Genomic DNA, 144,179 nt, shown 5'->3' with positions numbered 1-144,179 from the left:
ACTAAACATAGAAACAAATATATCTTAATAGTAGTAGATTACTACTAGGTTGATGCATTGGTAGAAGAATTCATTTCTAGATATGGTATTCCTTCTGAGATATGGTATTCCTTCTAAGATACATACAGACCAAGGGGAGCAATTTGAAAGATCTTCAACATCAATAAAACTAGAACGACAGCCTTCCATCCACAGAGCCTTTTTCACCACGCCTTGTGATGTTTGGAAGAGAAGCTCATCACCTGTTGATCTTCTGCTTGGAAAACCACCTAGTAAAAATGAAGTGACCGATGAAGTTGAACACATACATACAATTCACAGCAGGCTGTGGACCATTCATGGGATTGGGCGGAAAAACATGCAGATTGCAAGCTGCAGACAAAAGAAATCTTATGACTGTCGCACCAATTTGCACATGTATCAGTGTGATGAATTGGTCTGGATGTATGATAATCGAAACAAGAAAGCGCTTGGTTAGGATCCCGGCGGACCGGTCAGAGACTTTTTGATTTAGTGTATAAAATTCAGAAAGGGCATTCCCCCAAACCAAAGGTGATCCACCATAATCGATTGAAACCGTATCTGACGTTAAGCCGAAATTTAAAATAAGGGCGTAAAAAATGAAACAGAAGGGAAGGTGGATATCGATGGGATGTTATTACGCATGACATATACATTAACCTTCAATGGCATTGATGAAACAGTGGACAACAGATAAATTGATGCTTCTTTATTTTTACAGATCAATCCTCAAATGAATGAATGGCGGATGTGGGCTTGTCCAATGCACCTGCATGACTGCATCCAGACTGTACTTGCTGATGTCTGATGTGGCTAAATACAATGGTTGTGACCACTTTAGGCCCAGTTAATTGAGAAGGGGGAGAGGCAGAAACTTCAAGGGGAACAGGGAAAGGTTTCAGGAGGGTCGACAAAACTAACTTCGGGGATATCACATCCGTCGGAGACAAAATCAGCTACCATGTGAGAGGCGGGATGTCCAGATGGTAAATGGTCAAGGACAAGCTCCACCCTCACCACCCACCCTTATTCCCAGAGCTATCTCGCCCCTTGTCTCACCACAAAGGATCACCCTGAAACCAGGGTTTGGGGGGAAAAGCTTCAGTATGTGAACACCAAGCTGACAGCAGCTGAGCAGTTTAGCCAGTTTCTATGTGCTTCTCTGCACAGTCGAGACTACCAACCCCGCGCCTGAAGTCATTCTCTCTGGTGAAGTTGTACTCCCGTCTATGCAGCCTAAACCATCTCCCTCATCAGCTTATCAGTCTAATTCCAGTGATCTTCTCAGTGGTGGAAATGCCTCAACTATTAGGTCTGAGGCTCATTAGCAACAACTCCCAGAGACCTCGATTACGTATGAGGTTGTCACTACACATGTCTCTCCTATGGAGGGTCTCATATCATTCTCCCCTGTACCATCTCCTATCATCCCCAGCAAAAGGCGGCGAATTAGAACCTTATCCACAACGTCTTCGTCTTCATCATCATCTGATTCCTCTTCATCATCTGATTTGTCTACATCCTCCTCTTCATCTTGCTCTTCGGAGTCATATGAGCACTCGGCCACTTGGGTTAAGGACCCTTCTGCTACGATACACAAATCAACAGGTATCCCAACCGAGCTACATGTGGAAGAATAAATTTAATGAAATATATAAAGTTAATATAATTGTTACATTCTGGATAATAATGTATAAATGTTGTGTTAAATTCAAACACCTCTAATGTTACAGTGTTCTTTATCACATATATAATTTATATACCTCCTTACAATTCTAAGTGGGTTGGGGTAATGTAACGAAATTGGAAGAGACTGGTGAAGAAATGTATGATTAAAGAAATGACCATCCCACGAGAGACACTAGAGGGATAAATAAATGTCGTTTTACAACACAGAGTAACTTACCACAAACCCGGAAGCTACAGGGAGCTTCCTTGTGTTGAATTGGGTGGCAGGTTTAACAAAGTACACGGCTGAAAAATCGATAACTGCTATTTATTGACATCAAAAAAAATGGGTACTTTTGTGCACATTACCTTCACTGGTATGGTCTGTGCCACTCCGAGTCCGGTAACTGGACTGGCTTCTCATCTGAATGTCCCGCAGTTGAGCTTTACTTTAACGAGCGGAAGTGTTACGTTACCAAATAATGATGCACTACACTCCCTGACTGGGTGAGTTGGGATATAAAAAGGTCTCCGATTGGTTGAGTCGTGACGTCATGATTCTCAGGGCAAGATGGCGGACAGTCATTGCGATGTGAAACATTGAATTGACAGGGAAGAATAACTTCGACAAATTTAGTCCAAAGATTCGAATTGGTCCAGCTGGGTTCTTATACTTCCCTAGCCAAAGTTGTGATCATCCATCGTCTCGGAGTATCTGATCACTGATCAACAGGAAAAAAATTGATTACATCATGACTCTGAAGTCAGACTTGCAAGTATTTCAGGTAATGAGAATATATTTCAAGAGCCAATAAAATGTAATAAGTAAAAACATGTAGCCATGCCACGCCGTTACATTGTTCCCTTCTCTCAAAAATTTTGCCCTCAAATTCAAAGTTGTAAGCTAATATGGACAACGTTCAAACTGAAACTATTCTGTTCCATATATACATGGACTACTACGGTACTGCACCAGAATTTTGCTGTACATGGGCTTATACAACAGCTACAATTTATTTACTTATTCGTTCAGAGTCTTATGCTGTAACAAAAAACATTTCATCTATATGACAGAAGCCAACAATAAAGTACGAGGAAACTGTGACTCACGCTATTAATCCATAACTAGAAGCTCAAACTGCGAAACCCAGTCCTAAAAAGGACTATACCTTCAAAATTAAACAATACTACATATATACAAGAGACTATGTTTAACAAATATTTAATCAAATATAAGCTGCTGATCTGAGCACAGTTCTAAAAAGGACTATAGGCTCAGAATTCAATAGTAATACAAAAAATTTAACATATTTATCTTTATTCCTCTAACAGGGTCAATTCTCTCAACTTCTCCACAAGACCACGTCTCCTGGAGAAACTCTCGCCTTTTCTTCACCGAAGCTGGCAAAGTGATGTTACAAAACTGAACCGGTTCAGAATATACTGGAAATGGGTGGGGTCTCTGTCGAAAAAATAAGTGGGGACCCCTAAACTCTGAATCGGAGGATATTTCTCGGTGCCTAACTGAACTACTGCAAACAACGGAAATAGGTCATATGGATGGGTCATAACGGAATGTTGGGAGAGAGGTGTTGAACACATGACATGAAGTTAGATATAGGATTTCGCCGATATCCCACTTCACTCGCAGCTGCTGTACCTCTTGAAGTGCGACAATCAGGACTGGGTTTTGGGTCTGTGACTTGGTCTTTCCTCGCTGGTTCTTCTGGACATGGCCTGCTCAGCTCTACCTCTAGATCACTCGAGACGGGTGCTGCGTTGATCGTAGTGCTATCAGAAATCACTGGGGGTAAAATTCTGCTCTTCGTCTAACTGTATTATGTCGTTAACTTCCTGACCTGAAGTCCTGGACGAGGCTCTGGGTGGCATCTACTGGTCTTTTGGCTCATCTCGCTCTCCCACAGTGGAATTCTTTGATATTTTCGGAATCGTAAAAGGTGATGGAAGCGGTCATTCCTGGTTCTCCACTACACATTTTCAGTTGCTTATGCTTGCTTCCTCTGAAACCTTTGTCCGTATGACATGTGTCAGCTTCGTACGACATATTTCCTTCTTGAAATTATTGAATTGCCACACTGTATTTGGACCGACTTCACCCGTCAAAGTGATAACTATATCGAGTTTATGGTTAGGACAATCAGAATGAGAAACGATGGAAGCTTCGTTTACATTGTTGGCACTAGTTTGTCTTCGTTCACGATAAGTACTGCAATGTTTGTCACAGTCTGCAATCATACTGTTAGTGACATTGCTCAAGGTTTCCACACTTGATTCACAAGAACCAAATGATATGTCCGTAGGGTTATTATCCTGACCATTGTCACTTCCTGGTGTCACCGAACAGGCTTTAAACCAAGTGGGTACATTTTCCCAGACGTGTGGCTTAAGTCTGTTGCGGTGGACAACCATATGTTGGGATCATCGAGTTTCCTGTACTCTATGTCAGGTCACACAGTCTATGCGTAACAATATAAGGTCCATTCCATGGAAGCTCCAGCTGTGGACATGGCCATTTTTGCCTAGCCTTGTTTCATAACAAGACATTGTCGCTATTACTGTACAAATGTTTATGTACATCAGTATCACAGTTTCTCTTCATTTTGTCACTAGGTAATTGAATATTCTGCCTGGCATGTTCATGAATTCTTTCCATTCTTTTGGAAAGTTCATAAGGGTAATCAGATTCAAATGTTTGTGTACTTTCGGAGGGCTCAAGAGATCTGTAGGCAACTTAATCTCTCTGCCCAGCATCATAGCACACGGAGTCTCCTCGAAAGTTTTATGGATTGAGGATCTATAGGCCATCATTACCAAAGGCAGATCTACATCCCAACCCTTCTGATTGTTGGGTTAGTTTGTAGCGTCCATGAAAAGGACCTTACAGTGTGACGCACAGACTAAGTGACCTGACGTACAGAATACACGAGCGAATAAACCCTTCAATCATTTCAATCAAAGCTAAATATAGGAGCAGTGAGGCACGAACCTGAAGTGAAACTGAAGTCAGACGCTTCACAAACAACAACAACTAGTAGTTAAAATAGAAAGTTCTAGTGCAAGTATTTCAGGTAATGGGAATATATTCCAAGAGTCTATAAATTGTATTTAGCAGAAATATGTAACTATGCCATGTTATTACAATATACGTGTATATTCAGTGTATAACAAAACTGGCAATACTCCTACATATGTATTGGTGCCGAAATCGCATAGCAAAGGTATAAAAATCAAACAATATTTCAATACACTTACAAATGTTCTCTAAACCGTGCGTCAAGTAATGTCTCCCTGGCACCCATGGACAGACAACTCCCCATCAGGGCGGTTCCGGTGGCAAATAGCCAACCAGGGTCTTGAAGGTTATGAAGATTTTCACGACCAATATCTGCTCTGGAGACCAACATCTAAAGATTAAACAAACGACTTACAAACCAAAAAGGAAGTAGCTTTATTTTAAACAAGAGAATACGGATTATAAGAGAAGCCAAACTGACACTAGTATAGATGGTACAGCTGCAACCTAAGCAGAACTTCGTGGTACAGTCATAGCCCAAACTGTTTTTCATCACAGACAGATCTAGTAGCAGGAAATAGCATGGGGTGATTTTTAAGTTGATGTCTCACCAGGGAAACGTTCTACGGTTAAACCATCAAGCAGTAAAAAGTATATGTCACCAATCTAGCTTGCTGCATTTAATTTCATCTTCCCATATACAGCGTACATAAAAGTACGCTGTTCTTCCACACAGTGGGTGTTACCCATCACAAGACATAGCTTAACTCTTTTCCATGATGTTGTTAGGATTCGGATCATCGCTAACAACTGGCAGTTGACTGGAACAATGGAAAATGTCACTTCCATTGTCTTGTGACGTTTGGTCATTCTGGTGACATCACTACTGAAACCTCATATAAAACTGTAATAAGTGCATTGTATACGGCTTCAGCCATGTTTAGAACGTAGCCATCAAGGCTTTGTAGGGGCCTACTCTGACAACATCTGAAGACCATGCAAAAAAGTGGCACAATTCAAGAACTCGACAATCAATGATTCAATGAGATATTCAAGCTATAAAGTCTGTTACAGATCTACTTTATTCTCCAATCGTACATGGGAAGGTATGTTACCAACCTGCAGATGGTAAAAGGTTTTCCTTGAGCTGTGCTCGGTTTGGGGCCAGGAAGACTGTGACTGGATACAGTAGACAAGCTGGATCCCCACATGCATCCTCACAACTGGCTAATTGAACCACATGCTCTGAAAACTTACCTAGACTCATTAGGCCACTCTAAATCTGTTGGCTGCAACACCCTGCTACTCAAATATTTTTGGCGGAAAATACTGTGAAACTACTGGCTGTTTTAGACAGCGTCCAGGCTATCTGATGGGTTAAACTATAGCTACTTTGACTGGCTGGAATTTCATTCTCTGGATCTTAGCTGAATCCATTTGTGTGTATAAACTACATTCAATAAACATTGAATTATATAGTATAAAACTACATTTGAATGACTAACACCAATGTACATCACATAACGTGGGAAGAAATTGCGTGACACAAGCTGATCTTCGATACTTGAATATCTGAAAGAAAAAAGAACATTTATATAAGCATTCAATTTAACTTCCTTGCCGAACCGCACCACAAGACCAGTACTGGGAAAGAGAGCTGCTACGAGAACGATCGGAGACTACAAACCAAACAAAACGGTATGGGCATTCAGAGCCTTGTTCCTAGGGTTTAGTTGCAACCTTTATTTCATTTACATGTATATTCAGTGTAAGAAAACTGGCAATACCCCTACATATGTATTGTATTTCATCTTCACATATACATTACCGTTGTCTAGTAACGTTATTATTAAAAAAGTCATAGAAAGCTGTGCATATATACGTACATGATTTTGACCTCTCTGGTCATATATGGGAAGGTATGCTACCAACCTGCGGATGGTCAAGAGTTTTCTCCGGGCTGTGGTCGATTTCCTCCCACCATAATATGACCGTTGTCATATAAGTGAACTATTCTTGACTATGGTGTTAAACATCATTCAGATAAATAAATACATATAAATTAATATCATCACCGCTGTGTCATAAAAGCAAAGTTCACTGGTAAGGTTTAGGATAGTCTGAATTCCTTTCCTAGATTGCAACGTACTAAAAGTACTACCGGCATGGTCAGTCGGAGGAAACAAAGTTTTTGCTAGTGGTAGCGCAAGAAGTGGAGAGGAAAGAGAAGAAAAATCCGCGTCGCCATTGTCAAGGTCACAATTCCAGATCCATGTTGCGTATGAGGACCAGCAAGCAAGTAGTTTAATATTCAAGGGACGTAACACAAAATATCGCTCTTGTCGAAGGGGAATTCCTCAATTTAGAACTGCCGAAAAGTTATGGATGAAGTGTGAAGTTCTTGGTGAAAGCTGAGTGCTCACCTATATCATGTGTTTCAGTGTTTTAAAACCCTAAACAACACAAATAGACCTAGAGAGGGGAGTGACTTCTAGCGTGTCAAAAAAATAATAATAGACGCAACCATTTGAAGTTTAAAGTATTTTTTATTTGCATCAGTTATTTTAATTGCTATTCAAGCTTCAGGAGCTGATGGATCGACCATGCGCTTGCATTCAGGTAATATGCCAGCTCTTTGTTAGTCCAAGAAAGACGTCATTTCCCGTTAACGACCTGAAATCCGTAGGGGTTGCTAGACTGCCATCTCCAAGTGTCTTCACCTGTTCAAAAAGAATAAAGCGCCAGTGCATTTTTTAATATACAGAAATAAATCACTGTTTTCAATTTGTACAATGATTACTGCAAATTCAAACCATGTAAAAAGCCTCACCCTAGGTTTATTAGTACAAAGAGTTATACACAAAAAGTACCACACAATTTCATGACATTCTCTGTGTCTATGTAGGAAACTTATTGCAGGCAACTATCAATTAATTTATGGAAATTTGATCCAAAAAAATAAATAAATAAATAAATAAGTAAATGGAGCCGTGCGCATTAATTCATACAGATGGATCTCCGTCTACTATTATTGGCCGTAGAAAACCACAAAACGAACTTTTCACTACATTTCCTTAACTTGTTTTTGATGGGTTTTTTTCATTATTACTTTGAGACGCTTGTATAAATATAAGTCGTCCATAAGATACTGGATTTCTGATATAATGCATACACGCTGTTCTGGCCTATAAGAGCAAAGTGCAACAGCTCTCTGTTGTGTTGTAGCTTACACATCTGATCCAACGTCCTTGTTGCTTTCCACCCTAGCTCTTTTTCAGCTTTACTGGGATCCCCGTAACATGCCGGGACGTCTCCCGCTCTGCGATTAACGAACGTGTAGGGCACCTGCAATACAGTGAAAGATATAGATAGATGAGAAATGGATGTGCCTTCTTACAAACAGCTGTAGCTATTTTCACTTAGGGAGATTGATGAAAGAAATCTTAAATCCAATTATAGAATTGTTAAGAACTTCTCCTGACATGTTCAAAATATTCCACATATCTCAAATAACATGTTATTGTGAGAGACCTGCATGGTTAGGAAATTGCATTTTTCTATTTGAAATCCCTGGAATTGGCTTTATAGGTCTCTGTCCCGAAATAAAGGTGATCGCTACAGCATGTGTAAAAATCCGGCAAACAGCAAGAGGCCTAAGTGTGGTGTATTGTAAAGTGCATTTATTGCTCACTAAGCACAAGTTGAGATGTATTGTCCTGAAACTCTATCTTTTCCCTTGAGAGAGGTGACAACAGAAACAATCAGGGAATATATCGGGGCTCAAACTTCCGTATATAGACTAGTCCATTGCCAACAAGATGCCTTGTACTGTCAGACTGAAGATAAAGAGACATCGTGCACGCGCATCTATTACACGTGGCATCATATTAAAAAACAGCATCGCGAAAAAATTAGGGACCTATCATTTTGTTAAAACGTTTGTCTTTGCTCGCGGACGGTAGCATTCTATATAAGAAATACAAAATTCAATAAAGGTGAATGAATAAAATCCCTTAGTCGATGCACAAGTGTTACTTTATACCTACAGGTTTCCCAGCGGCCTTTTCGAACGCTTTAAGCACATCCAGGACAGAGTAACCTACTCCCGTTCCCAGGTTGTAAGCCTAAAAAATACGAGACAACAGAGATTACAGAACTTTTTATTCTTTATCAATAACTGAGGTGCCATTCTAAATATTTACACCAGAGTGGCGTCTCCTTAAATTTCTGAGGATACCCAATATATGAGCAGAATAAGAAATATATTACCAGTGAGTTTCTTGTTGAATACATAAATCATCCACTCAAGATTCTTATACCTGACATCCACACTTTTCTTCTATCTTCTTAATGGCAGCCACGTGTCCCAAGGCTAGGTCGACCACGTGAATGTAATCTCTGACAGCTGTATGAAATATAATGTAACAAGAATTTAAATGGGTCTTCATTTAATCATTTGTTTATAGTCACTATTGTCCTCTTGTAAAGAAGATTTGTATCTAGGATAAAGGCACACTGAACATATTAGATTTGGGTTCATAATGGCTATTAAAGTTTAGGAATTATTTACTTGTGGGAGGATAGATGTGTGTATTTTCGTTGAGGAAAGAGCCAGAGGAACGTTTTCCTGTTGGTTATAATTTTGCGGAAAGGTAAATCAGTTGATGCTACATTGCAAAAGTCCACTGTTTGTTGAGAAATATTTCTATAGTAGACATTGACATGTATATATGTTTTACTGTAAGTAATGCCTTTCATTTGGTTTTACCCAGCGTAAGCTTTCAAATAAATTGTAATTAACATGACTGCATTTTTTTTACCTAATTCCGCTTAAGCCATGCTGCTATATTAAGGAGATGGGGGTATAAGTTGCTACTATTCAAACATTTACATGGACAGTAAGAATAAAACACTGAGGTAAACTGACAAGAGGCTATATCACCGCTTCACGTGATCATTTGACAAATATGACAGTACTGTCGCTGCTCTGGTTTTACCTTTAAGGCTGTAGTCTTTTGTATTGCAACACGCACGTACGTGTAGATGGAAGACATTCGAAGTATCACTAGGTTAAACCAAATCAGACACTGACTTCAAATATCAGATATCGTTGCAACGTGAAATTGACACTGGTGTGTAAAATGATAGTCTGATACAAAACATTTTTTTTTTCTGGCGTAACGTTTTAAAATTACCTGTTCCGTCCGGAGTGTCGTAGTCATTCCCGAAAACCTTGAGCTCCTTATGACGTCCCACTGCCACCTGAGCTATGAACGGCATCAGATTATGAGGCACACCTTTAGGGTCTTCGCCTATTAGACCCGAGGAATGAGCCCCAACAGGGTTGAAGTATCTCAGCAAGATTATGTTCCAGTGCTGAAATAAAAACATGCATCCCAGGGGAATGAGATGGTTCTATTTCCGTTTCTCAATTTCAATATTCCGCTCACTCTTATCCAACTGGATCAATTCTGGCACTGCATACATCGATACCCATACTGGATTAAACCATTTAGATTAACACATTTAAACTTTGCGTTTCGTTTTATTACGAAATAATCAGTTTGAAACACATCCACAAACGTGTCGTCCGCTTTTTAAATTTTACTGGCATAATTTTAGTACATGTAGTACCATATAGATTCGGGTCAATGCCGATCGATAATTAATAGCGTCGAGTAAGCATTTCTGGTGCTGTCTGACATTTTTACTTGAGTATGTAGCTGGCTAACTTACAGACTCTGCCTTGCAAGTATCAATTAGTATCTCCTCTATAAAGTATTTTGTTTTGCCGTATGGATTGGTACAGGTTCCTCTGGGATGATACTCGTCAATAGGGAGACGCTGGGGTGGGCCGTACACTGTCGTTGAACTGGAAAACACCAAGTTGTAAACACCGTGCTCACGCATTGCCTTGAAAATGAAGGGAGCACAGGCACATGTCAGTTATGTGAAAAGTGAAACGACGTGCTTGTTATAACATTTTTCACAAATTCTAATTATCATGTCCCTCAACATAACGCCCTGTGGCGTTATGCTTTTTCTATAACCGCGGTCAGAAATTTATGCAACTCACAAGATGTTCGTCAAAAAATAAACATATAGAAAAATTCATAATTCCCTAAATGATTTACTTTGATTCATTGTTTCACTGCTAACCGTGAGAATTGTGCATATTATTATCATATATTGAAGCATTCTGAATGTATTTGACCAACGCTCAAAACGTCCGGAACCATGGCTATTTGCTCTTCGGGAATCAATTTTCTTACTTTTTTCCAAAACGTCCGACGATGGTGTAAGCGAGAGAATCTATGAAAAATTATGATTTTACCTGCAAAAGGTTCAGAGTTCCGCCAACGTTGGTTTTGTAATAGAGGAGAGGAAGTTTCACAGATTCCCCGACAGCCTTCAATCCTGCGAAGTGCATCACACTATGGAACTTATACTGAAAGGCAAACAAAATCACATTACCTTATAGCTGACTCTGGAGACATTTCTCCACGTAGCGTTAGTGCTTCCTGATTGTAACCAGTAAAGATTGATGCTTATGCTAATTTGGAGCTGGTCATGTAGTATGGTGGTCTCTATTCGGCTACAGTGGTACGGTCGCCTCTGTCCCGGCTACCACACCTTCAAGCTTGGGGTGTCGAGCAGGGCACATGGCCTTTTCTTACATCTTATACCTAAAGTAGTGTACCTTCTTATATCGATAATTCCTTGACATGTGCAAAGTACATACAGATATTTCACATTTCCTCATTATTATACAGCCATCTGCATGTCCTTTGCTTAATACAGACAGCAGACAGCTATCTGGCCCTGATACAGTCATCTGTCTTCTGAATACAGATAGCTGATCATATAATCAAATTCACACGGTGATCTGCCTTTCTCTGATTACAGGTAGTTATACGGCGTTTTCTGAATACAGATGGTTAAAAACACTTATATCCTCCACTGAATACGAGATAGATAAAGACAGTGTTCTGACAGTGTTATGTATAACAACCATTCTCTTACTGTTGTGTTGAAAATATTCCTGATTGCTAAACACGTATAAATATGGTGTCATTCACAAATAGAACAGACAAGTCAACAAAAATGACCCATGACAAATACTATTTCCTGAGATAAGCAGATGGAGACAAGTTCTGACTCAGACTGGCTCCACCAATCACAGTCAATTTCACTGACTTACAACAGAAGCTTTTTTCTCCAGACCATTTCGAAATGCGGGCTGTATATACTGCAGACTATATATTCACGTGTCCTTTGATATATTAATAGGCTTACACCTAATATTCACAGTATATCAGTTGCTACTGGACAGCATATCCTTACTTCGTCGAAGATTTTGTTAAGTGCCACTATGTCGCAGATGTCGACAGTATGGTATGGGATTGTTGTTCCACATATTGATTCCATACGTTGAACACTTTCTGCAATAAGAGAAGAAAGTAATTATGCAAAGATGTTGCAAGAAAATTAATGAAGAAAAATGCAAGCGTAATATATACTATCCAAAAAAAGAAACGCATAACCTGTTTTTTTGCGGAGGTGATGCAGTCTTTTCAATTATGCATAACTAAATAAGAATTGCTATTCTGCACATATTTTTTTACACAGATTAAGGAAGCGTCCATATCTAGACAACAAGGCCATCAACTTGAGGTAAGACACTCACAATGAGTCTCCCACTTGAGTGAAATGTCAGTATCTGTTGTGACCACCACAGGCACGAATAACAGTTCTGACACGCCTTGTCATGGACTGGATGAGACGCTGGATAGAGGCCTGGGGAATGTTCTGCCACTCCTCCTGCAAACATGCAACTTGCTCTTGAAGCGTTTGGGGTTGAGGTTGACGTTGGCGTAGACGTCGATCAAGTTCATCCCACAGATGCTCAATTGGGTTAAGATCCGGGGAACGGGACGGCCAGGGAAGCACATTTACATTGTTTTCGGCGAGGAAGTCCCTTGTGACACGTGCCGTGTGCGGTCTGGCGTTGTCCTGCTGGAACAATTCCCGCTGAACGTCAATGACAGGTAAGAGGTGTGGCTGCAGGATGGTGTCTCGGTAGCGTACGGCCGTAAGATTTCCCTGAACGTGGACAAGATTTGTACGACCAGTATACGATATTGCTGCCCACATCATCACACTCCCTCCACCAAATCTGTCCATTTGGCGTACGCAGTTAGGGGCATAACGTTCGTGAGCACGTCTGTAAACCAGGTTTCTACCATCACGTCTCTGCAGTAGGAATCTGGACTCATCACTGAACCAAATGCGTCGCCAGTTGCGTAGATTCCATGCAGTCACGTTGTTACACCATCGGAGGCGATTGGCGCGATGGTGAGGACGCAGCACGATCCCAACATAGGGCCTCCTGGCTCTCAGTCCATGTTCCCTCAGCCTGTTCCGCACTGTCTGACCTGATATCCTCCTCAGTCCCGGTATGCTGGCTGCTGTGCTTTTAGCTGTAGCACAACGGTCACGCAAATGGAGGACCCTTATGTAGCGATCTTGGGCTGCTGTAGTGACACGTGGTCGACCTGAACGCCGACGGTCATTTGTGGTCACAGTATTGTTGTAGCGGGCAGCAAGCCGTGAAATCGTGCTCTGGCTGACGTGTAGACGCCTAGAAATGGACGATTGGGACTCTCCAGCTTGAAGTCTTCCAATGGCAATATTTCTTGTGACAGTGTCAAGACGTGGCATGTTGAATCAGCTTGAAAACACCACTTGAAAGACGCCGATTTCCGGCCCGAAGTTGCGGTTTTATAGTCACACACTGCATGCTTTCCATGCTTAAGTTCGGCGTGTAAGACTGCACGTAATGCAGTGTGGTGCTGTATTTTTTACTTCTTCCAAAAACGGCCTCCAAACTCAACATTTTCAACCAAGAAATGTTTTGAGGAATAAAATGTGTGCTAACTGTGACTATTAACAATATTAAAACACATTTTGCTCATAAAATGAAGACAAAATGTATTTATTTCATTTTAAAATAAAACAAAACACCTATGCGTTTCTTTTTTTGGATAGTATAGACGTTCGAAGAAAATCATTTGTTTGACTGACTTGATTTTTACATCATTGGGTAATTTTAATCAAATATTTGGCCTTCACTGTATTTTACTTTCTTGTGTACAATAATACATTACAACCACAGTTTTCAAGAGCTAAAGGAATTTTAAATTATATTACCGATAAGCAAAATGGAGAATAACCAGATGTATGCATGTATTGCATCAGAGCTACAATATACCATCAATAATAGCTACTTAAATTGTACAAATCCAGATAATGACAATTACTTTTGGGGGGCTTTTGTCGATGTATATAGTCCCTTACCAATGTTTGCGTTGTAGAAATTGTCTATAATAACGACCTTGTATCCAGCATTAATCAGTTCCACAACAGCATGTGAGCCCACAAAGCCGGCACCGCCAGTGACCAGGACCGTCGGGGCGTCAGAAGACATAGTACTGCCCTAATGCGAAAGTGATACAGAGCTACAACAAACGAAAGGCGGATTTTACACATAATTCTAGAAAAGGAAGTATATAGTTGGGTTTTTTTTTATGATACTGACAAACGTTTGGCGAGGCACGTTAAACCTGCACTACATGCTTTTCTTGATGGGCGCGTTTCGCTATAATAAGAAATTCAAACACATGTATTTCCAGATTTTGAGACTGACGATTGCCCACAAACCCATTCTACCAAAAAGAAAAGAAAATATGTAAAAAAGAAGGAATTTCTACAAAGAATGACCAGATTTGTATTGCAAGAGTGAGACATATAATAAGACTTTTGCATAATTAGCAGATGATGGTCAGACGATGAAATACGGCCTTCTGTCAATTTAGGCTACCTCAGTGCGGGTTTTATTTTAACTATTCATGTAAATGTTTTTTAGTAGCTTATAACAGTCCTGACCTTTGACCTCTAGTTTAGTATTTTTTTTGTTCTATATACAGCATTTAAACTTCATCATTGTGCAAAACTTATCAAGCACCATGTCTTGAAATGAAATAATTTGTTGCATGTTGCTTTTCACACTTGTCGTTAAATATATAGAAGATGGTTGAGGGGATATAGTACACAGGCTAAAAATAACGTGCACACACAATATACACAATACAGACATTTCACAAAAAGACATTAAGATGACGTGGGTTTGGGCGTTCATCGATGTCTTCATGGATACAGTACTGTACAGTGAAATCACATCTTTTTTGTGAAATACAGATGTATTACAAAAACAAATTCCTCTACTGGTCATATCCCGAGTACGTATTTTTGATCTGCGTTAAACTGTACTACCGGATATAGACGCATTTAGGATCGGCAAATATATATGTTAGTCAGCCCACCATTTCTCCTCCCCCCTATAGGCTTAGGTGGTTAATGATTTTTTCTCTCTACCTTAATGCACGCATAAGACAACGATCAGGTTTCTGGGTACAGAACACATATAAAAAGTCTTAGGCGTATATGTTATATAACTATGCAATTACTCACCCATACAGAATGGACACGTTAGATAATCTTATGAGTGTCCATGTGCACTGTGCTGAAAAAATGCATCGCTAAAGATGTAGCCTTCTTTATCAGATCATTTCCTTTATCATTCTATACTAGAATTGTGTTTCTAAGGAAGTATGATGAAGTGTATGCATAATTCAGGTAGTTATTCTTACCTTAGGAAATTGTCTTCACACTGAGTCCAGTATAACCTCTATTCGATGGTAACTGTTGACATGATGTGTACACGTATGCTCTTGTGTTTTGTATATGCTGACATCACGCTTACGATCCCGTATGTATCTGTCCCACTTGCGCTCACAACGCCACGGCTGAGCAGTTTCTATGGCAGCCGGTTGGCACAACTTGTAGTTTCGAGAAAATAACCTGTTTCTAAGTTCTAACTTAAGTGTTGGCTTACATAACTCTTTTGTATGAAATGCGCATAATATATATGTTATGCAATTACACCATTTATATGTTTTTAATTACACCATTTACACGTTTTTAATTACATATATACACTGTTTCACTATATAGTAGTTGATCCACGTGTAACTGCATTATTGGCGGAATGGCATGACTAAAGCAAAAGGCGGCAGTTGAATATATGGCAGACGAAGGTGACTTCCCACTAAGCTTACATTGCGTTAATTACACAATAGTATACATTGTATACCCATGCCTAACGTTGTAGACAACAGGGAGTCACCGTGCGACCCAAAAGTCTTTCGGCGGCCAAAAGGGAAAGGGAAAAGCACACAAGTTGTAGCTGGCAGTTTAACAGGTAGTCTCCAACCGTAAAACTGACCATATATAAGCGAGAAATTCTTGAGTATAGCGTTAAACACCAATCTAATAAACAAATAAATCAACTAGTAGCTGGGTTTTGTTGCGTCTGCTGTTCCATAGTTTTCATCTCTGTTGTAAGGAGACGGCTTCCTCCTTGTTAAGTGCAAACATCTATCATGGCGTTTTTTCCTATAGAAGGCTTCAGCCCAGGTGTGTTTACGTTTGGCCGGGTCTCTGTCCACATGTTCAAACGGCAACACAAACAAGGGAGTCAACAAAACAAATCTTTACCCACATTTATTTGTAACTCCTTTGTTCTCTCGATCTGAGTTCTAAGCGATCATTATTAAATTCTCCAGTCGGGAAATTGCCTTTGGCTGTAACACGTACCTATATTTAAAATGCTTAAAACCTGTTTTATGTATAACATTAAAAATGTTAAAAATACGTTACAGTGTAAATTGGATGTCTCGACTCTCGAAATCTATCAGGAAATAATATTACTGTTTGTCTTTCTAGTACATAATACTCTGAGATTTAACAAAGGGATATGTAATACTTAGATTATATATATTTGATATATTTACTAACCTGGCCAACATAATATTGGCACGCCAATAACATTTAAGCATCGAGGTCTCATGTATGAATCCACGTTAACGAGGCTCAGTTGAGGCTTTAGTTTAAGGCGTCGATCCTTCAAAGGTCATATTTCAAAATTACTAAAGCCTGATTGTAATGCATACCAAATTGCCTAAATACTAGGTTTGAAAATATACTTTAGAACATTAAGCAGCACTTGGGAGGGCTGGGGCGATACAAAGTACATGGTGAGGTGCGTGTAGATTGAGATTTCCAACGGATATATGACATGTAGGATTCCTAAATCCATAAAATAACCTAAACACCTAAAACATTATTGAGTATCACGTAAATAAATAAATAAACATACTCGCCGTACAGCAACTTGCTCATATTATGTATCTCTTCCCACTGAGCGTTACTGCTCTATTCCAATAATGTTTGTAAAAGAGGTTTCTTTCCCTCTTTTTTCGCCATTTCTTTTTTGCTAATTGATGATTTGTTTACTTACATATTATTCCATTTTGTAACTGCTCTAATACAGATAGATTTAATGTCCGCAAGTAATATGTCAACAAGTTCTGTTGTGAAAGCCAACATCTCCCAGGTCTCAGAAACTCACAAAAGGCATTTGGTTTAGAAGTCGCTTATTTTTTCTCGTCATTTCAAAGTCAGCGGTGATTTTAGGGTGATTTAATTAAAGAATAATGCCTGAGATACAGGTGTATAGCCTAATTAACATTTAATGACTAAAACTCGTCTGTATGGCAATCTAGAGCCGCGAAGCTATCGGGACCCTATGGCCCGCTTCCTCGCCCAAAGTAAATACTTTCAGTCTATTAAAAAAAATATATGGCCCTTGCAACTTCGCGAAATGTGCTTTGCATACCCCCCCCCCCCCAACACCCATCCCACCCTCACTGCTTTTTAATTTTCTCAGACGCCAATTCAAAATAATATCAAGTCCACATCCCGCTATAGTGTGCATATACCAGTTTTATGAAAATACATACATTTTACATATACATCTCTCTTTTCAAAAGTTAATTGATCGAAAGTGAAATTGTACATTCACTATAATTTGCATTCATAAAAGGGAGATATATGCATATTTGAAGGTTATGACGTTCCAAATTAATATTTGTGAATTTGTGTAGTGATTTATTTATTTATTTATTTAGTCATTTATTTATTTGATTATTGTTTTTCGATCACAATGTCAACAAGGTACCACGCACATGGTCAGAGTGGGTAAAGCTACATGCAAATTCCATGCTGAATGCTGGCTGATAAGGGAACGATGCATGTTTTATGTGTAGAGGAAACCACATACATTCCAGTCAAATTCCCTGACTCAAAGCCGCAGCCGCAAGAACGAGAACTATCTGTGAAATATACGAATAAGTTAATAATAAGATCCACACTGTATATGTTTATTCTAATCAAAGTAAATGGCGATGTTTTAAATTCTGCGTATGGCCTATATAAACGGCTACGACTAAATCACCATAATAGTAGCAATTGTTTTTATACCAAGAAATCCCATATTGCATTCAGGATCTGCATTTATCTGAATTTGGGGACATTTTCATGTAAAGACGCCATTCAGCGACATTCTCAACTTTCACTCAGAGGGCGTTTACACTTTGCATTACACTTTTGCATGCCCGGCAAGCTTTTCAATCGCATGGAAACATGAACTGTGAATTGAATCCAGCAGGGAATTTATGTTGACTTTGTTGAACAACTTAAATTTGATAACCAGAGCTCAACTGTAGGAGACACAAAAATGCAAACCTTCAGCTCACTACATAGTTCTGAAGCCGTGAATTTGGTAATTTATATAACGCATCAACTAAGGAACATCCCTCTCGTGTTTTTGTGCTTTACATGTAGGCCTATGTAAAACTTCATACTCCATCTACATACTGTACATTTTGAGATATCATCCCTAACATTTACTTTTAACATTGATTCTAATACACAATACACTAAATCATGAATTTTGTAATTTACTGTATTTATAAGGTAAGAATATCACCCTCGTGTTATTGTGCTCTACATGTGTGCAAAACCTGACCTTAATACATGCGTACTTTTTAAGATACCACCGTTAATATTTTGTTAATAGATTATCTGCCATGTTATTGGACACCGACTCCGACGCTGGGGGGCATGACATAAAAGGTGACATGTACTTGTAAACTAACTGGAACCGAATATCTGTTGGGTCTGCTTTTGTTCATTTGATCTGGCACACGAGGTGTTAATTGGTTCAATTAATATCATGCTTTTGACACCGAATATTTAAAGCCGGATGTATATAGGTAGACTTGCGATCGAATGCAGCTGGGTTCAACTATAGATAAAGTCGATCTATAGCATCATGCTTATGTCGAAAAGTTTGACAAAACCTTGCCATCATGGGCAACTCTAAGCCGCTGGGCACAAACTCACGTAGATCGACGAAACTGGTTACAACTGGATGCTTCGATTCGCAGAAAAGTAAAACATGTTCAAATTCGAGCAACTGCTTTGACGGCAGTTGTCGGTGGTAACAAGTCAGCTTAGATCGACTAAAACCAACGCCCGATTTGCTTCCATTTGCGGAGTGGGTAACTCTTATCGAGCAACGCAGTTCTCTAAATAATAATAAAAAAAAACGTCAACCGTGTGGTCTCTAATTAACTATAGCCTGTTGTGAGATTCGCAGATCCAAAAAGATCCATGACAATCACTGCTGTGTCTATACCATAGCAGTTCGTAAGTTATCGAGATGGTGGCCGCAGTAGGGTATAGTCCCCGGAAATGTCCTTTTTTGTCAATCTGTTATTGCTAGGGACTATTTTGGGTTAGGCCAACCTGAGAACAGGTTAATTAATTTGTAGGAATATGAGGTTGACATCGATTTATGCTAGGGAAGACTTAATGCCCGTGTGAAACAGTAAATGTTCCTTACGTAAATGTTACCTCACGCCGCAACTAAGTTGCTCCGAGATGCCTCCAGTCGCCAAAGAGTCCTGCATTTTGCCTTCAGTCGCCCCTGAGCCCGAGGCCTTGTTAGTAATAAGCAAATTTTGTTGATTAATATTCACAACTAAGAAGACACTCTGATGGCGCAAATCTCCTTCGGTGATGACTTTTTAATCCTCCACTACAGACAAAGGGACAATACTCTTGTGTCGTATCTCGCAGTGGTGAAGTTGCGCATGGTTTAAAAAAAAAACTAAAACGTGATACCGCCAAGGTCCGCCTTGCGACCAGTATGTAATGGATTGGTGCCGGTAAAATGCCGGTGCTGATCCAGATGCAGCAATGTTTTCAACCAATCTTAACCATTGGAAGAGGTTCCTCTTTCTGCTGGTTTATACAGACAGCAAACTGGATCATGGCCCAGGGAAAAGCACGACTCCTTCCAATTACCTTACGATTTTTTTTCTCGAATTCGTGGCGGAAACAATGGGATTTGTAGTTGGATTCGAACTTGCGATTTCACATGTGATTGGCTTCCAATATAATATATGCGTCGAAACAGACATTCATATACCAGCCGTCAACCAATAAGGACGTCGCACGGTCAATTCCCAAAACGACGTTTAACACAAACTACCAAACAACTAAGAAAGTATATGAAGTAGAAAATAGGATTGAATCAGACAAAGAGAAGCAGTCAGCAGTTTTCAATGATGCAGGAAAGACCCAAGGAATGTTTTAGGCGACTGAGTGAAATCAGTATTCAAACCGTGTATTATGCTAGAATATAAGTTGTCCATAATAAAATATGTATCTCCTTTGCGCTTTGATTGCAACTGTTCATGTATCCAAAGTGGCGATCTAATTCAACACAATGGATATACATCCCCTAGTCACGGGTTCAGCCAGGTTTAAATCCAGCCAGGTGGATATATATCTTTCAGTCTCTGCTGTAAAAGTCATAAGGCCTCTAAGTCATAAGGCCGCTTGGCAAGCGAGTCACCAAGCTCGTAGTAAGGAAGGGGTAGAGCAAGACAGCCTGAAGTCGTACAAGAAAGACTACTGAAAGGCTATCGTGCGCTTCACCAGGACACGAAAACAAAATTAAGCAATGAGCAGAACACCTTGTTGTAAAGTTAAACTTTACTATTTATTGATATAAATTAAACTCCAGAAATTATGCATCTTTTAACATCAATTGATCCCTACGTAAAGGCCCACCATGAAAGTATGATGACGTACATGCATGTGATCTCCATATCTACCACCCTCAACAAAATAAAGTCGTTTTTGTTTTTCTATGCTTTAACCGGTAAAATACAAGAAAAAAGCCTAAAGGTGAAGGCATTTGGCACCCTTGTTTACATTCTTCTACATTCCCTCAACCTTCACAAATATGAATTTTTGCAGCATGATAAATTGTAATCCAGAGGTTATTTTGTGTTCTGAAACCCTGGCAACGTTTGAGCCCATTGAGGAAAACCCAAGCATACACAATGCCAACCGAGTCAATGAAAAAGTGATTTTCAGCACAGTTAATTCAACTGTATGGTGGGTGTTGTACTAAAAGCAAGATAAATGTATTATTCTTTGGCTTAGGATAAATGATGCATTCAGATTGCAAAAACTGTCATAGAAGTTGATTTTCTCTCACAGCAATTTAATTTCTGTAAATGAATATGCACATGTTTGTGCAAGTTAAATACTTAACGGTTAACTGAATGCAATTCTTTGTTCATAAATATTGCAGAAATCGTGTCATCTCATGTTTGTCACAAAAAGGCTGTGAACAGGGAACCTTAAGATTTTTTTTATTGCAGTCATATTCACCACTAATCATAACTTTAAGGACTACAAAAACAATTGTTTATAAATTACTGTATACACACAGAAGTATTGCTATTTAGCAGAAATTTCATAATCTCATGCAAGACATTTGATGAAAATTGTAAATCAATGTGGTAACAAACCAAACATTCACCAAAATATAATCCCCTACACATGTAGATGAAAAGGAAACACATTTATTACAGAATTGAAATCCTATGAAATCAAACCTTACACTTTTCCCACTATAAATAATGAAGTTCCAAAATCACAAAGTTTAAGAAATTTGTCTATAAACTACATCTATGTCAATATGCACAATTATCCCTCCTATTTCAATGTAAAGATTCCAAGGTTATATTATGCACATTCACACATTGTAATTTGTTCGTCAAAATAAAGCTTTACTGGGACATTCCAGGCTTCATAAAATTATGTTGTTACAATGGTGTTCAGAACAACCAAGAGAAAAGAACACCAAGAGAAATCAGAATAAAAGGCATGTTTAGGGTCATTTTACAAGACTACATTTCACTATTTCTGGATACTTTCAAGAATTAAATGATGTATGCTACAAATCAACTAGAAGTGATATGAGCAAGCCACAATGATCAGTTTTTAAAATGGATTTCAACACCCCAAGAATACTATTACAAATCGTTGACTTTACATTACAACAAAATAATGCCAGTCTGCATATAAAAAAAAATTATAGTGTAACAAAGATAATGTCTATATATATTATTTCAAAGCACTTAAAAATATGGAAGAAATACAGTTTTAATCTTGAAACAAATCTACAAATATTAATGATTCTGGCTATGATTTGGAAGACTGTTTCAAACCAAGTGATGATGGAATGATAACAAGCTTCCTATTTCCAAAATTTCCCACATTTCATTTCAGTCGGCATGGAATAATTTATGTAAATCAGTCTAAAATATAACCTTCCTTAGTTTTCAGTGTTCAAAATCTTAAAACTGCAATGTAAACATTAAAGTATTCCCATGAAATAGTGCCAGTTCTACAGGGTTTATAAATACCAACAATAATACTGTACATAATGGTACCAGACAAATTTTAAATTAGTGATGATGTGTGGATGATATGGCAAACCTAGAACTACACAGAAGTATTATGACACCTTTCAAAATGTAAAAATATGTCAATGAATAAAAATTTAAAGACGATTTTGTAATTTTAATGCTTTTTCAACTTTAAATCACCCTGTGACAAACTATGAAATCCCATATCATCAACAAAAAATAACAATAAACCAAGCTCAGTCTCAAATAATTGTCCAATATACAATTCTTACATGCAAAAAAAAAAAAAAGAGACTTTTTAAGTCTTACTTGAAATGAAATACATAAGACTAGTATACAGTGTATATGTAACTGGGAACATGGGAAGTCATGTCACACAGTATTTCCAGCTATTGTCATAGCATTGTAAGAGAGTGTTGTTAATCCCATTTCTTAAACCTTCTGTCCTTGAAACTAAAATATTGTAAGATTTCCCAAATAAAAGTTTTTCTGTTTGCTTCATAATAAAAATTATACTCATTTTCCACCATTTTCTTACCAGGAAAGTGTTATACATGTAATTTATTTAGCAAAAGAAACACAAAAAATCAAGATACTGTACTCAAAACAAACATCTAAATAAAGTTTCCATTCTAGGTGTAAATTAGTTCAGAGAATTATGGCTCGGGCATGAGATGAGAAGATTATCACCAATAAGTTTTCTACTAATGTTCACATTAATTAACTTGCACCTGTAGATTTTGTCTGAAATCCATTTGGGTTCAATGACTGCCAGCGCCACAAATCTGCACCTGGAGAAAAAAGGACAACAGGTCAATGCTTGGAAACCAGTCCTTGCACGTTCAAAGTTCTCCTAGTTCAGCTAGATATATATGTGTTCTGTTAAAACTTCAATGTACATGTAATAACATAACTAATCCATTAATAAATTCTCTTGAAAGTGTATCCGACTACCTTCTTCAGAATTTTACAGATTTTCATTTCTGTCCATATTAAATGTAAATAAGTGGAAAATTTTGAGAACTAACAGAAATTTTCAAATGAAATTAGATTTTAATTTAATGACACGATTAACCTTACATATTCACATTTTACACACTCTGTTGACCTCTTGTAGCCAACTAAGGAGATTGTGTAAAATGCATGTTTCTCTAAATGGATTTATGTTTTTAATATTTATTTATTCAACACCATGCTCAGGAACCTTTCACTTATCTGACAATGGTCATATCTATGTGTGGAGGGTTAGGCCTAAATCAGTAATTTTTGCCAGGTACGGTACCCGATAAACCTCCGGACTTTAACAACAACACCCCGTACAGAACACATGTACAAAGAAAACATACACATTTCATCCAAGTTTTTGGTGGCCTTCCATCCCAGCTCTTTTTCTGCTGTGCCTGGATCAGCATAACATGACGGCACATCTCCAGATCTACGGTCCACTAACTTGTATGGAATCTGTCAAAAAAAAAAAAAAAAAAATATATATGTATGTTTATTGAGACATGAAAGTACATGTAAGGTTATTACTGGAATATCTTATCCAGCTGTTATTAACTGACAAACACTCATGCATTAAAGGTGAAATGAACGACAGACGTGCACAGCAAAAGTTGTGGTGAATGGTTCAGAACTGTTTGGTATTGGTGAGGAAAAGTGCAAAAAGCAAACAGTGCTGTAAAATTGCTCTCAGAATCAAATGCTAATTTCTAGGGCAGTACCACAAATTCAGCTGACGCAAATCAATGAATGTAATGTACTCTTCATAACATTTTTAAGGTAATACGAAGATTTTGAGACACTTCATTACAACAACAGAGTGACATTACTTTGCTACGTGACATAAGACAAGTTTAGGGCACAGCAGGGTCAAACTGCCAATTTAAACAGGGGTGGAATACAGAAAAGTACTCGAACAGGATATGATTAATCTTCTGAAATCTTTTATTCTGTCTGTACTTTCATTTGATTTTAAATATTGCCCTGCAAAAAGATAGGAAAGTAGCCCTACCATATCATAAAGCAGGTGGCGCCATTTTGCACCAGGATGTAACTGTTGACTTAACTCGAAAAGTGCAAATTACATGGTACCTTGAGAAACTGCAAGTATGGCTACTGCTCTGGGGTACATCTTACGAAACATTCGCAAAAAACACCTGACATAATGTATGCATGTATGCTTGCCGTTTAACAATATTTCAGTCATATAAGGAGGAGTCATTAGGTGTATGTACATATACTCTGTCTTCTTGTGGCAGGGCAAGTCCATGCTCCCGCCAATGAAGTATTATGCCGAAGATACGACGCCCACCCAATCTCATTATACTGACACCAAGCTCTATTATATCAGTGCTTAAGGCCAAGCGAGGCAGTAGCAAGTAGCATTTTTACTGTCTTTGGTATGACCTTACCCGGGCTTGATCCAGGTGTGTACCTCTACACTAAATGTTGCCTGATATAGCCTTCATTATGGTAACTTTAAAACTAACATATGCATTATATAAACACTCAAATTATATGTATAAAACTAGTAAAAAATCTTGTGAAAAAATTTGCAATAAAATTCATGTTGTACACTGTTAGGCATGTAAAACTGTTCTTAAGTATCCAGGCTCATGACATGCAAATATGTGTTACTTCTGAAGCAAAATTCTGCTTCTATTACAAGATTTGAGAGCATTTCAATCTGTGATCAAGCATATTTCACTTGCATGACAGCTGTTACCTTTATGTGTGGAGGAATTCAACACTTACAGGTCTTCCTGAAGCTTTCTCAAATGCTTTCACCATCTCCAAAACAGAATAGCCTTTTCCAGTTCCTAAGTTGTAAGTCTGAAAACAAATAATGGTTTTAATGTATAGTTGTTTACATGCCATTTTAAAATCAGGAATTTGAAACTTACACAATGGTGGACAGTTCAATGGATTGTGGAAACATGCCTGGTGCAATCAACTCATCTACGGTATGTATGACTAAGTCCACCGGCATCCTTCCAATGTGTTATGTACAGACTTACATACCATACTGGCAAAGTTAATACTGTCAAAATGGCAAATCAAGTGCTGCTTACTTATAGTCGCCATTCAATAAGGTATTGAATAAGGTACACCACCTTATCACTCAGCGATGAACAGCTCCCAAAGAATGTAAAAGCAATAGAATTTATTTTCTGATACTAGGTATCTTGGATACATATTCCTCTTGTAGATTAGCATACCTTCTCAATAATTACAGACACATCTTCTGAAACTGTATACCATGATGCCTTGCGATGGCTGTTCTCTTAAGTAATAACCTTTTTGTGGGGAGCAGACGATTACCGCAAGTTGATCAGTGACAGCTGTCCACACTTCTGTCACACCTCAGTGAGCCTCACCAGAATGGCAAGATGGGGAAAGACGCACTGCTCGCTTTTTAAAGATTCATTTTTTGTGCCTTTGAACAGTTGTAAGAGGTAGGGATGTGAAAAGTTTTTTCACAGTAGGTAATAGTTCATTTGCCTCTGTAAGCCAGTCTATAATTTGGGAAAGCTGCTTAAAAATATTTTATCATAGGGATACACACAAGCTGTGAATTTCCATAATACTTTAATCAGGTTTTTTGTTGCGAGTTTGTTATCTGGTATAATTTCTAAGTACATATAGCGATTGTTCTGCATGCAGCCTTGATTTTTGTAATCTATCTATAGCCCATATACACTTTGCGTATTTTGTCTCAATGAAGTTGAGACATTTCAGTTTAAATGAAGTTGAAACGAACTGCATTAGGTTCCTGATAATGTATTTACTGATACCATGTCATACTGTACATCATTCGCAGTTTTTTATCACACCTTTAGAGTGATCAGTACATAAATACAGAATTTTTCTTTCTACTTTAGATATTTATTAGGACACAGGATGTATATATATGTATGGTCTTGTGTCTGGAAATGACTTTCCAGAAGCTCGCATGTCCCCAGGCTGCAGGTGCCAGATGAAATCTACATGGTTTGTAGTCTTGTCTGGGAACTGGGAAATCAGGCCTTTCATCTTTTCAGTTGGATCTATCCACATGAACTGTTTCTGCTTATGTACTTTCTGTCAAATTAGCGATGCCTTTCACAGCAATATGTAATCCTCATGCAGAGGTCAATATTCTTTCAAGGTCGTCTGGTACATAATAGCGAGCTTTGAAGGCTTTTAAAAGTGTAAAGTATGGCTAATTTAATGATATACATACATGAATGTACATGCAGTACTACCTTTTTCTTGAGGCATTTTTTAAATTAATTTAAAAGGGTGAAGCTCTCACCTCTGCCCTCCTCACGGAGACTCAGCTGTAAGATGGTGGTCAGTAATAAATGGAATGGATGGTGGTCAGTAATAAATGGAAAGTCTGCTTACAAGTCCGACAAGCGTGCTTTACTACCACAGGTGTTTTATCCACATATGTAAGGCAGCATTATTAGTTCATCGATCAAACGGCATCCATGTACCATTCTTGTATTGGCCCCTTATATGAGTGGGGAGAAAGACAAGTAGTTGGTACATTCAAGACCATCCTCCGCATATAATGCCTAATGCAGTGGGTGTTGAATGTTCCCCTGTAAATAATGCCACAAAACCATCCGCTTTAATTATCAGACAGCATACATGTAGAATATAGCCCGAAAAACAGCATGGCGAGTATTGTGGGTAGGGAATGGCAAAGAGATATTTTCACTAGATTGATGTTCCAGTATCAGTATTTTTGTCTTCTATTTTCTGTTTTTTCCCCAGGCATGGACTCCCCAGGCAGGCAGAGACGAGTGTTTATACACCCACTAGTCCATCTAGACCCTCATTAAAATGTTCTCTGTTGTGCGTAACAAGACACTGTTTTCAAGGTTGGGTCTGTCGGTTGTCAAAAAAAATTATTGCATGTGACAATTTTCAGCCTCCAAAAACGTGCACGCTAAACAAGCTACTGGACACATTACTTCTCAGATTGACACGCTAAATTTGCGGCTTATACTTGCTTGCCTCAATTAAAAGGGCAAGTGCTTAATTGTTCACATTGCACAGAGGTCTCCCTATTATAGCATTATCTGGATAATGGCGTTGTCTCTTCAAAGCACTGTAAATAAATTTAACAAATCGAGAAAGGCATTTCAGCAATACAAGTGTGAATGGTAAGTATCAGTCGTCAAGCTCTCGTAAAATAGCAGTGAAGTTTGCCTCACGCATGTGTTTATTTTGTTGCAACTGAAACTCTCCTCCCATTTCTATTTTCCCACCTTATCAAATTCGGTACCTTTGGTTCAAGACAGAAAACACTCTTCGTCAAAGTTACCAAAACTAGATATAACCATATGTTCTAACCTCGTTCTCGCATTGTTGTGACAGCCCATTGCCATGCACAGGACGGAGAACTCAAAGTCACGCGAGTTTAAATGTCTACAGGTAACTGACAGATTACTGATGTCTAAAATGAACAATGAGATGCATTTATTTTCATTGACTCGCCCACTGGGATAGTCACAATTGTGAACTCTCTCGCCGAATCTGACCTAACTAGCAGACGGGGGTCCATTAATTTACATATAGTGAACTGCATGTACAGTGACTTCCGTGAGACTACTTTGGACTTTGCTACTAAACCATTTCAGTAAAGCCATGTAATCCTGTATTTCAGTGGTTTACATAACACATGTAACCCTTTTACAGTGAGCAGAATTAAAAACAATTGCCAAAACATCACATGGTTGGATCGGGTCCCTGCTGTGATTGATGAGTCTAATAAACTACGCTGAAACTTCATAGACTATACCCAGAGCTGTGCGAAAGGTTGGGATTAGCCATATCAATACAACTCAGTCCTAGTGTATTTGAATACTCAATAGGTTACAATTTGGCACCTTCTCCTCTATAATTTCCATATAATGAGTGCTATTGTTAGGTCATCCAGGCCTAAGCTGGTAAGGTGTGATCATGAGTTCTGATTCAAGCAAACTGCCTGAAAACGGATTTTCTTATTCCAATAAGGGCAAACCTGTAAAGCTGGACCTAATCACGGTAAGTCTGAACAGTGAAGTGTTGTATTTGTATTTTTAAATTAGCTTCTAACACACTTATGGGTATTTATTTATGCTCTCACAGACCATACGTGAAACATGCATTCTGAGAGAAGATATGCAGAGATAGTACTTGTACTAACATTTTGTTGCTCACTGAGGCGCTTTGGCAAGACAAATTTGGCACACCATACGTGAGATGTGAATTCTGGCAGTAGCAGTGCATATTCAGTAAGCATGTTTACTGGTCTTGTCACAGGAATGTACAATCCTGTGAAAACACTCTTAAGACCCCCACTGCCCCCCAGCTTTGTCCAACAACCAAGAATCACAACTCGACAAAAGCAATCATTGGATACACTTTTTAAAATCATTGGCTACACTATGTGATTTCCTGCAAAAGACTCTGCTGAAACAGATATACACACACCTTTACAAAAACATATTACATATTTATAATCTACACAAGATGTGTAAATGTGACCATGCAACACCTATACAAATCTAATAACTGTTTCTTACCTTACATCCACAGTTCTGTTCCAGTTTTTTAATGGCTGCCACATGGCCTTTTGCCAAGTCAACAACATGTATATAATCACGAACACCTGGTGCATACAAATAATATAATTTGTTATTAGAGCAGTGTCATGTTGTGAAATTTAGAGAAAAACAGGTAACACTTGTTTTTGTTTGCAGGCGAAATAAACAAACACAAATCTGACATGATGACATCTGTTCTCAGAGAAATTACTATTGCTTCTAGACTATTCCATATTATTTCATTATTAAGACAGCAATTAAGATTAATTAGTAACATATGTACCTGACAAAAACTTTTTTTCTTAAAATTTTTTTTGACAAGATATACCATTAATCATTTATTGATTTGTATACCACTACAATGCTGAATTTATTGGAATACCAATTTACAAGTTTACATATAATGACAGTACCTGTTCCGTCAGGTGTGTCATAGTCGCTGCCATACACATTGAGTTCTTCTCTCCTCCCAACTGCCACTTGTGAGATGTAAGGCATTAGATTGTTTGGAATTCCTTGAGGATCTTCCCCTATTTTCCCCGATTCATGTGCTCCAACAGGATTGAAATAGCGTAACAATATCACATTCCAATGCTATGACCAAGAAAAAGAAAGAAAAAGTGAAGAAATTGTATGAAAACTTGCATCTTATTCATTTTGTAAGACAACTGTAGGTCAGTCATAATCATACAATGTACAAGAGTTACAAAACAAAACAGCACCTTCCTATGTTAGATCACTGATAGCTGGTACAGAATTCAAAAATGTATCAACAGTATGACAATGATGGTCACCTTTTCTGCTTTCACCAAATCCCTGAGCATTTCCTCAATGAAGAATTTGGTTTTTCCGTAAGGATTTGTGCACCCTCCAACTGGGTGTTTCTCATCGAGAGGCAGATACTGAGGTGACCCGTACACAGTGGCTGAGCTGGAGAAAACCAGGTTATGAACTTTATGTTCTTTCATCACCTGTTGAGAATTAACAAAAAAAAAACAACAAAAAACAGAACATGGAATTTGTAGTCAACATTTTGTCCAGGAAAACATGCAATACATACATTTACAGTTTAGGCATATGTTTATTTTATGACTGTAGAAATATTATTTTTATAAACATTTACTACAATTAAAAACATCTGACTTCAGTGGTAGATTATCAATAATTATCATATACACTGATTTGGAGTGATCCAGTCCTAGTACCTCTAACAAGTTCAGTGTGCCCCCAACATTGGACCTGTAATACCATAAAGGCACATCACAGGATTCGCCCACAGCTTTCAGTCCAGCAAAGTGCATCACACTGTTGAAGTTATGCTGAAAAATATCATTAATTGTATTCAGCAGAATATCAGAAAATAAAACAATTTCCTTCTGAGACAAATTGCTAATTGTCATAAGAATGTAGGATATACTAATACAAATATAAATAGGATAAAGAGACCTGTTTCTCTGTTATAAGATCTGCCAGTCTTACAGCAACCTGCGAATGGTTGCGAGTTTCCCCTGGGTTCCTCCCACCATAATGCTGGTCACCATTGTATAAATGAAATATTCTTCAGTATGGTGTAAAACACAAATGAAATAAATAAATAAATCTTAGAAAGAAATAGTTATTATTTTGTACAGTTAGAATAATAATACTTTATTTAAAAGCAGGGCAGGTATACAATTTTTTAAAAACTATTCCTTTTGTCACTACGTGTACTTGCATCAAACCCTTCATACAAGAGATTTTTTTACCATGCACACTTCTCATGATTAATTTTACCTCAAGTTCAAATTTTCTAGATATGAATTCAATACACACCTGAAATGTAGTCTTTGGTCCTCGGGATCAATCATTCTAGTTTTTTAACCACAGTTCAAATTTAAAGAACTACAATACTTTACTTTTGGAGTTCAAAATATTGGTCTTATTATAACACCTGTTAGGCACTATAATAAACCCATTAAATATATTTCAAATATTGACCTTTGTAAAATGTAGATTTATGGAATCAACTCATTTCTTACCTCTGAAAATAGCTTACTTAAACCAGGTTTATCCAGCAAGTCAATGCCAAAACATGGCACTTTCTTGCCACTGATTTCCTCCACCCGATGAATGCTTTCTACACCCAACAAACATGAAAGAAAAAAAAAAATGCATATGTATCTTAAACCACCATAATATGGTTTATTTATTTATATTTATTTGATTGGTGTTTTATGCCGTACTCAAGAATATTTCACTTATACGACGGCGACCAGCATTATAGTGGGTGGAAACCGGGCAGAGCCCGGGGGAAACCTACGAGCATCCGCAGGTTGTTGGCAGACCTTCCCACATACGACCTGAGATGAAGCCAGCATGAGCAGGACTTGAACTCACAGTGACCGCATTGGTGAGAGATTCCTGGGTCAGTACGCTGGATTAGTGCGCTAACCAACTGAGCCACAGAGGCCCAACAATAATATAGTGAATGATGTTACAATAACATTCAGTTCAACTACTGAGGTACCTTTCCTTTCAGCTTTATGACTATTTAAAACTGAACCACAGGATACCTGGTAACACATTAAACATTTAGAAACCAGAACATTACAAACCAAGAGTTTAAATGTTACAGTCAATATTGAATTTAGATAAATGATGAAATTAATAGAAATTCTTCCTCACTAAAAAGGTAACACACATTCTGGACATCGAAGGCTTAACATAGTAGTTTATTTGTTCTTACCCATGCTAGCATTGGACAAGTTGTCTAGAACTACAACATCATATCCAGCTGCCAAAAGCTCAACAACAGTATGGGATCCAACATATCCTGCCCCACCTGTCACCAGCACGGTCTTCCCAGGCATTTTGGTATCACACTGGAAGACATTTTTGTAAAATAATAGGTAATAGGTAACCGCAAACAGAAGAAACTTTTTGTAACATGAAAGTGTTAATGATGGTTAGCACACCATTATGTAATTAATACAGCAGGAAAACACAATTTTTCTATACTTAGACTTTTTGCCAAGACCACTTACATAATGAAGAAAGCTTTGTAAAATAAACAACCCACTGACTTTATTTTGAAAATAGTCAGTGATTGACAAATTATCTAAAACCTTGCCTTTACATATCATCATATCATTTCTGTTCCACATGATTCTGATCTCAAGTTGAGTAAAAGATTCTGATCTCAAGTTGAGTAAAATATCCCTCTTTCTGTTGTTAATTAATAGACATCCTTACGTACCTTAAACAACATCTCCCATGAAACTCCACAAAGCTTTTAATTTACTAATACCAATTTCTTTACACATATATACACAGATGCATGGGTGTCAGAGTATGTGTTAGAAATGTTATCGCAGGCAGGCAGTGATAAGGACACCAGGGACTACCTGGCACCTAGCAAACTTTAGGAAGTGCCTAAAGCAAATAGACAAGGTTGTCAAATGAGCTATCACCGGCATTATACCTTGCTGTGTGTTCAAGTCCCTGTGTACTACTGAACTACTGATAGCTAGAGTACTTCAACAAAATCTTCAATAGCCTTATGCAATATAAACATATTTCCATCTACTTGCAAAGCAGCTAAATCTAGAAAATTGTAGCTTCATGGCTTTGATGCTGTATATTATGAGCAAAGTACTTGTTTGAAGGTGTTAGAACACAGGGGTTCTTATCTACCTTTAGTTCAGTCTGGTCTTAAAACACATTCTATATGACATAATTTGTGTTGAGACACCAGACTGGACTATAGCCCAGCCAGTAAGCAAGGGTAGATAAGAGCTATAGCCCCTGTGTGTCGGAAAGTGCAGATAAGTGCTATCAAAACTAGTATCAACTACTTCCGTGTCCTAAGTCTGTCATATAATGTGGTTACATCTATATGTGAAACGGACTATAGGTATGCATGATATAGACTGTATAGTAATGAGTGACTAGTAAAAGTTGTTTGCAGTTACAGACCGGTGTTCTTCGATAATTTACATGTGTACAACGCATGATATGGTGTCAGAGTGGTCAGACTAGATAGACGAATGGCCAAGTTCGAACCTCCAGAACCATTTTCGTTCGACAGACCAACGGAATGGATAGAGTGGCAAGAAAGGTTCAGTCTCTTCAGGCACGCGACAAAACTCCACAAGGAAGATGGCGACGTTCAAGTTAGTTCGCTGATCTATGCAATGGGATCACAGTCCGAGGCAATCTTCAAATCGTTTGTTCTCAATGACAATGACAAGACAGACTATAACAAAGTTCTGCAGAAATTTGATGAACACTTTGTTCCCAAGCGAAATGTGATTTTCGAGCGCTGCAGGTTCAACAAATGTGTGCAGCAAGACGGTGAAAGTGTTGAAACTTTTGTGCGAAATTTGTACACGCTAAGCGAACACTGCGACTTTGGTGATGCCAGAAATCAACACATACGAGACCGACTTGTTATAGGATTATTAGACGGGCAAGTATCGGAACGATTACAAATGAAAACTGACTTAACATTAGATGGTGCAATTGAAACAGCTCGGCACTCAGAACTAGTTAAAAGTCAGCGAAATGAAATTCGGTCAACCTCAGCATCAGCCGATGCTATACGGGTCACGCAGTCCCGGGCAACGCCTATAGTCAATGCCAGAGGTAGAGGGTAGCCAGTCAAACAGACAAAATACGCGTGGCGGTGCCAGGCCTAGACAGAGACAATTGCAGCAGAAAAATCCAGTCGGTAATCGTTGTACCTGTTGTAATTTATTACATGCACGTAATAAATGTCCTGCTAAGAATGCGGAGTGTAACAGATGCCACCATATTGGACATTATGAACAATGCTGTCTAACTAAAAACGTTGACATTGTTACTCATCAGACAAGCCAGCTACATCTTGACAATGGTTATAATTTCCTTGGAGCTGTTAATTGTGTCGACTCACAGGAACCAGCATGGACTGTCAATCTTAGAATTCTCAATAAATCGATTACATTCAAGATTGATTCTGGAGCAGATGTGACAATTATGTGTGAAACAACATACAATTCACTGCAGCCTAGACCAGCTCTCAAACCAGCCAGTGCTATGTTACGCAGTCCCGGCGGAAATCTGACAGTTCGGGGAGAGTTCGAAACCGACATTAGGCTGAACGACGAGAAATTTACAGTGAACATTTTTGTTGTTTCTGGACCTACACATAACTTGTTGAGCCGTGGAGTAGCAGTTGCCATGGGATTAATCCAACGATTGGATGAGATCAACGACAGTGTATTCGGTGATATTGGACTTATGAGGTGCGACCCGGTGAAAATAAAGCTGAAAGAAAACGTCACACCGTACGCAATTCATACTGTGCGACGAATACCGATTCCGTTACTACCAAAAGTCGAAGCGGAGTTGAAACGTATGGAACAGTCAGGTGTCATCACAAAGGTTGCCGAACCTACAGACTGGTGTGCGCCTATGGTTCCAGTGGTAAAGCCGAATGGCAAAGTGCGCATTTGTGTCGATCTGCGACAGCTCAATAAAGCGATTAAGCGCGAGCGATATACGTTACCGACAATTGACGACGTTCTACACAAGATGGCAAACGCGAAGTACTTTTCGCGACTTGGCGCGAGTTCCGGTTTCTATCAAATTCCTCTTGACGATGAAAGCTCAAAACTAACATGCTTCATGATGCATCTTGGACGATATGCTTTCCGTAGACTCCCGTTTGGAATTTCGAGTGCGCCAGAAATTTTCACGCGCATCGTTACAGAATTATTAGGTGACCTCGAGGGTACCGCAGTCTTCAAGGACGACATATTCGTGGGCGGAGATACTCGCGAATCCCATGACAGAAATTTAAATCGTGTTTTCGATAGAGTGCGCGAAGCACAGATGACGTTAAATAAGGAGAAATTTGTGCACTGTCAGACAGAAATGGACATATTAGGCCATAGACTGGGTGCTGAAGGAATCAGTCCTCACCCCGACAAGGTCAAGGCGATCGTGGACTTACAGCCGCCTAATGACATTGTAGAATTAAGACGCTTTCTCGGTATGGTAAATTACCTTGGACAATATGTACCAAACTTATCGGACATGCTACAACCACTGAATGAATTGCTCAAATCAGATAAGTTTTGGATATGGGGACAACCACAGGACAAAGCTTTTCGTGCTGTTAAGCATGCTCTGTCATTGTCACCTGTATTAGCAATCTACGACGTTACCTTGCCAACGATGGTAAGCGCAGACGCGTCGCGATACGGACTTGGTGGTGTTATTCTGCAGCAACATGGTCAGCTGTGGAAACCGGTAGCTTACGCATCTAGAACTCTTACCGAAACTGAAAAGCGCTACGGACAAATTGAAAAAGAGTGCCTAGCTTCAGTTTGGTGCTGCGAGAAATTTTCGCGATATCTAGTTGGATTAGAATCATTTCGACTCGTGACAGATCAAAAGCCGCTTGTTCCTCTCATGAACAGTAAAGACATAGATCAAGTGCCGATTCGATGTCAGAGACTGTTAATGCGACTAATGAGATTCAATCCTATTGCGGAACATGCACCAGGTAAAACAATGGTGGTAGCCGATACGCTTTCGCGAAGCCCATTGTTAACGACAGAAGACACATCGCTAGAAGAAGACGTCATCGCGCATGTAAACGCTGTACGTGCGCATTGGCCAGCATCAGACGCGAAATTAGACAGTTTGCGACAAGCAACCAACGCAGATGAACAACTTCTGACAGTTATTCGCTTTGTTCAAAATGGATGGCCTGAACACGCGAGAGATGTACCTGAAAATATCCGAGATTACTTTTCTGTACGTGAGAGACTGAGCACAGTCAATGGACTTTTGACTTGTGGTATACGTATTGTGGTTCCAGCGAGTTCTCGAGACGAGATCTTGGACCGAATACATGACGGACATTTAGGCATGACTAAGTGCATACAATGGGCCAACCAATCAGTATGGTGGCCAGGATTAACAAAGCAGATCCAGACTAAAGTTGCCCAGTGTTCCTACTGCCAGATAAACAGACCTAGTTTACGCAAGGAACCGCTAAAATCAACGCCGTTACCTTCGCGTCCTTGGCAACAGTTAGCCGCAGATATACTGGAATTCAAAAGTAAACATTACTTACTTGTAATCGACTACTTTTCGCGATACTTTGAGTTAAAACATGTCCCGCGATTAACCAGTAATGTTACTATTCTCAAGATGAAAGATTTTCGCGCGATTCGGAACGCCCAAACAACTTATTACTGACAATGGTACCAACTTTGTCTCGCGAGAATTTAGAGAATTCCAAACCGCGTATTGCTTTCAGCATACGACAGTGAGCCCTCATCACCATCAGGCAAATGGTGAAGTTGAGAGAGCCGTCGCGACCGCGAAGAAAATATTAGGACAGAAAGATCACTTTCTTGGCCTAATGACTTACCGTTCTACGCCGACGCAGCCTACAGGATGTAGTCCGGCGGAACTTTTAATGGGAAGACCATTAAAAACAACCCTCCCCATTCTCACCGAAAACTTAACTCCAAGGTGGCCGAACTTTGAGAGGGTGAGAGAGAATGATGATAGAGCCAAATCGTTGAATGAACGCTACTTCAACGATCGTCATGGTGTACGAGAACTTCCTGAACTGAAACCAGGCGACACGGTTCGTGTAAAACTAGACAATGAGAAGGGTTGGGTGACAACGGGAATAGTCACAGATAAGCTCCCCACACCGCGATCTTATAATATCGAAACGAGCAGAGGCCAATACCGTCGTAACCGTAAGCATTTAAAGCCAGCTCCAGGTATTACTTACGAGATGACCCCACCGGAAGTTGACCCACTTGATGACTACATGCAGGAAACCCCTATTGTAGGAAATCAGCCTCAAGCAAATCAGCATAGTGGACGTAAAGTCACGCGCTCTGGACGAGTGGTCCGACCTCCAAAACGCTACGGATTTGATTGACATTCGTTTCTAGAAGTTCTGAATAAGTTTACAGTTTAGCAGTAGTTAGCAATGTTGCTGTAGTGTAGTCAAAGGACAATACATTTAAAAGTTAATAGGCAACATTGAATTTAGATTTCTTCCATGCAGTTTGCTAGTTTAAGTTTGAAATTATATACTCAAAGACTTTAGTTAACTTCAGTTAATAGATTTTAGGTGTTGACAAACGTTTGATGGACTTAAGAGGGGAGATGTCATATAATGTGGTTACATCTATATGTGAAACGGACTATAGATATGCATGATATAGACTGTATAGTAATGAGTGACTAGTAAAAGTTGTTGGCAGTTACAGACCGGTGTTCTTCGATAATTTACATGTGTACAACGCATGATAAAGTCAAAAATGCCTAAGAGTGACCTTTAAGATACTTTCTCACTTCAATACTACATTTTTACTACTAGTATTGCTACCGTACAATGACTTAATTTAAAGCTTTAATTCCTTTACTGACAGTAACGGTGCGAAAATTTTATGTTGTTTTTTCCAGAGGAAACAACAAAGGATTAAAGGTATTTAAGTTATCATCTGTCATTTGGACTGCACTGTCACCAATATTATATACTGTACAGATAACACTCACCTCTTTTCTCTTGAAAGCCACGAGTCAACTCTACAACTGCTTCGGGCAGTAGCGCTCTTACCACGTCCACCACACGTGTCCCGAAGTACACAGATGTCAAGGTCAAACATACGTGCTTGCGGCTTGAATGTATCGGGCTAAAAAAGAAAAACATACACACACAAAAAACATACATTATCATTAGAAGTTTAGCTATTCTGAATACAAGTTCTTAAAACCTCCAGTGGTGCATCTTTTGGAGGAAAAAATATTTACGCAAATCACATCACTTTCGCGTGAATGCTAGCTCTGTGTCTAGAGATTTGCGACTTCCGCAAAACAACAGAGTTCAACAAGTTTTGTACGCAGGAAGCTGTATTTACACATAACACATTAAAACTATAAAATGGGATGTGACGGAGGTACGATTCCAACCAGAGACGAATTAGTCAGAACTAAAAAGAAGCCAGAACAGGTCAGTTATTCTGTTTGTTTGAGCAATTTGTGGCTGCGGTTGCTTGTGTTATTTACCTTGTAACGCCGTGCTAAATGTGTTTGGAGGTGTCATCCCACTCACACTAGCCGTTGTGCGAATAATATAGAGCTCAGTCTGTTTGTAATTTTTTGTAAGGATATGCTGAGTCTGTTGAATTTACACTTCTGGGAGCAGGTCATTTCGCACCCTACCTGTAGTCATTTTGTTCGCAAGTGATTTTATAAAAATATAAACAAAATCACGTAAAACAACCAACATGTGGTTAGGGCACCCTAATTAAATGTACTACCTCCATATTTTATATTTCTGATTTTCCATGGGTCATCGGTCATCGGTCAGAAAATAAAGGTAAATGTCAGAATGTTAAATAAGGAAGGAGATCATCTAGCTCGCTGAATTAAGGGCACCCCACCTGTGCTTTTTGAAAATACCATATTTTATATTACTAAATAGTTGAAGAAATGTAATTGTCATGAGTCGTAAACTTTGGATGATTAATTTGACACTGTTATTGTCTGAAATTTTCGAAAATGTGGGTTGGGTTCCATAGAGGGATTTGTATCATAGTCTGGGTCAGTAAGTTGATAATGTAGAAAGTTCTGTACTTTCATGCCCATCCTGTTGTATTGCAGGATAATGTCATCTAATTACAAAGGATTTAATTAGTGTGTAGTCTGATATGATCTGTATACTCTATGTGTTCTGAGGATTATTATCACGGGTTTGTTATTGTGCTGTGTAAAATAGGAACAAAGACACAGTCAAATACAGATATGCACATTTTCTGACAAATGTCACATCAAGATACCCTTAAAATGTCTATGAGCTTGGGAACTGAACCATTCCCCGCCTCTCCAAAATTGCTGCATCCTCCCGAAGTGCAACTTGATGGAGCCGATTTTAATGTCTGCGATGACGGCATCCAAACTTACCAGAACCATAAATGCAAGTTCTTTTTTATGCCCTTCTTGGTTAAAGATTAAACAGTGTGCTTACAGACGATAATGGAAATATAATGATATACTACTGGATGATTTCAATGCCAAAACTCAGTTACATTTCAAACCCAAAAGCAGGTCACATGACACTTCAAAATGGCTAGGTGCCACTGAAGTTCTAGAAATCCATGTGACCACAAGGCACTGAGTTTATTAATTTCATCATTGAGGATAGTAAGTTAGGAGAGTAGTATTCCAGATTCTGTGGTAAAATTACATAGAAATAAGCAGAGGACTTTAGTTCAAGTACACTGACTGTTAGCTTAAGGATATTTATACACGCCATATTCATGGCTGCTCAACTTACAGTCAGACCAGTACCCTCAGTGACATGGTGGGGAACAGGTGGCGGCCTGAATAAGCATTCCACTTACTGGGTACCGCAAGCTGCTCAAATCCGTGTGGGGCCTCCGTGGCTCAGTCGGTTAGCACGCTAGCGCAGCGTAATGACCCAGGAGCCTCTCACCAATGCAGTCGCTGCGAGTTCAAGTCCAGCTCATGCTGGCTTCCTCTCCGGCCGCAAGTGGGAAGGTCTGCCAGCAACCTGCGGATGGTCGTGGGTTTCCTCCGGGCTCTGCCCGGTTTCCACCCACCATAATGCTGGCCGCCGTCGTATAAGTGAAATATTCTTGAGTACGGCGTAAAACACCAATCCAAAAAAAAAAAAAAAAAAATCAAATCCATGTCGTAACATCTCCCCTTCCCATCACCATGGACAATTTTTATTACAGTTCATGTTTTTTAGGGTGATAACAAAAGGAACTGTTGAGCTGACATATCAGACTATTCCAGATTTTACACTATATTAAATCTTGAAACTACATGTATCATAAAATCCTATATGCATGATAGCTGCATTCAGTTTGCAAGAGTCCCTAACCTTGTCTTGCCTGAAACCGTGGTCTTTTATGAAAGCATATTGTCTTCCAGGATCTCGTACAGCATCAGCCATAGTTATGAAAACAAAGTGTTATATCATCCCATTCACATAATCATTACATTTATGATTATCTCACTTACAATACTGCATGTGGATAATTACTCTGTTTTGATTTATTACAGAAAGATAAAAATGCAGAGCTTGTGGCAAAATGGAAACATTGTGCTATAACGCAAGAAACCCTTCGCCAACCCATCATGGCTTGTGAATTAGGAAAGTATGTAACTGTTAGTCTTTCTGTGTATGGATGATGTTTCACTCCACTATATTTTTGTTTGGTGAAACACCATTGTAAACATTTAGAATTATTAATTAAGAATCAAATTACTCATTCTGAAATTGTTTTAATTAGCTCCTAATATTTTTCAGTGATAATAAATTTGTTCAAATAGCTTACCCTTCTTTAACGAATCATAAATAAGAAGTTTGATTTCTCCTTTGAGTGCTTTGTTGTGGTTTTATTTGGAAACATGAAACATCTGGTCTGGTGATGGAAACATGATGTCCCTTGCTCTTGACTTGTGAGTGTGAATGTCATATTCATGTGTCAATTCCTGCAATTTTTGACGGTCGAAACATGATTATGAAAGCATATTAAATATCACTCTTACAGCACTGTCATTCAATTTTCTAATTTCTTTATTTCATTTAAGGTTATATAATAAAGAATCAGTACTTGAGTTCCTCCTTGACAGAAGCAAGTTTGAAGTTGCCAGGAATTTTCAACATTTGAGAAATCTTAAGGTAGGACTTTAGGATTATCTTGAGGATATGTGAAGAAAAAGTTCTGTTAGGCCAAAACTTTGAAAATCATATATAATTTTCATTTTCTTGTATCCTTGTTTTTAATTTTGTTAATCCAGTAATAAAATGTAAATTACCCAGTGAAAACCAAATTATTTTGTGCTATGCCTCTACAATAAAATATTACTTTTCGTGTTCAAACTTACATTTATGTATGAGCATGATCTCTCATCTTTGAAACAAATCTGAAAACACCTTTCTAAGATTAGTAGATCATGCAAAATTGAGGCCTTGCTGGCTCAGAGTGTTGGCACTGTCTTCCTGTGACTGTCAGGCCCCTGACTCCTTCAGTGAGGCTGCATTTTTAAATTCAACTTTGGCAGTTTTGGCCTTGGCTAAGTGAGGAAGTTTCTCAGGCACATTGCGAAAGTTGGTGGTTTATTCCAGGCAATCTGGTCACTTAAACCTGATCTAAGGGAAAAAATTCCTGAACTCGACATAAAACACCAGTGAATCAATCAAGCAAAATGAGTAATTTGTCTTGTGAAATGTTCATGTCTTGCAGGATCTCAAGCAACTAGTACTGACAGATGCACCTAGCACTGGACAACCTAAAGCCGAGAAAGGTGATGGATACATTGATGTACAAGCTGCAGACTATATCTGTCCAGTTGTTGGCATAGAAATGAATGGAAGATACAGGTAGGGGAGATAACTTTGTCTGCTCTAAGACTAGCTGAGAAACTGGCCTAGAGTTGGCTTATTTATTTATTTATTTATTTATTTGATTGGTGTTTAACGCCGTACTCAAAGAATATTTAACTTATATGATGGCGACCAGCATTATGGTGGAAGGAAACCGGGCAGAGCCCAGGGGAAACCCACAACCATCCGCAGGTTGCTGACAGACCTTCTGACTTATGGCCAGTAGAGTAAATCCTTTGTGTTTTGATAAAATATCTTCTCTTCAGTATACTTCCGCCATGTTTAAACTAAATTTCACACAATAACCAATTTCATGTCGTGTAAAATCGTGTTACCCTGTGGTTTTATAGCTTGGCAGATGATGATATTTCCAACCAGAATTCCGGGTTGTTATGGCGAGTACGGCAGCCAAAAATGACGCCCAACAAATTGAGGTGGAGTCAGCTTGTGTGCCAAAATCATTTGATTTTGTTGTACATATTGGAGTCTGGACCGTGTGTGTTTATTTTGAAGCATCCCTTTATGTGTTGTGTCTTCACAGAAACCAGTTTGTGGCAAATTAAAACAAGATAACATTATTAAAAACTTAATGTTCTGCTGCCGATAGTCACAGATCTGCTGGACATCCTTGCTTTCTTTGCTCAATGAAAAGCCATGAGAACGGGGTAATCTGTCATCGCAACAACGAATGAATGAATGAATGAATGAATGATTATGGTTTAACGCCACATCGGCAATATTTCAGCCATATCGTGGCGACGCAACAACGAAAGTATCGTACTGGAAGCCTGGCATATTTTATGAAGACGCAAGTTTCCAACAAAGCAATGTTTTGAATTTTTTTACGAAATTTAGCAAAAAGTAGAAAGTAGCAAAATTTCATGTATGTGCAAATTTCATCACGATATCTTAAACCGGACATTTGTACGTCCTGCACATAAATTTTGACGGACAAGCCTGACCTGTCAGTGGTAATTTCGAAGCCTGTTATAATGCCGTGTTTCTGCGAATGATCTCTTGCTGTGTCAAACATGTGGTGATATTTACATCACGTAAAAACATTTTACAACTTTATTAGAGTGTGCCAAGCAAGAGAATGACTCATCATGTAAAGGAGAATAACATTGTTTCGAAATCTTATTTTTGGGGTGAAGTAGAAGTGCGAAGTACAATATGCATAAAGGACAAGGAACAAGCTCTTTGACAGCAAACTGATGTGCTGTCACATCGATGATGTACATTAAAGATCAAAGAGTGGGTATGACTGAGTGACCCATGAAGCTTTAGTTGTTTTGGCAGTTATGTGCTGTGGCTTACTTAGTTTACATGGTATAGCTCTTACTGTGTACATTACACTGTCACCATTTACTAACTGACCATACGTTCTTCTTTTTCAGATTTTGTTATCTGTGGACGTGTGGATGTGTGTTTTCTGAAAGAGCCCTAAAGGAGGTGAAATCTGATGTCTGTCACAAGGTCAGCTCTGTGCATCACATCCATTGCATAAACACAATCATTTAATATAGAAAATACTGTTTTTCTACCTACGTACAGTTGTCAGTTTACAATTTATAAAAAAAAAATCAGGGAAGTTCAAGGAGTTATTATGTAATATCATACCTGTGTTGTCAGTCAAAACGACTGGTAAGTGAGAATTTGGATTAAGTTGAATTGATAACCTATTTTCCCACTTAAATAGTGATCAAGCATCACCAATGCCCTGACCTTTTATGCTATGCACCAGTGTATTAACTGACTATAACCTTTTGGTAGATATACCCTAATTCATCAGCCTTTTTGCATATGGAAGAGTAATTTCATTGCAATTTATGCACATTTTTAATTTGATTCTGGAAATAAAACAAGATTGGTTTGATTGGCTAGTTTCAGGGCTTCACAGAAAGTAAAATTGTGTCATTCAACACAGAATACTGCCATTAGAGTATGTTTGAATAAACATGTTGTAAACATGCGAAAAGGTTGAGGAATTACAGTAGTTGAGTTCCAAGTTAATAAATTAAGAGAACTTACTGGTGTTATTAATTATGCATTACTCACCCTATTACCGTAAACCATGATTTTCATTTTTCAGTGTGGGCTGGAATATTCTGCGGATGATGTGATCATATTGAATGGAACAGAAGAGGATAGAGAAAGACTTCAAACAAGAATGGAAGAAAAAAGACTGAAAGCTAAACTGGAGAAGGTATTGTTACACATATTCTCAAGGAACGATAACTTTGTAACATAAGATATAAAGTTTGTCAGTGTATATCATCATAATATATTTTTATTGTCAGAACTTGTCTTTTATTAAGTATATCATATTTATCTTTGCAGAAAGTTAAAAAGTCACAGAAACACAAAGTGTCAGCAACTGCAGTTACAGAAGGTAGGAAGCCACCTTAGATATAGTAGCTACAGAACACATGTCTTGGATATAGTAGCTACAGGACACATTGCTTAGATATAGTAGCTACAGGACACATTGCTTAGATATAGTAGCTACAGGACAATTTGCTTAGATATGGTAGCTACAGGACACATTACTTAGATATGGTAGCAACAGGACACATGACTTGGATATAGTAGCTACAGGACACATGACTTGGATATCGTAGCTACAGGACACATGTCTTGGATATAGTAGCTACAGGACACATTGCTTAGATATAGTAGCTACAGGACACATTGCTTAGATATAGTAGCTACAGGACACATGACTTGGATATAGTAGCTACAGGACACATGACTTGGTTATAGTAGCTACAGGGCACATGACTTGGATATAGTAGGAAGCTATCAGATCTGAATCATTTGATATGTTATTTCTGAATGGCTTCCACAGGACATCTTAAACTGAGATACACATTTTTCCTCATCAGTTGAATGCCTCATAATTTGATGCAGAAGTTGTGACTTTTTAAACGTAAATGTTACTTATGAATGCCACAGGTTTGTTCACATTCCTAAAGAGTAGTCCTTTCCTGTAGGTTTAACAGTATATTTTTTCATTATTAAGTTTTAATTTGAGAAAATGGAGCGAGTTATTTAAAGCCAGAAAAATGTAATAAACTAAAATGACTTCAATGTATGTGTGTTTCTGTCATGTTCACGGACTCAGATGGACCAAGTTGCAGCAAAGTTCAGAAAAGAGAGACAGAACCTGCCTCAGGAAAAAGTTCAAGCAGCCAGAGTGCAAAATCTAAGCTGTCAAATGGACTCTCTGAGAAGCTCAAACCGGCCAGATCTAAGCCAGAGGAAAAAACAAGCATTCAGAAGGACAGTAAAACTAGTTCTGTGTATAAGTCCTTGTTCACTAGTTCAGATGTGGCCAAATCTAAGCCCACGGCTCATTGGGTGACATACAACCCTTGCTATTATTGAGGTACCATCAACAAATCACTGGCTTCATTATTGCTGTTAAAATGTGGACCAAACTTGGAAAAGCATCTGTTATAAGAAACTACACAAGCAGAAAAGACATGTTGTGAAGAAAACCCTATACATGTGCTCATTGTGTTTTTTTTTATTACTCTTGCCCTTTGTTGAAGAGGATTGTAAATGATTTAACAAATGTCCAAAAGAAAAATTTGGAAAAATGATCGCATTAGCAGTGGATGAAATTTTAAGTCATTTGTAGTATGACAAAGCCATATTTGAATGATAACATATGTCATATGTGTCCAGTGAAAGTCCTCTGATTGATGATCTTTGAGAAGAACCTAATGTCCTTGAAGATTTCTTGTAATGTGGAAATTGCATTCAGAGACTGAATTGAAACACAATTTCTTATGTTGAGAAAATCAGAAACAGGTGGCAGGTTCAGGTAGTTTTACTTGATACAATAATAACATTGCCGTAAGAAGTTACCAAATGTATCCTGATGCTAGTTGTACATAAGTAATGTGTCTATATTCTGTGCTGTTAAACATAAGAAGCACAAACTCCTTTGAACAATTCAGGCAAGACATAGCGCACATAAATGAAAATAGAAGACTACAAGTATTGCCAAGATTATTTATGACATTATTTAATATGATAGGTAAATATATTGTCATATAAATATATTGTTAGAGGCGTTTTGTAGGGTTCAATGGAGGTATTTTCAGACAAACAGCACTTAGTTAAAAAATCATATCTCATGAACCTGTCTTGTGCAATTTAGGTTTGCCATTCTAGATAGACCCGGTATGGTGTATGCATGTGTTTTCTGATATCAAATAAAAACAGAGGTTTGCGGGTGCACATGGTCTTTATAGCTTCAGATGTTCTGACTTTTTAAAGTTGTCTAAATTTCTGAGAATATTCAAAAGCTTTCCATTGAACAGGAAGAGCAAAAAATGTCATCTGTATATTTTTGTGAATTATCCCTGTGGGTTTTTTACCCTTGTTTTAAGGACAAACCTTTGCAAATAAAGATTTAAATGACATAGATCTTCTAATGGAAGGTTGGCTTCTTTTAATTTGTACATATTTATATAAAAAGCTGTACATGTACATGAAACTACAAAGAAGAAATTATTAAATATTATATGAAAAATAATTATATATACATGCAAATTTTGCTATAGACCAATTTAACTTGAATTGTTTCAAAAGAGAATGTCACCAGAAACTTCACAGTGGCCACTATAGGTGTCCTATATACTTGTAGGGTATCACTATCATGAAGTTTCTTCAATATATTTGTGATTTTTTGACAGTGTTTTTGTAACATAGGTGCCCCAGTGCTTATGTGGTTATAGTACTGCCTTACTGGAACACTATGCCTACATGAATCTCAAACTGTGAGCTTTGCTGGACAAGTTCCAAGAATGTCAGTTTTATGTATGACAAGGCACAGGACTAAAGCCCAGCTCTGCTTTTTATGTGGTTACTACCACTGGGAGAGCCTGAAAAGGTGTCCTGTTGATTGGATTGTTTTTGAAGTGCTATATTCAAAAAGTTTTCAGTTATGTGATAACAGTAATTATTGATTGTGGAGGAAAAGAAACCAGTAACTTATGTGGCCATTTTACCGCTGAGCTTTTCAGCTTGTGCAAATGGTCACCCAGTGTCGTCACCCACGTATCACGAAGATGCAACTATCCATGAAAGCGAAGAAATCTGCCAACTATGTAGTTTGAAATATTTCACTTTCATGAGAGCAAACAGTAGTTAGGTGGGAAGAAACTGTGCAGATCCTGAGGGAAATCATAGCAACCAGATTGGTTAGACTCTCCAGTTATTGTATTGCGCTAGCACACTGTTATCCATGGACGTCCTTTTCAACCTCTAGATCAGGAACCACTTCCAAACTGACCTAGTGTTTGTTACTGGAAATATTAAAAACATCACAGCCGAGATTTATCGGCTACAACTAAGTCATCATATGGTTGAAACAATGGCTCTTGCACTCATTTGGCTCACTCTAGAAATCTGATGTATCCTAATATTGTGAAGCATATGTCATTTTGACACAAGACTTTTACGTTTAGCAAAACACCATACCTAGTATTTTTGTAGACACACTAACAGCTTTATTGCCAAATTACAAATATCACAATCACATTGCACATTCATATACATAATGACATTAATATAAGTATACAATATGGTATATACGGGTATATATCTACATTACAATAGGTAAACCCGATGGGAGCAATCAAGGAATGTCGGTGACATCTTAGTAATGGACTACACCTTCATGAAAGACAATTTATACCAGTTTCGTCACAATTCCTGAACTGCACAAAATGTATAAATGCTACTCTGGAATACCATAGCAAATAATTAAAAGCAAATATTAGCACAGGCAATGTATGTTGAGCTTAGTTTTCTGGGATATTTGTCATCCCAAGATTATATATATATATATATATATATATATATATTATATATATAGGAATAATGACTGATAATTTACTCCAAAACATACATGGTGTCACTAAATGAATAAGAGTGACTTCACTAGCCACATTTTAGTATTAAACCCACATAGAAGACAGGACAACTCCATGTCATGTTGAAACTGGTCGGAAGATACTTTGATGCTTGATACATAGGACTATCTTAAAAGTGTCCCTTCATATGCTTTATAAGTGAGCTGAATTTATTTATTTATTTATTTATTTATTTGACTGGTGTTTTATGCCGTACTCAAGAATATTTCACTTGTACGACGGCGGCCAGCATTATGGTGGGTGGAAACCGTGCAGGGCCCGGGGAAGCCCACGACCATCCGCAGGTTGCTCATGGACCTTCTCATGTACGGCCAGAGAGGAAGCCAGCATGAGTTGGACTTGAATTCACAGCGATCACATTGGTGACTCCTGGGTCATTATGCTGCGCTAATGCTTTAACCGACTGAGCCACGGAGGCCCTTAAAAAATAAGTGAGCTGAATGTTTCACATATGTTGAAGTTTAGTGAACTGTGTGTTAATGAAAAGATTAAATATTAAATTAACTATGTAAATTTTTGTTTTGTTTAACATATTGGATTTGTTCAGTGGCATCCTGTACATGTACTTACATCTGCAAATGGCTACCTTCAATGTGGCTATTTTTCAGTAACACATTTCTAGTAACCTGTTCATACACTTTGTCTTCAATTGGAGTTAATCACAAAAATACTACTACAAAAAAATAAACACAGAGACACCTGTCATGGTAAGAATTTACCTCATGCAAAACATTAATATTTGACATCCTTGACAATACTGGGGAAGATAAATTGTACATGGACAAAGTACACAGCCATAAATACAGCATCACCACAAGTATATAAAACCAAAATGAATAAAATTTACAAACACTTCACGGAGTGCATCTAAAGTTAGCAGCCGACTTTTAGATATAAATTTTTGCTTTATATGTATGTCTATTTACTATGTCTCCTTATCATAAAATACAAACCAGGACATGCTATTAACAAGTCACCGATGCCATTTGCAAAGTGGTGATTAGTGGTGGGTGTTCATAGTACAGATTCGTGATCAACAAATTGGAACAGTGTTTAAAATGCAGAAAATTAACTCAGTAGGTAGTAGACTTATCTTTGGGAATATGTTTTACAATAGGTCAACCAAAGCTAAAATGCTATATTTCACATGAAGTTTAGCAGTTTTCAAATCACATTTTGCTTGATTTTAATCAAATCATCCACCTTATAGGGCCACTCAGGATTTGTTGGTGAAATTTCATTAATTTCAATAATTTCTTACTAAAAAAAAAAAAAGAAATGTAGTGTTGGGATCAAAAGAATCATTTTAAGATCTGAATGTGCTTTTGACTGTGCAATGTTTACATTGCAACTTTTAGGTGAAATACAGTATGGAGACTACGTGGAATCACTGTTATTACACCATATCAGCATGGATATTTAGCTTTTCTGAGACACATACATGTAACAGTGATTCCCCAGGAGGAATGCTAGTTATCAGAATGTGTGGTGGGATATTGATAGTCTGAAACAACCTCTAACACATCCTGATGGTGTTTCAGCTAAAAGAGTCAAATATACTTGACAAGTCTTGAAGAAAAAAAAAAAAAAAAGTGTACCTGCAGATAAGTCAGTGCATGTTTCTGGAAAATTTAACAGAAATTTAAACTTTATACTGAGACCAATACACTCTTTAATAAGAATGGACTTTGTTACAAAAATCAATAAATCTTTAAGATCAAGCAAGCATTCTTAAGAACCAAACATGTACATGTCTATTATCAGGAATAAAAAACCTTATATCAAATAAGAGATCTTATAAATAAAAAATTTCCTTAAGAAAGAAAAATCAAGATGTACTTTTTATTATAAGCATAAGTGTAACTGAACAATAAGTGCATGTTTCAAAATAAGATGTAATTAACATGATGAAAATAAAAACCAACAAAAAAAAAAAACAAAAAAAACAAAGCTCACATGTACCATATGTACAACATACATAGGATAATCCTAAATCTAGAAAAACAGTCCAACATTGTAAAAAGATAAAATGTAACAATCATGCTGTAACATGTATTGACATTCACATAATAACATCATTTCTTCAAACACAGTATCTACAAACATTACAGAACACACTACAGGATATGCATGTACCTGTCAACTAAATATTTATACATCTAACTTAAATCTATCTTCTTTAGCATTATTGTAGTGACAACACTTTCCTCAGTTATCATTAAATCTAGTATTTAATGTATTTTGGGTATTTTAGATATTTTTATTGCACCAACGATGCATTTTCTTAAGCACTGCCAAGTACAAGGTATTGAAAAACAAAACTACATGTGGACCATTTTATCTGTCATTTTGGTATCATGCATGTTTATAAAGACTGAAACTAAACTGTCCAACATATGTATACTAAAAACACTTATCTACCAATCTGTGAAATGCCAATTTATATGGCACAACAATAAGTTTAGATTTTTGACACTTTCAAATACTTAGTTGGATCTATGACGTCCTTCGAAAATTCGACATATTTACCATAAAAAATTATGACGAGATTTACAAAGATCAGCAATATATCAAATTAATTACGTCAATCATGTACAATACATTTAATTCATTTCACTTTTTTTATGTGAAACTTTTGAGGAATGTTTTTGCTGTTGTACCTTTATAATCTGCCTTTAGTAATATTCAGGCATTTCTGTTCCACATTTCGGTTACTTATGTAAAGAACACATTATATAGCCTCAGAGGCACTCTGATGTGGCCAATTCTCAATGACTTAAGCAAATTTAACCAGGGTTAGCTCAGTACTTAGTTTGTCATTTGGGGATGTAAGGTTATTCTTCATATTATATTTGGCTAACAAAATGTGTATTAGCAGTCACACCCTGTGCATATACTGTATATGATTTATAAAGTGTCTTTTAAAAGTACTCATTACTTTTCACAAGACACCTGTAATGTTTTCAACAAATTGAACAACCTTACTTAATACTCAATTTTCAGCCCATAAATATTCCCTATTTTATGTTGTCATCAACTGGACCATAAAACTTCTCACAGTACAAGTACAGGCCTAGGACTCGCTCAGGACTTGCTCAGGGGCTACAGAAGATGTATTTTTGTGATCCAAATAGACCTATTACAAGAAGCCCAATTAAGGTAAATGCATATACATGTACATTCTCTTACTATGACATTTAATTGGCATCAGCTAATGTGTAGCTAATGGGTATTCTAAAAAACATGTCAATGCTACTTTGTCAGTTATACATGTGCGTTACTGTTCTGTCTAAGCAGTCTTTTTCTGATCAAAGGCCTCCTGACTGCTTTCAAAGAAGCTGTTACATGTAGTGGTCAAGACTCAACTCAGGGCACTATGAAGTTTCCACAATTGTTTCCACCATGCTTTGACAATCAGTTTGGCTGTGGAGTGTATTGCAAGAAACAGAAAAAAGATGGGTGATGGAAATGAGATCTATTCTGTCTACATGTGTTGACACTTCTGACAAATTTGACTTCAGCCAGTTCAATTTATGTTGAAACAAAACATGTCCTCTCTGAGCATTGGTTGCAGAAATGCTCCAAATATTATTCAACCATTTTAATTTCACAAATTTTTATAATATACACCCTTTTAAGTTGATGTAACACTAGTTACTGGAGACTGAAAATATATTATGACTTTAACATATACCTTACAAAAGGTAAGCGTTTTAATAATGCTATGCATGTAGTGCATCTAATAAGCATATGCAATTCAAAAAATATAAATCCATAAAAAAAAAATACAGAACGGAATATCAGTTCATAAATATAAATATTGGTCATTGAACTTAATTATGTTAATACTCGCATATTATTTGATCACCAAAATTTTACTTCACAAAGATAATGTACAAAAACAAAAGTACAAAATATAATAAGAATCCTCGAACAGAAAACAACTCGAGATGTTACCTCTTACAAGTTTCTTAACAGCTAACATTTAAAATACATATTTATGCCATTCTGGGTTAAATTAGCAAGTCTTTCAATTTTTTACTCCAGATGTTCAAGAGATGTTTTAGATAAGCTTTTCTAGATGTTCATTCATTCACTGATGTCTCACAATCTGTAAAGTAGGCCTTAAACACAGTAATACCATCAGCACAACATTTCACCTTCCAGAGAAGCAAACTTAATTTTTCTTTTTTGCTTCTCTTTTGGCAACTTCTGTGAATTCATGACATTTGATCTTCATGTCCATCTAATCTTCATGTATACAATTAGGGTGGTGATTAATTTCCTATAAACCCAGTGCAGAGTGCACAGATTTACTGGGTGGCCCCGTAGCTTGCTGTGGGACTGTCCTTGGCACCAGGTGTGTCATACAGTGTATCCTGGGAGCTGCTGCCATCAGAGGTTTTCTCAGGAAGAATAGGACGGGTGTCTGGGGCATTAGATAGGTGGTTGACATTACCCCGTGGCTGTACTGGTGCCATGTTTACATCCGCCAACAGCCAGGCTGTAAAAGGTCCATGAAAGCGTATATTAGTTGACATAAATTTTATGACCGACATTAAACCAATGTTTATGTTTTATTTATTTGACTGGTGTTTTACATCTACTCAAGAATATTTCAGCATCATTAAAACAATACATATACATGGATATTCAAAACCAATCTGGAAATAATCATGGAAGATGGCAAACCCATCAAATAAAATTTTATCTCAGAAATACTACGTACTTAATCTACCTAAATTGATTGTATTCACACTGAAAACAATTTATATATACATGTAGGTTGAAAACTAAAAAGACAGTTACAAGAGTATTGGAACTCACTGTATATCCTGTCAATAAAGTTTCAGTTGAAACTGTGCCAATCAATCTTAAAGAACAAAGAGTATAAGTTCACTAACACCAGATAATAACAGCCACATGTTTCTTGGCATCTCATGAAGAGGCAGTTTTCTTTCCTACAAACTCTGGCAGTCTTTGTACAAGTAAAGTAACAGGAATATGATTATAAAAATGATACACTAAATAACTAGATATACTGGTAAAACACTTACTAGGAATGATATCAGCGAGCACTGGGCGGCTAGCTGGCTCCTCATTTGCAGGCTTTTCTGTTTGGGAAGAATCTTGAGTGGATTCTCTTCCAACTGTGATGAAGTACACACCCACAAAGCACATCACACATCTGAAAGTACATGTACGCAGCTCACACTGCCATCACCATTTCAAGGCGTCAAGGATATCAAGAATCCAGCATCAAATACAAGGCATATCCACTAATTGTACAATAGAGTAAAAATTAATGTGAGTCAGCTCAATTCCTATTTTTAGCAAACAGCTTTTCAGTACCAAGACTTCACAGAAAATACATGCTAATGTATATGCAAAATCATGCAGACCAGCTGATCAAATGATCATACCTGAATAAGGTTTAATGTGTTCAGAATTAAAAAAACTTTCCACCATGAGCTGTACATAAATGCCCACCTACATGCAGGCCAACAGAATTATTTCTGTGAACAATGTATACTTTTTGCATAATCATTTCTTCCTTGTTTTGTCTGCAAATGAGAAATATGTTTCATCACTGAAGCCAAACAGGTTGTTAAGTTTCTGATGCAGCCATAATGGTTAAAGATAAAATTGTGAACATACCCGAACAAAAACATGCATATTTCTAGAGCTGACATCCCCCAGAACTCCTTGTAAAAGATTATTCCTGAGGGCAAGAAGTAAACACAAAGGATGCCTTCATTAACAAAACAGGACTCTTCCAATCATACACACACAACAATTATGCATGTACAGCATTCTAGGCTACATGTTAAATAAGTATCTTAGTTAAGTATCTGAATGCTGTGAACCTTTGTCAAGGTGGATGTTTTTTGCAAACAATATCATATGCATATGAAGTAGCCTGTTTATGATTACAAACTGAAATACAAAAAATAATCTTATAACATACATGTACCATTTTTTAAACTAGAATGCTAATGTTTAATGCTGTGAAACGTGTCATCAAAATAACCTTTCGCAAAATGTATATACGTTAAAATGAAAGCATTATGCTAATACTTTGTAAATAGACATTCTCGATTACTTCAACCCTTGGTCTTTTAAAACGTGATCACCAGTTCAAATTTCACTGTGTCAAGAATTCAAGACAATTCAATGGATGGGTGATTGTGGATTAACGACACTTCAACAATATTCCAGCCATATCTGGGATGCAAGACACTTGACGCAAATCCACAATGCACAGAGAATCCAGACCAAAAAAAAACAAACAAAAACATTAGTACCTGCAATGATAGCACTTATTGTGAAGAACACAAAGTTTGTCGGCACAACCACTGTTGCATTAAAATACTTCATAGCCTGGTTCAGATATCTGAAACAAGACAACAGAGCATGAAAGAGTTTACTGAAGACAGACCGGTGTAACATCTATATCTGATATAATTTATATGGAATATACTAACACAGTAGTATGTCATCTTTTCATGTATATATGTAAGTTCTGAGAAGGATTATGCAATATGGTATCAGGTGCCATAGTCAAAGTGCAAGCCAAATGTTGTCAAGCTTTTTTAGCACACATCTCAAATTCAAGACCCTCAAAATGTAAATGTCACCACATCTGATCATTCAATCTCTATCACATAGCCGTTTTTCAGGCAGATGGGTTTCACAATCAAATTATAATGCTTGTTTAACAAACAATGTGGTAAGCTGAAATTACCTTTTCCCAATGACGTGATAAAACCTACATCTCTGAGAGTCAGGTACTTTGAGACATAGAGAATGTGCATGTAGTAAATGAGCTCTGTGGGCCATTCTCACCTTTTCATTCGCTTATAACACCAAGAGAATTTGAGGTACATGCTAAGAAATTATACCACCTTGTTTTCACTTGAGTCATACATGCAGTATGCAGTAGCATAGTTTTCCATGGGTATACTATGTCTTCTACTGTGTACATCATTTTTAAATATCAAACATAACTGATTCTAACATGGATAGTGAGCACTATAGACTATGATGATTTATTTATCTATTATTTGATTGGTGTTTTACGCCACGCTCAAGCATATTTCACTTATAAGGCAGCAGGCATTATTAGGCTGCTGGGAAACCATCTGCATCTTGCTGGCAGACCTTGCCACATACGGCCGCAGAGGAATGAGGGGCTCCTTGGTCAATGCACCAAGCCGGCACGCTAGCCTTGGCCACCTCAGGCTATGATGATGTCGGGTTGATAAGCTACATTTTGGGGTAAAGAAGTCAATAATCTTAATATCTGACGTACTTGATTTGTATGACAGCTGTGACAGCCAGGACTAGAAGCATGGCATAGAAGATAGGGTATCGAAACTGTGACCAGCCAGCGAAAGTAACCTGCAGCATACTGGATACAGCTTTAGCTGAGATCACTGTAAATGAGGCTGCAAAGTAAAACAGACAATTCTGTCACATGGCATGTTAAACCGGTTAATTTACCTTAAAATGTTCTTTCTTAACAATTTATCTGTGCTGTGTGAACCGCAACTGAATTAAATGCCCCTGGTTCGTGTAAGTCAGAGTGACATCGTAATTTTTACTAAACCGGCTTAAATGTGGCCATTTAAATGGAACAATCCGTAAACCGGCTTCAAACCGGCTTCGCCATAAGGTCGTGTGAATGCATGCATTTTTTCAACTGGCTTCCATTTAAACCACTTCAGATTTGATCCGGTTTAAATTTTGGCCCTGTGAAAGTGGTAATAGACTGATTTAAAAATAACACAAGTTAAATGTAAAATCCAAGACATGGGAGATGCTGAGGTTGCGGTACTTGATACCAATTTTATGGATATATATATATATAAGCAACGCAATTTACAGATAACAAATTAGTGAATCTACACAATTCATACAAAGAGAGGGAAAGTGAAGTACATGTATCATGCAAATTTTTTAACTGTCAGACAGCATAGTTGAAGTTTAACAGGAGTCCATAGTAATTATTAACGTGCCAGGATATTTCACAAATACTCTTTCCTTTCGAATAGGGCTGCACTGATTTACCTCCCTTAAGGTCACTCTCCCATTAAAAAGGTGTGTTTTTAGGAGTATGCTGTGGTTAGGTGGGACCGCAGAGAATGGCTAATGACATGTTTCGGGGCGGCATAAGCTATTTGAAGAGCTGACCTAAAGAGAGATTTTAATTTTGTAGGCCGATTTGTAAAGGCGTTATTTATTTTGCTTAATTCATTCTTAGGTGATTTTAAAATTCTTGCCCTAGTTAAATACCAGAAACAGCTTCAGTGAACGCTAAAGCTGAAAAACGTTTACCTCATTTAAGATCTTTTGACATTTCTGTGAATCTCAAAGGCTAATACAATTTTTTTTTACATTCCGTTGCTTGTCAATGTCGGGGCATAACCTATATACTGCATGCTTTAATAGATGAGGTCACACTGCTTGTAGTTCACGCCTCAAAAACTTATCTCATGTTACGTCATAGTCACTGTCACGTAACAAGGGAGGTACTGCAGAGCAGGCCAATTAAAACACTAAAATTCATACACAAATCAGACAGACTTACCCAACAGAGATGTAATCAGCAAGTAGACTAGAACTGACTGCATTTCAAATTTGTAGAGAAGGACAAATAGCACAATAATAGCGACAATCTCAATACACTGTAAGAAATACAAAGAAAAAAATTCTTGTTAACACTCAGACAAGTACCTGAAATTGGATTTCATAACATATAACATAACAGGATCAACCAGTATACACTATCTTATGCCACAGCTGAAAACCACAAATCATTACAAATGAGGCAAGAATTAAAACAGTCATTAATCATAGAACTTGAACCAGCGGTCTCTGTCAAATAATTGTTTCATACAGCTGTCAATATATATTTTAAAATTAGGAGTTGTTTATGTTTTACTGAGAATGGTTTATAAGACTGTATATTACTATAATCTATATTTATGATCAGGTTTTTCATGCTGAGAAAAAAGAAGACATGCACATGTAATGTTTTGAGTGGTAAATGGTTATGCATAGCCATGTGTATTTTTCATACCAAGCAGTAACTACAGTTTGTGCATGCTTTAATTGTTATACTCACCACATAGACAATAAATGCAGTCTGGGTTAAGGCATCTACCAACTGTTTGGCATCAAAGACTTTCTCTGTCTAAAAACAACAAACATACCACAAGTCCTTATAATGAGGGTTTAGGAAACCTGCTGAAGTAAGATGTGAGTTTTAAGAATGGATCCATTTCATGGAAATCTCAAGTGTGATATAACTGGAGTAACTTTGCATTCTCTGCTGTCCAAAAACCATGGAAACAAAACAGAAATGCTCCGATAAAATAAAATAATCACATTCTACTCACCCTCTTTGAAAATGTAACCAGTAAAAAGGCCCCAACAACAGCAAGAGCTGAGCCTGAAAAGCATCACACAGTCAAAAGTAATATCAGAATACATACATGTATATACTCTACATCTCATCCACTGGGATTCCTTTTTAAAGAGAACGCTAGGTGCCAAGCATCCATGATGAATAAAGAGGAGGAAACGTATGCAAAATAACAAACAAGAATTACATATAGTAGAAACACGATGTAAGCAAGAGCAAACAGTACTTTAATCAGTTTCTTAGGCACAAAAAAATCAAATTAGTTTAAATCTGATAAAGTGTATGTACATGTACATGTAGGTACTCTTGAAGATATTGTTTCAAGAAATAAATACATGTATCTGCATATCAGCTAGTGGAAGCTAAATAAATAACAAGTCACAAAAGGGCAAGTGATTGAACTACTGCACAATCATGTGGAGACAGCATGTATCCCACAGTACCACAAATGTTGCTTTTCACTTGAGGAAAGCAATTAATCTTCAAAGTGTTCAATTTAATAAAGTGAACTGAACACAAAAATAATTCAAAAAATAATAAAATAAATAAATAAATATTCTTACCAAAAAGATGCTCTGGTTTAATTTTTTCCTTTAGGATAGCAGCTGACAGGAACAAGTTTGCTAGATGTGAAGAGAGTAGAAACACAGCTTAACCATAGCTCAACACTACACATATTAATTCTATTTATTTACATACTGCAGCACCACACATAAATCTATAAAGCAATATGAAAGTTTCAATGTTAAAACAACAGTTTTAGCATTACAAAAGCAGACATGCGAGTACACAACAATGACAATTATCCACAAAAGATGAGTTGTTTCTGTGAAATATCCATTTTTATGGATTTACATAGTAAGACATTGATTAAAGATACCATCGAAAGATGGACTCCTTACTAAAGCCAGAATCCACACCAGACAAAAAGATGAGTAACATTAATATACAGAAAACAAGTATGTCATAAATGTAAATTTACACATAAGTTTATAAACTGCAAATCGTCAACCTTTTCGACCTCTACATCGCTTTTCCAGTAGAATTTCTGCAATCAGTTATTATGAAAATTATGCTGTGAAAATAATTTGTTTGCATCACTATAAAGATGCAAGCTTCATAAAACTTTGTTGCAGAGGCAGTTGAAAAGGTTGAAGAATTAGAGCTTATATATATATATATCTGAGACAAAATTCTTCTCGTTAGAGATCCAGCTGGTATGTGAAATTCTATTATACATATATTCATGTAGCACATTCTTCGCATATGTATCAGGACATGTATGTATTTCTATCAATTTCTGGTATTAAATTAACCCTGTGCAAAGTTACCTTTGAAGTCAGCAGTTATACCTACACATCTAACCCTAAAGATATTTTGCCATAAAATATTAATTTAATAGAAATGATAATTTGCAATTGCCTGTCTAGCAGGTTGCATATTCACATATCCCTCAGATATTTAGTGCTTATAATATATCACCCTGCTACAATACAGAGTCTAATTTCTGTCTGCACAAATCAACTGGGGATATCTTACTTACCTACAACTGTTGTTGTACCCAGAGGGGCAACCAGAGACGCAGGTGCAAATCCATATGCCGAGAAGTTCCCGATCTCCCCACAGAACATAAGGAACAGGCCCAGCCACCAGAAGGGCTCCTTAGTATAGTGAAGCCGCTCTGACTCCTCTCGTTTGGCATTTCGTACATGAGTGAATTTCTGCAAACCGCAATAGAGAAAACAATAATATGAACTTTCTGATCTCTGTAAATGTATGTGCATGTAAAATTGTGGAGAATTTTTCACCATCCAATGTATATATTATTTATTTATGTGATTTACTATATCACACACATGCATACGCAATTTATTATATGCACCTGATTAGACAGGAAAAACTGAATTATTATGGCTGAATGTCACATACATGACATAGGCAGCATCAATGCCCTTTCATGACAAAGGCTAAATAAGAAAACTATTAAAAGTAAACTAGTTTGAATGTAAACTGTATGCTCGCAGACTTCAAAGCCTACTTTGGATGCCTTGAAGCCTTTGTAGAATGGAAGAAATTTAAAACAAACAATAGAGGATACAAGAAAGTATCTGACTTCAACAAGCAATTTAGGGAAAATGGTAGCATGTGGAATAAACTCTCATTTAAAATTAGACAAGATTTAAATAAAGCTAGAAAGAAATAAGTTCTGAAAATTTCTGATGTGCTTACCTGGATGTTAAGAGATATGCTAATAAGCAGATTTCCACATATTGCCAGAGCTGAACCAATCAGCAAATCCTGTGAAAAGTGAAGCATAGAATTTATACCCTGGATTGTAGTAATGAATACTAATACGTGTACTAAACATTGACAGCACTCACAAAAGTCATGACTATTTATAATTTTACAACGAAATAAGCTGTACTTGACTTTAAATTAAGTTACTCATTTTGCCTGCGTCACAGATTTATTGATCTTGAACAGGGGTGTTAGGAGTTTGCTTGCATGGTTCTGTGCAGATATCCTACTGAAAAAATGTAAGTTGCTGCATCAAAAGCAACATTTTCTAATCTGCTTCTAAAATGCACTTTATTGAGTGAATGTTTAGGTCTAATACTGTATGTCATCTTTCAGGGGGTCATTTTACAAATATGCTGTGTCAAACATTGGGTTACCTGGTTTTTGACTTTGACCTTCCATTGGATTATTAGAGCATTGTAGGTAATTTTAACAAATGTTATGCCAGAAGCATGTAACTACATAAAAAAAACAGGCTTAGATGAAAACACTCTTTCTACCAACCATAATTTTATAGAATATGAAGTGTACATGTATGTAGTAATACCTGGTTTTGAGAATCAACACCAATGTGTGAGTATATGTATCAGAAAAGCATCCATAAATTCTTAGACAAAGTTTGTACTGTCTTCACAACTAGGGTTGCCATGAGCCATATCCTTACCTGTTCGGAATGGATTCAATAACTTTATTAGGGACTATAATACAATTACAAGCATGTACATGTATTTAATGCAAACAAACTTTTAATGCTGTAGCTGTGGACAGCTTCAGATATGTTATTTTTGTTTCAGAAAGCAGTGTCCTCAACAATACAAATTGTAGTCCAGAACAGCACATGATTATACACACACCAAGGACCTGTATAATTTACTATTTCATTCAATCTCATAAAAACAATGACTAGTACCAAACACAGCTCTACTAATGATACATATGACTATTCAAAAATCATAGAGATTGAAAAAAAAAAAATGACTTATGTGATCTGAGTATGTACATGTATGTAGTTGTCTTCATTGCCTTTGTCAGGATAACATTTCTGGTAAGACATATATTGTGGCTGTGGCTCTTATCATCATTATTATTTTTAAAAATGAAGTTTCTTTATGTGTATAATGTAATAAAGTAACACAATCCTATCTTCAAACCATAGTGACCTTACCTCAACAGTTGGCACATGTCTTCTTATGTAGAAATACATTGTACAGTTAAAAAATTCTGTTACATTTCCAGGTAACAGTGATCGTTTGACAGAAACACTGCTAGACCACCATAACCATCTTCAAAGATGTCCAGAAGATCTCCTCTATCAAGTTTAATCTGCCATGTAGCTCTATCAGAGTATCCAGTATATTTTTCAATGAACTCAATAGTACACGTGTAACTATATGGCACTAGCAGACAAAAAACTGCAGTGTTAGTACACTCAGGTACACATACATTATGACAAGCTGCATACTACCTGGTCAGATCTACTGTTATAGTATAGAAAGCAGTCTGACCAGGAAAAAGAGCCAAAAGAGAGTTCTACAGTTTGACCTGGTCATAATATACTAAATACCCAATTATATCCAAGGTTTAGGCCACAGTTACATGTACAACTAAGCCAAATACTCAATACCTGAACACAATGGCCATCATTAAACGGTCTTACCTGTCACAACCAGGCATAATAAACATAATAAATCTGGGTGGGATTAAATGTTAATCCCTTTAGCATGTATGTATTAATACAGGAATAAACAGTCAGCCTACACTTGAGTGTACATAGCCAAAACATAGCACAGTGTGCACTATATACATGTGTTGTATTTTAAATGTCAGTATTTAATAATGTACATATGTATGCATGTAAAACACGGAAATTCTGAAATACACATAATTTCGGTAGATGATTCACTATTCAGGAAAAAAATGATAATAACTTTCTTATTTGCTTTTTTACTATCAGGAAATAAATGAAAAAAACTTAAGTGAAAAGAAAACACTAGATCCTCCTAGGTAAAGGAGGAGTAAAATGTTCACAATACATGAATAGTATAGTTAATATCTGGGTAAAAGTGTGTTTTTTTAATATGGCTGTAATACAAGTTGGTAATACACTTTGATTGAATGTCTGTATTGTCTTTGTTTTAAGTTAAAATACATGTATTTGCTTATGTAAGAATTTTTTTTTAATGATTTGCACACATGTGAAAGGCTTTGTCAAGCATGCCATTAAAACTTACAAGACCTTAACACCATGGTCACATGCTAAGAAGATCTCATAGCAAATCTTATACTGCTACATCACTAACATTTGGCAAAGGGATGCAGCCCTAGACTGCCACAAACTCCCTGTTGGGTCCCGATTTGAAATATATGAAATCTTTTGCCACCCAGCAGCATCTACGCTGGATTGTAAAATGATTGACGTACGTGTGCCATAAAACAACCGTATACCGCCATCTCACCAACAAGAAGGTTGTAATTAAATACAAAATGACACCACCTACAAATTACCTGTACCATTACGCCGGTTTGGTCAATTAAACTCAGGATCCCAGCTTTTTATATCTCAGCTACATCTATGAATTATCTGTTGAAAAACAGATTTTCTCCTTTTAATTCTTTTTCTTTTCCAAAAATTATTTTCGCCGGGTCACTTTAATGGCTTTGTAATAATTTTATCAGCAGAAAATAAATGAGTTTCGAAATTCCTAAATAAATCTAAATCTAAGAATACTTTCTTATTTCGTGTCACTTGTGAATCCCAAGGAGAATACAGTATGGTGTAGAATATAGCCTGCAGAGCCATCTACAGTTATCAATAAATAAGAATGTTTCAAGCTTTTGTAACATCCTCTCAATTCGCTCTTAAAAATAAAGAGGACAGTGATTACCTATAATGAATTAAACCCTTACATTAAAATACAAATTAAACGTGCTTTCTCAAAGCACAAACTATTGCCTGGGATACCTTATCAATTGTGCAGAATTACAATACAGTACAGTTGCAGATTACTCACTTTCTACGTATGTACAAAAATAATCACAATTGTCAGTTCATACATACATGTACATGTGCATGTTAGATGATATTGATTGAAAACCACCCAAACGTCAGAGACGGTAGCAACACCTTGGTCAGTTAACATCAATGCTGTACACAATTACACTAGTGCTTATTCTTTATTTTATTTCACTGGCATTTTACCACGTACTCAAGAATGTTTCCCTTACATGATGGTGGCCAGCAGTGTGGTATGAGGAAACTGGGTGGAGCCCGGGGAAAACCCCTGCCCATCCTCTAGTATTAGGTTTAAGCATACAATAAATGTAGTTGTACAAGTAGGTACATGTATATATGCTAGTCTACATACATGTACCATATGTATATCTACATGTAAATACAATACATGCAGGGCTGCAGGTTTTATGGTATATCCTAGTCACTCATTTTGAATGTCAACATAATGCCAGCAGATGCCAGCACAATTTTTTTAAAAACACATTAATAATGCACAAAACCTGTTGCTATTAACAGTAAACCATACAGGAGTACATTCAACGAATGTCAGCTGTTGACGCTTTAACCTATAAAGTATTGTAACTACATGTACAGGTATATGCATATGTGTATGACCATGGTATTAAACTAAAATGTAGAAACAGTAGTACAATAACATGAACATGACTTGCACTCATTCTACATGTGTTATAATTCAATGACATTGTCCAGAAGTTATATTCTACATGTACATTTTACAATTTTGTAGGTCATACTGATTTATACATGCACTTATTATACATCCAGATATATATATCTGAAAATAATTCACATTAATGTCACTAAACCCTTGAGATCTGAGGTTTTGTGTACAAAGCATTTTAAGCAGTGTCTATTCAAAAGATATGCAATGTCATCACGGCCTAATTTGAATATGCACTTTTGTGCTAACTTTAATATTGTACTAACTTTAATCTAGTGGCAAAAATGCCAAATAGCATTCCTGTAGGAGCAGACATGCTATCACAGTCAAGGATGTAATCATCTGGGGGGAGAGACACTTTTTAGGTAATTTCTGGTAATGAAAACTATCATACAGACCACTGATAAACTGGCATTTTATTTTAATCATTAAGAATCCAAAAGGTGTCTTTTGCAAGGATCCAGGAGCTCCAAAAGCTCTGGCCTTTCAGACAAATGGTTGAAGAGGTGTTCTGAAGATTCCTGGTAAATAAAATCATCTTGAAATAAGAACAAAGCAAAAACTCCACCATCAATGCCCTTTTCAGTGCAGAATCCAGACTGAAGCCTTGGCCTCTCAAACATGACGTTCTAGCCTGATCGGACATATCATGTATGTTTTTTTCACCCAAAAAGGATTATCATTTGCACCTGGTGACTTACTTAACCCTGGTGTTGCCCCTTGCTTATAATTTAACTCTACTTTTAAAATGAAAAGGCTTTGGAACTGGATTAGTTATTTAGTTGCAGAATTAACATTAGTCTTCATGCATTCAAGCCTCATTTACTTTGTATTAAAATGAGGATGCTAAGTCTGACTTGAACTTGTAACACTCCTTTTATACTAAAACAACTTATCTAAGGCTTTGTCAGCTGGAGCAAAAACTACATACTAAAATGAAATTAATTACCTTGGACGAGGTATTCATTTCTGGGGGATCCATCTTTATGATTTTACTCCTGACGATTCTAGCACCTGCATTTCCTATACAGCCACTCAATGTGAAGATCCATGCACAATATAATTAACTTCACAAATCTGTTATACAGATAAATTACTTATCAGTGTAGGTAAAACTACACTGTACACACATGTTGACTTCACAGGTTTCACTTGTCCCACTGGAAAATCCACTGCCTGTACAAATCAAGTTACATTCTGACACTCAATCCTACCACTTCAGGTGTCTCAAATATATCCCTCCAACACTGTAGTAACTGATAACCCATGAATCGGAGACAGCTACCAGCAGAGCCCTGTCTTACTAGCGTTGGATAAAGAGTCACTATTGTTACATCTACAGCTTGGTAGATAAGGTCTGGTAATGGCATGTCTGAAGATGATCTGCATACTGGCAGAACTGGACACAATGTGCATGCATTCAAATGAATGTGCACTCATGCATCCAAGCCAGACCAGTAGTTCAGCAATCCAATAAATTTTCACCTTGCCAGTAGGTGTGCATATGCACTGATGACTGACCGTAGCCTGCTCACACTCCCTTCCCTCCACAACTAACAGTGTCACATATATCCCATTTCTCCTCCACTCACGCACGTGATGTCTAGCTGTTTAGGTTGTCATAAGTCACTCAGCTGTTACCAACTTGCGAGGGTCTACATGGACAGCAAAGATGTGCCTCTATGCATATGTACATGTAGGTTTAACACCGGTCAAAATAATAATCTAAAAAGCTTGTACATATTCAATGTCAAAGTGAATTTTACCCAGGTGAGATAGGCACTGAAAACTGATATAGAAAAAAAAAAGAAAAGATAACTATGGTTTTTAGGTAAGAAATTCTTTCTTTAAAAGTAATCAGAATGTGGCAAGCTTCAAATATGATACTTTCAGTGTAGTGTAGAACTCTGAACTTTAGGAATCTACGAAAATCAGCATTTCACCAATTAAGCTCGATGTTATTTATCACGTCCTGCTCCTTGCCAGGAACCGGGGTGCTCAAAACTATGGATGTCAGAGCCTACATTTGATACATGTAAAATATATGTGCAAATGCAAGCATAAAAGACACATATGGCTGACGCCAAAATATTGTGCTGTTGTTTAGACGTCATCAATAGAGTTGGGACTCCCACATGTCTACAGACGTTTATCTGATTTTCAGTACACAATAAAATGTTCAGTTTTATCTGCGGTTTCCCTTCGACCATCCACTCACTCAAGTCGCTATATATATAGAAACATGGCCGAAGACTGACTTTCTTGACTAGGTTACCTCCCATTGTTGTCTACATGATGGGAGATCTTAAGCGAACTTCAAATGTCAGACTAGTACACATGCGGTATGGTGATGTACTTATCTGGCGATCGATGGACGAATGTTACATTGAGGGAATCTTAACACTGCCTTTTAGATGTTATCAAGCAGACAGCTTATACCAGTGACAGATTTCTCTTTATAATTTAATTAATTGATATTTTTCGGAAAATACAGGCCCAGAAGGTTTAATTAACAGTCAAATGCAAACTCATTTTTGGTATTTAGTTGAACCAACTAAAAAATTCTGAACTTCTCTCGGCAGTATGTCCCTTTAACAAAAGGCTTGTTTGTCAATATAATCAATAACAAAAAGGTGATAACTATTACAAACACTGTACATGTAATTGAGTGAAAGGCATTTCCATTCACACACAAATTAACTTTCAGAATTAGTGATAGGAATGGACAGACAATGACTGACTTGAATCTTGCTCATTTTGAAACATCAACCAGATCTAGTTACCTGTCATAACAAAAAATTTCTAGATAGGGTATGAATTAAATGTAAATGAATGTAGTTTTTATGAACAAAATCAGTTCATATGCATCATTTGTCTTTTATTACAAACACTGTGTAATGTTCATGTCCAATGAAAGACTACCACTCAAAGTGTCTTAAACTGGCATTAAATATTTTTTCAGATATTCTTCAACCCAGTAAAAGTTTAGTGAAGCAAGGTAACATCATGTGTACTCTAGCTCTCTAATCGAAGGTATTTTCCGTATTATAGTCAAAGAAGTTGCCTATGGCAGATAAAATTTGTCGACTTCAGCAATGAAGGTCCAAGTGATAAATAACTTTCTTGGAAATTGGACATACTGGAAGGATATTTTTTCCACAGCTTCAACCGTTGATACAGTAAGCCTGCTATATAGAAGACGTCAGGCCGGGTTATACTAGTTCAGGTCGATGCCTCCGGAATGGGTTGTGCTGGTGATTTTTTTACAAAATTACAATAGAATTGTTGTACAACTAGATTCATGCTCAATTCTGAAACAAATGGAACTAAATCTAAGAACCACTGAGGCTGGTCTAGGCACTTGACTGCCGCTGAAATTTGTGCTTCAGTTTTGTGGTGGTGGCTAAGATGAGAGCAGTGGTGACCTTGTTATCGTGGACTTCAGAGAATGAACCTTGACTGGAACACGGCGTTTCCATAAATTTACTGTATTTTATAAAAGACAACAGAAAAAAATCATCCCTTGTATGCAAGAAAGACAAAGGAGCAAAACTTACATTCTTCAATTCTGTCTTCACCAGCACTGTCTGGTGAGATGCCATCTTCTCATTTCCATCAACCTTTGGCATCCCTAATGAATTTCTCACTGATTCTGAGATTTGTTATTTAGAAACTGCTGTCGAAGTGGTAAAATGAGTGACAAAAAATATATATGAGTAATTTGAACAGCGTGTCTAAGTAGGACTAGAGTGTATTGGGCAGATGAATGATGTTTGGGTCGAGGCAGTATGCTACTGTCTGATAAAATTTGTGATACCGTCGTTCTGTAAAGATACAGACCTGTCCCACAACACTGTGTGAAATGGCCCCTCGGCTATACTAAATTGTTGTAAATGATCTCAAACTGATGTCTTATGCAGTAGTTCTGTATTATTATATGTCACTTCATGGAATGAATAGGTAACGGCTACATGGCAGCTTAGGTCATGCAATCCGATAGCAACATGTTTGACTGGGTGAAATTCTCAAGATGTCTGCCTCGATTCACACCAGCCATTTGTGCAGTATTGACATTTTGTTCCACAGGTTATTCGGTGAAATCTCATTAAAATAATAAAGTATGATACTTTTTAGAAAGCTTGAGAATCCTGTTTTCGATTTAAATATGTTTTAGCAAGGTGCTGTCTTGTCCTTTAAATGCAGCATTCATTCATTTTTTAGTTAAGGTATGTGACTTAAGGTATGTAACTGCAGAGTACATCAATCTCACAGGTGTTCTTTTGAACTTTGCTGTAAACATTGAGTAAGTCAATCAACACCTGTAACAGGTAGAAAAAAATTATAATGACCAACAAGATGAACAATTAATCAAAATGTAAGTAGAGCCAATCCTTTAATAAAATATCCAACATGCACTCTTATCTAAATCGAAGAATATTAATCATTATGCGTTATGTACTGATTTTATGAAGATTCTGTCTGTGATGTATATATCCACAAAAGCTCAAACTTAGCGGTCTGCTGTAAGACATGTCACTAAAGACATGAAATATTCTTTAAATTAGCTGGTGATATGAAAAAAAGAACATTTATGTGATCATCTACTTGATCAGTTGGCCTGCTAAACTTTCATAGCAGTTAAGTAAAGAAATAGACTATGAAGAGGTCTAATTTGAGACCTAATTTAAGCCAAGAGTAAGATCCAAATTTTATGATTGTGCTCAAAAGTGACAGTTGGGGGCATAACATGTATTGCCCGCCTCACTTCCTTCATAAGCCACTGTCATAGTTATTGTGCTGAATAAAAATATATCCTGAACATTCCCTGTTTGCATCTGTAACCGAAACGATAAGGAATAATGTGAAAAACTCAATTATAGATGTTTTCACTGGAGACTATACATATATCTACATGTATGAGAACCCAGGTCAACTTCAACATGTGATGAGGGGTTGAACAGCTAGGTCTTTCCATGGTCTGTTTTAAAACTAATGTTGAATCTCAGGCATCTGCACAAAAACCATTTAAAAATGGAAAAAAAGATGGCCAGAGAAAAGTTCATGTAAGACTAGTCTAATGGTACAGGAGTGTGGAATCTTTCACAGATCACATTCTGCGTTCTATAGGTGAGAGTGAGGCGCATTCCACACGTGTGGACAATCATTCATCTCCACTGAGAAGGCATGTTACAGTTCACTGCTACTTCAGTGAAAATGCCATGTAAGATAAACATAACTACATACTCAAATCAGGTATGTAAAACAAAACAAAAAAAAAACAACAAAAAAAAAAAACAAAAAAATAAACATCCTATTTTGGAGTATAGAGTATATAGAGCAAGAAAGTATTCAGCTTCTGTCAGCATACATCCATTTTCTTTCAAATAAGCTAAGCCAAAATGACATACTGTGAGAATTACGTTAACAAACATAGCTTCTATGGTATTAAACGCCACTTAGGGTGAGGTATTGGCCTACTGAGACACAGCCCACTGAAGTCTTTCTTATGATCATTCGGGTCATACATGTAGGTGGGTAATATGCCATCCAGTGTGCTTGCTTGGTTTGTACAAAAGCTGTGCATTATCGCTCTTTTTTCTGATTTCTGGGACTTGTCCGTAGGTTTTAATATTAACTACTGCAAATGTGTGACAGTCTTGGCTATCATATTTCTGAACCTTTGGGCTAAACTTCTTAAAATTACTTCACTCTTGTTTTTTCAGCTTCTTGTCTTGTTGTCTACACTATTTATTTGATTGGTGTTTTACGCCATACTCAAGAATATTTGACCTACACAATGGAAGCCAGCATTATGATGGAATCCAGGCAGAGCCCTGGAGACACAACCATCTGGATTTGTGATAAATCAAACAAGTTGAAAGAAAACATGAAATCAAGAACAAAACTAACTTTTCACCTTATTTACATTGAAAATTTTATATCTTACTTTTGTTCCTTTTTTTTCAAGTTCAAACTCTTCTATGCCTACAGGTAGAAAAATCCCCACTGAATCAACTGACCTGTCAAAAATGTTAGGCAACTATTGTTGACCACATTTACATGTACTATAACATGGGTGTCGGAAAGTGTTTCACAACTCAAAATTGGTAGCAAGGCTACAAAAGAGCTCGCTTGTATGAGACACATGAATGCAAAACTTTAGCTCAATGAATAAAGAACTGAAATTGTTAATTTGGAAATTTACAGTAAATAATATGCTTACAGAGCATCAGCAATGCAACACCCCCCTTGTGACACAGTGCTTTACATACATGTAAAACTTCAGGTCAATATACAGTGTATACCATACTTTTTAAGATACTCCTAATGTTTTGTTAAACAGTGAGTCAAATACGTAGTACACGGAAGTCAGAAATTCAGTAATTTACAGTATTTAATATGCACACACCCACTCATTGATGGAATATCCCCTTTGTGTTGTTGTGCCCAATATGAAAGAAAACCCTGAGCTCAAGACATGTAGTACTTTTTGAGATAACACCCCCAACATTTTGTTTAACACTGATTCTAATACATAATACACTACATGTAAGTCAGGATTTCAGTCATTTACAGTACTTAATATGTACACACTGAATCATGATGTAATATCCCCCTCATGCTATTCTGCTATACAAGCCATACTCAATACAAGCCGTACTTTTGGAAAGACCAACTTTAACACTTTGTTTAACTTTGGTCCTTATACACAATACATTAAGTCAGGAATTAGGTGTGCAAACACTGAGTTTTAACATTTTCTTTTAACATTTTGCTTTCTCTATTATTGGACCCTGACGCCGAAGCTCAGGGTATGACATACGTTACACCTGTGCTTTATATAGGCGAGTTAAAAAAAATTTAGGGCACACGAAATATTGAAAAAAACGAGAAGATGAATGTTTGTTTCTTGAAACTTGCGAAGTTTCTAATGGAAAGAGGTGTCATTTGTCACTTTCTAACTTTAAACTCTCCTATCAAAATAGATGTCAAAAGTCTGAAGTTACAAGTGCCTGATACACGAATGTACAGTAATCCTGCAAGCATACTGACCTGGTTCAAAGTTGTCTCCTCTGCTGGGCTTTGGGTTAAAAGAACTAGAGCTGGTAGGGATTCGGCAGAACTGGGTGTGGTAGACCCAGTCTTATATGCTGATGACATGTCTGAGAATTGTGCTGGTCTCCTGGATCACCTTAACTGTCGGCTCATTATTTCCAGTTGATGTAACAAATTCTAAAATGCATAACAGTAACTAAAATAAATTAAAACGAATGGAATCATTCCATGTATCTCAATTACACAACTTCATGGACATAAGCCATACTACACTCACAATACAATCTATACAGGATACCACATATTATCCAAACTACTAAGGATTGGCCATATACTAACTTATACCAAAATGCTATTATACAGATAATGTAAGCTATGGGATGGGATATCAGAAATTGTTAGCTTGAGAGAAAGGATGCCAAATAAGTGTGGAGCACGACTTGAACATCCCTTGCCAAGAGCCAACAACTGCTGATTTCCCATCCCACAGGATGCAACATATGTTTGATTATACCAAAAACAAATAATAGTTCAGGTGAACACAACAAACTCCCCAATAATTGCTTTTGTTTGAAATGTATAAAAGAATGCCAGCAGCATTGTGTTGAGTATAACCCGAGAGGAATCTTCATGAGTGTTGATGATAGGTATGTCGTTACCATGACAACCGCGCAAGTGTACAAATGTGTCCGTCACAAATGAAAACTTTATGCGGAACACAGTTGGAGTTGTAGCCCGGACACAAAATCATTTCTATTTATATAGTATATATAAAGAAGACAGCAACCTGGTTACCATGACAACCATGGTCCACACATCGTCCTCTATGTATCCGTATCCAAAATTAAAACTGTGCGTGGAAAACAGTTGGAGTTGTAGCCTGGACACGAAATAGTATCTATTTATATCGTATATATCAGAAAAATGGCTGTCTTGTTACCATGACAACTGGAAAAATGGACAAATGTGAGTTGTGACACATTGTCATCTGTATATCCACCAAAAATTAATTAGGGAAAATGGCAACCTGGTAGCCATGATAAATGCATACATTGACAAATGTGAGTCGCAACACATCATCATCTGCTTATGTATGCATCCACCAAAAATGAAAACTCTACGTGGAAAAAAGTTGGACTTATAGCCCCGACACGAAATCATATCTCTCCATATACATGTAGTATACATGTACATAGGGAAGCTGGCAATCTGGTAACCATGACAACTGTGGAAATGAACACATGTGAGTCACGACACGTCATCATCTGTGTATTTATGTATCCACCAAAAATTATTTATTTATTTGTTTGATTGGTGTTTTATGCCATTCTCAAGAATATTTCACTTATACAACGGCGGTCAGCATTATGATGGTTGGAAACCCGGCAGAGCCTGGGGGAAACCCACGGCCATCCACAGGTTGCTGACAGACCTTCCCACGTACTCCACCAAAAATTAAAACTCTACACAGGAAACAGCTGGAGTATTAGCCTGAACATGAAATCATATCTATTTATGATATATATATATATAAGGTATATATAAGGAAAATGGTTATCTGGTTACTGTGACAGCCATGAAAATGAACAAATGAGTGAAAATGAGTCATGACACATCTGTGTATGTATGTATCCACCAAAAATTAAAACTCTTTATGTTGAAAACTGTTACAGCCCGCACATGAATACTGATGGACGGACAGACGGACATATAAAAATCAGTGTACTTGCTCAGCTGATGCTTTAGATGGCTGAACTTATTACATCAATTGCAGAGTTGGCCATTATCTGGTTGTTTGCTTTACGCACAAGCAGATCAAAGAGCATGCAATGAGACAGCAACAGAATAAATGCATGTGACTGGTATAACTGGTGGTATAACTCTATGAGCATGATGTCGCTTTGTTAAAGAGCATCATGTGCATTATGTCAAAGTCGTGAGACCTGGGATCAAATCCAGGTCATAATAAAGACTTTAAAAACGATACTTGTTGCTGCCTCACTTGGCCCTCAGCACACAGACTTTATAGAGCCAAGAAGCAGGACAGGTTGACCAGGTGTCAATCAGCACATGGGACTGGGTAGGGTGACATGTCTGGTGTCTTCGGCATGATACTTCAGTGAAGACACAGTATATAATATACATGCACACACTGAATAACTTGTCAACATATCAATGACATATTGTATAATGTAAAAACCCAAGAAGACATCCATACATAACCAACAAAAATGAATAATCACTCCATGACATATTATAAACACTATCATAATTACTACTACTTATACTAGTAGTGGCCAATGGGTATTTCCTAGTATAGCACAGTTGGTACTATAAGTTATCCATGTCCCAGGAGTGTGACACTGAATTTTATCTTGTTTCCTGGTGAAAATAAAAATATTACAACTGCGAAGAGGGAAGGCAGTATTCGCCATGACACAGGATACACTACACTGTCATACTCTTGAGACCTAGATAACAAATTTATTTCTACCTGCAGACTTAAAATTTGGGAAATTCAGTTTTTAACTAGACCATAGTGTCAGTAATGTGTTTTGCAGTGATAAAAAGTGACAGAAAAGATCCTGATTTCAGTCAAAAAAAAGAGTTTAAATTTTTAAATATTTCACAAACGCACAACATAGTGATATTACCATGAAACAAAACAATATAAGACACATTTCAGGAAGCTGAAGTGTATACTGATTTCAAACAGTAAATGTATACCGATATAAGCCCTGTCTAAAATTTTCTGTAACCTAAGTGATTAATTTCACAAGTAATAGAGTAAAAGAATTTATCCAATTTAAGTAAATGCATGTTGACATACGAGTCTGAAATGTCTGAAATCTGGACAAAAAAAAAAAAAAAGAAAAGAAAAAAAAAAAGAAAAACAGTGGAACAGACTACAGGAAATCAGGTCACAGTATGATGTCAAATATAGGTCAACCAAAATACTGACATAAAAAGTTTAATTTCTGCGAGATACAGATATGCTCTGTGTTAGCTTTGATTTTGTGTTGTGGGGGATATTCAACATAATGATATTACATCCGGAAAATATCAGCAACAGATTTTGTTGTCTTGGTAGCACTTAAAACTCACAAAAGAAGTTGTTTTGTCCACTCTGCTGTGGTGAATGTAGGCTGAGTGCGAAGTTGTAACCTTTGGGAGATTTCTAAACTGGCTTAGGTTCTGCTGTGGAAGACACAAGTAAGTGGACAATTTTACTGTACATAACATGATCAGAAATATGACAGTAATCTGGGCTGAAGTTGGCCAAGGTGCCAGTAAAATTCTGGGGTAAACATTAGGCAAGCTTAGATTCTACAGCAAATAGAAACAAAGACCTTTCTGCAAGACTAGGATCTCTCTCTTAGCGAGACGCATGAGCATGTGATAAAGCCACCTCCAGAGGCTATTCCAATGCAATTCAGTTATGCTAAGGACTTATCTGCTTGCTTGTAATGTCAAGAAATTGAACCTAATATAGAATTACTAATTAAACACGAGTAGGCTTCATCTTGATTACGAACTGTTCTCCTGTGTATCATTCTCATTATGTTCATTATATCCCCACTGGTAATTAATGCATTTTCATGTACATACTGCAGTGCTAATAAGATTGAAGATCCCATATTTGTCGTGAGCTGTACATAGTTTGTTCGGATGGATGCTCAGAGTCCAGATTGTATCTGAATGCTGAATGATAAATATATCAAAATAGTTTTCATAATGCTAGATTACTTCCTTTTTTATGGGTTACCCCCACTTAACAACAGGTATCAGTTCAACTATTCCATCAAGGGAGGTAAATCCTTGAAAAAGGGAAGTAACCTATGTTTTATCAAAATATGGAATATAGTGCCACAGACTTCTGAACACCAACTCAGTCTGCACTTGGACACCAAAAAATACAGGTACCCATAATCCTGGCATACTATACTGCATGATAAACTTGTTTACAGACCATTTTTGAAACTTCACTAAGAGGAATAAAGCTTCATCATATACTCACTGTACTATTGGCCCAGATAAAGCCATTTTTGAACCTGTCTGCCCTGATTCCATGTATGGCATGCTAAAGTGAACAAAATACAATTTACAGGCTTTATCACACACTCACGCTTGGCATCATCTTCTACTGTGCAAGTGTAGCAAGCACCTAGCTTTGTCACTCTCGCCTGCTAGGCTAACTGTCACTTTCAGTGTGCTGCAGTATATTTAGCGCGGTGTCTTAGGGTGAGGCCAAGCAAAATGAAGATTACTTCTTGCCATTAACACAATATGCTTGTATGATAAAACAGATTAAGTCCAGTAATAACTAATATGCCTGGTGAAATGCTATTGTTACACTTCTAAGTCTTCTATAAAGAAGTTAGCAAAATTACAGAATGACACAAAGACTGAATAATAGTTCAAACATATATACACAGCAAAAAGAAGATACTGAAAACATCTCTTAAGTCATGAGAGTACATGTAAAGGGACGTTACTCTTACACAAGGGGAAGTAGCCCAAATACACGGTCTACTACCAAGACACTGTCCTCACATTAAATCACATCTGGGATTATGATTAAGACAGACATCTGTCATAATCCCAAATAATGTAACACTGCAAAGGGATCAGGTTTGGGGGAATGCTTAGCCTAACCACAGAATCCTGGTTTACAATGTAAAAGACTGTGACATGTCACTCATACCTTTTTGTCATGTTTTGATGGAGATTTCCATGCGCCATGCAGTGTGTTGAATGTCAGGCTTATATAATAGAATAAGAAACCCATTTAAACAAATCATCTACCCTTGTACTTTTTATAGTTCTACTACTACAATCAGTTGGTATCCTTTCCTCAACTACATTTTTAGGTTTTAATTTGCAGGTAATATTTAAATGGACACTAAATGGCAATTTAGTCTGAGTGTTCCGGCATTAGCTTTGACCAAAGTTTATTTGGTCAAGGATTATCACCAACCAATGCCGTGTAAGAGCATGCACTATTTAAAAAGCATTTGAAGGGCAGGTAACTGCTCCTGGGTCCCATTTCACAAAAGTCCACAAAACATTACGAGCACGTAACTTCCATGGCAACCAGTATTGTTGGTATTATGTCGCCATGGCAATTACATGAACGTTGTGCTACGTGCGCTTTGAGAAATGGGTCCCTGGTTTTTAAATGGAGAGCGCCCTGACGTTGGTTTGTAGCAACCCTTTGCCGAACAAAATTTGGCCACTTCTAATTAAAGTCAGCGCAAACTTAAACTAATATATGACAACTGATTCAAATGATGATGACGATGATGATGAAGAAGATGAAGATTATGACCAATGCCAATTATTTTCAATAATCAGCGTAAACTGTAATATTTAGACAACCTTAAAAAGGCTAAATCACATCGCGGGTGGATCCATGAAATTGCACCGAGGTGGGGACACTCACTGAAGAGAAGTCAAGGATGTGATGCAGCATAATTTGCAGGATGCTTGCATTGGAGAAACGCGACAGTTCAAAGATCTAGACACGCAAATATCTGCAACAAACTGAAATTCATCCGTGAATCAAGAAATCCTAGGGCAATAATACAAACCGATAACACGTTTGCGGCAACATCTGTTTCATGATAACAGCCGATTCATTTTGTTTGGTCTTCATCACTAAGCTCTCGGAATATCTCGTTTTCGACGAGAAAAGTGAAGCTCGCATACTCATACTTTATACCGAAATAGATTTGGTCTGGTACGGTGTGGCGAAATTAATGCAATTGACGACTGATCAGCCAATGGACATTTACATTAGAACAAGAACATCAAATTAAGATAATCTGGATACTCCTACCCACAAATAACTCCATATTTTGAACTGGAAATAAGTGGAAACACATACTCACTGAAACATTAACTGATTAAGTCACTTAAATCTTTACAACATATACGAGACTGAAAATCTTGAGCTTGGTCTCAGAAATAGACCTACAATATTTACATGTATATTAAAATTAAAACTTAATAATTTAACAAATAAAACTTATGTCTAGGACTATTGAAGTCTGAATTTATCAACTATTACCTGCCATATGTTTGCTTTATAAAGTGAACCTTGTGCTAAATTAAATACTGCTAACCTAAAATAGTCTCAATGTGACCTCTTGTCAGTGTAGGCCTGTATTTGTAAATTTATATCAGTACTCTGTAACAGGGGATTATATAATATATCTGCCGTGATTTCTGCATCTTTTAAAACTGAAAATGTCTTCCTCCCGACCAGAATAATTTCAGTCTTAAAGATCTTCACGCTCAGACTAATACCGGTAATGATACAGTGAGCATGAGCAGAAACATATTTCTGGCACAATCGAAAATAACAGATTTACGAAATAAAAGCAGGGACACATATATATTCCTCTCATCTGGCTGTTAATTAGTTCAATGAATAAAAATAAAATATTAAGGAAAGAAACAGGCAAATTCATATATATGCCTATTTTAATAAAATGAATCTAGGACAAACATATTATTCATCAGTCACAGGCTGAATTCGAAATAAATTGTCCTGTTTCTAACTTTACAATTTACTTTGTACGTGGCTATTGGCAAAACTTCAATAAATAAACCCAGGTATGCGTTTCTGAAATATGGTGAACATGTCACGCTTGACCATACATTTCAGATGTCAAGATAAAATACTAGAGACTATACTCAGTACGAGCATGCGCGTAGAGCGTTTTATCCGGATAGAGATGCCAGTTTCATATGTGACTGTATCAGGAGACGAATGTCAACAAATATTTTGTTGCTGAAGACAAGCCAAACGTTCAGTTTAGTGCGAAATAGCCTGAAACCAACTGCCACTTGTTACTTCGTAGTAATTCTCAGTTTGTTCATTGCGCTTACCCTTCTTTGGTTTATGGGCGCAGGATCTTCAAGCCCCGATATGCAGGCACCGCTGATTGTCGCCTCTCAAGCCAGGCACACGGCCTCGGTAAGTGATAAAAAGCATCTTTAGAACCCTTTTGGCCCTCGACAGTTGTAGTCTTTTAAAATTGTTAATATAATCACACTCAAATTCTTTTTCTTCTTAGTGCCTCTGAAGGTCGGTCTAAGATAGAAAATATTTTGCCATGGACAAAAAACGTCAAGTTTAGTCAGGATTAGGATGGGAGGGGTATTGGATTAAGAGATGATTGATTGGGTTGGTGGGGGGGGGGGGGGGGGCGGTGATTTTAAGTTAAATATGAACCATACTGTCCTACAGCTGTATGACTTTAACATTTATGCTAACATTCTAACAAGGATTTGTTTACAGTTTTATCAGCCCACCAACCTTTCCTCGAACCTCATCTTATTTGAGTGGTTTAGCCACAATAGGTATACTGCGAAATAGTTTCTACAATGTGTTGTTGTGGAAGCATATTTTTCGCATGATTTCTTCAAATAAAAGCAGTTTCTGAATCCACAACTGTCAGTATTACACACTGTATGCAAATACTTACTGCAAAGAGAAATCCCACCTATAGGCTTATATTTTCGTGTCTTCCTTTTTCTTTGAAAGTTTTATCCCAGATTCTTTAGCACTGCTGCGGCAGAAGAGCTTATTTTAGTACACATGTTGCACATCTTTACCATGCATCCTCAAAAGTTACAATGAACACATGACACTTTCAGACAATCCCAAATTGAAAGTTGAGAGCTGTTTATCTGTGCAGAAAGATGCGTATTTAGTGACACACTTTTATATTCCTCTTCTACATTAATAAGTACATGTATATGTGCAAATAGAATGAAACTGGACATTTACAAGAGCTGTCTTACCTTAATTTGTCTTCTGCGCCCCTTGGCTTAGAAATATGAATGAGAGTATTGAAAATAGCTAACTATTCTAGGGTTCATATATTCTTACCAATGTTTGTCTTTATTTTACAACTATAACTGTAATGGAGATCATTGTATTTTGAGTGAAATATTTATGATCCTTTGATTGATTTGTTTTGCCTTTGCCATTCATTTCCATAATTTTCGATTATGTGTTTTCTGCACAAATCAAAAAACAAGTGTCACTTTACACTACATTTTTGCAGCTTATATCTAAGGGAAGGGTTCTCTATTTCAACAGCCATAGAAGTCAGTTGGTGTATACTGTTTCTTCAGTGTCTACTACAGGAGCTTTTGAGTTGATGGACCATATACTCACTAGACTATATGTCCCAATGAAGGAAGAAACAGTAGGAATTAAATCTAGAGACTGAGAAAAAGATTTAAATATTTTGCTGTGATACCTAACTTTAGTCAAGGTACCAGACTAAAATGCAACTCTTCTGCACAGAGGCGGAGCAAAATACCCTAGGACACATTTGACCTTGGTTCGCATTGTGCATGTAAGTCTTGTCACTGTGCCAATTGTATCAGTTACAGGTGTACAACTGTCATTTTGTTAAAAAAAACTTTTACGCATGGCTTAAGTGTGGGTTCAAATATTCGATCCTGATAATATATTTGAAGTAAATTCTATAAAATCATCCATACCAGTGCTTTTGTCTTCTACCTTTGGCTTTGGTCAGAATCAGCATCAGACAGGTTTAGATGTCATTTAAGAAAGTGGATTAAGTAACAGTGTTATCGTTAATAGGATTACACTTTCTGAATATAGCACAGATTCTAGTGGTGAAAATTGGCGGAGACCACTGTGGGTTTTGAACAGTAGTCTCAGCCAATTTTCAGCACTTTAATCTGTGCTATATTCAGAAAGTGTAGTCCCTATTAACGATAATACTGTTACTTAATCCACTTTCTATAATGACATCTAAACCTGTCTCAATTCATTTCAATTCCCATGTGCCAGATACTTTTGGATTCTGACAGAATGTAATGAAAAAGCGAGAAATATAAGTCATATGTCATACATACATGTATATGTACTTCTTTAAAGACTAGGATTCAGTTACATGAAACTCTCTTTACATGCCTGTAGCAACATAATGGCTACATTGTTGGGTGAGATGGTATTTAGGTTTACCTGAACTTCAGCTTTGGTGTCAGCGGGCCAAGAGAATGACCTTAATGCAAAGCTACATGTGTATGTCTTAAGGCCAGTTAATATGGGCGTATGGCCATGACCCTGCCCCACTGTGGCACACTCTATCTTTTTGAGTTGGTTTGTGTCCATGCTGAACAAAAATATGAACAGAACACTTATGTTTTTGCAATATTTCACAAGATAATGCTGTGATTGTTGTCATTATAGTACCGAGGGATAGCCAAGAGTAAAACCCTACACCAGTGTACATTCCAGTTTCCCAAACCAAAGTGTTGTCGATTTCAAGCCTATTTTCCATTTTGACCCATCAGACAGTTGTGGCCCTATCTATAGTATTCAGTGATCTGTAAGAACTTCCCTGGCACTTCCAACTCTGAGGTGTACAAAAGGCCATCCGTAGAGTACAAGCTCTGTCACAAGTCACGAAGCCACAGATGCCACAAAACCAACAAGACCGCACAGCCGCATGATCGACACTGGCATGACCCTTAAAGCTATTGCCAGAGCCTTTAGCATTTATGATACTGATAGGAATTAAGTGATAACACAGTTAATTTTATCAAAATTTTGGGTGTTGCATTTATATTTTTGTTCAGTATAGTTGGAGGAAAGGTATACTTGTACATGCACTGCAGGAATAAGAATGTCGCGACAATTATCATAGGACTTGATATACTAATGGAAAGCGGGCTATGACGTCAGACTGTGGACAATTTTAGGACAAAATACCTGGAATGGTCTGATCGCTTATGACTCTAACTGACTGAAGCCAACTTCATTCATTGTGGGTTGCTTACTCTGGTAAATTCACCACTGATTTGAAATGATTTATGAGGTGGCTACAGTCATGGTACACACTCATAGTGCCTCTTCTATGAATCTTTTCTTTGACATGGTCACAGTGGATAATAACATTTTTCTGGACAGTAAGGAGTTTACACTTGATTTCTTTGCTTTATAAGTCATCACTCGTACAGAAGAAGACTGTAGGTTGTCTGTGGTAATAAAATCTGACATTAACTAAATATAAACTGTGGAACAAGCCCCTTGATCAGAAAGCGATCTAAGACTTCAGTCAAAATTTTAATCTTTTAATTTGGTACATGTGTGTTCTTTTCCATTATTTTAGCTGAAATTTGTTGCACAATAACTTACCCAGAATTTTTTTTGACCTTTTTACTTGAAACATAACAATTCTAAAATGATTTGAAATTTTGACTTCATTCTAAGATCACTTTGTGATGCAGAGACCTGATGTACATGTACATGTAGGTCGTGGATGAGAACTAGGTTCCTGATCAGATGTGGCTTAGTTTTAATAAGTTGTAAAATGGTCAGTAACTTGTTGATGCCTTTGAAGCATGCAAAGATTTTTGTACACTTGTAAAGGACCCCACTGACTGATTTACATGTGTGTGTCATAGTCCTATGCACCGTACACTGTGATTTACATGTAATAAGATATATGAAAGAAAAATGAAGCCCTTTCTTCGTGTTTAGTCAGTTATTACAAAGAAATTATGTGTTTTGTGCTGGTACTTTACTTCTGTATATTATTAGGATAGCATTATTGAACATGAAAGTGGACAATGATTTTGCTCAGTTATGCTGATTATGAGCCAGTGTGCCACCAATATCAAACGATTTGCTTATGTGAGGTCAGTTCAATAAGTTATTGTGTATCCTCTGACGTTGATGATTAGCCCCTCTAGGAACAACAAAAGCGGTCTATTAATCAGTGATAATTAGCAACAGACACTCATTTGCTGGGATCATTAGCAAGTAGAATTACTGCGACCTAAACTTTTGTGGGACATATTTGCCGTAGCAGTGTGAACAAATGTATTCATAATCCTCCTTTTTGTGTCCTTATTCTCTTTCAGATAAGGACATGTGACTTATCTGAGTGGGATTTATCATATGTATTTAAGGTTACATATATAATGTTGTTACACTTTGAACATGTAAGTCTGCTGTATTTACATGTACATGTCATTGTTCATGAACAGTCTACAAATGTAAGTACATGTACATGTTACATTTCGCACAGGAGATACATGCATATTACATCTGGATAACATTTAATACTCGGTGGGTGATGGTTATATTTAGTGTTTGCGTATATGTACAAGTACTGGAGAATGTGGTGAATTAATCCTTCACCAGCACATACACCTATGATTTTATGAAGAATTTCTTGGTACATGTAGTTGCATTGATATAAATGGCTGTGTATGGGATTATCACATTATCTGTTCACATGCATGTACATATAGCCTAGGGTATGTGAAATATTGAATGAGCAACAAAGTTCCATTTTTGTGATCTAGCAGTTACAAAATGAGCATTTTGATCACAAATTACAAAATGAGCATTTTGATCTGTATACTGGTTCAGCCATTGATGCGCAAGTATACTTGAAATTTTGACTGCTACATATGTGTAATTATTCAACAAATGAGCGTAGATTGGTATGCGTTTTCTGTGTGAGGTTAAATATGTATGTTGCAGTTGAAGGATGCTGTTTCTAGAAAGGGTGCCTTGCATTGCGTGGTGTTGATGTTTTTTCTTGAAGATAATAATCAAGAAATGCGTAAGCCAGAAGACAGTGTTCTGCAGACTTGCAGAACTGTGAGAAGTCAAAACATTGAAACTTAACTGGAGTAAATGTACTTGTGTAAATACTGTTGAAGGTAACATAAGCGTTAAAATAACAGATGTCAGTTAAGGTTTTAAATGAGTTTTGCAGAGCCTACATCATACAGCCAAAAACCAAGTGTAAGATTAAAGCATCATCTTGCACTTGTAGCATTGAAGCCAAGTAAATATAAGTTGGGTAGTCATCTTGCAAATCATGTAAATGTCTGTCTAGTCATTTATGGCATGTAAAGTACATAACACAAGCACTATGACTATACTGCACAGATTTCCATAAACTTTTGCATGCATCTTTCCTTAATTTGTGCGAGAAAGGTGCAAAATCTACTTTTTCTGTGCTAAACTTTTCTCTGCCCATTTGATTAACGTGGTAATAATTATCTTTCCAGACAATAATTTACAGATATTTTGCTATTTTTCCTCTCCTGTTCTAATGTTTACTGCTATTTAACTTTAATTAGCGCTACAGTACCATTGTTGATGTGTGTTTGTGTGTGTGTGTGTGTGTGCAATGTAGGATACTCACTGCAGATTTTCAGGACAAGGAAAGTATAGGGGGTGATTAGTACGGACTTAGTCCTGCTATGTTTGCACTATGTGCAAGCAAATTATCAAGGAAACTATTTGTGCAGATTTGTTCACAGAAGCCATTTGTCCCGATTTGTTCACAAACAACATATTCGCTATTGAGCACTGCTATGATAGTGCTATGTAGAAGCTAACTACTGTATCAAAGAGGCCAGCTGTTCAGAGTGGTTGAGAGAACAATATAGGTGCTATTTAGCGCTGCCAGAATATCGGTCTGCAGAAGCCAACTTTCAGAGAAGTCATCTGTGCTGATTTGTTGAAAGGATAATATATTCGCTATTTAGTACTACGTAGAAGCCAACTGTCAGAGATACCAGTTGAGCAGATTGGTTGACAGAACAACATATGGGATATATAGGGCTGCTAGAGTATCGCTATGTAGAAACTAACTATCAAAGAGGCCTAATTTGCAGATTTTCTGGAAGAGCAGTATATTTGCTATTTAGCGCTGCTATAATAGCGCTATGTAGAAGCTACCTATCAAAGAAACGCTCTGTGCAGCTATGTTGAGAGGACAATATATTCACTATTTAACTGTGCTGTGATAGCACTGTGTAAAAGCTAACTATCAGAGAGGCGCTCTGTGCCGGCTATTTAGCAGTGCTGTGAAAGCGCTATGTGCAAGCTAGCTATCAAAGAGGCCAGTTGTGCAGATTTAGGGCTGCTATGATAGCGCTAGGTAGAAGCTAAAAATCAGACAGGTTATCTGTGCAGATGTGTGGAAAGGACAATATATTCGCTATTTAATACTGCTAGAATAGCATTGTGTAGAAGCTAACTATCAAAGTGGCCGGCTGTGCGCATTTTCTAGAAGAGCTGTAGTCACTATTTAGCACTGCTAGAATAGTGCTGTGTAGAAGCTAACTATTTAGCTCAGCAATAATATTGCTTTCTAGTAGCTAAGTATCAAAGAGTGAATTTCTGCATTTTTTTTTTGTTGCTGGATGTGTTTGCTATTTAGCGCTGCTCTGATATCATTATGTAGTAAAATACATTTTGCAAAGATGAATAAGCACATAGGTTCAAAATGACAAGTGTTACAAGGCCAATGGTCCAATAATGCTTGTTTAACCTCTAAAACTGATCTGTGTACTATGCCATAAATTGTGGAATGCCAAGTTATCGTACTAGTGTGTCTCACTTTGCTATTAGAAATATTAATGTACACAATTTAGAAATCAGTGTATTACATAATGAATATGCCTGAAAACTAGTCTGAATAAACTAATTAGCAAATATATTGTGTTGTTAAGATAACTTGATTCTGGCGGTGATAAATGGCATCTATTTAGACAATACTTGAAATTGCTAATTAGCACATATGTTGTGTTTTATGGATTACTTACCCTGGCTGTGCTAGTGCATCTATTAAGACAATACTAAGAAGATAAATATTGTCTTGTGGTGATGCTAGTTTGCAGCTATTTAATGTAGATTGGAAATGTTAATGAAATGCAAATTTATAAATATTGTAAAAGGGGATTGCACTGAGGAATACTACTTGTATTTAGGTGCAAACTGTTGCTAGAAATGCTAACAGCATACAGTGCACAAAAATGATTTGTGCGTGCCCTGTATTCACAGCAATCAGTTCAGTATTTATACACTCTCCCTTATATGTTCATGTAATGTAACATGTAGCCAGATTTTGATTTTGTTTCCTGGATGTCTGTTCACCATATTAGAAACATACTTAAAATGAGTAATGCCTCTTTTGTGATATATACTGTTTTTTTTTGGGGGGGGGGGGGGAGGTGTTGATGTAAACACCTTATTTGAAGAACTGCAATAACTGGAGAGTTTGAAATAGGACGATCCTTATGGAATTGCCTGTTATGATGGCAATAGCAGTTTTATGTTGTTGTGTATGTTCATATAGAGGTGAACCAGGTTCCTTTTTAAATGGGGGCTGTTATGGTAAAATTTCTGGCTTCCTTGGCAACCAAAATCATTTTTATTTTGGTTCATGGTGAGGTGAACTAGTTGTACCATAATTCTTCTAATTTTTGGGACAGATATTAGTAATGTAGAAAGGAGAACATTACATTTCTTTACCATCCTTTTGGAAGAGTAAGGATATGAATATGTTTATTAGATGGCTTAGCCATGTGAGAAAAAAAAAGACATATTCCTGCCACAATTACATGTATATTGGCTAAAATGAGCAGACCAGATGTCCAAAAAATTAGAAGAAATAGGTTATATGATAAGGGTTACTATGGAATGTGCTTGTTCTCAGTGATCCAAGATGGCTGCCTCCAGCTCTGATTTCTATCCAGCTCTGTATGATTTTTTTGATGCTTGGAAGTTCTCACTCAGAGGTTAATTTCATGACCCTTTATGAATGTTTAATACACAGCACTCAACAGAACAAGTCACAAATCCTACATGCATGATGACATTAATACATCTACCTCGCAGATGAACTACCGTAGTCCACTGGGTGTTGACTTATAGACGTTGTCTTTAAAGATGCTCCTTGATCATGGGGCTTGCCATTCAGCTGGTCAGTGGATAATTAAGCTGATTAACTTTTGTGTGAGATTATAAGTTTTTGTTTTGTTTTCATGGCAAAACGCTAAAGAGCGCTAAACTTTATAAAAGATGGAAGGCTGGAGGTGCTGACTGCAGTGTTGTAGTTCTACACGTTTATGAACATGGAGGTGTGCTTCATGAAACGGGCTGATCCAGTCTACAAAAGTAATTATTTCTCAGCAGGACTACATAAAAAGACACTGTAACATTCTCTACATAGTCAGTACATAGAGTTTGATAATTGGGTTTTTTGATAATGCCATAATTGCAAATATTAGTGTGTGGATTGAAACTTAGTTTTTTGATAATGCCATAACTGCAAATTTTAGTGTGCGGAGTGGAACTTTGTTTTTATGTGCTGGGAGACATCATGTAGCTTTATAATAGAGTACAGGGGCTCAGATGCATCATATATAAGGCATGAAACATCAATAGGCATACATAAACAAACTGAGACATGCTAATATCAGAATCCTAGGGGCCTTCATTTAATATGACACTGATGTGTACAAACATTATACAAAGCTAGCCTTGTTTTGTCATCTGCTTGATGTAAGGTTTGTACTTTGTACATGTACCCTAAATCCTTAACAAATTTGACCTGCAGCATATTACATTGGATGCAGTTTAAAAGCATAATTCATTTTGTATTCAACACTAAAAATGTATTATTTAGTTAAGATTTCGTAGAAATTGTATACATAAACACTTTTCTAATATGGCAAAACTGAACTATGTTGGTGGATGAATTTGTTGAGGATTTAGAGTATGTACTTTTTTGTGTAATGTTTAAAGAATCACTTGAGCTTTGACTAAAAGATCTAGGGAGATCTGATGTATTCTGAAAACACCCACTTACTAATATTTTCATGCAATTCATACATATGCCACTTATTGATTAGTTGATTGTATAGATATTGATTTTATGTGTTATCTCAGACTGATTCAGATTCCAGTGTCAGAAGTTAGTATGACAATATATATTAATGTATTCCATTGTTGTGATTGCAATGCCAAGGGTTGTTTGTTATCAAAGCTTTGCCACACTATCAGTCCCCCCTTCCCTTTCCCCGTATCCAAACATTCATCTCAGACTGCATCGCATGGATATGACATAAAGAGAAAACTGAATGTTACCTGATAATTACTGTAATTAACAATTTGTCTCTCATATTTCCTTTCAACTTTCTCAAGGTACATGTATATGTACAGTAGGTGTTATTTTGAGGAACAGAGACTAAGAGTTCTAGAGTACGATTCCAGCCATAAGGCACAGAAGATGTGGATTTAATACCAGATTGGGACAAGGAATTTCTAGATTCCTGTGCCATTCATTGTTTGTGAATCCTTGGTGACTAACTAGCTAAGCATGTGTTGACAGTCATGTGACTATCCATCACACCTATACATGTAGACATCAGGAAGTTCATTACTGTATTGGTAGTAAGTTGAGAAAGGCCAGAGGGTTAGCCAGTGATCTTCAGTCTGATGTTGAGTATGTCATTAAAAAGATCAAATAATTAAATACAGTGGCTGTTGAACATTATTCAATTTGTTCAGTAAAGTGGTTCCCGTTGTTTCCATGTAGCTGACTTATTATTCAGGTGACCATAAATCCCATAATGCACCTCAATCAGAGAAGCAAGTGTACCCTTGAGCTTCAGCGATGACAGCCAAAAACTGTATTATGGTCGTGTGAAGTAGGAGTACCCAGCTGACGAATACTTGCTGCTACAAGATGTACATTGCAGTGTAATTACTCTGTGATGAGGAATAAATGGCTCACCTACGCTGAGCTTAGGGAATTCCAGCCTGAGACCATCCTTAAAAACTTGATCAGAAAACAAAATTTTCAGCCTGTAGGGAATTCTTTTTATTTTGACGAATGAAAAGTAGGTATTTTAAGGAAATCTTTTGTAGAAGCTTTGTCAGGTTACCCTCCAGTGGACATATTTTTAATGATGGATTAAGGATTAAAGTGGAGGAACTATATTGATTGGCAACTTTTTTTTAATTGGACAAATTGTACAAGGTTGAAGTTCTAATCTGGAAGTAAATACTGCCTTTCAATCTTGTGCAAAAGTACAGTTTTATCTGCATTTTGCAATTAGGTAATTAGTGGTTAAGTTGAGTAACTTGAGTGCTATTGTTGAGTGCACATGTACTAAGAAATACATGTACCGCATCACAGGATACTGTTCATAAATGATTTTTCAAAAATACAAGAGCTTGTATTTATATGAATAGTAGAATGAGATTATAGCAAAGTTGGGCCATTTTTAGTTTGGCTGGCATGATTAATCCCAGACATAAATGGCTCCTTTTAGGGTGTAGTAACAATTCTGTGTGTAATGGATGGTAAGTAGATTTGGGCTTGAGATGGAAGGTATGGATGCCTGTGTTCTAGCTGCCTCTCATCCTGAAGATCAATAGATGTGTTCTCTGTGCAATTGATTGCTTCCCCGCACCAGTTCTGCTTTCCATTGATAGCCACTTTATCTCTGATCACCACGTCTGTAGGCACACATTCCTGAAGAGGTACTGAGGCATCGTTTAAGACACTGGTAACGGCTGCCCCAATCATATCTCAGATAGGATGAAGGGCATCATGCTCCTAGATGCTGAAGCCCCAGCTGGCTCGGCTACTCTTACATGTTTGTTTGAGATAGGTAATTATTGATGAATTAAGTTGTGTACTATATATAGGCTAAGGCACAATGTCTTAGATAATGGCAATGTGCTTTTGTTGTTGTGTAAATTTATTGATGTAGGCTGCAGTTTTTAACTTTTGAAAACTTTTCTCAAAAAATTTGTGTGTACTGTACATCTTCAGGCTTTTCAACCACTAAAGCCTTTTTTTCAGTGGAATTTAAGCATAAAATTAATTTATTATCCAAAAATTTTTATTTTGTGTCACTAAAGATGAAAGCTTCATAAAAGTTTGCAAATTAGTTCTCTGCACCTCATAGTTCTCTCAGAATGTTTCAAAATCTTGGTTGCACAGACAGTTGAAAAGATTCAAGAATTAGGCTATGTGCCAAACAAATGCTGTTAACATGTGTTACTGTGACAGCTACATGTACATGTACAATTTGCGTAAATATGTCCACACTTTGTAGAATGGGTCCAACGCTACACTTTGTTGATTTAGGTTCAGTTATTTGTGTCTTGATGCCACAAAACAATAGATATGTATACATGTACATAGTTATATGTATGTGTAATATATGTTTTTCGTAAAATGCAATATACAGATAGTCTGTGGATTTAGGCTAATGGGAAGCAACGCATTCATTTCGGCATGTATGTGCAGAAAACAGTTAAATGGAATATTCTTTTAAGTTTAATGATCAGTGTTTCATTGAAAATTTTAATATGAAAGTGTTGAATTTGACCTTGAAGTACTTTGCATTTGTCAGTGTGATTGCCTTTGGTGGCAGCTTCCTTGTTCCTGATATCTGACACTACAATACCAGCAGTGGTGCCACTGGTCTCCTATAGTGGCCAATAAATGATAAATGACATTGGCCACCACCTCCTCCAGTGGCCACAGAGGAACGAATTGAATGTACCCATGAATGATCATGATACCAAGATCCCAAAAGAGTCATAAATGGTGTGAGGCTTCGAATAATGGTAACAAATCAAATTATGCGTATGCACAAGTACTTCACACCTCTTACACCCATGCAGAATTCTGTGGAAGATGTTGGCAATGACAGAATGTATAGCCTTTTGGGGCTTCATCAGTCCATCATGTAGTCTTGGAAAGGACATGTACATATATGATTGTCTGTGGTTGTCGTTCTCATGTCCTGCAGTATGGGCAGGTTAATGGGCTCCTCTACAAGAGGTGGTGGCAGTGATTAACTATCGAGTGACACAGGAACGGTGCGGAGTGTACAATGTACATGTACACTATGGCTTGTGGTCCATCATAATCACTTCCACTGGAGTAGTCCAGGATCAATATTGCTGTTGCAGCCTGTCATCCTAGCTACTCGTGTCCATAGCCACTGTAGGTGTGATTCATTGAGGAAAGAAAACAATCATCCAGTGGATACAGTGTCTTAGTACCAGTAATATTTAGCTTTGAGTTCATGATATTTGGGTGTGTGAGGATACCAATGATGTAAATTATACTTTATACTTTTTTATACTTACTTACTTTTTTACTCTTTTTTATTTTTTGGAGGGGGAAGGGGGGTGTCTGAAGAACAGTTCATTTAATTCCATTTCGATTCCAAAAGTGATGTTCATATATTTTGACATAAATAACAGGTGTCTAATTCTTGAGTTTTGAATTTTTACACTCACTGTTGAAGACAGGCTGTGTTATGTTACATGTATGTTATGGTACACCATTGTCTGTACAGCCATCAATAAACTTTTCAGAGACCGAACCGCTTCACTTGGAGCTTTCAGACTTGGGATGCTTACAGTGTTTGTGCCTAATATTGGAACAGAAGCCATTTGGAAATCGATCATGACAGCAAAGATTTTACTGAATTGTGCCTTATCTACTCCTTCACTAAGAGTTTCTCAAACTTGATGTCCTGAAATACCTACATAGATGCCTATTGAAAATCAGTTGTGAGGGTGCACTTTCAGTTTAGCTGTTGTTCGAGAAGTAATGCAAGGAAGAATTACAGTACATACATACAGTACATAACCTGCCTCTAGTTATATCATGTACATACATTTATAAGCTTTAGGGAAAATATACAGTGGGCAGTTATAAGTTTGTTACATTTACACTAGTATATCCAAAGAGCTGATGCTTTATAAAGCATATTTGTACATTCGGGAGATTAATGTGTACAGTATATCATTTATATTTTATTGTGTGCTGTAATTATATGTGCATACACAGGGCCATATCTAGAAAAACATTAAAGATTCTGATCCCAAGCTTTAATGGTGACATTGTTACTGTGCATCAAGAAATTTTAAAATGCAACTCAAAATGATAGTTTCTAAAAGATTTTAAATCTGTCAGTGAAAGAAACTTGTATGAAAAATTTAATCATCATATTTTTGTTTAAATTACCTGTTAGTTTTAATACAGCTTGTTTAGTTTGGGCAGCCAAGATTTTAGGAGTCCAAACGTTTTCCGGAACCAAAGTGACTAGATATTTCCCTGATACATACCACGATATTTGCACATGGCTTACTATAAGGAAAACATTTGTTGCGCAGATAGCTGAACTGACTAGTCACTGTTCAGATGCATGTTACTTGACTGAATTGTAGATGCATAATGCAAGAAGTATTGGCATTTTAGTTGCATTTAGAGGCCGTTAAAACATGTGCTGGACATCTGCCATATAATATTCATTGATTCATGAATTATTAAATCACTGGCAATTCCTAAAATTTGTGACGTAATTACATTTCTATCTAGCTAGTGGCGTTGCATGATGGTGTAAATTACATTTCATGTCAGTTGTTTTTTTTATAGGGAAAATAATTATATTATTAATTAGGATTTAACTGGAGAGGGGAAAACATGGAATTTTAGCTCTACTCTAAAACTGACATTGTATTTTATTTTTTCACATAAAGTTTCTTCATTTGAATTATTAATTTCTTTTTAAAATAATGCAAGTATATACAGTTTTTTTTTTTTTGTTTGTTTTTTTTTACTGTGCCCAACAAATAGATTTCGCATTTTGAAATTTGAAAATGAACAAACAAATTGTAATGGAATCAACAAAGTTTTCTAATTTTTGGAATCTTAGTTTAAAGTTATTATCTTATCCCCCTCCTGAATGATACACCTCTCCCTCAACGCTTACTGAGAAAGAACAATTATGAAAGAGTATGGGGATTTTAGAAAATTTATTCTTGGATATACATCATGTACAGTTATATGGTAACCTGAGCTCATACTTTCTTGTGGGATGTAACACATTTGTTAGATACATATGTGTAATAGATAATCATACATGTACATATAAATAGGATGGGCTAGTTTTTGTTCTTTGCCAGCTGAGAAAGAAAGAAAAAAATAGGAGAAATGCTCTGCTCTCTGTGTTTCATTATATAGTCGTCATCAAGAAGTAGTGAGAACCTCTAGCATTTGCCTGTAATACATGTATCTATACCTGTAAAATCTACACCTGTACATGTAGTACGAGTTCTATAAAACACCAATGACAATGAACACTGATTTCAATCTTTCTTTCTTACTTTCAGCTCATATTCCTTCATGGGCTTGGAGACACTGGGTAAGGATGAAGTTGATAAGGATGGGTTGATTTTGTGTTGAAGTGTGAATATCATTGTTTGATGAATTGTCTTGTTCTTGCATTACATTCACATTTTTTGTTTTCATTTGGATACAAGATCTGTGTTTAAGTGTTTCTGATGCAGCTTGTTTTGAAAACTTGTATTTGTATACATGTTCATAAATTTCTCTTAAGTATTGTACCCTTGTATACTTGTAGATGTTAATGTACGGTACATCTTGAGTAATGACAGATAAGTGCATCAATGTTTCAGTCTTTGCTTTTTTTTAGACATGGCTGGGCTGATACTCTAGGAGAACTCAGACTAAAAAATATACGATGTATCTGTCCAACAGCGTAAGTTTAGTAGTCTTTAAATTTCTTCATTTCTTTTAACATGTTGTAGGCGCCACACACTAAATAAATATAAAGTGAAACTGTATCATACATGTACTTACACATCTGTGTGCTTCATATACACACAGTAGTGTTTGTGAAAATTTTAATATTGTCCGTGAAGATTTATTGATTTTACTGATGGTGCTCAGTTGCATAAAAGAAGATTGTGTTAATAAGTTTTGGTAAATATCAGTAGAATGCTTAGTCTATAGTTTTGTACACTGGTTTTCCAAGAATCATTATGTGATATTCATGTACAAGAAAAGTACATGTATTTGTTGTAGTTTTTATTAATTAATATGTTGTAATGCATTGTTATGTTAGTCTATAATTTTTTTTGCATTTTGTGTCCTTGACGCTAACAGCCCCATACAACCTGTGACTTTAAATGCTGGAATGAGAATGCCTTCCTGGTAAGTTCTATAATTTTTAAGTGTTTTCTGGGTTTTTTTATGTGTGTGAAGGGGGGGGGGGTGAGGGGTGTATTGTTGTCCAATACAACTCAATTTTGTCCATTTTTTTTATTTATATAATTGTTTGGGACTTTTTTTCTTTGTTGATCAAGTGTGGTGACTTATTATGTTGATGTAAATGTTTCATTATGAAAACTTGTCCTTAAGCAGTCCTTAGATAACCCCCAGTTGAGCTTGCCTCTGTGTATATGTCTAAGTGCTACATCAGTGTCAAAACATCTGGGGTAAAGAATCGTTTCTGATTGGCTGGTGTGAGAGATAGACAAGTCAAGGTTATGCCTAGCCTAAGCCCAATTTTAGGTATGGCAGATCAAAGCTGCAGGAAACCTTATCTCCAATGTCAGCCAATCAGCATTAATTCTATATCCCTTTAAAGCAAGGGTTAAATGCTATCATATATTTCAAAAAGTACAGAAATAAAAATGTTCTTTTATTGCCACATTTGACTGGCATGATGGCTCTCAAATACACATGAGGGCAGTCATTGCTGACGTATAGAGCTACGAATAATTCTGTACGTGGAATATCAGAGCATCACACGAGGGAAATTTCACTGTAGTGGAACCCGAAACTGTTCACAGGATGCCATTGCTCTTTACTTAGAGGCATTTTAACGTGGTATTTCCAGTTTGAAACTTTCAGGTGACCAGAGGGCTATGATGGTAAGGTGGTCTTCTGAGTCCATTTGACTGACAGTGGTGTGTTCACATGTCATTGGTAATATTTCATACACAGTTTTCCCATCTTGATAAAATCACAGAATTAGCTTGTTGCACTGTAAGAGTTGCGTATGAAATACATGTATGTGATTCTTGTGGATATTATTATAAATTTCTAAGTGGTTAGAGGCACCTGCCTTTCAACCGTCATAACAGGTAATTTGTAGTTTTCCCAGCTGTCACTACTTGTCAGTCCTTGGTGACAATAAATGGCCCTAATGGTCGTGAGACCACATATATGTGGAAAGCTTTTTAGTGACTTGCCAAAGATTGGTGGTATGCTCCAGGCAATTCATTTTCCTCCACCAATAAAACTAACCCTCATTGTAGAAGTGAATAATTCTTGATTGTTGGTGTTACATAATTTTTATTTATTTATTTATTTTTTTTCCATTTTGATAGGTTTGACATAATAGGGTTATCAGGAGACGACACAGAAGATGAAGCAGGAATCAAAAAGGCTTCATCAATGTGTAAGTCTTTATCTTTATTGTACTTTTACCCATTCTTTAATGAAATCCTCAGCATATGTTATTTGGTATAAATATTTATAGCTTCATCTGTTAACGTTACGTTTTAGTTGATGATAAGGCCTCTTTTAATCTCTAAATTTTCTGCCGGATAGCAGAATACAGCAATCAATGAATTACCTTGGAGGGATTTGCTTGATATTGATGTTTCCCTTGTTTTTTATGGTTTGGAGCCGAAGATATACTTGTGTATAAAAACTATAGCATTGACTGTTTAGGAACCAATTCCACAAAGCCAGTTTTAATCATGCAGTAAAGACTCTTTTTTTTGTTAATTTTTAGTTAAATACTTACTTTTTGAATCCTGAGTGTCAAGATTTTAGAAAAATTTGTAACATTTTGAACTCTGAGTCATTATTCCAGTGGACAATATTCACAACCACAACTGGACTTCAAGTAGCGCTGGACCTGCCAAATTGCAGATAGATAGTTTCATATCCACTGAATGGATTCTCATCATTTAAAACAGAATTTTTTTTTGATCAAACATCAGAAAATCTATTCCGCTACAATGGAGCTACCATTGATGTTTTTGACTGTAGCACATGTACATACCCTACACACATATGGGGCTTACCTTTGTGTACAACACAGACCACAAGAGACAATTGCTATACTTTAACAACTAATTTTGAGATTATTCCATGCCCATGTGTGACTTGCCACTGATTGTAACACAATGCAGGCTTCTGTAAAGTTACACACATGGCCTAAAAAAGCCAGAGATATGGACCAGATCTCATCGAAAAAACTCCCTTCGATTACAGAGAACTTGTAGTACATGAAGTCATATGAGACTTTAAATTCAAGCAGGTATGGGCCCATTAAAAGCAAATGCTGAAGGACGAGGCATTATCCCAAAATAAAGCCAAACGAAAAAGAAAAGAATGCCCAAATTTTCTCTCCCGGAATGCAGGCTGCGACACTTCAACTGTATAGGGAGCTGCTAGCCTTTTCTACGTAATGGACGTGAGGCAACAGGATGTCTGATCACCCCTGTGCATGCGTGTTCCCACTGCATGCCATACCGTGAAGCAGTTGATGGGTACCCAGATCGCAGTTTCACTTTTTAAAGAGCAGAACTTTAGCAGAACGTTGATTGCTACTTTCACTGGTGTTGAGCGATCGATTACTCGTCATTGCCTCTCAGAATCTGCCAGTAGTACATGTGTGTTCTTGAATCTTCTCATGTTAATATTATTTCAAAACTGATGTAATCTTTGGTTGTCTCCTTTTAATACAGTAAAGCACTGGATAGAAGAAGAAGAAAAGCAAGGTATTCCTAGTAACCGCATTATGGTGGGTGGATTTTCTCAAGGTGGAGCTGTGGCTCTCTACACAGCGCTGACCCTACAGAAGCCCCTGGGAGGAGTAGTTGCCCTCAGCACCTGGATGCCCCTCAGTAAAACTGTCCCTCAGGTAACACAATGACATACACATCAGGCCGAGTAGTTTTAGATATTGACACCACCATGTTTGTCAGGGGTACATATGTCAGAAAGTTGAGAAGCATAAGACCATAATCTCACCACTCAGTTTGTTTTAGTCTGATTGTGTCACCATCCATTGGTTGTACACCTTTATAACCAGCATTGGCCGATACACTTTCAATGGGTGGGATAGGGTGGGGTCAGGTAGGGGTGATAGTTGCAGTAAATGTACCAGCAGTTGCAGTCTGATGTAACCCAGAAGCTACAGGCTCGTACCTCTTAGTACTATTAAGATCTAAATAAGTTTGACATCCTGAGAAATAAATACAGTGCTTATTGTTTTAGTTAGGACAGTACAGCAGCACAGTCAGCACTCTGTGACCACCCTAATGAATGTGATTAATATTTTTTTAATACATCATTAATACATGATTGCAAATACAAATTTAAATCTTTGTCCCCACTTCCCTACTAATCACAAAGGAGTGTGAGTCCCTTGTCCTAGTCTTAGCTCAAACAAGGTACATTAAAATAGTATTTTTACCAACAATCTTAATTGTTCATTTTATTTGAAGGATGTTGTACATTGCTCCTCAGTTTATTTAATTTACATGTGGTCAGGGACACATGATAAGAAAAACTGGCACCTCTCTTTACTATTACCAAGTAGATTGATCTATTCATGAGTTATTACTCATTGTTATGTAAGAAACATTTAAATTCCCATGATTTCTGTTGTGAAACCTCTGAATAAAGGCATTCCAGTTTAAAATTAAAATGTGTGATTTATTATTTTGTTTTACAGCTGGCCAAATCTTCAAGTAATTCCAACATCCCAATCCTACAATGTCATGGAGAGAGCGACCCTCTTGTGCAGTTCTCATGGGGAAAGAAAACACATGAGCTTCTCTCCCAGTTTAACAAGAACTGTCAATTCAAATCTTATCCTCACATGATGCACAGCTCCTCACCTCAGGTACAGTTGATGTTTGTGGTTTAGAGCTCATTCTCTTCGTGTGCTGACTCTTTTAATGCCGGAAGCCATAAATAGTTAGATTATTCGTTCACCATTCAAGTAACTCATGATTGGCGTGGTAGTTGACATAGTTAATAAAGTTGGTCTAATCTCTGCCTTTTCAATTTTACAGGAAATGAAGGATGTTCACCACTTTTTAGAGACAACATTTCCACCAGAGAAATGATAACAGCCCCTTCTCGGTTATAGTTAATTCATCATTTTTATTTAAATGGAGTAGCTCATGAGCCTTTTAGACATATTTGAGATTTGAGCACAATGAATGTTTGGGCATGTGAGACTAACTAATATTGAATGACATACATACATGTACATGTAGGTGATACCAGCATTCGTGAATTGTTACTTTTTGTATCATTGAATGGCATTATATGAACAACGGGCACTTTAGGGTACACACCATCAGTTTTTTAGTTCACCTGCAATTACCTGCGATACTAGTAATTCACCAGTAAAATGTAATTTGTATCAGTGGGTGATCAGTCACCATTGCCATCTCTCCTCCTTTGCTCATTTAGGGATATTTTTCTGCATGTGTTTCTGACGATTATACATGTACTTTATAATTCAGAAACATGTAATGTAAACTAGGTTTTCATTTGTATTGCGTATTGTACAAAGGGTTTCTGTCACCATCCACAGCCCTTTGGTGACCTTAAGCAGTGAGTAGCTTTCATTCACCCTTTCCTAAGATTATTATGATTATAGAGGTGATTTATTTTAATCTGGCTGTGGATGAATTACATGAAGGTAAACCTGGTGCTTTCAGAATGTTTTGATACCTCAGTTTTACTGACGTTTCCAGCCAGGTTCACCTTCTTGTTTAGTATCGCATCATTGGAATCATTCAGTGGGCTTTACTGTGATCAACTTGTATTACATTTATGAGTATGCTTTTGTTACTTCATGTACAGTGTAACATAGGTGTGATTTTATGTATTTTCCTTTGGTATGAGTTTTTATTTCTGTTCAAGATTTAATTTTGAAAATTGTTTAAAGTGACTAATATCAGTATATATTGAATTTGAACAGGTATATATTACGTGTGCTGTGTTGAAGCAAATGCAAGATGTGTTCCAGACACTGAAGTGCTAATAGAGCCAGGCTACTTTGGTTGCCCAAAATATTGTACTTTTATTGAACAGAATCATCTTCACTTTCGCATAAATACTATAAAAAATACTATAAATACTATATTCACTATAAATATCTGTAGTAAGAAATGTGCAACTAGCATAAAGCAAGTAAATGTCAGCTCAGTGTCTAGGTAAGGTGTCCTGAATGGCATTTTTGCATGTCATTTAAGTGAGACAGCACTTAAGACTGGAATGCTGCAAGGTGCAGTCAAGGAGTATTTGTGACTCCCCCTGAGATTGATGGGGAAAACAGGAGAAACATTGGAAATGAGAAATCTTGCTAAATATATTCTTCAATGGGAATGTCAGGCTTATTTCAATAAGTGCTACTTGCTTTTATTTATTCCTTTCTTGGGTTATGGAACACTGGTGAAAATATTTTTTTCTCACGACTATTGACTGGTTTTACATGTATATCATTGTCTTATGTCTTGAACTCATCAAAATAGAAGTCTGAATTTCTCACCACATATATACATACCCGCAGAGATACGGGTATGTCTTGTTTGTATAACACCGAAGATGATGTATACTTCAGTATTCCTGGAATCTAAACATGTGGAAGGAAATGAACATACCTGTATGGATAGACTAAAGTATATCTTCTCTCTCTAGATGAGGTGAAATAATCTGTGACAACCCATGTAATTGCATGTCAGCACACATCAAGCATGTAATGTAACACACATTCAGGGCTAAATGCGTTAAAGGGATACAGAATTGATTCTGATTGGCTGGTATGAGAGAGATAGCTGGATTTTATGTACGACAGATTTATTCAAGTGTAACCAAAGCTGAAAGGTTTGACGCAGGAAACCCTGTCTCCACTGTCAACGAATCGGTGTTGATTCCGTATCCTTTTAAAAGATAAACAGATTAGTGGAAACCCAAAGAGGAAACCGTTGTACGAAATATTACATTTAGTTCACAAAATATGTACAAAGTAAACTGTAAGCAGTGTAATTCGCACCTTTTTCTTTGCTTGTTTAACAAATGCCTAAATAAGTATATTTGCATTATTTATTAAGATTATCTGTTTTATTGGTGGTGCTGTTTAACAGTAAGCAGTGTTGAAACTAGATTGTTACCTATATGTCCACTCAAAAAAAAAAAAAAAAAAAAAGGTAAAATATCAAGCTTCTTTGCACCTTTCTTTGAGTTATATAAACAATGGGATACCAGGAAAATGCTGAAATGGGACATGTTACATTGCCAGTACCTCGGTGACTTCGTGCATGAAACCACAGAGAGGAACACGTCCAGCATTTGGCACCAAGAGACTTTTGATGCAGAAGTCCCACTTGCTTGCTGTGCAGCCAATTGCATACCTCATGCCAGTAGTTTATAGTGTAATTCCTGGGAACGAGGATGATAAAATAAATTCCAACAAAATAAGAAGGTGAAAAAGAAAAAAAAAGATACTCCCCAGAATGTATACATTTCTGTCGGTGTTGCTCATTGTAAGAATTCTGTGAAGAAACATGTTTCTGGTAAATCATGAAAAGTCTGGTGAATTAGGATATGGCCTCACCTTCGGGAGGGCACTTGCCTAGGCCCCTTATTAAGGATTCCATTGGTGAAAGTTTATTAGAGGATATTGCAGCAGACCTGTATCTGTGTCATTAACTAGTACAATAAAGAGAATAACAGGAAACGTTTCTTGGAATACAGCCTTGGAGCTTGACAAAATGAAATACCCAGCCGTTGTGCATGAACTGTTTAGACTTATGAGTCAGGTTGTGCGAAACCTCAAAGGTAGAGTTTTGATTACATTTCTTCATATTACTTTGGGAATGTGATCACAGACCAGACCGACCAAATGCTGCTTAATTCTAAAGGAAGGCTTGTATACACTCTAAGAGTGCATGTAAGTGCCTGTGGAAGAGTGGCTATGTTGGCATATGTGGATGTCATCGACTTCACTGAATCAAGTTGGCTTAGTTGATTTGGGAGAAAATCTTATGGAATCTCTTCCATCTCATCCAGCTTTGTTTTGGAAGGGTCGGAATTGTTTCGAGAAGCAGAATGGCTCAAATCAAGTGGAGGAAATTGTCAGAAGATATATGTTTCAATAGGTTGTAAGCATGCCAGCATGGCACAATGAACCAGGAGCCCCTCACCAATGCGAGTTAAAGTTCAGAGTAGGCTAGCTTCCTCTCCAGCGGTAGGTGGGTTCCCCTTGTCTTTGCCCAATTTCCTCCCACCATAATGCTGGCCACTGTTGTATTAGTAAAATAATACTCATTCGTATGGTGTTAAACACCAATCAAATAATATTCTAAACAGAAGAACAGGACAAATCGAAGGCTCACAAGGTTTGCAGCTTTTGGCGTCCCAGGCTGAGTGGTTAGCATGCCAGTGCAGAACAATGACTCTGTAGCCTCTCCACAATGCGATTGCTCCAAGTTCAAATCTCACCCATGCTGGCTTCCTATCCAGTCAGTGGAAAGGTCTTCCCGGATTTGCCCAGTTTCCTCCCACCATAATGCTGATCGCCTTAGTAAAAGTAAAATATTCTTGAGTACATAAAACACCAATCAAATACGTAAATCAGTTTGCAGCTTTCCTTTGGAATGCTTTGAAACTCTAATTTCAATTAGAGTGAAAAAATTATTCTGGAAGTGGGAAAATTGGCCTAGAGTTTGGTATTACAGACAACTTTCTTCAAATAAATGTTTTTTTTTTTACATAATACTCACGAGGACATTGATTCCATGATCTGCCTTGAATACTGTGGCTCACCTGAATAAATACTGCCAATCTTCAACTTCACCTTAGAGCCTTTTCACAACATTTTCTTGGTGGTCGGTCTCTCTAGTATAAGAGGACCCGAAGGATCTTGCAGTCAACCTGCTTTATTTACAACAATGTCCAGCTTTTCAAATTAACAGAATCTGTCAATGACATGTTTACCCACGGATCCAGATTTTTCAGCATATCTTGAAATCAATTGTTTGTGGTCAGATGGATATGCTAAGGACACTTTTATCCTGTAAGTATTGAACATTGATGGGAAAAAATACTGAATAGGCCTATGACATATAAAGACAGGACATGAATAAAACAACCTCGAATCATTAGAAAATTACAAATTAATTTAATGTTCGACTTGCACATTAGTCAGCAAGCCATACAATAGTGTATTACCAAAGAACAATAAGCTCTAATTCAACTTTTCTGACACCCGGTATTTACATTTCTTGTTGACTCATTTCCTTCAAGGAATAACATCAGTAAGCTGACCAGGATTTGGCACGATATGGCGGAATAATTCACAGAATAAGTCTGGACAACACTTTCTGATGTTATACTGGATGGACAGCACAGACACAAATATAAAAAACTGCTGGATTTTCAGAGAATCTCTTGTCTATCTCTCATTTTCACAATAAAACTGAAAAAAGCCTATTCATTAACTCTTCTGATTGACCTATAGTCATTCTTGACTCCAAGAACTGTCTGGTAATCCAATATGTAGATCGAAACACTATGGTCATTCATTGTATTTTTCCTAAGCAGAGCCGTGACAGCCACAAGGTTCTGGATGGTGCATGAAGTACTTGATTATTTTATTGGCTAAAAACATAGAACTAGCTAAAACCACAGAACTTGCCAATATACAACGCATGAGAGAAAGGTGAAGCAAGTAGTAAGGCATGAATCTAGGGTGACTTGAGCTTGAGTCTACCACCCTCCCACTGGGTATTTTAGGATGGTGAAAATGATTGCGAGTCAGTAAAAGGACCGATTGAGCTGCAGGAATATCAGCCTTTATTGTGGATTCCCTGCAAATGAAAGGCAGGAAATGGATTCTCCAGAATTCAGCTGTTTTATACAGGAGAATCTGCGCTTGGGGGGGGGTAAACCACACAAGCATAACAACAGAAAGTGTTCAACTAGCCAAGGCTATTTCTTGCACTGAGATGTTGGATATTTGGAAACTGTAAATTTGCTACAAGGAGTGATCTTGAAGAAAACAAAAATTAATTTCACAGTATTTTCTGTATGCAGGTCAGACTATAAACATCGACACAGCTTAAATGGTCAATTTTTCCTTCAATCCAAGCACCTGACAGAACTCCAGTGTATTTAATGACAAACTGTGTTGCCTACAGTATGACCTATAAGACTTACAGAAAACTCGGGGACTGATGGTAAAGGCAAAAAAAAAATTTAACACCTATTATGTATTACTACTCATGTCTCAATATTTGCAAACCAATACTGTAAAGAATTATGGGCTCTGATCAGACACAGAAAAGGAGGTTTGATGTGAAGAAGGCCAAGGCCTGAACAAAATCCCACTCCCGAGCCAGACCCATGACATAGTGAAAATCCACCTTTGGTTAGAAAGCCTATTATTAACCTACTAGAAGACTCTTTCAGAGTTCCTGGAAATCCAAGATTAGGACAAATTTCCGACTTTGTAATCTTGCTGTGTTTGCCCTTTTTCTTGGACTTTCTATCTGTAAGAGGATCTTTGTGCAATGGCTCCTTTGGACCACCATATCTGGGATCTGCTTGAAGACTTTTCAAATCATCTTCATTAGGCAAACAGATTGCAGCAAATTTTGTTGGAGTACCTCTTTTGTGCATCATTACATTAACAGCTACAACAGCATTCCTCAGCACTTTCAACATATCCTCTGGCAAGCAATTTACATCTAGTGACCTACTCCAAATATGGGAAATTAGCTGTTTTAACATGGATTTATCACGAAGAACATAAAACACTGTCTTGGAACCTTCAGCTGATCCTTCATTAGCATTATCAGACGATTCTGATTCTGTACAACCTTCAGCCCACTCGTCTACAAGTCTTTGCCAAGGGCATGTGAAAGGCTCAACAACACCAAACTTCACAAAATTTGGTCGTTTTGCTGGAGGGTAGCGGCCATGCTTGTCTGTAAGCTCCTTCTTCACAGACTCATCCTCTTGCTTACATGATGAGGTGTCTGGAAAGTCTGATGGAAAATACAGCTCTCCAACTTCTTTCTGGACACTTTCTGCCTCTCTGCATCCTCCAACACGAGCTCCACGATAAACAAGGGCTATCCAGAATGCCATGCCCCAACCAGAAGGAAGGATCATGTCCCATCCATTTCCGAATCCCACACAAACACTACCTTGGTTTTGCAGAGCTCCTTTGTTCATCTGACTCGGTTGTCTCCCTTGCTCTCCAGGGCGCTGAATTATAATTACTGGAATCCGCGATTCTTCATCTCCCAACTGCAACAAATTTCCTGTCAAACAAGGAAATATGAATGTGATAAATAATAAAACAAATAATAAAAAAAGTTTGACTGACAAAGAGGTCAAATGTGCATAGCATTATCAGAACTTCAAACAAAAGAGGGAACCTACTTGCAGAAGATTCCACTTCCACATATGAGGAAACACTTCGTTTCCATCTACATATCAACAGTCTAAAGGCAATTACATGTGTATGCCCAGACGAAGGTTGGCAGAGCCTGCGTAAAGCCACAGCAAATTTAACAGATCTTGAATCAAACTTGGCTGTGTTTATTTGATTGCTGCCCAACTCCATGCTAAACAATTCTTCACTTAAACCACGGCAGTCAGTTTTATGGGTTGAGTAAACCACCATCCCTTGGCAAATTCCCATGGTATACATATTTGCACACCATATTGGTAGAAGAATGGTTTTTCAATGAACTGTACACTTCGTAAATTGCCACTCATCCATCACTGACCTTAAGGTAAGACCAAGGCCCCACAAACAAGAGCGTGGGAAAAAACATGGCTGTACGTTAGTCAACAGAAGATAAGAACAACTCACAGCCAAGTCTAATCACAAAGCACTCCATCCATGCTAATGCAGTCAAAATTGATGTACTTTTCCACTCACCATTTATGGGGTGATCAGACCTCCTCTTATTAACCTCATGCTCTGTCAACTTCTGACCAGTAGATTTCCGGATGTCTTCATCCCACAGAGGTGAAAGAGCACTACATGGAGGGAGAACCGAAGCTTCAATGCTGCCTGTTTATCGTAAATGCATGTATTTTATATTCACTTATAAAGGATCACAGCATGAGTAAATGAAGACTTGAGGTGTACCAAAGATCTAACTGCATGGAAGATTGACAACTGTAAAACTAGCATCACTTTGTCAGACAATTTTAAGTGGAATGGGAGAAAGAATGGGCCCCTTGGCCATCATGAAGTATTTGTTTGTTGGGCATAACCTTACTCAATATCCCAAAACTTATCCAAGTTTTTGGAGAAATTTTATTTTCACCTCAGAGTTAAATTCTACTAAAATCCCTACTTTGCCTTGAGCCAGAATAAAAAAATATAAACAAAAAAAAAAAAAAAAAAAAGAGAATGAAACAAGCAGAAATTCCTACTGGCCTATTAGGGTCAGGTTACATTGGGAAAATATTTTATAAAGGAAGTTTGATTTGGTAAGTGTACACATTTTTTCTGAACAATCTGTTGCATATCGTCTTTATTTTGTTAAATTCTATGCAAAGTATTTTTAATTTCTTGAAATCCTTGAAACTGAATAATATAGTTTAATGACTGACTTCACACTAAAACCATGACTATAAAATTTAATTTAGAAAACCATTTTTTTTGCATGAAGATACAGGATGGTATCACAACATCTTGCTTGCTGATTAATAACAATTTATCCACTGTTACATGACAAATCAACCTACCCTTATTCTCGTTAAAAGGATCTTTCAGTCTTTCATCATCCGTTTCTTGGGTTGCTTTGGTTTTCTTGGGTGGCAAAAAAATTCTGGGGTCTCTTACTGTCAGCCCAACTACACAGTGGGGAGGTACCTCAGAGGGAGACTGGCACATTTTTAGTGAATTCCATGTGCGCCATTGATGCTGGTGAACTTCTACTTGATGTTCCTCATAGTACTTCTTCCACCAATATTCTGAACAGTTTGGGTCTGTCTTAACAACTGGCTCCTTAAACAAGTCTGACAATACTGACTGTGACAGAGGACCCCATAGTCTGAAGCGCACAAGAGTGTCTTTTAATGAGGACAAAGTTACTGAGCCATTTGTGACGTTGAGGTTTTTTAATACAGCTCTCATACTGTTATCCATTTCTTGTTCTGAAGTTTGCATCTGAATTTCATCTGCTTCAGGCATTGAAAAGGTGCAACAAAGCTCTTGCCACACCTGCTTATAACACAGTGGGTGGCACCAAATCCATAATCGCCTCTCCATCTCCCCTGGCCCACAGTTGCTTGATTGTTCCTTTGGTTTCCAGATGAACTGCACAGGTCCAATTGCATCATATGGATACTTCTGGTATGAATACATTATTGTATGGCCTTCTCTTGACCCACTGAGACAGGCATGCGCAGCAAATGTTTTCCCTACAACAGAAGAAGAACAAAATGTCCAATTCATGTTTGCCTAACCAAAAGTTTGTTCATTTGTAAACAAATGATTCATAATGATTTCATGCCATATCTTGTTCATTAACAAAGTTCTATGATTACAGTGCACAGACTACTGTACATGTAAGTTTGGTAAGCCTGGCTACAAGCATTCATTGGGAGAGAAGAGAACTGAAAAGGAAATTGAGGATAACTTACATAAATGTAGATATGCATGGATGGAAAGACACTGACCACTAAAACAACACTCCTTAGCCAAATGGTCAAAAAGTAATAACACTTTTCTTTTTTTCAGGCAAATCCCCCCCTCCCCTTTCTGAGCTATATAGGTCAGGGAAATCTAGAGTTGTTGTTACACCTACCCGTTTTTGGACTTGTCACATGACTTAGTCCGTACAGAATGAGCTCTTCAGATCCTTTTACTTCGATGCAACACAAAAATGACACATCCTGAAAAACATATTTGGAAAGTTATATATTAATAAATATAAAAACATATAACACAAAATAGCAGGGAGGTATTGGTCTAAGATGATGTTCATTAAGTAGCATTCAGGTTCATACCTGACTGTAAATGATATCAAACTCCATCACAATTCATTTTTGAACCTAGAATTCTGCAATATTGTATGCTGTCGGCCAATAGATAATAGAATTTGGATAATAGATTTGACGCAATTACCATCAGAGGAATGGAAGCCTTGGCCAACAGCATATAATATAGCAAAATTATGCTATAACTTCACAGTTAACAAAAATTAACATGTCAACAGGAAGTCAAATTTCACCAACTGCCATTTTCAATAGGGTAGGCCCTACTCAACATCTCTCGGAAAAAGACAAACTTGTGAAATGATTACACTACTAAAAGGGCAATAGACAACTTGTTTGGGAGTTCTAACTTCTAATTTGTGTTCTAATAACATTTGAACAGAAGGAATTATAAGCAACTATTGTGCAAAAGAGATGATCTTAATTCTGGACAGAGCAGAGAAGTCCACCCAGGCAACGTGGTTACATGATTCATAAATGATGGTTTGTGAAGTTATGATTTCGTCCCAAGTGGATGCCTCTGTTACATTTGCGTTAACTGTAATGTTAAGAACTTTATTCCTGATAGTGAGGTGTTATGAATTCACAATTTAAGACAGCAGGAGATCTGTTTCATTGCAACACTTTGAGAACAGTGCAGGCAACAGGATCAAGTTCCAGGTAAGTGAATGTAATGATTCAGAGCGCTTAATGTGGAAGATAAGTTTGAAACACCGCCAACCCCAGAGCTAGGTCAACATACAAACATACATACCATCACCCACATTCCTCTATACCATAACAGGTCTGACCATAAACTTTTAATTACCTTGGGCACTAAAAATTCAGCTGCTGCACTAAAGTAGTAGAGACAAGCTATCAGGCAAACAAGATCTAATATGTACATTCAATATATATACCTGAAGCAAGCAATGCCTGGCAATTGCTCTATAGGATGCACGCAAACTTTTCTCACAAGGATGTAGAGGGATTCTGTAACCCCAGAGATCTACCATCTTGAACCGCTTTGCATGCCAGATGTGGGTTTCTAGCCAGACATGTTTGCGTTGTCTGCGAGCATATTCTGTCAGCAGATTCTTCGGCCTTCGTCGATGTCTTCGGCTTGGTCTCTTGGATATCGACTTTTTCTGCTCTAGCGACTCATACTGTATTATGGAAACAAAAAATTTTCTCAACAGTTAAGAAAAAAAAAAGTGATCACTGGCTTAGTAATCTCATCCTTTCTGTGTCACATCCAACTTACTGCAAATCTGTTAAAACATGAACTTGACTACAGATATGGTTGATGCAAATGATCCAATATGCATGCAACATTCTGTTAAGAACCAGAAAGTGATACATGGACATGTTCTGCACCAACACACACTTTCCCTGTATCAGGCGATTCTTTGCTGGGCATAACATGACCTTTTCATAAAACTTGAATTTGGGAACACGTCTACCAAAGAGACGCCAAACAATACATAAACTGCTGAAAACTTTTACCGTAACATGGATTCTGGTGCAAAAAAAAGAAAAAACCTGTTAATTGCAATAGTCTACTACTTTATTTAATCGTATCATAAAACTCACTTCCTTAGCAGCTTGCTCCTGCAGCCTTCGTGGTAATCTTTTCACATTGTGACTCATTGCTCGCCGCCTCATGTGCCATGGCAGAGTCTGGAAAACCCTCTTTGCACCACCAAGTGACTCACACAATTGTGACAAGTCTCTTATTTCTTTGGCTCGATTTTCAGCAAAATCCAAAAGATTGATTTCTGCAAAATTGAACGCCTTGGTTTATACATAAAGCAATTTATTACCAAACAATCCATGTTTGCCTACATATATCTTTTAACATTGTGACAATCCTGCCACTTTAATATTACATGTTGACATTTATAGTGTGACATTATCCTTATGTCATGGCACCTTGTCTTTTCTCTCTGTATACATTCTTGAGCCATTCATAAAAAAGTTCTATCTTTATCAGTTTTACCATCATGAATTTTTTTGTAAAATTTTCATTTTCAGTAACTAAACTTTACTCCCTAGGTAATTGATTGAGGTTTGGTGTATGATAAAACACATTATTGAATGACTAGATATATTACTGAATGACTAAATAGATAGAATAGATTCTATTCTGCAGTGGCATGCAAATACACAACCCATCAACATCAGCTCATATTGGGTTTAATAACCTATGAATACTAGATGCCGTTATCACATATGCAGTAGAATGTTCCTGTTATTTTATCGGGACTAGTGGGCAATTATTCTCTACCCTTAAATCATGTCTTATGTTTTATGCCATGCTCTAGAATATTTTACACATTTTATTATGCTGACAGCTGTCAGGCTTTATGGCAAACCACTTACTATCACCAGGGATCTGAACCTCCTAAAGAAGCAGCTGGCTTTGATACCCTTGACCTCACCAGTCAAGAAGAAATGCTTTACTAAAAATAATATCACTTAAATATAAGTTTACAACACAACTGCAACGTGTTTACAAACATAATTTTTCTAATCATCAGATATGTTTTATTCACATCTTCATTCTGAAATCTGGTGTTTAAAGAATACTAGTATTTTGAAAAACCACAGGTTCCACCAATCCCATGTTTACCTGAAGGTGCCTTGATGAGGACATTGACAGACTCATCTTCATCAAGCTTCCTTTTCCTTCCTGGTTTCTTCAGTGGCATGCTCATTGTCATCCTGCTAAGATAAAGATATTCTTGAATGTTCTTACCAAATGTTACAAACATTTGTTCAAACCACTGCAAAAATATAGTTCATCTATACACAATGTTGAACCTTGATACGAGGTTCCACTGTGAACATAAACATACAAAAATTTTTCAAAATCAGACAATATTTGAGGCAGTTATTGCACTGAAATGTACCATTTGCAGGTAGATATAACCTTGACAGGTAATTATATCATTGGATTTCACCTAAAGTTTGGTATGTAAACAATGCATCTGCAAAAGCACATAAAGGCCTAGCCGCCTTAAATTGATACTTTAGATGACAGCTTCAAAGTTCTTCTGAAAACAAATAATGAATCAAAGTTCACAAAAAAAGTTTGACCTTATAGAGTAGCAGAATCAGTCAGTATGAAGCAGAATGGAAAAATCTAAGCTTCAGGTTAAATACGGTAATTTAATTAGTGTTTAAATAAATACTGATCAAAATAATGCTGGGCTAAAAAGGAGAGCTGCAGTTCTGTTATCTATTGTAGGCTGAATGTTCACTGTATCCAAAGAAGAAGACTGCTTGGACAACATTGTGCAGCTTGACATTTCCCCATTTCGATGACTATGTACAATTACATGTAATATATTAATATTATCCATTTTCCCTGGTTGGTGGGAAGCCAATTTTCGTCGCAACCACAACCCCCAAAGGACTTAATAACTCAGGTCTAGGTAGGCTGACAAAGCACTAACTTACTTAATAGCTAATTAGCTTGGCCAGTAATGGGACATTTTCTGACAATAAAAAATTAAAACAGAAATTCCAGGCGGCTTTACCAGAAGTAAAACTCCCCGCCTCCAGTCACATGTGTACCGGTATGAGATGGATGTGCACGCGAGGTTTACAGTAGCGAGGTTAAGCGTGGGCCCTCTACTTTTCAGCGAAGGCGTCCATAGAGAGGACGGACATGGCTAAGCGAGTGTAACACTCGTACCTTTACCAATATATTTGCAATCGTAACGCATTACAATGTACAAGTCGACAGTCTACTGCCTTCATGCGTGTTTAATCACATTTTATTTATCTATTTTATTAAATTTCCAAGAATTTTTTTTTTATATAAGGAGAGTAAGTACGGGTATATCCCACAGGAAATAACAGCGGCTTGCCTGGTAGGCCAACGTGGAGGATAAATCTCTTTACACTGGGCAAAACTCGATGGAGCTGAATTTGAAACTACGACTTCATTGATCTGTTAAGGGTAAGAGATTTCTGTAGAAGCAATTATCCCTATTTGGAGGGCGAGGCCACATACAAGTCAGATCCTATCACTATCACTGTCTAAACTTCAATACCGTCGATGACACTAAAAGACGATTTTAACATCGACTTGTTGTTAATATATATAGATATACCTCCATGGGTTAACTAAACGCTTCATTGGCCTAATAGTTATAGAGTCCTCCTCGAAGTCAGGACATCCAGGATCAAACTCGGGTTGGATCATACCAAATATTTTAAAAATGGTACTTGTTGCTGCGTGACTTGTCGCTCGGTGCTGAGAGGCTAGAGCAAGGAAACACGACTGGTTGGCAAGGTGTGGGGTGACTGGGTGGGGTGCCATCTCCGGTGTCTTGGACATCACTTGTCTTGGAAGTCAACTTAGTTAGCCAGTATAACTATAAAGGATGGAATCTGTGTAGTATATGTCTATCCTTCATCCTATCGGCTACATATTTGTTGGGTGTAAATCTGATGCACCAGGAAACGCCCTTCAAAAAATGCGTGTGTAAATTAGCTGTTGAATGAATGTTATGATAAATAGAAGCATGCCTTTAAACAGTGTGACAAATATGCATTATTTTTAACGGGCAGTACAGTAGTAATTTTAAATCTGAATCGTATAATCATGAATTTCACTGGTCAGGACAAAGTGAGACATCATTTCCTGTGAATATGAAGCTCGATGAATGTATATATACATATATCATCGAGGATTTTGTCATTATGCGGCGTGCTTAAATCTTGTTCATGTTTGCATGACCCAAGAATCAGATGGAATCTTCCTGAATGGATTTCGTGGAATGAATGTTCCTTCAACAGGGTATGAAAAACCTAAAGATCACCAAAAAGTCAACACGGTAAGCCATAGGCGCAGTTGTCAGAAATCAACCACGTCTTGTTGATCATCACTTTGAACTTCTGAAATCCATACCACACATCATACATTACATATCTTTATATCTTTCCAATAACACACTGTCTTATACAAAAACAATACAAAAACGTCGAATTTCTAAACAAATTTCAGTGTAACATTAACCAGCATTATAGTGGTGCTTGCTTGGTTTCGCCAGATACATTTTCAGTGTGAAATCGAGATCCCTAACCGTAGAATATTCTACCTTCACGATTGGACTCTGGGACTAAGGGTTAGCATTTTCTTACTCGTGATTCAGTGTGAGATACTTAAATGCTGCAAAGGTACAATACCCATCACCACACAACGGCCATATAATCAATACAAAGTTCAAATTTATTTTAAAAATGTATTTAGACTGACTCAGTGAAGATAGAGACAAATATCTTCCGATGGGCATGAGAAGCAACGAGTTAACGATGACTTAACTCGTATGCAGCTTGAACTAAACTTCCGAAGACAGCCACGTTTTTTAGGCCGCGGATTTTTATGCCGTTGAACTTGTGGCTGGTCTCTGTCAATTTTGTATATTACGGCCACAGTGTGTAATGGTTTGATGTCGGGCTTGTCGCAGAGTTTTTGGAAGCTTTCACTCTCCTCCTGTGGGATATGTGGACCTCTTAATCTCTGATGGTTAGGATCAGGTGAAGTTGCCATTTGCGTTGGCAGCGACACTGGGGAAGGTGGAAAAGCTGGAGAGCAGTGCCAGTTCTCGTACCGTGTAGGGTCATTTAGAATTGTCTTTTGCTCCACAGGCCTCATGCTAGCCAGATTCTCTACGAAGAAGAACTTGACTTCATGTTCCAGATGAAATGACACGTAACATTTTTCTTTCAAAGGTTTTTGCTTGAGGCAGGACTTCCGCGGCTGGGATTCCAAAGGAGGAGGATCGTGTCTGTCTGGGTCATAGTCGTCTATACTGTCCTCATATTCAGCAAACAAAGATGTGCCTGAATTGATATAAACAGAGCTTGCGGTAATCATCTTGTGACATAAATATACAAAGGCAGAACAAGAAGTACTTGTATCGATGTGCATCAAGATTGAAATATATTTGGTACAGGGAAATCATGCCTGAGTAATGATAGCTGAGGGTGTCTTCAGGTGACGGTGACCTGTATATGGGGTTAGAGAACACGTGAACACAGCGCATGTTTCTCGGGAAAAAATCTATGGACAAATTCGTTCCATGAAAATTTCTCGCTAGCTGCGACGACAAACGTCCTTCCCATTCCTTGCAGCTCCCTCTCAATTGCCGCATGTTCTAAATTTAAGATTGGGTGCTGCATGGATAAGAATAACTTTATCTAAATCTTGCTGTGCCGTCCGATGTGATAGCTTAATGATTATTCATTAAATATAAAAATACAGGTCAGATATCAACATAGTTTGATAAACCAATGCCCAGAAGAAGTGATCCTCTAATCTTACTACAAACACCACAGTTAAACTAAAACACACAAAAGTGTAAGGAAAATGGGGCGGTAACAATAGAAGATATGTTAGTGATCTTTGATGTAAAACTCCTGTTGACAAACATGGACAAAATTATATATAAGGAGTGTAAAGCCGACTTACATGAGGACTGGGACTGGACTGGATCATTAAGAGGGTAATCTGAGCCCATCTTATTTATTTCTGCCTCTTGGGATGTGAAAGATATCTCGTGGTCCCCCCTATGGGACTCTCCATCAGTGAATTGTGCGTTGTTGTCTTTAGCTGGGGGTGAAACAACGATAATCAGTTTTGTTCCGTGCCTTTGCTGTTTGTAGCAGTTTATTAACTACTAGTAACTAACGAAACCAATTTCATATGAGCTGCAGCCAAGAATGACTAATACATTAGAACGTATCAGAACAGCGCTTTAATGCAATCTACCCTGACTGAATATATATTGTGTTATGCACCACACATAGATGCGTACATGCATGAGTACATTTATGAACTCTTATGATAAACTCACTTCATGAACACCAACATCTGGGGAACAAAGTAGCTTACCTTCGAATGCCGATTTCTCGGGAAAGTTTTTCTCTTCAGATACCAGTTTAGCAATCTTTGAATATGAAAGACAAACCATGTACCATGCAGTATATGTTGTATATATCATGAAGATGTACCCAAGTGCCTGTAATCCCATGCATCCGGTAGCGACAGCTGCTTACTTTTGAATTTAAACCATAGGTGTATATGCATTGAAAACTTTTACTAACATAAAACAAAGATTGTCAACAGGAACAGAACAATCTGAGAACAGTTTGACGAGCTGTGAATGCAACTGTTTAAAAAAAAAAAAAACGACCTCCTTGATCTTAAGTTAGACTTGATGCAGCGCATATATATGTGAAGCTTTTCTACATATGTAGCAAAACTTTCAGTGCTTGGTTATTGTATCCACGGCACTACAGATTAGAAAATGATCCCTATAGCGTACAACGTGGATTAAAACCAAACAAGCACTCAGATGAGACTCGATCTCCGGTAACATGTAGGCCTACAGTCTGTATGGAGAAGGATGAGCGATACGGTTCTGCGAAATTCACCATTGCACAGTAATAGGCCTACTTGGTAATTTTGGCAATTTATGTACAGCTACATTTCCAACTACAGTATAGTATATACCCTAAAACTGTCACACGCTGTAATGTTAAGCTCTGGTTTTGCAAATTCCTGTATATTCCGTACAGTTGGCATATAACATTTATAATATAGGCCTTCATGCCGTTCTCATGTTGTAACTGGTTGAACTACTTACACTTGTTTCCATTGGTCCTCCGTAAACGGTAAAGCGACTATTGCCTACCTTTTAAACTTTTAGCCGACGAGACGTGATTGTGACGTCAGCCGTTTCACCTCTTTCAAAATGACGTCCAGCGGTCATGCAATCAACACCACAGCGTAGCTGCACCACAACGCTACACCTAGTGGCCGGTTTCATGAAGCTCACTTAGCTAAGTAGACCCTTAACTACCAGGGCAACACCCATGTTGTAGAGATATAAAGTGCACTTAGTTAAAGGCACCTTAACACGTAGTAAACTTCATGAAACCAATGACGTCATCCCGTGTTTACCCTTGTTTCACGTGGCATGGCATAAGCTGGCAAGTACATACATGTAAATACTGAAGAACACAATCACATATAACATTAATATAAACTCAGGATTGCTTTATATGTTGTAAACACTGGTATGAAAAATCCTTCATATTTTCCCGTCTTGTATTTTACGTGCACACTGTACGGTCCTTCTTGCGAATTTCCGGTCTCTTGTGGAGGTCTACTGGTCATAAACCTTCCTCATCCTACTGTCATAACTGTAGGCTACAGCTGTTGAGTTCCCACTGCTGCGTGAAGTTATTTTTTACAGCACGTTGTACAAGTTCTGTAAACATGTCACAAGTAATTCGTCGTATAATCAGCACACCAAAGGCCCCGAAAGCCATTGGACCGTATAGGTAAAATAATCTTATACGTTACAGGTGTGTCATTTTATTTTAGTGACTGCGTGTACACTTAGATCAACCACATGTGAACTGCTAAACTCCCTAGTAGTATCTGTACTGCACACTTGCTGACACAAACAGAAATGGAGAATTATTCTTCTTAAAATCGCATGATAGACGAATGTGATAGACTATAACTTGCATGTGAAGACTCACCAGTGTGCTCCATTCAAAACCTTAATGCTGTCACGTTTGTGCAAAATTCTTTGTCAGATTATAAAACTCAAATAAAACAAATACATGTACATCAAAGATATCACATGGTCTAATACATCTTTTAAAACTTAACTATAAGTCTAATTAAATTAAACTGTGATGATGTTTTCAAACATTTTAACGAGACAGATAAATCAAAATTCGCATGGTTCAATACCACATACACCAAAATTAACATTAAGTACAATTAAAATTAAAACTTGATATGATATTGTGGATCAATTTTCAGAAACAGATATACATTTTCAAGGAGTTCATTTCTTTCTAGGTGAAAGATCCAGACAGCAAATTTAGCAGTGGTTCTCAGTATATATACACTCCTATGTAGACTGAAGTGTGGCTACTATGAGGACCAATGTGATCATGGTAGAATTTGCAATGAACTAATTAGCCTGTGATCACAGACACTGTGTTTAACAGGCCACAGAACATTAGTTCTGCTGCTTTGAAGTATTAATCGGGGTCCCTGTGGCTGAATGGTTAGCATGCCAGCACTGCACAATGACCCAGTAGCCTCTCACCAATGCAGTCACTTTGAGTTTAATTCCAGATCATGCTGTCTTCTTCTGCCATCATACGTGCGAAAATCTGCTAGAAACCAACCTGATGGTGATGGTGCGGGATTCCCTCAGGGCCCTGCATGGTTTCCTCTCACCATAATGCTGGCTGTGGCCATATGAGTGCAGTATTCATGAGACTGGCGTAAAACACGAACCAAATAAATATGCAAAATTGCAGTATGAATCATAAACATAATCATAATATGTAGTGACATGCATGTAGTTTGTTTTTTGTTGACAGCCAGGCTGTGGCAGTTGATAAGACCCTATATGTCTCAGGACAACTTGGGCTCAATCCTGAATCCATGGAGTTGCCTGAAGATGTGGCAACTCAAACAAAACAGGTGAAACATGCCTAATAATTAATGTCATGTGTTTGTTTGTTTGTTTGTTAGTTTGTTTTCGTGCCATTAACTTTTCTGAGTCCCGGTACCTCTGTCATTGCCTTATTGATAGGGAATATCCTTGGCTTTAAGAGAGCTGACTTTTGGGAGAATGTCTTGTTTTGTATCCATCCCTATTTTTTTGAATGTTTGCTAATAAATGTAGCACAATTCTCTTCATCATCCTGCCACAAATGTCCAGAAACCACCAACACAGCCCATATTTTTTTCAACATTGTGAGCTATTGGAAATTATTTTGTGCTTTTTTTTTCTTTGCTAAAAACAATAAATAATATTAAACAAATGGGATTACCATCGCATTTACCCTCTGGATAGTGCTGGGTGATGAAAAGGACTTGCCAAAAGGTAAAGAAAAGGCCAACCATAATGTTATTTCAATGAGATATTTAGAATGGAGATTGAGCTATTCAGAAATGACACAAATATTTCAAAAAATTTGGTGCAGATACCAGCAAATATATGATGAAAATAAACTCTAACATGTCCAAGGTTCTTCTAGGCATTCATTGATGTGAATAACCTTTTTTAAAGTTTCAAAGATTGTTACAGAGTGTGAACCATGGAAGTAAACATCACCTTTATTTCTTATGTTTTAAGGCACTACAGAACATAGGAAGCATCCTCGAGTCTGCAAATTCATCATTCAGCAAAGGTATAAAAGCTGTTGGTGTTCATGATTTTATAATTTACACTTCTGTTAAACTTCAGGACTGCAAATTCAGTATTTAACAAAGGTATTGTTGTTAAGTATTATCTGATTTACTGCTCTACTCAACCTTTACCACAGTGTGCCCACGAGACATATATGTAGTACAATTATTTACAAATAAAACATGCAAACATTGCACTAATTTCAGATTGTTATTGAGATCTTAGGCATCCTTATTTATGTACATTGTCTGCCTTTTGAATATAATGGAAATGGAAGTATTGTCACTGAGGGCTTAACAAAGTTCTGAAGAATAAAAGCACATACACATATTACTTCAAGTCACTGTCACTGTGACCACACCTGGGAAACTTCTGGACAGTCATCAGGATTTGTCTCTGCTTTGTAAAGAATCACGTATTATGGTGGAGTAACTATAGGCACAGTCTCCGCTTGGTACATTTTTAACATGCAATGCCCAGACTGAACAATAGTGTGTGAACAGCTTCCAGATTTTCATAGGAAATATGAAGATGTATATGCTTTGTAAAACAGGATATTGGATTTTTGCTCTTTTCAGTGGTGAAAACAACTATCTTGCTGGCTGATATCAATGATTATGCCACTGTCAATTCTGTCTATGGAACATGTAAGTGTTAACTACCTTCATCTTGTTCTTATGTTATATGTGTGTATATTAGAGGAAGGAATTACTTCTGTTGTGAAGTTACAGCAAATATATAGAAAGATATACCTAGCTGTCACCAACATAAACAATACTTTTCTCCATTATAGTTATTATATTGCATGCAAAGACGTCCCGCTTTCACAGAACTTCGCAGGTCACATTTCTCATAACTTTTTTTGGAAAAGTCATTGCCTAGATTATAGCTCCTTGTGATGACATCATCTACAAGAAAAGTTACGAAAAACTGATTTTTTTGTGAAAGTGGCAGTAGAATTGCAGGTGTGAGTATCCTGATCATCCTGTAGTTTTGTTTGTCTAAAAAGTCCCCACTGAATTCTGCCCAAGTTCAACCATCAAGATCGCCTCATAATGTGTTTTATTTTAAATTGCTTTGGAAACTGTGATTTATGAATGACATTTGCTAGTTTCATGCACCTTGGACCTTGACATCTTTCTGTCCACCTGTTCATTTGTATGTCTCTTTCTGTGATAAGTTTCCGTCTTAGTGTCTTGTGTAACAGAGAATCAATGTTAAGGTAAATGTTAGGAGTAGTATCTCAAAAAGTACTGCGCAATAACATGATGGGAACGTTATATTCATGTTGATGCTTTGCGTGGTTGTTAATTACGGTGAGTTACCCAATTCGTGGCCTTCACTCTTTTGTGTCTAAGCCCGTGTCTGAATTGGGAGGCTAAGTATAAACCTCAACATAGGACAGTCCATTTCCTCAGCTGATCAGCTGTGCAAGCCTTTAGTATGTGCACACCATGACATGGCATTTTGACTTGTAAGTGAGCAGCAGTTGTGGCACACAGAAACTGTAGGATTAATAAAGAAGCTTTTATGACCATGTTTATAGTTACTAAATGTGGTTCATGTGCTTTGTCTATGTATTTGCAGGAGTTGTAGTGTTTCTTCATTTCCATTTTGCAGAAACTGCAAAGTTTTTCAAATACTACTGATTTTTTTTACAGTTTTTTCTGCTCCCTTTCCTGCGCGTGCAGCCTACCAGGTGGCCAATCTGCCAAAGGTTTGTAAGAAAGTTTGCCCTAAAAATTCATCCAAAGAATGCTTATGTACAGACAAATAAAGGTAATAAAATATTATGTTTGGTGCAGAAACTTACATTTTTCCAGTAGAATATCGACCATTCTAAGACCAATAAAACTCAGAATTGGGCAAAACGAGTAACTTTATCATGGACATAATCGTTGGTCAAAGGCAGTAAGTTTGCTAGGTGATTTTATATGTTATCCATTCTTGAAGTCATTTTAAACGTACCACATGTAACTTTAGGCTGTATCATGTTTAAACACCTGCACATACCTAAATAACCGTCAGATAATTTTGCCAGTAATTAGCATCATTGAAAGCTTGCTTTGTGTACCAAATGTGTAGGCATAATACATGTATTGCTTAAATTTTGCAGCTGGCTAAAGTTGAAATTGAAGCCATTGCCATCATTGGTGATGTGAAGGACCAGTGACTACCAATATCCCAACTGTGAACACAGACCAGGACTACATTTGATGATCCTATTTTACATTATCCCCAAGTCGCCACTTGCACATGTTAAAGTCATGTGTTTTACAACACTAAATGTTAATTTGAACTCATGGAAGCAATTATATGCAAGAAGCACAAAAGTGCCATATCCTTTCCATTTTCATGGTTAAGGAAAAAAATTGCTGCATTTAAAGTAAACACATTATAGAACTCATTTTATGGTTTAATAGTGGCTGGTCTTAATGTTTATCACTTGTGTCATAATATATAAAGTTTAGAAGTGTTCAGATATTTACATTTTCTACTAAAGAGACCTTTTCAAAATGCCTTTGGAAATAGTCTATTACTGCTGAAGAAGATAATTTTCAAGTGCAGTTTGGGATTCCATATATATATCATTAGTTCAACTGTGTGATGGTTTAAAAGTTCTTAATGAGATAAAAGTATACTATCCAAAAAAAGAAACGCATAACCTGTTTTTTGCGGAGGTGATGCAGTCTTTTCAATTATGCATAACTAAATAAGAATTGCTATTCTGCACATATTTTTTTACACAGATTAAGGAAGGGTCCATATCTAGACAACAAGGCCATCAACTTGAGGTAAGACACTCACAATGAGTCTCCCACTTGAGTGAAATGTCAGTATCTGTTGTGACCACCACGGGCACGAATAACAGTTCTGACACGCCTTGTCATGAACTGGATGAGACGCTGGATAGAGGCCTGGGGAATGTTCTGCCACTCCTCCTGCAAACATGCAACTTGCTCTTGAAGCGTTTGGGGTTGAGGTTGACGTTGGCGTAGACGTCGATCAAGTTCATCCCACAGATGCTCAATTGGGTTAAGATCCGGGGAACGGGACGGCCAGGGTAGCACATTTACATTGTTTTCGGCGAGGAAGTCCCTTGTGACACGTGCCGTGTGCGGTCTGGCGTTGTCCTGCTGGAACAATTCCCGCTGAACGTCAATGACAGGTAAGAGGTGTGGCTGCAGGATGGTGTCTCGGTAGCGTACGGCCGTAAGATTTCCCTGAACGTGGACAAGATTTGTACGACCAGTATACGATATTGCTGCCCACATCATCACACTCCCTCCACCAAATCTGTCCATTTGGCGTACGCAGTTAGGGGCATAACGTTCGTGAGCACGTCTGTAAACCAGGTTTCTACCATCACGTCTCTGCAGTAGGAATCTGGACTCATCACTGAACCAAATGCGTCGCCAGTTGCGTAGATTCCATGCAGTCACGTTGTTACACCATCGGAGGCGATTGGCGCGATGGTGAGGACGCAGCACGATCCCAACATAGGGCCTCCTGGCTCTCAGTCCATGTTCCCTCAGCCTGTTCCGCACTGTCTGACCTGATATCCTCCTCAGTCCCGGTATGCTGGCTGCTGTGCTTTTAGCTGTAGCACAACGGTCACGCAAATGGAGGACCCTTATGTAGCGATCTTGGGCTGCTGTAGTGACACGTGGTCGACCTGAACGCCGACGGTCATTTGTGGTCACAGTATTGTTGTAGCGGGCAGCAAGCCGTGAAATCGTGCGCTGGCTGACGTGTAGACGCCTAGAAATGGACGATTGGGACTCTCCAGCTTGAAGTCTTCCAATGGCAATATTTCTTGTGACAGTGTCAAGACGTGGCATGTTGAATCAGCTTGAAAACACCACTTGAAAGACGCCGATTTCCGGCCCGAAGTTGCGGTTTTATAGTCACACACTGCATGCTTTCCATGCTTAAGTTCGGCGTGTAAGACTACGAGTAATGCAGTGTGGTGCTGTATTTTTTACTTCTTCCAAAAACGGCCTCCAAACTCAACATTTTCAACCAAGAAATGTTTTGAGGAATAAAATGTGTGCTAACTGTGACTATTAACAATATTAAAACACATTTTGCTCATAAAATGAAGACAAAATGTATTTATTTCATTTTAAAATAAAACAAAACACCTATGCGTTTCTTTTTTTGGATAGTATATTATGACATGTTATATCCAAGACTTACGTGTAACTGTAAATTATTTCGCCCATGAGATTTCACACCATACCGCAAATACACGAATTGTTTTATTTTTGAACATCTGTATAATTTGTGCATGTGGATCATACTTACGTTATGCTTTTATGCCTGACTGTTAATTATACAACTACGGATACGCCTCATAAACCATTGTGCATTGAATGTATTATTCTATTATTCCAGAGAAAGAAATGTAAAGTAAATATGAACGCAGATCTATATCTGTGACGCAATGTTATTCAAGATTTGTTACAAGATCAGATGGTGCTTATCTTGTTCCTCTTATTAAAAAATGATACAATATTATCCCAAGTTTTGTGTCTCTTGTCATGCATCTGAAATTTATGCGTAGAGTTTATATCGACTTCGTCATTCTTTAAAGTCTTGACGTATGGGTCCACACGAAGCGCTTACCGGCTGGGTAAGCGCTTCGTATGATCCTACCAGGTTTAATGTGTTTTATATAACAGTGAATAAGCAGAGCGTATCCGTGAGAAATATTGACTTAAAGTCGATCTGTACCTCAGTGCACCATGAGTGATTGGCCATCAGCCAAGACTATTACTCAATATCTGCACGTCGAAAGTTTTATTCAGCTTTGACGGACATAATACAAAAGAATAACAACGCATGTTCCTGTGAATCAGTGCTATTCAGAGATACGAGTAGCTTGATAATTATCAATACCATAACATGAGGCACTCTAACTTTGTTTCGTTTTCTCCAGGACTTGTTTTTCTGGCTGGAAGAAACGTTGCACACCGTAAGTTACCCGACAAACTTTCTGTTGTTACGTTGGGGCCGATTTCGAATACCCAGCTAACCCCATGCATGCCTAAATGCGTTGTATACTTGTTGGCCTGCTGTACTCTTTCCAGGGCGAGGACAACGAGGACATCACGCTTGAATTGAAGATGGTAAAAGGGAAGTTAAGTAAAATTCTGAACTGCACCGAAGAAATTGACTTTAGCCACTAAATCGTAGAGCTCGTGCTGTAGGCCTGGTAATCCTCTTTGGATAAAGGCCGCTTACGTTATACAAATGTTGAGGTAAAGCGTTGTCGCAATATTGATTCATTTTCGTCCGATAAACAGGGTACAGGTACGTTTACGCTATCTTTCGTTCGTTAAAGACATCTACAAATGCGGTGTCAGGAAGTTCGTAAGTAAGTTGCCAAAGGTCCTTGGTTTACCTTGCCATCGGGTATATGAATAAGTCTCGAGTGTGCCGATAAACATCAATTATCAATCAGTCAATCGACTTAACCTTGACATTCGGCTATTCTAGCCAGCTTGATTAGGGCATGGAATGCATTAAGTAAAATCAGTATACTTTTTAACTATTTGTAGTTCACACAGAAGGAGGTGTGGTATCATACGAAGTCCTGGTGCCGTATATACTTCCATCTTCCGTTTCTTCCGTTTAAAGGGAAAGAAAACATAAATATGAGGCATAGACACTTGAAACTTAATTGAAAATACCGTTCCTTATTTTTTTACCTCTCCAAATTAAATACGATAAAATGTTATTATTGATTGGTTAACTTTATGGACCATATTGATGAAGTATATATATATATCGCCAGTCACATCATACCCACTATTCTCTGGCTTTAAAATAGGTGTTTACCTTTTCCTGCAAAGAAATACATTGCATGAGAATTTAATTCAGTGGAAAAAAGTAAATATGATGAAACGCATCCCAGAGATAGATTACAATGTTCCGTCTCTTGATGCTGACATCATTTTAACGTGTTTTTCCCTTTAAAACTGGAGAGAATATACAAATTACAAAGTTCAGGGACCATCTCTTAGTATGTATTGTCTTTGCGTATAATATTGTTATATATTAGGATGTAGCACCTGTTTGATAAATATATTTGCTAAAATTTGGTCTTTTCAACTAACATGTGTTTAAACTAGATTTTATTATATTTGTATCTTTTATATATTCTTAAATATTATAATTCAGATTAAATGCATATGTTTGGATACAAAAAATAAATTCCCATTCAGTTAAATTTATTCGACAAGCATCATATCCTTATTCAGACCAGTATTATGCAGAGACGATATACATCATGAAGTGGTCCTGAAGTCCTGAAGCAAGAAATCTAAAAACTATTAAAGACCATATTTGCAGAGTTTTCACGCTCTTTCATCTGGTTTTGGCATCATTTTTATGTTTTCTTCTCCGTTAAAGCGTTATGAGCTCTTCAAATAGTTTGAATATTTCTATGAAAAGTTTATGAAGTGTGACAAACCAGATGTCTCGCCAGGACGTATGACAATTCGTTGTAGTGGCTGTTAGAATAACAAATATGCAGAAAACAACAATGCTTAGGCTGCAGAGCGTGACGAACCATTTCACATCAACAATCGAATTCGGCTAAGCTGGGTTGACGAGCACAAGCTGTGCTGTTTCTTATACTAGTATGTTCTTTAAGGTCAACATAAAACCCAAATTATTATGGGCTTAAAACCTTCAATCATTTTTAAATTAGTTTATGTCACACCCCGAGCGTCGGCGTCGAATAACAGTGAAAGCGGATGTGTTGAGCGGAGGTTTTGCACACATGTAAAGCACAATAACACGAGGGGATATTCCATCGTTGATTTTCTGTTTGCATATTAAATTTCAAAATTCATGAGTTTTTGTATTTTGTATCAGAATCAATGTTACAGTAAATGTTAGGGGTGGTATGTCAAAAAGAACTGCATGTATTCAGCTGAGGTTTTCCATACATGTAAAGCACAATAGCACGGGGGGGGGGAGGGGTGTTCCATCGATGACGTTCTGTGTGCATACTGATTACCGTAAATCACCAAATTCACGACTTCAGTACTTTATGTAATGATCTGATGTTTAGCTATAAGCCTACTCTTTTAAGATGATTCGCCCATCCGTCACACAGGCTTATACATATATACGTAAACCATATGGCGAATTAACGACGCTTATACAGAGTAGACCTAACACTTCTGAGCACGTGTAATTGTAGCGAGGAATATTGTGAGAACCATTTGCATGGAGACGACGCTATTTGGTAATCGTATAGAAGTCAATCATTTTCACCCCATGCAGGTAATACGTATCAGATAGATCGGTGTTTGAATGGCATATCTTATTAACAAGACAGTTTTGGAAAGTAGGCTATGCTTAGGGACTTAATAGCGTAGCTCTCTGTTTTATTAACACATAGGCTGGAAAATGACTAAAATGAGATTAAATATAACATATGAAATTAAACACTAACAGTACATGGACATCAGTTTAGTTCAGCAAGCAGTTTAGCCGAACTCCAATATTACAAGGGCACCAACTACGCTGATGTATCTACATGTGATTTCTCCCTGCGTCAGATGTCAGTCCCTTATAAATGAAGCTGTCGATGAAGCAACTAAGTGGACAACTACGTGTAGGCCAAGAAACATGCACGTAGTTTTAACTTGAAAACTAGGAATGGCTACCTGCGTGAAAGGCACAATCAGCCAATATTGCATATTCCAATACAGAAAATAAATTAGTCATAAAGTTCGCTGTAGGTATAAAATGGGGTATTTTTCACAGTGCAATGGCGACTCCGACCCAAGCTAAACTGATAATTGTTCTCTACCAGTGAATGTTAGGCGTTATACCAGTTTGCTCGCAAATCGTCATCGCAAATGGCAAATGAACAATCGACTAAATGCACGACTTATAAGTTTGCGTCACGTGGATCCAGCGAAAGCCTTCCTGTTATCGTGGAAATATCTTGTAACCAAATCAACATGCTCTTTCTTTTTTTTTTTTTTTTTTTTTAGCTTAGGTGAAAATTGAAATAGCCTATTTTGCATGCTATTTCCTCATATAGCGGTATATTTTCGTTGAGTATTATATTTTGTGTCACGGTGCCTGACCAGCGCGGACGTCCAGAATCATTAGAAGTGCACCTGATATACAATTGTATAATGGCCCACTAACACAAAGTACAAGGCCGTTTGTTTGTTTTATCTGGTTGCATCTTGACAATGGAATATATTCCCGAGTTACCCAGCATGGGTGCAACAATTTGTCATGCAATGTAGTGTGCCTGGATTGTTTGTCCACTCAGGAACAACCACAAGCCTGCAAACATTTACAATACTCCCATAGCAACGCCTCTCCAAAGTTGTTGGCTTTGACAGGGGGTCGATTATATCAAAACCGTACTTGTAATCACAGAAAGAACAGTCACGCGCCGATGACGTGCATGTCCAGATTCTGTTGATATCACCAAGGTGTTGACATCATATAATATTATGCTACTGAGACGTCAAGCACTTGCTTGGATTCTTTCCTGCAGGGTATATGGTAAAAGGTTACTTATAAGGCGTTGCTAAATTTCAGAGCACTTGGGGAACCTTGTGTAGAGTATCCTATTTCTTCTAATTTTTGAGAGACCTTTTCTGCTCATTTTAGCCAATATGTATGTAATTCTAGCAGGAATATTGAGTTTCTTTTTTCTCAGATGGTTAGCCCATCTAATGAACAACATATTTATATCTTTACTTCGCCAAATGGCTGGTAAAGAAATGCAATATTCTTTCAACATTACTAATATCTGTCACATGTTAGAAGAGTTAGGGTATACTCGGTGCATCGGAACCTCTAAAGCCTTACATATTAGGCACATTGTTGTAAGGGAGGACTTTAAGCATATTTCATTCGTGTCTGTACACTATTGCGTTTTGGAATAAATAGCTCCATGATTGACGTCACCAATATATGTTGCACAAGTGTCGCCTTTGGGAATACAAAAAAAGCCATAAGATGTCGAAATATAAACGAGAATTGCGCAGTAGGTTCATGAAACTCCACTAACCCCCGATAAAACATGCCTTTTGTATTCCATCCCTCCAACGTCACTTAAAATACACATTATCATGCAAGTGTATAGATGACCGACAGATTTTGTGCAACTCATATTCCAAAAGCTGGACCGATTATGCAACGTAATCACAGACCAGCAGTAAAATGCAAGGTCGGGCTTTTTAACGACAGCTAATTGACCTAAGCGAAACTTCCGACCATACGCAGGTTGCTGGAAGACTTTCCCACGTAGCAATGAATGATTGAGTACACGGTCACCTATTCACTGCTTCATGAATAAATTATATTAAGACGGTTACCGAGGCCTACAGCATTCAAATCAAAAGAAAAGTGGACTATGACGATACCCTCATTGGCACTGCATGTCATCCACATGCACTATACAATCATAAAACAGAGACCTTTAGTGAGAAGTTACAAGTTGTAACTAGTAACTTCAAAGTACAATTAAATTATTTATTCTAATTTGAAGTTACAAGTTGAACTTGTAACTTCTAACTAAAAGTCTCTAATAACAGGATGGCGACTTAAACTACTATATACTGTACAGATCAGCTAGAGACCTTATACGCGATACAGGTGTCCCACGGTATAACTGATCCATGTAGATTTCTATTTATTCCCAAGTTGCTGAGTTCCAGTCTAAATTCGTATAAGTATGTCTACTTTTTGACCACATTGTCGGTGGGCTTAGTTAATTCTTAACACTGGATACCTTTACATAAATTAATGGAAGAGGTCCATGGGTTGGGTCCTTAAATCTGATACAGTTAGCCTCTTCCACGCATATGTTCTATTAATGCTCAGAGACAGATATATCCTTGGATTTGAACCAAACACATGGCGTAAAAAAGATCTCATCTTAAACGATTTACGTGAATTCAGTGAAATACTTAAACCATGTATGAAGTGGATTTTAAACACACATTACGGTTCTTCCGCGTAACACATGCATTGATGAAAAACAAAAACACCTCTTGGTAAAGTTTAACAAAGTTATATTCATATCACAGCAGTTCCCAGTCCATTTTCAATACTGGTTAATAGGCATAATATGTGTACAGATGAAGGCTTGTAATAATACTGCCCTGTCAAACTAACACCAGTTATAAAACAAAGCTACCTATTGCAGTGTTTTTAATGTTTTATGTCGTACTCAAGAATGTAACACGTATGTAACGACTGTCAAGTTTCTAATCTACATTTTGATGACAAATATATACACAATTATGGTTTTGTAAGGTAAAAAAGATAAAGCAAAATGGTAGGAAAAGCTTTTAGAGTGGGAAGCTGCTTGTCCATTAATAAGGAATCTTATCAAATAATACTGCAAATTTTAAACTTAAAATGCATGTTGCTTATTTCCCATTTGAAATACTACATATAAATCCGCAAAGTTGTTAAATTGTTGTTTTACAAATAGAGATTGATGATTTACGAAGTGTCTATAACACTTAAGTATATGGTTAATCGTTACAGTGCGCAATCTCAACAAAAGCACCAACATTGTTAAAGACTGTATACATTATGCGAAACGGACGGATTTGTAATATACACGTTCAAATACATCCAACCGTCAAGGTTGCTCACTAAAACCGGACAAACACTGATTAATCATCTTAATACTTACTGATGCTTTTTATGTATATTAATACATGTTGATGCATAAATACTATGGCTGACGTTAATTTTGCAGCTTTTAAAAAAGGAGATAAGGCATGCGTTATGTAGATAAAAAAGTAACCTTGAAAAATTTCTATCAATGACTTACTAGGCTCTTTTCAGTCATTCTAAATGGCCAATTGCCGATTGATTCGCCAATCTTAATTTCCATATTACCGGAAATACATGTGAGAGCGGAATGAGTTGTCGATGCACTTATATCTATATATACCATTTTCTATGCACCTTTTCGTGAATCCTTGGGAAGTCTGTACCCTACTTAATACTGTCTTGTCACATGGAAAGAGAACTTAACATACAATATGGTCATCATTGGTAAAAGTTGGAATAAAGCTGATTTACGTGTTTCCAAAAGAGCCTAGACCTGCACATAAGAAAAATGGCTGTACTTGTGAAGAGATGGTGGTATCATTCTTCTCAACAACTTCTTTGTAAATAAGTTCATGCAGTTCCCAAAAAACTTGATGACTGGGTTACAGTTAACGAAGATCATTTCATATAAGAGAGAATCGCGACACATCTGAAACTCATCTAAGACATCTAAGATAATCCTTCACAAGGTTCATGATGTGTCCAGTGTGTGTATATATATATATATATATATATATATATATATATATATATATATATATATATATATATATATATATATATATATATATATATATATATATATATATATTCGCTCTTATATAAAATGATCTTCGTTAACTGTTAACTTATTTTTCTATATTACACACTATTTTCTGGCCTCTTTCACAAAAAGGCGTATATTTTGTGTTGGCGTATGAATACTGACGGGAGTATGGAATGGGTTGTACGAAGTAGTTTATGTGGCTCCTCATCTTAACCCCTTGGTGCACTGGGGTTTGAGTCTTTGATATACTGGATTTCTTTGTACATTACGAGCATTCCAATCGGGAATCAGTCCTCTGAAATAAACACATAACATAATCATTATGCACCATGCTTACAGGAGCGGTCAAATTCATATGGAGCACGAGCATATATGGGCGCATGAATACTGTTCATAATACAGGCATCAGAGAATAAGCCATTAGAATACCCCTCCTATATGACAACCAATATAACAACGAATTGAATGAATGATGTATTTATTAGGCATTCCGATAGAATTTGAGGATTTTAGAACACAAAGCAGAACCACCACCTCCAAACACAAGACACGTCACCAGACACAAAAACATTGACAAAACGGTATACCATGTTGCTGTGCAGTTTCATCTGTATTTGTGTCGGCTAAAACCTGATTCTGATCTGCTGCTGAAGTGTCCACTCCATTTGTTGTGACGTCATTGCCGTTAGATTCTATCGTATCTGCCTTGTTTTCTGTTGATCATCAAACATTTGTTAACAACCAGGACTCCATTTGTTTTAGAATATAGCCCTAACTGAGTTAAAGGAACCAGAGGTCGGATTTCACTCGATACATGTGACTATTTGTCAACTGTCATACTGCCGTTACTGCTCTGATTTTACCGTCTAGCTGTAGTCACTTTCATCATATCAGCATTTAAAAATTTTGACGTCAATTTAGCCATATTTAGGCCCCTCACGGTAATGATGTCCACGAGTCTATCTGTTTTTACCGAAAATGTATATGTAGAAAGCCATTACGTAAAGAGCTGTCTGTATATGGAAGCAAAGATGCTAAAAACTGAAGCCATATATACATACATATTTATAGGCGATGCATTGATCATAATAAGATCTAATAATTGATCTATGATCATAATACATTTAAGATCTTCAATGTATATTGTCACTACTGTTCTAACATCAGCTACATACGATTAATTTGCGATTCAATTTCCAGGAGATTATAACGCATCTAGAGTTTGCCTGATAAAGGACAATGTATTACGTGCCGCTAGCTTAAGATAGATTAATATGTAATTTGAGTTTACACTGCGCGCAGGGAATTCAGTCAGCTGATACATATCATCCGCTGTTCTTACTTTCTATGATGTCTTTTTTGCAAAAATAATAATCTTATCGATACAGAGCTGCATATCATATATATACCCTTAGGAAGACCTAACGATGGAAGTTGAAAGGCATTATTTTGTTATTAAGTTCTCCGTTGCGTGATCGTAATCATTTTGGCTTCCATGTATGCTTGAATTATAGATACATGTATGCGCTTAGGATTGTAGATATTGAATTATATTCATATAAAAATATAAGATGGGTCGTCTGCCTTTCCATCTGAGTACATGCTTACCTCCAGCATCGTTAATGACCTTATTTTCTGTTTCTTGAGTTGGCGTTGTGTCCCTTTCGGTATTACCTGTAACATATATAAGTTGACATACTAAATATATGTACATTTGTTTAATACACCAATCCTGTGCTCACCTGAAAGACAGTGACTGGTATCAAAGCCTTGGGTACCTTTAATAATATAGAATAATTATACATCACTAGCGGTTGAGTGGTAAGAATTCGACGAAGGGAGTGGGACAGGAACACATGTATATACTGGAGTGGATCCTGAATATAAATCGGGAAACAGCTTACATGCACACTCTAACATAGTATTAATAAAGCCTAATACCATCAATGCGGAATTTTCATGGCTAATTTCATACATGGTGTTTTCAGAAATATTTCCATGGAGTAATACTTAGATAAAGAAGAGAGAAAAAAGGATGGAGAGTGACACTTAGATAAAGAAGACAGAAAAAGGATGGAGAGTAACTCTTAGATAAAGAGAGAAAAATGGATGGAACGTTTTCAGCCAGTCATACACATTCGTTGACCGGGCTGCGATGTACCTCATTTCATACAGTGATAGTAACTATATGCCTATATAGGTGTAACCATTTCATTCAGGAGTACTGATGAGCCATGCGCCAAACTTTGCCCTCTTGGGCTGATTTAGGCTCAACTACTACACAATCTATGTGAAAGAAATTCGCCTGGGTCAGGCTTATCACAGCCTTAACACAGACCACTACCCAAATGAATGAATTAATGAATTGGGTTAAAGGTCACATTGCCATTACTATATCTTGACCACCACGACTCGAAAATGTGGGTCATTTATTACGTTAAGAAAAATGAGGGCAATATCTTTCATAAAAATATACCTCGACCAGGTTTATGTTATCATTTAAACCAAGGGATTATACGTTTACCTTGGTGGTATATTAATGCAAAATGAGGCTATAATCATCGATGCAATCCAACAGGACACCAGCACACCTGCGATACGTGGGTCTTCACTATTAATTAACCTTCTTTTATATGATAAGTGTATAAATACATGTAGTTCAAGATTTACAACCCTGTATCGGTAAAAGTGTCAAGCAAATTCTCCGTTCATATGAAGAGATTGAGTAAAGTACAAGGTGAATACGAAGCCCTATCAATCCAAGTCTTTGCTTCTAGGCTATAACTTTGTTAAAGTCACCAAAACAATGCCGTTTGTTTTCCCGCCGTCATAGAGACAGTGTTAGCTCAGACGATGTATTGATTGGGAAACGAGCTGGAAATGATTTACTGTAGAAATCAACCGGAGATAGCTCTGATCAATGTTTGCACAATCTGTTGAAAAATAATTTACGACAGGCCAATCAGCAGCTCAGTCTTGAAAATTCATAGCTGTTTACGACGTACACCCTGGAGATGGCTCCCTTATGTTGAGCATGAGGTACTCCGGTGCCCTCTTTCAATGTGCTCGGTGCTTCTCGGCCAAGAAACTCTTTTGACGAGTGCTGTGCACATCAGAAAAAAGGCCCAAAAGGAATTATTATTCGCAAAGCTCAACTAACATTATATGGTACTGAATCGATATTAAAATGCATGTGCTTAGCGATTGTAAAACGGTTTTTTCATGAAAGTTATAACTAAGAACTGGGAAGCTGTACCACGTAGTGACTTAAAGTGTCCGAACTGGTAGCGGAGACAGCATTAGGGGCATAAATTAAAGACATTACCCAGTAAAGGGATACATGCTAACAATTTGTGTCATTTCACTTGGAGTCAGTGCAGAGTAATACGGACGGTTAACAGATAACACATACTACTCACTTTGCAGCACAAAGTGGACGGGCCGGTAAACTTATACTACAGGATTAATTGCTCTTGGTGTCTTATTACTTATTCATTGTGAACATATGCTATACAGCGCAGACATATAATCCATACTATGGCAACTGTAACACAACATCGCCTTCATTAGTCGCCCTTTGACTTGTTCAGTTAAAAGGACTGAGAAACAAAATTTAAAGTCACAACGTTTGTCTAATCAATGCATTCACAGTCACACATACAAGGTACCGGTACTGAGAGATTAAACATGCGCATGTTCCACTCATGAATTGTGACACAAACAGCAGTCCGCAGCATAGGCCCAGTTCTTTCCTTTTCTTGCATGCATTTTTACTCGTCGATTTTAAATATTTTGAACTGTATTCAATTCCAAAAAAATTACATTGGAAACATGGTTTGTTAGTTACTTCAAGGGAATCAGGTTGTTATGGGCGTATCACTATAGTACACATAGAATGGCATTGCCAGATGTTTAGCATTTATCCCTATACTTGATAAAATGATGGACAATTCATGTTCAGACAATTAAGGCTGTGACAAATTAGCACCATAAAATGGAGCGAGGTACTTATCTCAGATTGGGTGTTAAATCTGAAGATGTGTATGTTAAATGATTTCAATTCAAATTCCGTTCAGCTTCACCCTACCCATTACAATATATGTGAAAGTACATGTATATGCATTTGATGGTTGTTATAAACCTCCGGTATTATACACTGCGAACTCGCAACTTCAATGATAGGTAAGCACTAGTATATAAAACTTTTGTAAAAGTTTTGCTATATACACCATTCTGGTTTTCTAGATTATGGAGTAGGATACTTTTGATTTCTGTTAAAGTTTATGTATTCTTGACATGACTAGCTGAACTTTACGGTAAACTCACCTTGCTCTTCCGGTTGCGTATCCGTGTTGTTTTGTTGGTCAGTTGTACCCACGTCACCATTCGTACATTCCGCATCGTTATTCTGCTTTGCTGGACCTGTAGCAGTCCCGGTAGTTTTGCTTGAGTTGCAACCCATTGGAATCTTTGAACTTTGAACTGGATGCGAATCTTAATAACCTAATGGCGTACGGGCGAATTTACCCCAGGTGGACTTTTGTGATAACAGTGAGGGACTGGAAGCCTTTCCGGTTGTGTCTGCTATCCAACTGGCCTCTATGCTGCCTTTTAACAGTTTGGGGTTCCTGGCAGTATAATGTCAACTCCGCTGTTTACACCACATGATAACGCCGGTTTGGCGATCTGTTTGGTTTGTGTTTAGTGTTGCTAAGGCGACGTTAGTTGATAACTGGACGCAGGGTGAGCTAAACGTGTCGGCAGCAGGAAGTGTAGCCGGTCACAGTCTAAGGCTCGTTTACTTACAGTCGTAATCAATATGCACAGACAGAGGCCTCGCGGCTTGTGGCTGGGGTGGGGGTAGGGGTACATTGAGGGGTGGGGAACACTGGACACTCAAAATATAATGTTGTGCCACCTTGAAACTGTTTAACTCTTGAAAATTGATTATCAGTTCATTGTGATCTTAAATCTACCTACCTTCTTTTCGAGTGTACTTAAAAAAAAGTTGTGACTCTTCTACACAGTGTATGTACATACATTTTGTGCAGAATAATGTAAAACAGGACGATAAAAGGTCGGGTTATAACGTATGTACATATAACAGATAACAGACGTCAGTTTTCTCGTGCGCCGACACTCTGGGAGGGTATACTGACATTAAGGGTTAAGAATAGGTGTACTAGGTATAGAGATGAAATGTGACAAATTAATTGAGCCGATATAAGGATATGGGACTTAGATGTATCATCATGGGTTTCCGCAAATTTCCTGATAACGTAAGTTGTAGAGTAAATGATCCAGCGGTATTACCCAAATGAGGAGTAGCGTAAGGTTAGATTCATTCAGGATTTCAAACCAAGTCACGTTAGGTCACCATACGATTCTTAATACCATTCCTAAAGGAGAAGAAAACTTAAAACAATGACACTATAGGCTGAAAAGAGCATTTTTTTTTCTATCTGGTGGTGCCTGCTTCATAAGTTTGCGATTTTTCCTCGACATACACGTGAAGTCTGAAAACGGCAAAGCTGGCATAAATCGCTGAGTTCATCGCGTCCTCCATCTTCAACACACTGTAATTTATGCTGGGGCGTGTTGCCTCTCAGCCATTGACAGTCGTTAAAACCGCCGGCTTGTTCGTGTAAACTCGGAACCTACATCCAACATTCCGGTTTCCCGATGGTCAAGCGAGGAAATACATACTCTTTTCAATCGTATTTGTTTGATATTTAAATTTTCTTCTCCTTTAACGTCATGTCACAATTACACACACTTCACCGTGGCGTCAGTATGCTGGCGTACTGTACTATAGGAGTTATCTTTTGTTGATGCTTTGTACGCGGTATACCTGAATATAAAGATCAGCGGAGTACGTACTCAAGGGATAAATGTGATTATATCCGACGATTCATGAGTCTAAACCTGAAATAATGGATTAGTTCGGAACAACCTTACTCAAATTCGGCACATAGGCAAGGAAATCTAGTGTTCTTGTACATACTACATCAATTTATCCAGAATATGGCTTTCGACATAAACAGTAGACATACTCGCGTTTGAATTAATAATTAAATTTACGTGCCGAAACGATGGTTAAGTTTATTGAAGATGGACTCATTTGTGTAGCGTTTCATGATTGTCTACGATTGTTTATTTATTGAATACTGGGTCGCTGTACTGCTGTACTATGTTAACTGAGTAAAACACTGAAATAAAACAAGAAACATATTGTCTTTAAATATGCCTGACTGCTTCCAGCTAAATGAGCGGTATGTTGAAGTGTTGGCGATGATCTGACATTCGGTAAACATTACTGTATAAAAGTATGCACGAGGCATCGATGATTACAGAAACAGGTTATCTATTACATGTCTTTTATAAAACAGAAATAAGAAATCTAAATTTTTTGATAATGCAAACATACATGTGCTGCATATTCTCTCATCTATTCTTCAGGGTATGTTCTCATTTCACGAAACCTTTGATCTATTGATTTATTTTACTCCACAGATCTTTTTACATTTATGTTATCAGATAGCATCATGTAACACGGCACATTATGCCATTACATTCATCCAGATCATAGAAGTAAGATATTTGTGTGGTTATACGCGTTGCCACTAACAGCGATGTACTGTGGAATGGACAAAGCTCTGATAGAGTGTAAGATGAGACTATAATGCGAGAACAAGAAGGTATCAGGTGATTTCCTGCACGAAAAGGCTGCGCGAGGCAGTACGCAGGGAATATAATCTTCAGTGATTATTAAGCACGATTAGGGAAACATGACATTAGACTACCCTGGGTGATTAATTTACACCACGTCAAAAAGGCGTTGTTGTTCATAAATCATTAATGGATAGATCAGGCATTTGTCGACTTCACACATCTTTTTTTTTTCGCTCCAGTTTTCTCCATCCATAACATCTGATCAACATTATATATGAGTGAAAAATTTCTGAGTATGGCACCAAGACGACAACCAACATCTTTTGGAAGCCTGTATAAATTGAAGATTGTCAGGTTCAGATGTGTTACTACGCTGTATGTAATGTCCCACTTCTCATTTACCCAATACGCTATATATTGTTATATCATTTGCTTCGCTTCTAATTTAGACACGTGCACATAGGCTGCCACATAATGCATGAACAAACTTGTGGTGCTGCGTACTGTCCGACTGATCGTCGTCACAATAAACACCGTTGTGTAAATAAAGGCACTGCTCTTCTTTGTGCACGTGTGATCATCGTCATGGGTTGGCTGGGGACTAAACACAGACATTGTACTTCACAAATGTCCGTTAGAAAGTAATTAGAGACAATGAAAAGTATGACAGCCCTTTGCAATAACCTATAGCACGAACAAATCAGACATTCACTGGATTCTTATCCTCAACATTATTCTTGCCCTTTCCGTCATATCATATTTTGATGGAGATTAAATAATGAATTGAATGGGATTACGGCTTTTCTTTCGATTTGATACGAAAGAGAAGACACAGCACGGTGAACCTTCGAATGATAATCCAACTTTAAACATGTAAACTGACATCTGAATACCAATTTACATGTCGTCATTGCTTGGTGCAAAGGGTAATGATTTGTGGCTAACACAATCATAGTAAAGCTTCGTGAATCTTTTTTATACACCACGATTACAGCGACATTGCGTTATTCAACAATTCTGTGGTAAAGGTATTGAACGAAAACATGTTAAGGTACCCTCCAACATAAACAAGTCGCCTTTAAACAAATGCAATATTGTAACATTATATCAACGAGTTTTACTCTAAATGGTAGCCTTTCACTCGAACAACTTGGCGGAAGTGAAACAGAATTAAAGCAAACTCAACGCATTCAGTAATTTGATTAAGGTGTATAACACATTCCACGAAAAAAAAAAACACTCACTGATAGACTTCTTGTTTTTGTTTAACTCAAACACCAGAGTACTGGGAAAAAAGATGAAGTTCAATGTATATAAAGCATCGACTGAATCTTCGCCTGATCATTACAGTAACTATATAATGTTTATGATCACCCACGTTTAGCGGATTTAGATCATGTATTTGCATTTGACCTACATACTGATGGAGGACAGATTTGAATGATTTTAAAGCGCGGTTAATCTGTTTATTAATATCGTAAGTGTCATTAATCAAGATATGTATCTCAATTGGGCTTTGACTGCAGGCAGCGAAATTTGGCCTGCCGGCGAAACCCAGAAATCGGTTACGTCTTTTCCGCCTCGCCTAACCGATCATTCGGTTACGCCACGTATGTTTATCAACCCGATCGGTTACGCTAATTGTTTACGTGGTTTATGTTTCAGGCATCATTCTGGATCATTAATAAAAGTTCAGCTCAATGTTATGTTTGTTTTTCTTTTCTATATCTAGCAGCTCATACCGTAAGGTTGGTGAACAAAAGAAAGAGAAATTTTACACTCACACGGTGTTTCAACGTTGTGTGTTGCCTGGTTGGTACTTGACTCCTGTGGCACATTTTTACGTGAAATTCCGTTATACAGGCTTATATGTGAAAAGATAAGTCAAAATAAATAATTTGAGTATTATCTCAAAGCCTGTAAAGCATATATGAATGATTACATTTCCATGTGGCCAGCACAGGCAGCTGGCTGTGGCTGACCGCATACTGGCCGCGTTGTGGTTATGAAAGCTGTTCAGTCCAGTTTATCTGTAGTTACCTAATGCACACTGACTCTAAGGACGTTCTCGTTGGACAGTTGGCCTAACCGATTTTCCGGTTAGCCAAATTGAACCGCACGTAACCGTTGCGCGACCGACGGTTTCGTTCGCGCCAAATTTCGCTGCCTGGACTGCAACTGTTCGCCAGATGTTGATTTGATTTAATTCTAAACATGAAAAAAAAAATAAAATGTAAATTCTAAACGTGCCATAGCTATACCCATCATCACCTATTTTTCAAAACAAGAATAAATATCATGCATTACCAACACAGAGAAATACGTAACTAATCTCAAGTTTAACTGAGGACATTGAATACAGTATTCCGTGCATGTGGGAACGATGTGTTAATCAGATTACAAACAGGGAGTAAAAATTACTATGTCAGCCAAATACAAAAAACGTGTTAATATATCAAATCTTAACACAAGGTTAACGCCAGGAGAGGCAATTGTAAAGGGGAGCGCGCCAGAAATCCTACACGTTCTGCATGCCGATATCGAATCCAGTAGGATATTGTTTCTTTGAGTGGCGTATATAATTTCTTAGTGGGCTTCAAGCAAACACTTGACATCGGTGTCAGCTTCTGCACTGAGTGTCGCAAGAATAATCCCAGAAGTTGTCATCTATCAAGACCTTGTCTTATTTGTTGACAATAAAAATATTGCTATGGCTGCTAAATTAAATAATAAAATAGACTGAAGGCGTTTCGGTGAATATTTTACTAACACCTATATACTTACGCCCAAGTCATCGGATGAAATCAGTTTCATCCAGTGCCCTTGTCGCCTGAAGCAACCAAATAAATAGTCAAGTGTACCATCCATACTCTTTTGGTTATGTATAAAAGAATAACAAATCCCTGCAGTTGGTCTGGCCTTTCAAAGCAAAGGGAATGTCATTGCTTGTATAATAGACCATTACGTAAGACATTCGAGAAGGTTGACCCAGGATAAAAATATAGCTCACGTCCTCTCTTCGACGTTGTTGTGAACGTTAAGGTTCTGATCAGCAATAAACGTTGGTTCGTGAGGCTATCCCAGTGGGTCAGGATTACTCCTATGCCTATCTTTGTGTATGTGACGTCGCCTAGGATATGGTAAGCACACATCATTAAATATTAACTTAAGTTATTTTATACTTCGTGTGTGGTAAACGTCTGAGTAATTTACATATCACTCAATTTGAGTATTTTGGCCGTGCACTTAAAAATGAAAGACATTGTTTGTCTGTGGAAAGTCTATTTCGTTTTTACATTGATGTCAAATGAAAACCAATTAAATGGACATTTAGTCAAAATATTATTATTTTGAAGTCTGACATGGAAACGATACTACTAGTTCTATTTCATTTCACTGTATTATAGCGATGTACTCCTGGAGTATGTGGAGAATGATAAAATGTAGCCAGAAGTGTAATAGCTCTCGAGTTCACTCACCTTACAGTATCATGTGTACCACATGGCCTGCAGCTAGGCGCACCTAGCAACTGGTAATAACTCATATACTGTTAACTCTTGACAGGATATAAACACTCAGTTGTCCTAGAACCTGTCCTATCTCTGTGACTTGGTTTACATAACTTGACACCAGCTTTTCCAGCCTGAATCAAGATTTGTAGTTCATCGTTCAGTCTGGGCGAGAGTTCGCGTCTAGGTATTTTACTGCATTATAGACTACTCTTAACCCCGGGCACTGATAGGTTTCCTCCCAACAAAATGCTCGCCGCCGTCGTATAGGGGAAATATTCTTGACTAAGGAATAAAACGTCTATTAAATAAAAAATAAATACTAGGCTACAGAACAATGACAAAGAAGCCTCTTCCCAAGGCGATCGCTGGCTTTCTCTCCGGTCGCAAGTCGGCAAGTCTAACAGCAACCTATGGATGGTGGTGGGTTTCCCGCGGGCTCTACCCGGTTTCCTCCCACCATCATGCACCATAACGCCGGTCGCCGTAGTATCAGAGCAATCAAATAGGATCCAAATAAATAAGTAACCAGATATAAGACTACTCTTTTCTTACTTCTACTTTATCCATGGTGTTTTAAGATATATGTTTATTGGATTGACGTTTAACGCCATACTCAAAATATGTCCCTATGGTCAGGTTTTTTTTCACGATGTCTAACTGTTGGACAGAGCACAGGTCTTGTATAAATACATGTAATGCTGTAATATAGTGCTTGTTCTAGGGTCAGCGGTACCAACAACAGACAAGTAACAGCTTGTTCATCCTGACTAACCAGCGTGTGTGTAAGGATCATAGAAGAGGACATATTCTGCATGACTTCATACAGCAGGGGGCATAACCACTGACAGAATTGTTCACTTCCACACTTACAAATGATTAGTCTACCCTGTTAATATAAAAGTGAGTGAGTGAGTGCTTGGCGTTTAACGTCGTACTTAATGATTTTTAAGTCACATGACTACGAAAGAGTCTTTAAAGAGCATCTAATGTGCAGAACGGATTTCCACCGCTCTTTTATCTAGTCCTGCTTCACTTAGAGGCCTTAACTAAGGCAAGTAAGTTGCCCCGACCGGTTGACTCGTATCAGTATAATGGCTCAGGTGGGGCTGCTTACTTGCCTTCGGTAAGTCGTTTCAGTGAAGCAGTACCAGATAACAAGGAGGGACATTACACGTACATGCACTCTAAGGACTCCTTCGTCGTCATAAGACTGAAAAATTGTTAAGTACGACGTTAAACCCCAAGTACTCACTCACTCACTTACAACAGCCACAATTTTGCTGGTGGACAATCAGTCCACGAAACCTCGTCTAGGAGCATAGTTTTCAAGCTATCGTTTATTAAATGCGATAACATCACATCATTTTGAGCCACTTTAAACTATTGACGTCATCTGTTACAATTAACACCACTCTTTTATTTACCTAATTTTAGCCACGGTTCTATCATTTACATGAACAGTTGCATTGAAAGCCCCAACGAAGATAAACTGACAAGAGGCCGTACTTCACTGTTTAGTTGAGACCATTTGTCACCTATCACGCTGTCGTCGCTACTCTGGTTTTACTCTCTGCAAGTGATGTAGTCTCACATATTATATTTATTTTCTCTCTCTCTCTCTCTCTCTCTCTCTCTCTCTCTCTCTCTCTCTCTCTCTATATATATATATATATATATATATATATATATATATATATATATATATATATATATACATACACCCGGGTTAATCGGAAAGACTATGAAAGTACATAAAGTAAGAAAGTAGGACGAATTCGTGGAAAGAGAAGCTGTCAACAGTTTTTAATGATGATGAATTGTCAGATTATATACCAGGTCAGGAACGCTAGCCCTCTGTCTATATATATATATATATATATATATATATATATATATATATATATATATATATATATATATATATATATATATATATATATATATATATCAGTCACAATGTTATAGTACCTGTAGAATTTAGGAAACTTAAAATGAAGGCGTTTGATGGAGTATCACCAACACACCAGTTTTTTTAAATGAACCTTATTGAAATCATCACATTTTACACAAGATCTAACAAATGCTACAAGAGGAGATATGCACATGCTTGCCTTATATAAGGCCCCGTTGTATATTACTATATAATCAAGGATAACCTGTAATTTCAAAATTTATATTATCCCTTTATACTCGCCTTCATTCCTTTAAACGTTTACCATTTTTATTTTAAATTCTACAAGATGCCGTTGCTAGGATATGGAGGGAATGTGCAGGATCCATCACATGCTGTCTATAGCTGTTGCCTTATCCAAGGATAGGACCATGCAAGATAGTCAGATATGCAGTCTTTGTACCTATTTAAGCATTTACAAGAATGAAACAATCACCGAGCTATATATATTTGAGGCCTGATTTCACCGGTTACGTGTAGCTATTTGCCAGCTATCACACTCCACGCTGTAGTCTTTTGTATGGTAAGATATCATCTCGAATATATTTTGTTAAGCAGGCGTCAACCAATAATGAAATAAATAAAACAATATGATGGAATGTTAGGTGTACCGTCTCGAATATTTGGAGTATCGAGTATTTGGTGTACCGTCTCGTATATTAGGTGTGACGTCTCGAACATTTGGCGTCTCAGTAAATATGTTTTGGTTACATTTTCTGCACCAACTGTGCCATATGCGAACATTTTTCTGTGTAAGCGAATCGCCAATGCAGTTTACAGTATATCATCAGACTGATCTCGATGAAGAATATGGGAACTCTAAAACTAATAAAAGCAAAAGCCAAGTTCAACGAGTTTATCGAGATGAATTTTAAAAATAAAATTTATTTCCTGTACCAAAAACGTTTGATTAAATTATGTCTGGAAAGATTTTATCCAGTTTGACTTGATGAGAAATATTTAAACAATTATAATACAAATAGCTTCTTATAATTAGAACTATGATTATATGCCAACCTGCCAGAAATGGGTTAAAACAAAATGATTGTCTAGTATGAGGAGTTTGAACTGTTCGTCATATATTCCACTTTGGGTGGAAAAGCAAAAGCAATTTGGTACAAATTCAACATTCGTTATATTACATTAAATTGCTGGTGGTTCAGTGTTTGACTGTCTGGTCCAAGGGTCATACGGTGGAACAAAGCACCCCTATTCTCCATAATCCTGTTCGATGCAGTCGTGTAGAATGGTGGCATTCGCAGGACAAATCCATCTGAATAAGGAAGGAAATGTTAGAGAAACAGCTCATATATGACACGACGACTGACTTCTTTCCATATTCATAGACATCTAAGAACTTTTTAGCAGTGTAGTGTAACTACCTGTTTTCAATCGTAAAGTGTATATTGAATTAAAACAGGAACAATTACGAGATACATACGTTGCATCAATATTTTTTCATCCAATGTCAAGTCCCTATTTGTTGCCAACTCTCTCAGAGGTTCCCACTGTAGTCCGATAATAAGCTGATACAGCCAAGTGCCCAGGACAGAGCCAAATATGCTGGCCACTGGAGGGACCCAGATCCAGTAGTCCATATATCTGTGGAGTAATATTTATAGTAAATACAGAGATCGCAAATTAAGGCCTTTGCCAAGCCAATCACAAGAGTTCGAAAGCACTAAAGGACAATTTTATAATCTTATATAAAAAAAAGATATCTATTCTTAAAAATAAAAGGTTAACAGAAGATCAACTATTTGTACCTTACTCCAAACATTGCAATCTAAAGTACAACAATTACCAAACGATGAGTTATCCAGTGCTCCATAGTTAAGCACTGAGTAACATATTTTTGCAACAGAAATTGAAGTCATGTGTGTCAAACTCACGTCAAAGCCTCGGGACCATATCCAGCAGCGAGTAACATGAAGCGAGGAGCCAGGTCCTTGGTAGCATTAATTGGACAACCAGTGTTGTGAGAAAAGCCTGTGCATATGGTGAACACACTAAGTCCAATGGGGATAGGAACCATTCCTTTAGAGGGTGCCATATTTCTTTCGTCCGCTAGAGCTAAGGTGCAGATCACGAGCAATGTATGCGCTGTCAACTTTAAGAAGAAATCAAAGATCTGAAGTTCACTGTTTCTTGAAGTCCTATATTTCATTAACTTTGGAAGTTTGTAAGACCTGGTAGAACTCTCCAGAAGAAATTTCATTACGCGCCGCTTGAATTTGATCTCTGTTACTTTTATTTCTTTTACTGGGGCTATCGATATGTTTACTACCTAAAATACTTACTATTTCTAAAAAGGCTGTTCCCTTGGAGAGGTTGGGGTTGGTGGGATAACTGGTGAACACAAACCCAGTACCATTCACGCCAGAAACACGACGTTCCCCACCGTCAAGCATGTTTATGTCTTCTGGAAGACATGAACATGATTAAAAATATATATCAAATCAAATATACACCTTTCACTCCAAGGTGTCTTGTAGGGGTATTTACCAAAGTTTACCAACATTTTCACATTCACAACATTTGCAATTTGTTAAAAAAAAAACAGGAAGAATTGTTCCCCAAGGCAGTCTGGATAAATATTTAGTTAAATCAAGTTTTTTTTAAAAATCTCGGACCTTATTTACATATGTCCTACATATTGCGTTGTGAACTGGTGTTTTAGGTAAATTGTTTTGGAAATGATTGGTGACCATTTACCAACTATATTACACTGTTGTCGCAGCTCTTGTATTGCCCTCCATGCTGTAGAGTGATTATCAACTTAGGACACCTCTTCGTGGCTTAGGAGTGATGTATGAACGTCAAACTTGACGCTTAGGTTTCGGTACTTTTTCTGTTATCCAGACTTAACTGTGTAGAATACAAGGTGTATAAGATTAAATAAGAATGAAAGTTATATGTATATTACCATAGTAGACTGCATACACAGTAGCAGATGCCAGGAAGGCCCCGACGAAGTAACAGAGAACAAACACTGGGAATTTCCTCCACCTCAGGTAACCCGTCAGGCACATGGACAAAGCGATTCCTGGGTTCACGTAGCCACCTGATACAAACCGAAGATAGCCACTGTTTAATTTGTTTCCTGAACACATTTATAATGAAGCAAGGCGCTCTCTCGGTGGAACTGGAAACTATGAGATGTCCCTTTATGTTATACCATTATACATTGTATGTATTTATTTGTTACATGTAACAAATGACTTGCCTTTCAATCATCAGGATACACAGGGTATGGGTTTAAATCGTCCCAGGATTCCCGCTGAAGGCAACTTGTCTTCTACAAATACGGTGTACATCACTAGACGTGTGAAAGTTCGTCGGTAATACGCCAAAGATCCATGGTTTACCCCAGTTGAAGTTCCCTTCCACTGATAAAACTGATCACCATCATATAAGTGAAAAGTTCCTTCGTACGGCGTTAAACAACAATCAAATAAATAAATACAACAAATAAGATAATTAGAGATAACACTTGTCTAGATAGTATTTTATCGTCAGGATTACTAAAGGACAAAATGTATCATCGACATAGTTATTAAAGTACAAAACACAGTATGCATGAAGAGTAAACTCAGACCAGTCACGGCAGTGTTTATAGTAGGAACATGATCACCCGTGCAGCTTATACTCTCTCCCTCCTCTGCTCAACAACGTGGTTTAAAAATACGTCGGTGATAAATGCAATTTATTAGTCACCGCTCTTCTTAGATTCGGATAAGGGTGTGATAGCTTCACTCTACGTGACAAGTTTTAAAACTAGCCTCCGCAAGATACTCCCTCAACCGTTTACGTTCAGTATAAGTTTCTGAAATTTTATGGGGACTATAAGAAAAACTTACAGCATAGAGTAAAATGGTGGATGAATTCAGCCTCTTGTCATTTTACCTCAGTTAGAATTTTATTCCAACTGTCCATGTAAATGTTGAAAATGTAGCAAATTATAGCATTCTATTCGTAAATACTGATGACAATACGGCAAACGAAGTGCTTATTTGGGCTATTCTAAAATAACAGTAAAAATTCATTTACAATTGAAATTATGATAAAGTTATCTTTTTTACGTTGCTGTTACATTTGAGATACATGTTGGACATGTAATTTCACATTTATTATTTTTCCGCATTTGACTATATTGTTCTTTTGATGTGAATTGCTTAATAATGCCCTGAGAGATTACCGGAAGCGTTGCCACTGACGTAAATAGCCATCGTGAGGGCGAGGCTGATAGATAAGTTAATGACCAGTCCGGTGGAAGGGCCTACACCGTTCATAACTTCCTGAGCCACAACACCAATAGCCAACAGCTGGAAAAAGAAAAAAAGCATCCAACGGCATGTCCCAGGTCAAAGCATTTCAGGGGGAACGATCAAGACAAAATTAAAAGCGAGTTAAGTTGAGAAAACAAGCAATAGAAAAATTTAAATAAATTGACTTCCGCTTTCGCAAAATTGATAAATTACGACAACTTACAATTTTTCATTTCATTTTTAACAAATGTGTGAGTGATATCAGCATTCAATACATCTTTTTTGCACTATGGATTCAATGAACCTCGTTATATTACTGGCGAAATGTCACACCGTGCATGGCCAAAGATTTTTCAAAACAAAAATGTATCACCAAATCAGACAGAATTTTTAAAGAAGACCTAGAACATATTCCTGTATGTTACCCATCACACACCACCAAATATCTAAGAAAGTATATAGAATGAGATATTAAGACGAATGTCATCACTTCTCTTATACAGAGCAAAAAACACGCAGGAGCGTACAATATCTCGTATGGTGATTGTAGATGGTCATACAGACCCCATTATTCCAATAGTATTCTTAGTATAGAAAACTTACAACAAATACATAGGTGGCGAATATCTCGGAAAGAATGTCACGTATCCACGCGCTGCGAATCCGAAGTCGTGAAGTAGTTATTGAAAAGGACTTGACAGCCATGTCCAGACACCTGTAACATAAAAAAATCTTGCATCAAAAAGCAACATTCTCCAAAGGCATTGCACCACGTTGTAACTTAGCAATCCAAAGAATTCTGTTAAACAGTTTCAGTAAATCTATGCGTCGAAACAGACATTCGTATACCTGCCGCAAACCAATAAGAAAGTTCCGCGTCAATTTTTCGCAAGGAGATTTCCAACATGCTGTTTAACACAAACTACCAAAAAACTAAGAAAGTATATAAAGGACGAAAGCACGACAGAATCATACAAAGAGAAGGAAATTCAACAGTTTTCAAGAATGTACGAAAAACGCACTGTATGTTCTAGGCGACAAAGTGAAATTAATATTCACACCGTGTACCATGCTAGACTATAAGACTGTATCTCATTGGTGCTTTGATTGCAACTGTTCATATATCCAACGTGGTCATCTAATTCAGCACGATGAATATACATCCCTCTAGCCCCGAGTTAAGTGGAATTAGACTCAGACATGTAGCAGAGTGCCAGAGATTCTGGAGGCTCTGTCCACAAGTACTTACAGGAGAATTATGTCCATTGTAAAACTTAAGAATAACCTAGACAAGCTAGTTTTGGCAATAATAACGTGTGACGTTGATTGAAATCGCGTCACAACACGCAGGATCTAATAAAAGCTACAAGGCGAGATATGTATACACCATATGCAGGACCCTTCGGTATATTGCTATCCAAGGAAGAATAATTTACAACGTTAAAACTGAAACTACCTCTCTTATCGTACAGTCTGCGAAAGATCGAGGCAACCGTTTTGGTCTTTGTACGTATATAGGTCCAGATAAGATGTACCATCTGGAGAGGCTTTGGTTTCCTTTA

At 37.4% G+C, this 144,179-nt stretch overlaps 8 protein-coding genes across 12 annotated transcripts; 3 read left to right on the top strand and 5 right to left on the bottom strand.

The window, feature by feature from the left end:
- Positions 1–7,281: 7,281 nt before the first annotated feature.
- On the bottom strand, positions 7,282–15,534 carry LOC135471161 (UDP-glucose 4-epimerase-like). Of its 2 annotated transcripts, XM_064750253.1 has the most exons (10): positions 15,433–15,534; positions 14,081–14,241; positions 12,068–12,165; positions 11,058–11,171; positions 10,460–10,636; positions 9,919–10,099; positions 9,043–9,128; positions 8,770–8,847; positions 7,954–8,068; positions 7,282–7,443 (listed from the first exon to the last, which is right to left on the bottom strand). In XM_064750253.1, the coding sequence occupies exons 2-10, from the start codon at positions 14,208–14,210 to the stop codon at positions 7,379–7,381; spliced, it is 1,044 nt and encodes a 347-aa protein (XP_064606323.1). In that variant the 5' UTR covers positions 14,211–14,241; positions 15,433–15,534; the 3' UTR covers positions 7,282–7,378. The 2 variants fall into 2 exon arrangements, with proteins under 2 accessions (XP_064606323.1, XP_064606324.1); XM_064750254.1 differs by lacking the exon at positions 15,433–15,534 and having other exon boundaries at positions 14,081–14,265.
- A 5,224-nt stretch (positions 15,535–20,758) lies between these two features.
- On the bottom strand, positions 20,759–37,689 carry LOC135469792 (UDP-glucose 4-epimerase-like). Its single transcript, XM_064748390.1, has 10 exons — positions 37,614–37,689; positions 31,783–31,918; positions 31,076–31,173; positions 30,263–30,376; positions 29,852–30,028; positions 29,471–29,651; positions 29,037–29,122; positions 25,234–25,311; positions 23,823–23,937; positions 20,759–23,267 (listed from the first exon to the last, which is right to left on the bottom strand). The coding sequence occupies exons 2-10, from the start codon at positions 31,904–31,906 to the stop codon at positions 23,197–23,199; spliced, it is 1,044 nt and encodes a 347-aa protein (XP_064604460.1). The 5' UTR covers positions 31,907–31,918; positions 37,614–37,689; the 3' UTR covers positions 20,759–23,196.
- Positions 37,690–37,931: 242 nt separating this feature from the next.
- Positions 37,932–45,896, top strand: LOC135469791 (replication termination factor 2-like). Its single transcript, XM_064748389.1, has 8 exons — positions 37,932–38,067; positions 40,149–40,243; positions 40,680–40,770; positions 41,336–41,472; positions 42,873–42,951; positions 43,568–43,681; positions 43,816–43,867; positions 44,594–45,896. Exons 1-8 carry the CDS (start codon positions 37,999–38,001, stop codon positions 44,860–44,862), a joined length of 906 nt encoding a protein of 301 aa, XP_064604459.1. The 5' UTR covers positions 37,932–37,998; the 3' UTR covers positions 44,863–45,896.
- Positions 45,897–50,374: 4,478 nt separating this feature from the next.
- LOC135469934 (NIPA-like protein 2) lies at positions 50,375–75,554 on the bottom strand. Of its 3 annotated transcripts, none has more exons than XM_064748576.1 (13): positions 75,491–75,554; positions 69,897–70,076; positions 59,080–59,148; positions 58,394–58,571; positions 57,414–57,473; positions 56,825–56,877; positions 56,551–56,619; positions 56,014–56,110; positions 54,736–54,871; positions 53,729–53,817; positions 53,082–53,145; positions 52,481–52,611; positions 50,375–51,927 (listed from the first exon to the last, which is right to left on the bottom strand). In XM_064748576.1, the coding sequence occupies exons 2-13, from the start codon at positions 70,002–70,004 to the stop codon at positions 51,737–51,739; spliced, it is 1,245 nt and encodes a 414-aa protein (XP_064604646.1). In that variant the 5' UTR covers positions 70,005–70,076; positions 75,491–75,554; the 3' UTR covers positions 50,375–51,736. The 3 variants fall into 3 exon arrangements, with proteins under 3 accessions (XP_064604646.1, XP_064604647.1, XP_064604648.1); XM_064748577.1 differs by lacking the exon at positions 75,491–75,554 and adding an exon at positions 73,005–73,363; XM_064748578.1 differs by lacking the exons at positions 69,897–70,076; positions 75,491–75,554 and adding an exon at positions 63,793–64,032.
- A 1,074-nt stretch (positions 75,555–76,628) lies between these two features.
- On the top strand, positions 76,629–97,783 carry LOC135469841 (acyl-protein thioesterase 1-like). The gene is made up of 8 exons (XM_064748455.1): positions 76,629–76,881; positions 90,913–90,944; positions 91,236–91,301; positions 91,709–91,756; positions 92,938–93,008; positions 94,309–94,484; positions 95,301–95,471; positions 95,644–97,783. Exons 1-8 carry the CDS (start codon positions 76,675–76,677, stop codon positions 95,695–95,697), a joined length of 825 nt encoding a protein of 274 aa, XP_064604525.1. The 5' UTR covers positions 76,629–76,674; the 3' UTR covers positions 95,698–97,783.
- Positions 97,784–100,533: 2,750 nt separating this feature from the next.
- Positions 100,534–108,176, bottom strand: LOC135471225 (ribonucleases P/MRP protein subunit POP1-like). Its single transcript, XM_064750351.1, has 8 exons — positions 108,130–108,176; positions 107,220–107,311; positions 106,181–106,365; positions 105,508–105,753; positions 104,419–104,506; positions 103,355–104,032; positions 102,537–102,671; positions 100,534–101,910 (listed from the first exon to the last, which is right to left on the bottom strand). The coding sequence occupies exons 2-8, from the start codon at positions 107,308–107,310 to the stop codon at positions 100,865–100,867; spliced, it is 2,469 nt and encodes an 822-aa protein (XP_064606421.1). The 5' UTR covers position 107,311; positions 108,130–108,176; the 3' UTR covers positions 100,534–100,864.
- Positions 108,177–112,809: 4,633 nt separating this feature from the next.
- On the top strand, positions 112,810–117,462 carry LOC135471538 (2-iminobutanoate/2-iminopropanoate deaminase-like). The gene is made up of 6 exons (XM_064750805.1): positions 112,810–112,948; positions 114,014–114,116; positions 114,775–114,829; positions 115,407–115,475; positions 116,490–116,545; positions 116,945–117,462. Exons 1-6 carry the CDS (start codon positions 112,884–112,886, stop codon positions 116,999–117,001), a joined length of 405 nt encoding a protein of 134 aa, XP_064606875.1. The 5' UTR covers positions 112,810–112,883; the 3' UTR covers positions 117,002–117,462.
- Positions 117,463–126,257: 8,795 nt separating this feature from the next.
- Positions 126,258–132,686, bottom strand: LOC135470348 (uncharacterized). 2 transcript variants are annotated; one of them, XM_064749224.1, is made up of 4 exons: positions 130,541–132,686; positions 127,823–127,888; positions 126,802–126,927; positions 126,258–126,509 (listed from the first exon to the last, which is right to left on the bottom strand). In XM_064749224.1, exons 1-4 carry the CDS (start codon positions 130,674–130,676, stop codon positions 126,502–126,504), a joined length of 336 nt encoding a protein of 111 aa, XP_064605294.1. In that variant the 5' UTR covers positions 130,677–132,686; the 3' UTR covers positions 126,258–126,501. The 2 variants fall into 2 exon arrangements, 1 of the variants encoding a protein (XP_064605294.1); XR_010444384.1 differs by lacking the exon at positions 126,802–126,927 and having other exon boundaries at positions 130,541–131,252.
- Positions 132,687–144,179: the final 11,493 nt, after the last annotated feature.

The sequence above is a fragment of the Liolophura sinensis genome, chromosome 7 (genome assembly GCF_032854445.1).
Source record: "Liolophura sinensis isolate JHLJ2023 chromosome 7, CUHK_Ljap_v2, whole genome shotgun sequence".
Classification (NCBI taxonomy): Eukaryota; Metazoa; Mollusca; class Polyplacophora; order Chitonida; family Chitonidae; genus Liolophura; species Liolophura sinensis.
The sequence above is the reverse complement of the archived record's forward strand: the minus strand, read 5'-3'. Positions and strand labels throughout refer to the sequence as shown.

Excerpts from the sequence above, each read along its gene's own strand:
- LOC135471161 (XM_064750253.1), bottom strand. The coding sequence starts at position 14,210 with ATGTCTTCTGACGCCCCGACGGTCCTGGTCACTGGCGGTGCCGGCTTT. Across the intron at positions 10,100-10,459 it reads ATACTTGCAAGGCAGAGTCT|CACTGGAACATAATCTTGCT; the intron begins GTAAGTTAGCCA and ends TTTTTATTTCAG. Across the intron at positions 8,069-8,769 it reads AAAAGGCCGCTGGGAAACCT|GTGCCCTACACGTTCGTTAA; the intron begins GTAGGTATAAAG and ends ACTGTATTGCAG.
- LOC135469792 (XM_064748390.1), bottom strand. The coding sequence starts at position 31,906 with ATGCCTGGGAAGACCGTGCTGGTGACAGGTGGGGCAGGATATGTTGGA. Across the intron at positions 30,029-30,262 it reads GCACACTGAACTTGTTAGAG|GTGATGAAAGAACATAAAGT; the intron begins GTACTAGGACTG and ends AATTCTCAACAG. Across the intron at positions 23,938-25,233 it reads AGAAAGCTTCAGGAAGACCT|ATTCCATACAAGTTAGTGGA; the intron begins GTAAGTGTTGAA and ends TTTTTTTGACAG.
- LOC135469791 (XM_064748389.1), top strand. The coding sequence starts at position 37,999 with ATGGGATGTGACGGAGGTACGATTCCAACCAGAGACGAATTAGTCAGA. Across the intron at positions 38,068-40,148 it reads CTAAAAAGAAGCCAGAACAG|AAAGATAAAAATGCAGAGCT; the intron begins GTCAGTTATTCT and ends GATTTATTACAG. Across the intron at positions 43,868-44,593 it reads AGCAACTGCAGTTACAGAAG|ACTCAGATGGACCAAGTTGC; the intron begins GTAGGAAGCCAC and ends TCATGTTCACGG.
- LOC135469934 (XM_064748576.1), bottom strand. The coding sequence starts at position 70,004 with ATGTCATCAGCATATAAGACTGGGTCTACCACACCCAGTTCTGCCGAA. Across the intron at positions 59,149-69,896 it reads AGGAGACAACTTTGAACCAG|GATTTGCTGATTGGTTCAGC; the intron begins GTCAGTATGCTT and ends CACTTTTCACAG. Across the intron at positions 53,818-54,735 it reads ACAGCTGTCATACAAATCAA|ATATCTGAACCAGGCTATGA; the intron begins GTACGTCAGATA and ends GTCTTGTTTCAG.
- LOC135469841 (XM_064748455.1), top strand. The coding sequence starts at position 76,675 with ATGTCAACAAATATTTTGTTGCTGAAGACAAGCCAAACGTTCAGTTTA. Across the intron at positions 76,882-90,912 it reads AAGCCAGGCACACGGCCTCG|CTCATATTCCTTCATGGGCT; the intron begins GTAAGTGATAAA and ends TCTTACTTTCAG. Across the intron at positions 95,472-95,643 it reads TGCACAGCTCCTCACCTCAG|GAAATGAAGGATGTTCACCA; the intron begins GTACAGTTGATG and ends TCAATTTTACAG.
- LOC135471225 (XM_064750351.1), bottom strand. The coding sequence starts at position 107,310 with ATGACAATGAGCATGCCACTGAAGAAACCAGGAAGGAAAAGGAAGCTT. Across the intron at positions 106,366-107,219 it reads CCTCATCAAGGCACCTTCAG|AAATCAATCTTTTGGATTTT; the intron begins GTAAACATGGGA and ends TCAATTTTGCAG. Across the intron at positions 105,754-106,180 it reads AGGAGCAAGCTGCTAAGGAA|TATGAGTCGCTAGAGCAGAA; the intron begins GTGAGTTTTATG and ends TCCATAATACAG.
- LOC135471538 (XM_064750805.1), top strand. The coding sequence starts at position 112,884 with ATGTCACAAGTAATTCGTCGTATAATCAGCACACCAAAGGCCCCGAAA. Across the intron at positions 112,949-114,013 it reads AAAGCCATTGGACCGTATAG|CCAGGCTGTGGCAGTTGATA; the intron begins GTAAAATAATCT and ends TTTTGTTGACAG. Across the intron at positions 116,546-116,944 it reads AGGTGGCCAATCTGCCAAAG|CTGGCTAAAGTTGAAATTGA; the intron begins GTTTGTAAGAAA and ends TAAATTTTGCAG.
- LOC135470348 (XM_064749224.1), bottom strand. The coding sequence starts at position 130,676 with ATGGGTTGCAACTCAAGCAAAACTACCGGGACTGCTACAGGTCCAGCA. Across the intron at positions 127,889-130,540 it reads TACGCAACCGGAAGAGCAAG|GTAATACCGAAAGGGACACA; the intron begins GTGAGTTTACCG and ends TATATGTTACAG. Across the intron at positions 126,928-127,822 it reads GGTCATTAACGATGCTGGAG|AAAACAAGGCAGATACGATA; the intron begins GTAAGCATGTAC and ends GATGATCAACAG.